Source organism: Mobula hypostoma, chromosome 18 (genome assembly GCF_963921235.1).
Source record: "Mobula hypostoma chromosome 18, sMobHyp1.1, whole genome shotgun sequence".
Classification (NCBI taxonomy): domain Eukaryota; kingdom Metazoa; phylum Chordata; class Chondrichthyes; order Myliobatiformes; family Myliobatidae; genus Mobula; species Mobula hypostoma.
The window spans coordinates 42,444,762-42,556,146 of record NC_086114.1 but is presented as its reverse complement, the minus strand read 5'-3'; the positions used below and the strand labels follow the sequence as shown (position 1 = coordinate 42,556,146).

Below are 111,385 nucleotides of genomic sequence, written 5' to 3'. Positions count from 1 at the left end.
GTCAAGAAAACACCGCAGCGTCTACACTTTCTGAGGAGATTGAGGTGTGCAAGACTCCCCGTCCCCATTCAATCAACTTTCTAAAGGAGCACCATCGAGAGTGTTCTGTCTGGCTGCATCACCATAAGACCATAAGACAAAGGAGCAGAAGTCGGCCATTCAGCCCATCGCTGTGTGGTATGGAACTTGCAAGGCATTAGAGGACAGTAAAAACCACCGAGAGGATCAATAGGGTCTCCTTATCTCCTGTTTGTGACATTTACCAGGAGCTTTGCAGATGAAGGGCCCTAAGTATTGGTGAGAGTCCCTACCAAACATCCCACAATCTCTTTGACCCACTACCGCCGGAAAGGTGATACAGAAGCATCAGGATTAGGTCTGCCACACGAGGTAACAGTTGACTAAGGGATACCCTGCCACCACCGAGATCTCATCGCTAGGACAGCAAGCTGTTTACTGTACTGTTTACTGTTTACCTGTGCTGCGTTCTACTCTGTGTATTTTGAGTTATATTTTATTAACTTATTTATAGTATAATATTTTGGTGTATGTGCTGTGTGCTGTATATGTTTTGCAGGTGCACCATGGCCCGGAGGAATGTTGTTTCATTGGTTGTGCTGTGTATATGTACAGTCAGATGACAATAAACTTGAACTTAAACATCAACTGTGCACTTCGATCCACAGATGCTTTTTGATGCACTGGGTTCCCTCAGCATCGTGTGTGTTGTGATTGGTTGCAGTATCTGCAGTCTCTTGTGCCTCCAGTATAACTAGTAAGGTAGGTGAACTCAGAGGTGGGACCATGACGTTGTTGCCGTTACTGAGACACACATAGTTGAAGGGTGGGACAGATGGACACAGAATTTTCAAGGGAGGCAGAAGTGCTGTGAAAGAGGAGTTGTCATTAAACTGTGAGTGAAGGAATACATTCCTTCAGTATTGAGGGAGGATATCCTAGAAGGATCCTCAAACAAGGCCATAGGGGTAGAGATTAAGAACAAAAAATGAGCTGTCACTTTGCTGGGGGTGTTTTAAAGACCTCTCAACAGTCAATGGGAGATAGAGGAACAGATACGTAGGCAAATACGAAAGGGTCATAATTAAAACAAGATTATGGTACAAGGGGATTTCAAATTCCCAAATAATAACTGAGATTGCTTGATTGTTAAAGACTCAGTATGGTGGAATTTTTGAGGTGCATCTAGGAGAGCTTTATGTCACAGTTTGTAGACAGATCAATGACAGAACGAGCATCACAGGACTTTGTCTTGAGAAATGTTGGTCATGTAGAGAGGTGTCAGTGGGGGGAGCAGCTTGGTAATAGTGACCATAACACTGTCTTCAGATGCTCATTAGGTTGAGCAGCATCTTGGAGACAAAGAAAAGAACAATGTTTTGAATCATCAAGACTGTCCTGATGGAAGCTCACCAACATAAAAATCGATGTTTTCTTTGTCTGCAAATATTCAGCATGGCCCATTGAGTTCCTCTAATAGTTTGTTTTATGCACCATACAGTATATTTCAAAGTGGTTATGGAAAAAGATAGGAATAGACTGGGAATAAGGTATTAAATGGGAGGGTGTTTGTGGAAGGCCTATCTCATAAAATAATAGAGGTCCTGGAAAAGTTAATGGTACTGGTTTATTTGTATTCCTTTATTATTGCCAAAATACAATGGAAAGCTTATCATGCACAGTCCTTGTGCAGATCAAATCATTACACAGTGCACCAGGTCAAGGTAAGACAATAACAATGCAGAATAAAGTGTAACAGCTACAAAGAAAATATAGTGCAGGTAAACAATAAAGTGTAGAATCATAACAAGGAAGATTATGAGGTCAAGAGTCCATCTTATTGTACAGAGTTCCATTCAAGAGTCTAATAGCTGCAGGATAGAAGTTAAACATAATGGTACGTACTTTCAGACTTCTGTGTCAGGTCTAAATCTGCACAGTGTGAGACATTCAGAGAAGAAATACCAAGAATTCAAGGCTATCCTGTTCCTGTAAGGGATAAAGCCAAGGGGACTAAATACAGGGAATCTTGGACGTTGATGGATTGAGGGGTGGATAAAAAGGAAGGAAGCTTAGAGTGGACACGGAGAACTAATGATAGGGAAGGCCAGTCAACCATATCGCAATTGTAAGGAGATGCTTAGGAATGAAATTAGGAAGGTAAGGGTGGTTAAAAAATATATTAAAGACAAAAGAAAAACAAGGGAAAGCGTGGGGACCATTATGGACAATCTGCTTGTGAAGTCCTAAAGGAATATTTTTCATCAGTCTTTACAATGGAAATGGAGTTTTTAGTCAGCGATCTCAGTGAAAAGGAACACGTAACAAGGAGCCTATAAAAGTCTTAGTGGGCTTAAAGGTGGATAAATCCCCATGGCCAAACGGTATTTATCCCAGGCTGTTATCAGAGGCATGGCAAGAGATTACTGAGTCTCCGTCTGAGATTTGTGCATTTTCGCTGAATACAGATGAGGCACCATGTGGCTGAAGAAAAGTAAATGTGCTCCTTTTCAAGATGGCATAGATAAGATGGACAGTAACTGTCTTTGCCCCCGTCTGAAACTAGGAAGCATAGATTTAGGATGAGAGGGCAACTTTTTTGCACGGGTGGTGAGTATATGGAACGAGCTGCCAGAGAAAGGGGTTGAGGCAGTTATAATATTATCATTTAAGAAGCACTTGGATAGGTACATGGAAGGGCAGGGCCTAGAGGGATATGGGCCAAATGCAAGAAATAGTGACTAGCTGGGTGGGCACTTGGTCGACATAGATACAATGGGCTAAAGGCCAGCTGTACATGCTGCATTGTTCTACAATTGTATGATAGCAAGGAAAAGTCGATCAATCACAGTCCTGGAAGTTTAAAGTTAGTAGTAGGGAAGTTCATGGAAAAAATGTTATGAGAGACAGGAGTAAATATCTGGAAAGGCAGGGACCAATTAGAAATAGCCAGCATGGTTTTGTTTTCAAGAAAAGAACTTATCTGACCAAGTAATTAAAGTTTTTGAAGATGTTAAGAGTATAGTAACGAGGACAGTACATGAACTTCAGTAAGGACCTCAATGTCCCACATAGGAATCTGGTCCAAAAGGTTAGAGCCTGTGGAAAGCAGAGCAAGTTGGAAAATTAGATCCAAAATTTGCTTGGCAATTGGAGACAGAGAGTGATTGTAAAGGGCTTTTTTTGTGATTGGATATCTATAACTTGTCATGTTGTCAGAGACTTATGGTGAAGAGGAGTTCGGTGAGTAATAAAATGGACGAGTTCACGGCACTAGCCAGGCGTCAGAGAACATTTCAAGAGTGCAGTGTTTTGTGTTTCACTGGAACGGGGCTGCACGAGGACATACCCGATCAAAACTTTTCCATGGACGGCTTCCAGACCGTTCGGGCTGACCGGAAGTGCACTGAGAGCAGTAAGCGTAAAGGAGTTGCGTGCTTACTGTTCTGGTTAACAACGGATGGTGCAATCTGGGTCATATTACGATCGAGGAACGTGTTTGTAGACCGGATATTGAACTTCTTACTGTTGGACTTCGGCCATATTCCACCGAGATTCAACACTGGGCGGCACGGGAGGCCGTTCCTGCCTGTGGCCATCGAACGTGCATCTCCTCCCATGGAGGGTCAGACACCCTGAGCCAATAGACTGGTCCTGGATTTATTTCCCATCTGGCATAGTTTGCATTTTTTTGTTTGATTGTGGTTTTTGTATTGCTATATTTATGCTCTATTCTTGGTTGGTGCAGCTGTAACAAAACCCAGTTTCCCTCGGGATCAATAAAGTATATCTATCTATCTATCTATCTATGTTCCACAGGTATAGGTACCCTTGCTGTTAGTGATGCAGATGTAGGAGATATTATCAGTAAGTTTGCAGATGACACTAAGATCGTTGAAGAAGTGGACGGAGTGAATGGTAATCAGGCAACAGAGAATCAAGTTTAGTATCAATAGCATATGTTGTGACGGTGTAGATCAATGGGAGCAGGCAGTTTAAATGGGTTGGGACGGACTAGATGGGCCGAAGGTCCTATTTCTGTGCTGCACTTTTCTATGACTCTATTTGATGTTTTGCATAGCAGTGCATTGCAATACATAATAATAAAAAAAACCTGTAAATTACAATAATAAATGTACATAAAAATTAAATTAAATAGTAGTGAAGAAAGAAAGCAGAGGAATAGTGAGGTAGTGTACATGAGTTGATTGTGTGATTTGATGTGATGTTGAAATGAGCTGGGACGTGGCTGATGTAGTTTATTTATTTTATTTAGAGATACAGCACAGTAACTGGCCCTTCCGGCCCAACAAGCCCAGGCCACCCAGTGACACCCATGTGACCAATTAACCTACTAAACCGTTGGTCTTTGGAATGTGGAGGGAAACCGGAGCACCCAGAGGAAACCAACACAGTCATGGGGCGAACGTACAAACTCCATACAGCCTGCAGCAGGAGTGAAACCCAGGTCACTGGCGCTAACCACTACACTACCGTGACAGACAGTTTAATCCAGCTGACCATGAGGTGATCTGTTTGAGAACATAGAACAGCACTGGCCCTTTGACCCATGATATTGTGATGACCTTTTAACCAACTCTAAAATCAATCTAACCCTTCCCTCCAACATAGCCCTACAATTTCCTATCATCCATGTGCCCATCTAGAAGACTCTTATATGTCCCTACCCTAATGTATCTACTTTTACCACCACTCCAGGCAGTGTGTTCCACACACCCATCACATTCTGTGTAAAGAAAAAACTACCTACAACATCCCCCTATATTTTCCAATCACTTTAACATTATGCACCTCCTCATCAATATACTTCTACCCTCCCTAAAATTTTCAGCCAACTGCTCAGACAAGATATGCCCTTGACAAAGCCATGCTGATTATTTCTAATTACCCAAGTAACACACATAAAATGCTGGAGGAATTCAGCAGGCCAGGCAGCATCTATGGAAAAGAGTAAACAGTCGACATTGTAGGCCGAGACCCTTCAACAGGACATCTGCTGAGTTCCTCCAGCATTTTGTGTGTGTGTTACTTTGATTTCCAGCATCTGCAGATTTTCTCTTGTTGTGATTTCTTATTACCCTTCCAAATAACCAATAGTTGTGTCTCTCATATTTTTATGCCGTTAGCTTCCCTAAAAATGCCCTATTTTGGAAATACTAATGACCATACCATAAATGGTAAGGACATAGGGAAATATTGAAGAATAAAGAAACCTTAATGTACAGGTCCCAAGGTCCTTGAAGGTGACAGTTCTGGTTAATAACATGGAATGCTGGCCTTCATTAGAAGGGCATTGAATACAAGACCAGGGAGGCTATGTTCCAACTTAATGAAACAATGTTCAGACCTCAGCTAAGGCAGGGGTGGGGAGGGACTTAGTAAAAGTGTATACAATTACAATTAAGGCAGGTAGAACTGCAATGATCTATGTCCTCAATAAGTCAAGTTGACTTTATTGTCATCTGTACATGTACGGTGAGGTTCAGCAGCAACAAGGCACATAGATTCAGGCTACGCACAAAACATAATTTAGACATGTCATACATGATTTACCAAAGACAACGAAGAAAAAAAAGGACTGCACGAAATGTGACATTAGTACAGGCAAAATTAATCAGAGACAAGTCCATGGTAGTACGAGAGGTGGTCCGCAGTGTTCCACTAATGAGGTAGGATTCGGGTTGTGCAGACTGTATATGTTGTAACTGGGTTAACTGTCTGGACACGCCCCTCTGCTGACTGCTCCTGTGGCTCTTCCCACAGACCCCTGAATAAAGGTGATTTCGTCTTGCCCCCCCCCCCCGCCCCCAAGTCCAGGGGCAGACACTTAGCATGGAAGTCGTATTTTACTGCGAGTAAAAGCCTTTCAGTATTTACCCTACTTCAGTCTTTTGGAATTATTGAAGGGGCTTCACAGACCAGTTCAAGAGACTAAAGGTTCTGGGAGAGCAGCTGTTCCTGAACCCAGTGGTGAAGTTCTTTCGGCTTCAGTACGTCCCGTCATGCATGTACATCAGTGAGAAGACGGCATGGCTGGATAGTGAGGACCCTCTATGGTAGATGGCACCTTCTTCAGGTAGTGCTTCTTGTAGAAGCTTCCAACGGTGGTGCCCATGGTGGGCCAGGCTGTGCCCACTGCTCTGCAGCTTCTCATGTGTTTAATTCCGTGACTTGGAGATGCATTAGCTGGAAGAAGGATTAGAGGGGAGCTGAGGGAAAAATGGGAGGAAGCCTGAAGGTGGTAGTTCTCCCACTTTTGGGTGTCGGGCAGTGAGCCATTCACTAGAGGACACTCAGCCTTTGGTGCCATGGCGTTTGAGTGACTGGTCCAATTGCGGTTTTGATCAATAATGACTACCAGGATGTTGGTGGTGGGAGGATAGGCAATGGTAATGCTCTTATAAAGACTAGCAACACACATCAAAGTTGCTGGTGAACGCAGCAGGCCAGGCAGCATCTCTAGGAAGAGGTACAGTCGACGTTTCAGGCCGAGACTAGTCCTGACGAAGGGTCTCGGCCTGAAACATTGACTGTACCTCTTCCTAGAGATGCTGCCTGGCCTGCTGCGTACACCAGCAACTTTGATGTGCGTTGCTTGAATTTCCAGCATCTGCAGAATTCCTGTTGTTTGCGCTCTTATAAAGACTACCTTTTTTGTCAAATATAAATCAAAACATGCAGTGAAATGTGTCAATTTGTGTCAAATCAAATCAGCAAGGATTGTGCTGAACATCCTGAAAGTGTCATCATGCTTCCAACACTATTATAACATGCCCACAACTAACCCTAACCACACATCTTTGGTATGAGGAAGAAAACCGCAACGCCGGAAGAAAACCCATGTGGGTTCACCTACTTAGTCTGGCTTCAGCCTCCGTCTTTTCTGGTCTTGGTGAAGGGTCATGGCTCGAAAGGTCAACTGTTTATTCCTCTCCATAAATGCTGCCTGACGTGTTGAGTTCTCCCAGAATTTTGGGTGTGTTGTTCCAGATTTCCAGCATCTACTGAATCTCTTGTGTCAGCAGAGGACCTGATGTAGACTGCTACTTCCTGCCCTCTGGTGCTCAGTTGAAGAACAGCACCTTGAGGTCCTGATGCAGGTTTCAACCTGAAACATCAACAATTCCTACCCACCCCCCTCCACACTGCCCACAGTTACTGCTTACCCGCTAAGTTCTTTCAGCAGATTGTTTGATTAATTGTTGTCAGTTGGACTTGTAACCTGATTCACTGCGTGTATTGCTGTAAAAGAAAGCTCCAAATGAAATGACATTCTTTCTTGTGGTTTGGAGCTCAAAGATTGCAATATTAAAACTTTTATATGCTTTGGGTGTCATTCAAATGTGCTGCAAAATGCATTTTATGGAATTCATAATGGCCTCATTTATTAGCCTGGCTGAAGACTGCTGCTCGCAATCAGGGAAGATTTCTGTGGATTTAGGCACACCACAGCAAGCTACTTCAGAGGGGATACCAGGCGAACATTCACCAGCCCTTATTGAAAGGTCTTCAAGCTGGTATCCACATCTCACAGGATCAATCTGGGGTCTCACACCCAGATGCAACCATGAAGGAGACATGCCAGTGTCTATACTCAGAAGTTTAAGAAGATTCAGCATGTCGTCAAAGACTCTGACAGACTTCTCCAGATGTACAGTGTTAAGCATTCTGACTGATTACATCAAAAGCAGAATCAGATTATCACTGCTTTATATGACACAAAATTTATTGTTCTGCTGCAACCGTGCAATGCCTGACACAGGATCACAAGAGATTACAGAGAATGGAGGACTCAGCCATTTGCATCAGAGGTTAAGCTCTTCCTACCATTGAAGATATCCACAAGAGGTGAAGTCTTAGGAAGACAGCATCTATCATCAGGGATCTTCACCTCTTCTCGATGCTGCCATCAGACAGGAAGTACAGGAGCCTGAAGACTCACAACTCGTGGCTCAACAACAGCTTCTTTCCCACTGCCATCAGTTACTTGAACCAACCTTAAAAACACAATTCCACCTCAGACTCCAATGGTACGCCCAGACAGGGTGTCCTAAATTCTCCCCCTCATTTCTGCAAGCCAGTTGGCACAGTGATGGTTTACAGAGTTTCCCCCAACTTGCAAAATGTCATTGTGTTATTTTTGTTTACTGTGTCATGTAAGTTATGTATATTTTATGTTAATTTGCATTTATGTGATTTATATTGTAATGTACTTTGCTACTGCTGTAAAAAGCTCATTTTCATGGCATTTATACCCAAGGTATGTGTGCCCATGACAACCATAAACTCGAACTTGAACCCAAACTTTAGCTCACGTAATCTGAAATAGAGTAAGACCCAAAATCCTACACAAAAGAAGATTCTGGAGCTGCCGGAAATCTTAAATAACACAAAATGCTGGAGGAACTCAGCAAGTCATGCAGCGTCTATGGAGGGAAACGAACAGTCAGCCATTCTCGGCCCGGCACATCGACTGTTTATTCCCCTCCATAGATGCTGCCTGACTTGCTGAGCTCCTCCGACATTCTGTGCGCATTGACCAGAATCCTACAGTGCGTTCCACATCCATTTCAGGATTACTCAGAGTATCTTTAAAGTGTTGTCGCTGTTGCATTGCAGGAGACATGTCCCCCTAACTAAAAGAAACGGCTCGGTGATAAAGATCAAATCCTTTTCTTTTGGCAATGTTGAGTGAAGGTTAAATATTATCTGGGGGCAGCACAATAGCGTAACGGTGTGCGGTTTACACTTTCAAGATGTCTGCGACCTGGGTTCAATTCCACTGCTGTCTCCAAGGAGTTTGTACAATCTCCCCATGACCGCATGAGTTTCCTCCAGGTGCTCCAGTTTCAACCTACATTCCAAAGACGTACGGGTTAATTGGTCAATTGGTCACATAGGTGTAATTGGGTTGAGTGGGGTCATTGGGCCAGAAGAGCTTGTCACCAGTAAATAAATTGTTCGGGACTCCGCAGGCATCTTCTTAGAAATTGTACCATGGACTCCTATACATGAAAATGTTCTCGAAACCTCATTTTCAACAGTGACATTGCCACACTCCCTCTGCTGCAGGAGATTCTGATCACACTGTAGAAAGGTGGTGGTGTGCCTAGAATGGGTGCAGAACGACTGGCGGGATAGTTACCAGGGATGTGGGATTTCAGCTCTAGAGACCAATGTTTGATCCAGACCTTGGGTGCTGTCTATGTGGAGTTTTCAAGGAAAGCAAATGCAATGTTAGGATTCATTTCGAGGGGACTAGAATATAAAAGCAAAGGTGTAATGCTGAGGCTTTTAAGGCATTAGTCAGACTGCATTTGCAATTTCTCACTGAAACTTATAAAATATTAGAAGGCCTAGATAGAGTGGACGTTGAGAGGATGATTCCAATAATATGGGTGTCAAGGACCAAAGGGCACAGCCTCAGAATACAAGGATGTCCTTTACAGCAGAGATGAGAAGGAATTTCTTTAGCTAGAGAGTGGTGAATCTGTGGAATTCATTGTCACAGATGGTGGCGGAGGGCTTGTCACTGGGCATGCAGTATTTAAAGTGGAGGTTGAGAGGTTCTTCATTTGTAAGGGCATCAAAGGTTACAGAAAGAAGGCAGAAGAATAAGGTTGAGAGAGACAATAAATCAGACATGATTGAATAGCAGAGCAGACTTGATGGGCTGAATAGACTGTTTTGCTCCTTTGTCTTGTGGTCTTGTGTATGTCCTGTGACTGGGTGGGTTTCTCTGGGTGATCTGGTTTCTCTCCACTTTGCAAATAAGTTCTGGGCTGTCGACTAGCCATTGAGAGTTACTGCTTAGTGTTGGTTAGTGGTGGGAGAATCAAGTGGGGTGGGGCTGGAGGAGATAATGAGGAAATGGGTTCTGAGGAAAATAAGTGGAGAAATGGCACTGTCAGGATTGTTCAGACAAGCGGGGACAAATTGGTAATTGTTTTATTGTTGTCACACGTCTGGAGATACAGTGAAAAGCTTTTTCTTGCATGCTGACCGAGCAGATGGTTCATACATAAGTAGATGGAGGTTTCGATTTAGATTTAGAGATACAGCACGTTAACAGGCCCTCTCAGCCCAATGAGCCTGTGTCAACCAACTACACCCATGTGACTAAATGATCTACCACACCGTACGTCTTTGGAATGTGGGAAGAAACTGGAGCACCCGGAGGAAACCCACACGACCATGTGGAGAAGATACAAACTCCTTACAGACGGTGGCTGAAACAAACCTGGTTCACTGCTGCTGTTTCGCTAACCACATGTTATTGAGCCTCCCCAATAAATATTACAGAGGGGGAAAACATGTAGAATGTAGTTACTTTTACAGAGAAAGTGCAGTGCAGAGAGACAAACAAAATGTAAGGCCTTGAACCCGGTGTATGGGTTTTCAAACTTCTCTATCTTCTGCCCGATTGGGACTGGGGGGGCAAGAAGAGAAAATGACCTGAATGGAAGGGATCCTTGATTACGTTGGCCGTTTTCACAAGGCAGTGGAAAGTGTGGTCCATCTTAATGGAGGGGAGGCAGCTTTGTGTGACGGACTGGGCTGTGTTTAATTTTATTTACTCATTGTCAGGTGTGATGTCATTGGGTGTAACCATGGTGACCAAAATAGCATTGTCAACACTGGAGACAAGGTACACACTACACAGGGACTGGGAGACACAGAGTACACAGGACACTGGGACTGGGAGACACGAGCTATACTGTACACTGGGACTGCAAGACAGGATACTGAGGACACTGGCACTGGGAGACACAGGGTACACAGGGTTGCCACCAAAAAGTTCTATTTTAACTTCATCAGTCCACAGGACTTGTTTCCAAAATGCCTCAGGCTTGTTTAGATGTCCATTGGCAAACTTCTGATGCTGAATTTTGGCTGCAATGAGCAAAGGTATGTTTGGAGAAAAAAAGGTGCAGAATTTCATGAAAATAACACCTCTCCAACTGTTAAGCATGGGGGTGGATCAATCATGCTTTGGGGAACATTTACTGGTAGAGGGAAGAATGAATTCAATTAAACACCGGCAAATTCTGGAAGCAAACATCACACCATCTGTAAAAAAGCCGAAGATGAAAAGAGGGTGGCTTCTTCAACAGGATAATGATCCTAGACACACCTCAAAATCCATGATGGACTACCTCAAGAGGCACAAGCTGAAGGTTTTGCCATGGCCCTCACAGTCCCCTGACCTAAACATCATCGAGAATCTGTGGGTAGACCTCAAAAGAGCAGTGCATGCAAGACGGCCCAAGAATCTCACAGAAGTAGAAGCCTTTTGCAAGGAAGAATGGGCGGAAATCCCCCAAACAAGAATTGGAAGACTCTTAATTAGCTACAAAAAGCATTTACAAGCTATGATACTTGCCAAAGGGGGTATTACTAAGCACCTCCATGCAGGGTGCCCAAACTTTTGCTTCGGGCCTTTTTCCTTTTTTGTTATTTTGAAACTGTAAAAGATGGAAATAAAAAAGTTTTCTTGCTTAAAAAATTAAAGAAATGTGTCATCTTTAACTTTATGCCTTTTGGAAATCAGTTCATCTTTTACTCGCTTAGCCATTCAGAATAACAGAAATTTTGACCAGGGGTGCGCAAACTTTTGCATATAGATATATACACACACACACACACACACACACACACGGTTTATTATCACCACGTGTCATGAAATTTGTTAACTTCGCAGCAGCAGTTCAATGCAATACATGATAATATAGAAAGAAAATCAGTCAATAAATCAATCAGTTACTGTATATGTATATTGGATAGATTAAAAATAGTGCAAAAACAGAAATAATATATATTTAAAAAAGTGAGGTAGTGTTCATGGGTTCTATGTCCATTTAGGAATTCTGTGGCAGAGGGGAAGAAGCTGTGCCTGAATCACTGAGTGTGTGCCTTCAGGATTCTGTTCCTCCTTCCTGATGGTAACAGTGAGCAGAGGGCATGCCCTGGTTAATGGAGATCCTTAATAGTAGACATCACCTTTCTGAGGCACCGCACCTTGCAGATATCTTTGATACTACGGAGGCTAATACCAAGGTGGAGCTGACTAATCTTACAACTTTCTGTGGCTTCTTTTGGTCCTGTGCAGTACCCTCCCCCCCCCCCCACCCCATACCAGACAGTGATGCAGCCTGTCAGAATGCTGTCCACGGTACACCTATAGAAGTTTTTGAGTGTTTTAGTTGACAAACTAAATCTCTTCAAGCTCCAAATGAAATATAGCCAATGCCTTCCCTTCTTTATAACTGCATCGATATGTTGGGACTAGGTTAGATTCTCAGAGATTTTGACACCCAAGGACCTGAAATTGCTCACTCTCTCCACTTCTGATCCCTCTATGAGGATTGGTTTGTGTTCCTTCGTCTTACCCTTCCTGAAGTCCACAAGCTTCAGTAAGCTCCTTCATCTTACTAACATTGAGAGCAAGATTGTTGCTGCGACACCTCTCAACTAGCTGGTATATCTTGCTCCTGTACACCCTCTCATCTACTTCTGAGATTCTACCAACAGTGGTTGTATCATCAGCAAATTGGAAAGTATTAGCTATATGTAGGGGTTGGACAGACTGGGATTTTCTTTGGAACGGAGGAGGCCGAGGAGAGACCTGATAGTTTATAGAATTATGAGAAGCAGGGAGATGACAGGATATTTTTTGCCCAGACTTTTATTGTCAAATGCTGGCGGAGAGGGCGAAAGATGGTGCCAGAGATTTTGCAGACCGAGACAACTTCATCCAATCTGTCCACAAAACAGCTTAATTTTCTCTTCTCATGCCTCCTTTTTCTCTTTTTAGGGTGGCTGAGGTCCTGTCGGAATCTGTATCCTACAGCTGCGGCTCAAACTACAGTTCTTCATGGGTGGTGGGTTCTCACTCTCGGACTCACTGTGTTGCTTCGTGTTTTGATATCTCCCGGTGCAGCCTGGAAGATGGGCGCCTTTGGAATGCCGCCCTGTGGACGGCCCGATCCCTCGCTGATGGCATCAGAAATGTCGTGGGGGATTGAAACATTGAGACAGCAGGTAGTGCACGCTGTTGTCTAAAGAAGACCCCTGCGCTCGAGCGGTGAAGGAGAGTCTGCTGGTCTCTAGTTGGGGATCTCGGAGAAGTGATGTGGGTAGACTGTAACATCGAAACAGTGAGCTGTTGGTATCCTCTCTTGCTATTGTAGGAGCAATATCTCTCTCTCTTACAGAGAGAGAGAAAGAGAGCAAGCCTGTCTGAAATGTCAAAGTGTTGGTATGGACAGTAGCTTTTGATGGACCCTCGATCATGGTCTCTGGTCTCTGGGAGCGATGCTGTTGCTTGCATGGTGGTGGTGGGGGGGTGGGTTTGATGCCTTTGCTGCGGCTTGTGCATGGGAGGGGGGAGGGCAGGCGGGATTTGGGGTTCTAACGTTTTCTGTCATTTATTCTTTGGGTTTTTTTCTGTTTGGTGTATGCCTGCAGAGAGTTAAAATTTCAGGTTGTATACAGCATACATTCTCTGATATTAAATTGAACCTGAGTTCTTTGTGGTTATGAAACAGGGATGGCGGGGGTGGGGGGGGGAGTGTTGGGCGCAGCTGGTTGGGTTCTGTTTGCTGTGTGAGCTTCAAATAGCTGACAATAACATCAACTGAATCCGCATCTGATAACTCGCGAGTGTGGGATGAGTAGTATGATTTAACCACACTGAGGGAGATTAAACGTCAATAGAGGGGAATATCACAAATGACCTGACTTGGTCCAACCAAGCAGAGTTCACTGCCAAGAAGGCCTACCAGCGCCTTTACTTCCTGAGAAAGCTAAAGAAATTTGGCCTGACCCCTAAAACCTTCACTAATTTTTATAAATGCACCGTAGGAAGTATTCTTCTAGGGTGCATCACAACCTGGTATGGAAGTTGTCCTGTCCAAGACCGGAAGAAGCTGCAGAAGATCGTGAACACAGCGCAGCACATCACACAAACCAATCTTCCATCCTTGGACTCACTTTACACCGCACGCTGTCGCAACAGTGCTGCCAGGATAATCAAGGACACAACCCACCCAAAAATACACTTTTCGTCCCTCTTCCCTCCGGGAGAAGGCTCAGGAGCTTGAAGACTCGTACGGCCAGATTTGGGAACAGCTTCTTTCCAACTGTGATAAGACTGCTGAACGGATCCTGACCCGGATCTGGGCCATACCCTCCAAATATCCGGACCTGCATCTCGGTTTTTTTGTACTACCTTACTTTTCATTTTCTATTTATGATTTATAATCTAAATTTTTAATATTTACTATCGATTTGTACTCCAGGGAGTGGGAAGCGCAGAATGAAATATCGCTGTGATGATTGTACGTTCTAGTATCAATTGTTTGGCGACAATAAAGTATAAAGTATATGGTTACACCTTCCTGCCTATTTACTTTTATCCCGGGTATTTATCCCCTCACTGGGGTGTTTACTCCTGGAACTGACACTCATTCGGGTTAAAACGCGGCGCCTAAAGCTGCTGAATTTCTGTCTTCTGCGCTCTTCCTTTCCAGTCATGGTGAAGGGCCTCATCCCAAAACATCGACAGTGCAATTCCCTCCCGATGCTGCCTGCCCCACTGATACGTCCACACTAGACTGGATAAATCCGTAACCAAAGCTTTCTCTCTTTGTTTTGACCCTTTGTCCACACTGAAACGGCATTTTCCTCCCCCGAAAACAGAGCTTTTCTAAAACACTCTCCAGAGTGTTTAAATCTGAAAACGCCGGTTGGGCGGTGTAGTGTGTACGGGGTAACTGGAGCTTTTGTAAACCGCTGTCATGACGTGCCGGAACAGATGGTGGCGGCAGCGCGAAATTTCATTGTTTTCTTGAACGCAATCTCCAACACCACAACAACAATGGCGGATGGCCTCATGAGTGTATTGTTTACTTTATTGTCTACGTTAATAACTTGTTTGGAGTTAAACATAGCTATCTGCCACATATAGGCAGCATATCTACGTACAAAAAGGCGTCTTTTGTACTCACAGTCGTTGTGCAATGGATCTGTACGTCAACGTTGTTATCAACCGTACAAAGACCGGCGGTTTTGGAGACGACCCGGCCGAACCAGTGCGTGGTGGGACAATTTTCCAAATGAAGTTGTGGTTCCTGATGAATGGTGTGATAACTTTAGAATGTCCAGGAGCTCCTTGCTTCGTCTAAGCGGACTATTACGTCCTCACGTTGAAGACCAGACAACACGAATGAGATCACCAGTGGATGTGGTTAAAACGGTCGCTTGCACTTTGTACTACCTAAGTGACGAAGGAAGGCTCAGGAAAATGGCTAACGCGTTTGGATTATCAAGGCAGGTGGTGTCCAGGATAATTAGAGAAGTATGCAAGGCTATAACTGCACATCTGGGCCCTGCATATATCAAGTTCGCACGCACAGAGTCTGAAGTGAAGTACCTTGTAACCAACTTCCACCATGCTCATGGCATGCCACAGTGTTTGGGGGCGGTTGATTGCACACACATTGAAGTTAAACAGCCTACAGCAAACTCCACAGATTACCTGCACAGAAAGGGCAGATTTTCTTTGAATGTGCAGGCTGCATGTGATTACAAATTCTGCTTTATGGATGTTGTTGTGAAATGGCCAAGCAGCATCAATGATGCTCGTATATTTGCAAATTCAAAAATTAATGACTACTTGAAAAACAAGAGGATCCCCTTTTACAGACGACTTGTGGTGGAGGGTGAGGATGCCATTCCTGTTTTTTTGCTGGGAGACCCTGCATTCAGTACCCCCTGATGCCTTATGTTATGCAAGAGTACACAAACGGTGGTGTGACCCCACAGGAACAGTACTTTGGCATGTCCTTCTGCAAGTCAAGAATGGTAACTGAATGCTCTTTTGGACGTTTGAAGGCAAGATTTGGTGCTCTGCGCAGAGCAATGGACATAAATATGGAGAGTCGTCCCTTTGTTATTTATGCATGCTTTGTGCTGCACAATTTCTGTGAGACAAACAAGGAGACTGTCCCTGAGCAGAATGTTACTGCAGCTTTGTAGTATGACAGAGAATTTCAACCCCCCACACAACCTGACAATTTCAGAACAGACGGCAATGAGACTGAAGCCAGAAGAGTTAGAAATGTACTCACCAAATACTTTGACCCATAACTTACTGAATAGGTAAGTATACTCACTTTGCCCTGTTTTCTGTCCTTGCTTGTATGAAGGTGGTTTACCTATTTATGCAAGTACTTCTCTGACAATAGATGTGTAACAGCCTAATGTAACATTGTATGGAAATACAAGATAACACTGATGCAGACGTTTTATACATTTAACAAGGTACTTTATTAATGTATTGCTTGTGCAAACATTCAATAGATGCAATTGTCACTACTTCCAAAATGTCATTTTTAAATAGTAGCTTATGTTTGGCATAGACGTGAAAATGTTAAGGCCAAAAAAGGAAAATTGTAAGTTTCACTTTTACTCAGGTAAACATAAAATCACTTTTGCCCAGTAACCCGTTTTATTGCACGTTAAATACAGCAAAATAATAGACATGGCAAAAGGCAAACAAATGAGCTAACAGCAAATTTCACTTTTGCCCAGTAACAAGCCTTATTGCATTTAGTTGTAGCTGTCGTCCCTTTTATCGGTGAAGGGACTATGGCTGTAGGAAATGTTTCCAAGGTGACCGCTCTGTGGGAGTGGGGAAGATGTTGGTGGGGCCACCCGGGGGTCTCTGTGTCCGTGTGTGTAGCTATGGTAGTGGCTGTGAGGCGGGTATTGTGGCGATGAAAAGTACTGGGGGGGAGCCATCATATTCATCATCATTGCAAATCCCTCTACGACAGAATTAGTCAGTTTTTCAATGTTCGTCGTCAGCCGGGTCATACTGTCCCTGAACGCCCTGTCGGTTGCCTCCATACGCTTCAGTATTTGTGTTTCTGGTTTTAAGTCCTCCTGCGCGAGAGCCAACAGCTGTCCGTTGTTTGGCAATTTTCTTTTAAGTTTTTCTCGTCTGTAACGGGACAAACGCGCACTATGCCTTTCACGGCGAGGGAAACTACCGTGGAGTCTACCGTGTCCACTTTTTCGTCTCGCGTCCACTGCCTGCCGGTATTTGTGGCGAATCGCCTTAAGTTTGGCTGCAATAATGGTCTTGGTTATATCGTCCAATTTGTGCGGGTAGTCCTTACCCAGAGATTCTGCCGCTTGGTACTGCTCTTTATAGCGGTCGAGGATGTCGTTGTATTTGGTCTGGCACGACTCCCAGTCCACGTTCTCCACTGCTCTGCTGACTTTGTAGTCGTTTGTAACCCGCAGAAGCAGCTCGACTTCATCGTCTGTCCAAACGAAGTCCGGGCTGCTTTTTCCAGGGGTTTCCTTTGTATTCCTCGAAGACATTGTTAAAAACTTTCTTTCGCTGTTATTATAGGTACTGCAGTTTTTGATCAATGGAAATGGCACCACGCCGCCGCAAAAACGGACATAGAACACAGTCCCGCTTGTGTTCTGGCGGTGTCCTGCGCATGCCCAGTAGGAGGAGATTCGCCCAAATACCCGATTTAACGTAGACGGAGGTATTTTCAGAATCGCCTGGTGTGGACGCCTATCGTTTTTACGCGAAACCGGCGTTTTCAAAATTATCCAGTCTACTGTGGATTCCTGTCAGCTGTTTGTGCGATTGCCGCTTGAGTTTTTCTTCCGTTTTCCCCCGGAACCAAAACTCAGGGCTGACTTGGCCTGAGGGAAAAGTTTGTTTGAAGGACACAGTACTTCCGGTGTGTGGGAACTGCTGAGTGGTGGATGCACATGGTAGGTGAAGAGGGGATGAGTTGATGGTGAAAGAGTTAGGGAGTGAGGAGGAGGAGGAGGAAAGGGAAGGGAGTAAAGGAAGTTAAAGGAGGCCGAAGTGGTCAGAGGAGGAGGCGTGGGGAAGCTTCAAGGTAGGGTGACGAGGGAGGAAGGGATTAGGATGACTTGTTAAGGGGAGAAGTAGGAGAATGAGATGTGTAGATGGGATGGGGGGGGGGAGGAGGAAAGAGTAGGGAGGAAGTGTTGGAGAATGGGCATTGGAATAGCCTGGGTGGTCAGCTCTGCGCTTGGCAGTGCTGGGGCTGAGACAGATGGAAGGTGCAGGAGATGGAATAACCGGGTCTGGAGTGCTATTAGGGGGCAGTGGGGGGAGAAAGGTATTTGTGAGTGGTGCTAGGAATCGGTATCTTAGGCAGATTGGTCCTCTTTAGGTGGGATAGGAAGTAGGCTTCCACCAAACAGGGTTGTGTCACAGACATAGGGTAAAGACTTGAACCTCATTTCAAAAGAAACTTGTTTACTGGCCCACTGAGTTCATGCCAAACATTTTACCCTCCGTCAGCTGCCCTCCCTGTCCCCAACCCAACTCCCAAAATTTCTTCCACTCATGTACAAATAGCAGGCAATTACCCTACCTACCCACACAATTTGGGGGTTTGTGAGAGAAAACCAGAGCACCCAGAGGGATCCCATGTGGTCATAGAACGGCAGCGTCGGGGATTGGGATTAAACACGGGTACTGGAGCATTGAGACAGCAGTTGTATCGGCTGTGTCACTGTGCTTGTGAACCCTGAGTGTGAAAGTGATGGAGAGCAGTGCTGCGTGATGAAAAACTGCCTGCTTTTCCATTCAGTTACTTTGAAAGGAAGACGATGGAGGAGGTTAAGAAGGCGCATCGACAGAGGCACAGTGGGCCCAAAGCGGCGAGGAAAAAGCAGCGTCGGCTGAAGAACCTGGGCATTGGAGATGAAGCGAGTGCGAGGGAGAGAAATCCGAAGGCTTTCACTGTTCAGTCTGCAGTGCGCATGGCTAAAACCTTCCACAGGTGAGAGCAAGTTTACCGAACACCACCTAGACTGGGTTGCTCATGCTGGTGGTGGGACTGAATTAGACTGTTGCTTCATTTGGTCACCTGCATGCGCGGGGCCTCAAGGGCTGTAATCTCTGGATTACTTTCAGTGTCATGTGCTGATGAGGAGAAGAACAGGAGAGTAGGCCAAATGAGGAGCTGGTGGGGGAAGTATGGATTCAGGTTCTTGAACCATTGAGATCTCTCCTGGGGGAGAGGTGACCAGCGCAAGAGGGACAGGTTGCACCTGAACTGGAGTGCAGCCAATATCTAGGCTAATGCTGTTCGGGAGGTGTTAAACAAATCACTCAGGGGTTGGGGCCCAAAGCAGCAGATTGGCAACTTCGGACATATATAACTGAAAACGGGAGCAATTTGAGGCAATGGAACTGGCAGAGGCAGGATAGGGAACGAGGAAGTTCCAGTTGATTAAACTGCATTTATTCTGACGCATGACACTTCACAAGTTAAGAAGAGGATTCATGGCGTGGATTGGTAACGTAGCACTAGGACATTATAGTCATGCTGAACAAGGTGCAGGTCTGACGGCTCAGCATACCAGCGGATAGGTGTTGCAGACGTGATAGAGGTGCTGGGGAGAGTTGTGTTTCTGATTGAGGATACTGTGGTAGTACCTAGAGGGGATGTTCTTGGAAGACCGGCCAGTGAGGCTGTATGAGTGGAATCCAAAAGTAAGAAAGGAGAGATCACGTTGATGAGATCATCCTGTGGGTCGATGAGATTATTCTATAGGCCTCTCCTGCAGTCAGCAGGAATTAAAGAAACAAACATATATGGAGATTGCATCAGTGGTTGTGAGAATTATAGGTGATTTCAACTTCCCTCATTGATTGGGGCTGCCATAGTGCAAAGAGCTTGGATGGGGTGACATTTTTGTTACACGTGGGGCCTGTTTCCGTGCTGTGTTGCTCTGTGATTTGGTTATAAAACTCTAGCTAAACTGCTCATGGAGAATAGCATTCATTCTGGTCATTTCATTGTAGAAAGAATGTGGAGACTTTGGACTGGGTTCAGAAGAGGTTAACTGGGAAGCTGCCTGGATCAAAGGGCTCATGTATAACGAGACGTCGACAAACTTGGGTAGTTTTCTCAGCTGTAGACAGTCAATGGGGGGGTGGGGGGACTGGTTTTTGTGATGTTTTGAACTGTATCCACCACTCTCCAGGGTCAACAGGGACATGCCAGATATCTTTAGTCTCCTGAGGAAGTAGAGGTGCTGGTGAGCATCCTTGGCTGTGACATCCATGTGGTTGGACCAGGACAGGCTGTCAGTGATATTCACTCCTTGGAAGCTTGCATCCCACTTCAGCATTGTTGATGTAAACAGGAACATGTGCAGCCCTTAGCCCTGTAGTCAGTGACCAGCTCGTTTGTGTTGCTGACACTGAGGGGAAGATTGTTGTCCTGACACCATGTCACCAAGCTCTCTGACCTTCCTCTACTCTGACTTGTGATTATTTAAGATACAGCCCACTACAGTGATGGCATCTGCAAATGTGTAGAAGAAGCTAGAGCAGAATCTGAGAATCTGGCCAAGCAGTTAAGTGTACAGGGAGTAGAGTAGGGGGCTGAAGGTGCAACCTCGTGGGTCATCGGTGTTGAAGGTAATCATGACAGAGTTGTTGCCTATCCTTGTTACAGTCTGTTGGTCAGGAAGTCAAGGATCCAGTTGCAAAGGGAGATTTGAAGGTCAAGTAAGGATAGATCAGTAAATGGTTTGGCGCTATGGCGGGGGATCCCAACCTTTTTGTGCCATGGACCGAGACCGTTGAGCAAAGGGTCCATGGACCCCCAAGTTGGGAACCCCTGCATTAGGGACTGTTGATGAATAGAGGGTGCTTGAAATACAAGTACAGGTCAGTAGGCCTATATCTGACAGTGGACAAGGCATATCGGAAGCATGGTATGGAGTATAGGAACAGTTATGTTTTAATTTCATTAAATGGGTAGTTGGCCCACTCCTGGAATTCCTACCTTTCATTAAACCTTTGAGGTAACCTATCAGTTTGTTTCCTCTAAGCAGAAAAGGTGTAATGAGAAAGCTCTGCAAAATAATGAGGTGTAATGGAAGGGTGGATAGTAAGAATCTTTTCCCCATGCTTGGGAGTGTCTAAAACAAAGGCATAGGTATAAGGTGAGATTTCGATGGGATTTGAGGGTATTTTTCCCCCAGAAATTTGTGAAATCCGCTGCCTAAGTTGATGATGGGCCCAGGTACTCTTATCTACCTTAACCAATCTCACTTTTCCACCCAAAAGTAGGTAGAGGTAAGGAATGAAGAGAATACGAAAGATGTGATGGAGAAGGCATCTGGGAAGCACTGTTGTGGAAAGTGTAGCCATTAGATCTGTTATGGTGGAGCCTGAGATACAGTACTGTGCAAAAATCTTAGGCGCATATAGATAGCTAGAGTGCCTAAGGTTTTTACACAGAACTGTAGTAATTTATGTATTGTACTGTACTGCTGCCGCAAAAAAATCAAATTTCACGACGTGATTGATGATAAACCTGATTCTGATATGAGTCTGTATTGTGGATTGAGAGTGGGAAGGGGGCCTTGGATGAAACATCCATAAATACCCTACCCTCATTGATCATCTTCATCACCTCAAAAATCTGTAAGACAATAACCTGTCCTATACAAATCCATGCTGACTATCCCAAATAAGTCTATTCTTTTCCAGATGTGAGTAGATTCTCTCCCTGAGAATCTTCTCCAGTCATCTAGCTACTTGCCTAAAATTTCTTCGTTAAACAGAGAAGCAATTTGGAATTGCAGAGGAACTGAGGTCCTTGGTCACTGAAGTCAGGCATTCAGGACCAGGAAGCTCAAAATGACTGAAATTGTGGGCTGCATCTGATGTGTTGTGGATGCATGTGGCAAAAGACTACAAGAGGAGGAAGGATAGAGTGAAGGTGGAAAGAATAGAGATATGGTCCAAAGTTCAGACAAATGGGTCTAGCTTAGATGGGAATTGTGATCAGCATGGACCATTTGGGCCAAAGAGCCTGTTTCTGTGCTGTATGACTTAACAGTTCTTTTGTGGAGGAAGAGCAGGCTGAGAGTGTAGATCTGACGACCTAAGGTAGAACTGAGCAGTGCTTGATTTGGGGATCATTTGTCCAGAGGCTGGTGAAAGGAATTTTCCCAAGGGAATTAGCTCAATGAACTGTCTGGGACTCCACAGCCTTGTATTCAGTGGGAGCCCATGCAGATGTAGTATGGAGAGCATTTTGACTGGTTGCATCACCATCTGACGTGGAGGCTCCAGTGTGCAGGTTTGAGAAAAAGCTGCAGAAAGTTGTAGATTTAGCCATCTCCATTATGGGTGCTTGCATCCCCACCATTGAGAACATCTTCAAAATGTGCCTCATTAAGGACCTTCACCATCCAGGACATTCCCTCCCCCCCTCAGGGAGGAGACACATGAGCCTGAGAGTACACGCTCAACATTTTAGGAACAGATTCTTCCCCTCTGCCGTTGGATTTCTGAGTGGTACATGAACCGTGAAAACTACCTCACTAGTTTGCTCTCTTTTCACACTATTTGTTTATTTTTATATATTTGTAATGTAGTATTTTATATACTGCACTGTACTGCTGCCGTAAAAATAAATTGTTTAGACTATTATAGACTTCATAACTCTGTAATTAGCCAAAATAACACGGGGCTTAACAATGGGCAGTATTTTAAAACTCAGCAACTGAGGTCTAAGAAATTAATGAAGAAAGAGGGGACAGAATATGAGAGCAAATAAGGGAAGTCTTCATAGAAGAGGAAATACTTGAAAATGAGGATCTAATGAGAATAATGAAGTGGTGGAAGATCTTGAGGTTGCAGGCCAGTGTATTTTAAGAAACTGTAACAGCTGACTGTAGAGATACTGGATGCAATGGTTATCTTCCAAAATTCCTAGATTGTGGAAGCATTCCTGCAGATCTGAGGAAAGGATAACAAAGGGAATATATGCTTGGCGTTGGAGGAACACGAAACAAAGTTAGTCAAGTTTATTGTCGTGTGCCCAAGTACTTGCATGCACAGTTGCAATGAAAAACTTACAGCAGTATCAGAGGTGCATTATTATTTATTCTCTGCTTTGTGTCAATATTCATAAAGGAGAAGGACGTATGAGGATAGTGAGATCAGTTTGGCCACAAACTTGCTGAAAGATGGCACATACCTGCCTCATACTCTCATGGAAATAGTCTATTGAAGCTGAGGCTTTTATGGCTCAATCGGTTAAAAATTATTTCTGGGTGTTTGGTGTTAAGGGAAACCAGATGGGTAGATGCACTTAAGGTATAGGGAAACTGATCTAAAATTCTGGGGGTCTGAGTTTACTACTTATCGTATAATAAGCAATCTTGACAGTAATTAATCATAAATTGGAAAGTGGAAGTGTAATTATAATAAGCAATTTAATTTAATCCTATGGTTAACAGAGCACAAGACTTGAAAACTAAAAAGCACCATATCCCTGTGGTTGACCGGACACCGTTGGAGCCCCCACCCATTGTAGTTGTTGTCATGGGACCCCCGAAGGTGGGAAAGAGTACTTTAATCCGGTGTCTAATTCAAAACTTCACCAAACAAAAATTAACGGAGATCAGGGGTCCAGTCACTATAATTGCAGGTAAGTCTGTAAGCTGTGAATAATGCTTAAATTGATTTGAATTGTTTCAAAGGAAAACACGAAGGTAGATAAATGATGATATGCCTCAATGCTGTCATTGCCTTCTCTTTTAGGACATCACTGTTTTCTTCCCCGAGTTCCTCAGCTTCCATGCGCTTCTCCATGATTAATGCAGAGTGGTACTCGCGTGTTCTTTCACTAGTTACCATAGGTATAGGAGCAGGGTCAGCTCATCAAGCCTGCTCTGCCTTTCAGCATGGCTGTTTTTAACCCCTTATCTCATAACCCTTAATAGCCTTGCAAATCAAAAATCTATCAATTTCTGCCTTAAGTACACCCAACAATGAACCTCCACAACCCTCTGTGAAGATGAATTCCATAGACTCACCATCCTCTATGAAGAAACTATCTTCTTTTAGAGGGATAGCCCTTTATTCTGAAATGGTGCCCTCAGATGTTAGACTCTCCTACTAATGGACACATCCTCTCCTTCTGATTTTAATATACGTATAGCATCACTAGGGAGTCTACTATATTTACCTGCCAAGGATATCTCGTCCCTGTTTTGCTCTCCTGATATCCTTCATAAGCATGCACATATGTCCCTTGAACTCTGCAAAGCACTTGCTGGGTTCCAGCTGCTGAATGTGACAAATGCCTCCTTTCCCTGACTAGATCTTCAATATCCATTGTCAACCTGGGTTTCCTAATGCTGCCAGCATTGCCCTTCACTCTAACCAAGAACTTGTTAACTTTGAACTTTTCCTATCTCACTTTTAAAAGCCTTCCACTTACCAGATTTCTCTTTCACTCTCTTAATCAACCTTTGCATGATCCTGTCTAATGCCATCACAATTAACCTGGCCCATTTTGGGTCTTTAGTGTGCAAAATGGCAGTTATCTTTTTCTGTAACTATTTTCTCAGTAGTAGCATTAATGTCATTCTTCTCAAAGTGCACCCCCACCTTTCTTGTTTCGTGGGTAGCACCTGATGAGCTGGGGCAGAGGATCTACTCAAATATATTTTGAATTAATCCTTTCTCTTTTTTTCTCATTTGCCTCATTTGTCTGGTATTTATACACAGCCTCTAGTGTAGGGGTTCCCAACCTTTTTAATGCCATGGACCCTGCAATTAACAGAGGGATCTATGGACCCCAGGTTGGGAACCCCTGCTCTAGTGTAAGGAACCTGTCCAGCGACTCTGATATTTCCTGATAGTCAATTTGCAGGTGAACTGCTTCATTGATTCCTTACCTATCGGTCCATCTGTGTAGAAACAGCATCTTGTTGGATTTCCTTTTACATACTCTTTAGTTTAATGTACAAAATTATATGTTTGGTTTTCAATAGGTAAGAAGCGCCGTCTTTCAATTATTGAGTGTGGAAACGATATCAACTCAATGATCGACTTGGCCAAAGTGGCTGATTTGGTGAGGAATAACTTCTGGTTTAGTTTAAGAGAAATAAAATCTCATTATTTCAGTTAAGCATTGCTTGGGGAAGAAATTTAATGCTATTTCCAAATGGCATAGACAACAACCTTTTAAATGTAGTAAAATGTTCTAGGTCCTACGACACCACTGTTCTCAGGTTGACAGTTAATGTTGATCAAAAATTAGTTATTTGGAATATTATTGATGGGAAAGAGGTGATGAGCAGAGGGTTTTAGGAAGCGAGCTCAAGTTTTGGTCTGGACTATTGAAGGCATCACAGGGGTAGTGGAGTGAAATTTGGTTTGAAATTACAAATTTTAAACTGGGACATTGTTGGATCAGAAGTCAGTGAGGTTTGCAAACGCTGGAGTGATGAAACACGGGCAGCATTTTTTTGGATAGGTTATAATTTATGTAGGGTGTTAGATGGGAATTTCACTTAGACCTGTTGTACATATCTTGTTAAATGAACATTGAATCAGAGCCCATAGAGTGGGCGCCACGGTAGTGTAGCGGTTAGTGCGACACTATTCCAGCTCGGGGTGTCAGAAATCGGAGTTCAATTCCAGTGTTCTTGGTAAGGCGTCTCTGTACATTTTCCCTGTGGACTGCCGTAGGTTTTCTCTGGGTCCTCCATTTTCGTCCCACAGTCCAAAGGTGTACCGGGCAGATTTTTTGGTCAATGCAATTTGTCCCATGATTAGATTTGGGTTAATTCAGGGTTGTCTGGGGGTTGCTGGGCAGTGCAGCTCAAAGGGCCGGAAGGGCCAAATCTACACTGTATTGATAAATAAGTACTTTAGGGAGACACCTTTCAGTTGCTATTTTACACGGTGGTTGATGTCTGAAACGTGTTGCCAGTAAAGTGAAATCAGGTACAGTCACTATGTTTCAGAGGCACTTGGATGGACACTTAAATAGACAAGGCATAGAAGAATACTGTCCCAACGTAGGCACTGGGCCTGTTTCTGTGTTGTACAACTAGGCCTCTGACTCAATGTAGTATGAAATGAAAACGCTTCTAAGCTTAAACATAGTCTGTAATAGGATAAGGCATGTCAGCGATCATTTTGGGCACTTCCACTCAGCAGTGTCAGGTAAAATTCAGTGCTTAAAATGAGGGGCAGCACGGTGACATAGTGGTTAGCACAATGCTATTACTGCCCCAGTTCAATTCCTGATGCTTTCTCTAGGGAGTTTGTATGTTCTGCCCATGAATGTGTGGGTTTCCTCCAGGTTTTCCGGTTTCCTCCCACATTCCAAAAATCTACAGTTAGGGTTAGTGAGTTGTTGGCATGCTATGTTGGCGCCGGATCATGGTGACACCTGCAGGCTACCCAGCACAATACTCGCTGATTTGATTTGACACAAACTTCTCTATGTACGTTTGACAAATAAATCTAATCCTTGGGTTCCCTGGTGGACTAGTGATTAAGGATTTGGCACTTTAACCGCACCATCCTGGGTTCAATTTCCAGTCAGGAATATTGTCTGGGCACCGTGGTAGTGTAGCGGTTAACGCGATGTTGTTATAGCTCGAGGTATTCTGGGGTTCAGAGTTCAATTCCAACGCCGCTCTGTAAGTGGTCTCTGTATGTACTCCCTGTGGAATGCATGGGTTTTTTCCAGATCTTCCGGTTTCCTTCCACAGTCCAAAGACGTGCAGGGTAGGTTAATTGGTATATTGTAAATTGTTCCATTATTAGGTTAGGGTTAATCAGGTTTGTTGGTGGGAGTGGGGTTGTTGTTTCGCTGAACAAATAAAAAACACTGTTATAGGGATGGTTTTTGAAGTTGTGGCGAAGCATTTTGCTCTATCACCCTTGCAACTGAGGGTGAAAACCTGAAACATTTGATTCCTCACCTTGATTAGAAATTTATGAATGTTAGCTGGGTTAACAAAATTTTTGATTAATTAATGGAACATATTGTGTCTATCTAAAGGTTTTACTTGTGGTAAAGTGACAGGATAGCCACTCCAACTGTTTCTTTTTTCTTCAGGTTTTAATGCTGACTGATGCTAGCTTTGGGTTTGAGATGGAGACTTTTGAATTCCTAAACATCTGTCAAGTTCATGGTTTTCCCAAAATCATGGGTGTGCTCACCCACTTGGATGCCATTAAAAACAACAAGCAGTTAAAGAAGACAAAGAAAAGATTAAAGCATCGGTTCTGGACTGAGGTCTACCAGGTATGAGCCAAGGGGGGCAAATCAGATTGGCCTTAACAACACTGACTAGGACCCTTACATTCACTGTCCCAAAACGCAATACTTCATATTTATCTGAATTACCCTCCATTTGCCATTCCTCAGCCCAATTATCTGGCTGATCAAGATCCCCCTGTAATTTTTATGACCTTTACTGTCAACGATACCACCTGTTTCAGTATCATCCTCACTAACCATGCCTTGTACGTTCACATCCAATCGATTCTATAAGTTACAAACAACATATGTTCTAGCTCCAACTCCTGTGGTCCACACAGGTCACAGACCTCCGGTCCAAGAAACAACCCTCAACCATCACTGCTTCCTACCCTCAAGTCAATTGTGCATCCAGTTAATCAGCTGTCCATAAATCCCATGAAGTCTTACCTTGTAGACCATATTCCACGAAGCACCTAGTCAAAGGCCTTGGTATGGTCCATACAGGCAACATATGCTGCCCTACCCTCTTTTATCCTCTTTGGAAACTTTTAAGGGATTTGTCAGACTGGATTCCCTATACATAAAGCTGTGCTGACTATTCCTCTAATTCCCTCCATCAGCTTTACCCACCACTGATGTCTGATTCACTGGCCTTTTATTCCCTGGTTTATCTTTGCCCTCCTAAAATAACTGTACAACATTAACCATCCTCCAGTCTTCTAGAGTTTCAGCTGTGGCAAAAGATGAAGCAAATGTCTCTGCATGGGTTTCCACATTTTCTTCCCTCACTTCCCACAAGGTCTGAGTATGTACTCTGTCAGTCCCTGGAGATTTATTTACCTGAGTGTGCTTTCAGGCCACCAATTATCTTCCTTCCACTAATTAATTTGTGCCATTGGTAAGTGCAGCAAGTGGCTTGCATTATATATGGATTAAAGAGCTATATTATTAATTCTCTTGCAATTGTCAGTGATGAAACAGAGACCTGCATCATCATCTGTATTTTCCAGGGTGCAAAGCTCTTCTATCTGTCAGGAATGGTGCACGGACAGTATCAGAAACAGGAGATTCACAACTTGGGCCGATTTATCTCTGTGATGAAGTTTCGACCACTGATGTGGCAAATGGCACATCCTTACGTCTTGGCTGACAGGTGGGGACGAATTGCTTGGACTTTCTTTCAAATCTAGATAAAGTTGAGGGCACAGTAAAGAGGAACTATCAGAATTGAAATGAGGTAATTAAGTAACGGACAGTTATTTTTGGGTAGGGGTGCACTTGGGCTCTGGAACAATAACAGGGATTGGGAGATGAGACTGGAATAGTGTGTCGAGCAATAACAGGACACTGGAGGAACTTGGTGGGTCAGGCAGAATCTGTTGCTGGGGAATGAACAATGGGCGTTTTGGGTCAAGACATTTTGGCTGTACAGGAATATAATGTGTCGGAAAATGATGGAGCTGATCCCTTCCTCCCTTGGTTAAATTTGAATTTCTGTATTCCTTTGCCCAGTTTGTCGTTATTTTTACGGCACTGCTCCTGTAAATGATCTTTCTCCTTTATTTCTTCAAATTGAACCAATATGTTACAGGTAGTACTTTACCAAGCTTAACGCTTTAAGCAATTGACTAAGAGTTCAGTTAAAAAAGGATCTAGTGCTTTCCTGGCATATATGATGAATAAACTCTTCTAGGGCTTCCAGCCAGGTGCAGATTTCAATTATAACTGACGTTCTGATGACAAACTCTTGCCATCTTCATCTGAAGCCCTAGAAGAGTTTATTCATAAGAATTCAGTTGTTGGAACACAGGGTGAATTCAAGGACTATGCATTGCTGGACCCACCATGACAGCAGAGTAGTCCCAGTGGAGTCGGTGGCTAAGGATGCAATTTTGTGGAGCATCAGTGATTAGACAGATGTGTGGCTGGCTGCCTGCCCTTACTGATTGCAGTCCATTAGTCATGAATTCACGGATCTAGTTGCATAGGGAGGCATTGACTCCCAGGTTCCAGAGTTTGGTGATGAATTTGCTTGGAATAATAGTATTTAAGTCAGAACTGTAGTCTGATGTAGGTGTCTTTGGAATATAAAACATTACAAGCCCTTTGGCCCACAATGTTGTGCTGACCTTTTCAACCATCTCTGAGATCAATCTAACCCTTCCTAAGCAGTCGCCGAGACATCAACCGTCTCAACTTTACCACTCCTCTCTCCTGTTCCAACCTCACTCCCTCTGAACGCACTGCCCTCCACTCTCTCTGCACTAATCCCAACCTCACCATCAAACCCACTGACAAAGGTGGTGCCGTAGTAGTCTGGCGGACGGACCTCTACCTCACTGAGGCCAAACGACAGCTCTCTGACGCCTCCTCTTACTTACCCTGGAACAGGACCCCACCCAAAAACATCAAACCATTGTCTCCCGCACCATCACCGCCCTTATCAACTCCGGACACCCTCCATCCTCAGCCACTAAAGTCATTATTCCCACAACCCGTACCGCTGGATTTTACCTCCTCCCAAAGATACTGTCCCTGACTGTCCTGGTAGACGCATAGTTTCTACCTGCTCCTGTCCCACCGAACTTGTATCTGCCTACCTGGACCCCATTTTGTCACCCATAGTTCAGTCCCTCCCCACCTACATCTGGGATACAACCCATGCCCTCTACCTCTTCAATAACTTCCAGTTCCCCGGTCCCAACCGCTTCATTTTTACAATGGATCTCCAATCCTTATACATCTCCATTCCCCCATCAAGAAGGCCTCAAAGCCCTCTGCTGCTTTCTGGATAATAGACCTCACCAGTTCCCCACCACCACTACCCTCCTCTGGTTGGCGGAACTGGTTCTCACACTTAACAACTTCTCTTTTGGCTCTTCCCACTTAGAACATAGAACAATGGAGCACACAGTACGTGAGCAGTACAACACCGTAGTAGTTAATAGGGTTTGATTCCTGCTGCTCTTCCCACTTTCTTCAGACTAAGGGTGTAGCTATGGGAACTTGCATGGGCCCCAGCTATGCCTGCCTCTTCGTTGGGTATGTGGAACAGTCTGTGCTCCAAACCTATTCTGGTACCGCTCCCCAACTTTTCCTTCGGTACATTGACGACTACATTGGTGCTGCTTCCTGCACCCATGCTGAGCTCGTCAATTTCATCGACTTTACTTCAAACTTCTACCCAGCCTTCAAATTCACTTGGTCTATCTCGGACACTTCTCTCCTTTCCTCGATCTCTCGGTCTCCATCTCTGGAGACAGGCTGTCCACTGACATCTTCTACAAGCCCACTGACTCTCATAACTACCTCGACTATTCCTCTTCCCACCCCGCCACATGCAAAAATGCCATTCCCTATTCCCAGTTCCTCCGTCTCCGCCGCATCTGCTCCCAGGATGAGGCTTTCCGTTCCAGGGCATCTCAAATGTCCTCTTCCTTTAAGGATCGTGTTTTCCCTTCTACAGTCATCAATGATGCCCTCACCTGCATTTCCTCCATTTCCCGCACTTCGGCCTTCACCCCATCCTCCTGCCACCACAACAGGGACAGAGTTCCCCTTGTCCTCACCTACCACCCAACTAGCCTCCGGATCCAGCACATTATCCTCCGCAACTTCCGCCACCTTCAACAGGACCCCACCACTAAGCACATCTTTCCGTCTCCACCCCTCTCCGCTTTCCGCAGGGATCGGCCCCTCCGCGACTCCCTTATCCACACATCCCTCCCCACGGATCTCCCACCCGGCACTTATCCCTGTAAGTGTAAGCGCTACACCTGTCCCTACACCTCCTCTCGCCACCATTCAGGGACCCAAACAGTCCTTCGAGGTGAGGCAACACTTCACTTGTGAGTCTGTTGGGGTCATCTATTGCATCCAGTGCTCCCAGTGCGGCCTCCTCTACATCGGTGAAACCCGACGCAGATTGGGGGACCGCTTCGTCGAGCACCTCCGCTCTGTCAGCCACAACAGACAGGATCTCCCGGTAGCCACCCACTTCAACTCTGCTTCCCATTTAGATATGTCCATACATGGCCTCCTCTACTGCCATGATGAGGCTAAACTCAGGTGGAGGAGCAACACCTCATATACCGTCTAGGTAGTCTCCAGCCCCTTGGTATGAACATAGAATTCTCCAACTTCCGATAATTCCCTCCCCCTCCCTTCCTCTATCCTTATTTCACTCTGCCCCCTCCCCCAGCTGCCTATCACCTTCCTCATGGTTCCACCTCCTTCTACTACTCAGTTTTCCCCTATTCCTCCTTCACCTTTCCTGCCTATCACCTCCCTGCTTCCCCTCCCCCACCCCTTTATCGTTCCCCTTACTGGTTTTTCACCTGGAACCTACCAGCCTTCTCCTTCCCACCCTCCCCCCACCTTCTTTATAGGGCCTCTGCCCCTTCCCTCTTCAGTCCTGACGAAGGGTTCGGGCCCGAAACATCGACTCATCATTTCCACGGATGCTGCCCGACCTGCTGAGTTCCTCCAGCGTGTTGTGAGTGTTGCTTTGGTCCCAGCATCTGCAGAGTGTTTTGTGTTTAGAAGAGAGTGAATATCCCAGATCATACCTGGTTTTTGGTTTGGGAACACCTGGATTATCCTCTTTAGTACACAGTCTTCAACACTTGCTGATAAAATCCTTACAGTAGTGACATACTTATATCAGCTGGTAGCTGAGTCTTTGAACATGGACCAGTCTACTGACTGAAAGCTGTTGCAGTAAAGTTCATCAGTTTCTTCAGACTGGCACTGTACGACTTCCTGTACTGGAGTCTCCTGTTTTAGCTTGTTTGTGTGCGTGGATTAGGAGCACAGGCTGGTGGTTTAATGTACCAAAGTGTGGATGGGAGATTGATTTGTAGGCATCTTTGATGTTTGCACAGCAATTGTCGAGGGTGTTTGGGCCTATGTTGGGACAGGAGACATGAGACAGGGCAGGTAGGACAAGTCAGGGTTTTACAGTACAGAAGGAAGCTGGAGGTGGGATATGACTAGATAGTGGGCTGAATTATAAACTATTCAGTCGAGTGCTCTTGACTTTGGTATGCAAACATGTAAGCAAATGCTTACAACCGTATTGCAAGCAAATGGTTTGTTTATCTATGATTTAGAACATAGAACAATGGAGCACACAGTACGTGAGCAGTACAGCAGCGTAGTGGTTAACAGGGTTTGATTCCTGCTGCTCCCTTAAGGGACGTTCTCTCTGTGACCACGCGAGAGTCCTCTTACATTCTAAAGGTGCATGGTTCGGATTAGTAGGCCATAGGCAGGCTATATTGGTGCTGGATTCGTGGCAACACTTGCCGGCTGCCCAGTGGAATCCTCGCTGATTTGATTTGATTTGATGTAAATGTCACATTTCAGTGTATGTTTCAATGTACATGTGACAAAGCTAATCTTTACAGGAACAAGTCCTTCAGCCCACAATGTTATAAAACCATAAGCTATAGGAGCAGAATAGGGCACTTGGCTCATCTTCTCCACCATTCCATCATAGCTGATTTATTAACCCTCTCAACCCCATTCTCCTGCCTCCTCTCCATACCCTTTGATGCCCTGATTAATCAAGAACCTATCAACCTCTGCTTTATATATTGCATTGACTTTATTTCTTACATCCTTCACACGTGAGTAAAAATCTTTACATCTCCCTCTAAATGTGCAATTTATAGTATGCTGAATGACTTGCCCTCCACAGCTGTCCATTGCAATGAATTCCACAGATTCTCTAACCTCTGGTTAAAGAGATTCTGCCTCATCTCCATACGAATCTATTCTGAGGCTATGCCTTCTGGTCTTAGACTCGCTCACTATAGGAAACATCCTCTCCACATCTACTCTATCTAGGCCTTTTAATGTTAAATTGGTTTCAATAAGGTCCTTCCTCGTTCTTATAAACTCCAGCGAGTACAGACCTCGCGCCAAGAAACGCTAATCATATGTTAACCCTTTTATTCTCACAGTCATTCTTGTGAATCTTTTCTGGACCCTCTCCAATGCCAGCACATCTTTTCTTAGATAAGGGGCCCACAACTGCCCACCATATTCGTGCGGTCTGACCAATGCCTTTTTAAGCCTCAGCATTACATCCTTTCTCTTTTATTCTAGTCTCCTCAAAATGAATGCTAACATTGCATTTGCCTTCCTTACCACTGACTCAACCTGCAAATTAACCTTTAGGGAATCCTGCACAAGGACTCCCAAGTCCCTTTGCAATTCTGATTTTTGAACTTTCTTTCCAATTATGCTTTTATTCCTTCTATCAAAATGCATGACCGTACACTTCCTAACATTGTATTCCATCTGTCATTTCTTTGGCCATTCTCGCATTTGAAGTCCTTCTGCAGACTCCCTGCTTTTTCAACACTACCTGCCCCTCCACTTATCTTTGTATCGTCTGCCGACTTCGCCACAAAGCTATGAATTCCATCATCCAAATCATTGACATATAAGATGAAAAGAAGCTGTTCCAATACCGACCCCTACTGAATACTTTTAGTCACTGGCAGCCAACCATAGTACGCCCCCATTATTCCCATTCTTTGCCTCCTGCCAGTCAGCCAATCTTCTGTCCATAACAATAACTTTCCTGTAATTCCATAGGCTCTTGTCAAGTAGCCTCATGTGTACCATCTTTACAAAGGCCTTCTGAAAATCGAAGTAAACAACATCTACTGGCTCTCCTTTGTCTATCCTGCCTGTTATTTCCTCAAAGAATTCCAACATGGAGCTTAGAAAAGTAGAGGGCTAGATTTGTCAGGCAAGGTATTCCTCTGAGAAAACCATACGGACTTTGACCTACTTTGTCATGCACTTCCAGGTACCATGATTCTTCATCCTTAAACATGGACTCCAACATCTTAACCATTGAAGTTAGGCAACCTAGTCTGTAATTTTCTTTCTTTTGCCTACCTCCCCATTTAAGGAGTGGAGTGACATTTGCAATTTCCTAGTCCTCTGGAACCATTCCAGAACCTAATGATAGAACATATAATATAGAAATTTACAACAAAGTACAGGCTCTTCGGCCCACAATGTTGTGTTGACCATGTAAACTACTCTAGAGACTGCCTAGAACTTCCCTACCGCATATCCCTCTATTTTTAAGCTCCATGTACCTATCAAAGAGGCTCTTAAAAGACCCTATTGTATCTGCTTCCACCGCCACCGCCAGCAGTGCATTCCACGCACTCACCACCCTCTGTGTGAAAGCTTACCCCTGACATCCCCTCAGTGCCTATTTGATAGTTGAAAGATCAGTACTAGTGCATCCACAATCTCTTCAGCTACCTCTTTCAGAACACTTGGGTGTAGTTCGTCTGGTCCAGGTGACTTATCTACCTTCAGACCTTTCAGCTTCCCAAGCACCTTCTCCTTTGTAGTAGCAGCAGCTACAGTCATTTCTGCCCCCAACACACTTGAAGTTCTAGCATACTGCTAATGTCTTACACAGTGAAGACTGTTGCAAAATAATTAAGTTCATCTGCCATATTTTTTGGCTGCATTACTACCTCTCCAGCATCATTTTCCAGCTGTCCAATATCCACTCTTGCCTCTCTTTTACTTTTTGTATATCTGAAAAAAACTTGATATTCTCTTTGATATTTTTGGCTAGCTTATCTCCATATTTAATCTTTTCTCCTTATGTTTTTTTTTAGTTACCTTCTGTTGGTTTTTAAAAGCTTCCCACTAATGTTTGCTATATACATGCCCTCTGTTTTGCTTTTATGCGCTGTCTTTGACTTGCCTTGTCAGCCACAGTTGTGTCATCCTTCCTTTAGAATACTACTTCATCTTTGGGATATATCTATCCTGCGCCTTCTGAATTGCCCCAGAAACTCCAGCCATTGCTATTCAATCATCCTTGCTAGTGTCTCTTCCAATCAACTTTGGCCAGCTCCTCTCTCATCTCTCTGTAATTCCCTTTATTTCACTGTAATACTGATATATCTGACTTCATCTTCTCCTTCTCAAATTGCAGGGTGAATTCTATCATATTATGATCATTGACTTTGGAGGGTTTCTTTACCTTAGGCTCCCTAATCAATTCTTGATTATTGCACAGCACCCAGTCCAGGATTCCTTTCCCCAAGTGAGCTCAACCACAGACTGCTCTTAAGGAAAATCTTATTGCTATTATGCAAACTCCTTTTTTTGGGATCCAGCACCAACCTGACTTTTCCAACCTTCCTGCATATTGAAATCTCCCATTAACTATTGTAACATTGCCCTAATTACACGCCTCTTCTATCTCCTGTTGTAATTTATATCCCACAATCTTGGCTACTATTCGGGGGCCTCTGTATAACTTCCATCAAGGTCTTTTTAACCTTTGTAGTTTCTTAACTCTACCCACAAGGATTCCACATCTTCTGATCCTATGTCTCCTCTCTCTAAGCACTTGATTTCATTTTTTTACCGACAGAGCCACCCCACCACCTCTGCTCTGCCTGCCCTTTCAGTACAAGGTGTATCCTTGAATCAAACTAATTAAAGTTGTTATCAAATAGTCAGCTAAACTAACCCCTTCTACCTACATAATATCCACATCCTTCCATTTCCTACATATTTGTGTGCCTATCTAAGAGCTTCTTGAATGTCCCTATCGTATTTGCCTCTACCACCACCTCAGATAGAGGATTCCAGGCACCAACCATTCTGTGTAAAACAAAAACTTGCCCCATGAGCTTACCCCCTCTTACCTAAAATGTATGCCCTCTGGTCTGAGACATTTTAACTCTGGGGGATTGGTGGGGGGGGAGATACTGTCTATCTACTCAATCTACGCCTCTCTTAATCCTATAATCCTTTATCTCCTTAGTCTCTGCCACACCAGGGTAAAGAGCCCAGGTTTGTCCAACCTCATATAGCAGATGCCCTCTAATCCAGTCAACGTCGTGGTAAGCCCTTTAAACACCTTCAAAAAGCCTTCACATCCTTGCTATAATCAGGCAACCAGAGTTGAATGCAATACAGCAGATGCAGCATACCCAGTTTTATAAAGCTGAAAGCATAGCTTCCTGAATCTGGAACTCCATTCCTTGACCAATAAAGGCAAGCATGCCATATGCCTCTGTTACTGCCCTTACAAGCTGTGTAGTCACTTTCAGGAAATATGGTACATTCCAGATGGTCCCTCTGTGTAAATGTATTGTGTATTCCAAGTAGTGCATCTTTGTGAAGCCCCACAGATGAAACCTACTCACAACTTTGTGACAGTTACAGTATTCTAGATTGACAGTTCCAAAGGATCCTTGTCACTTCAGTAATATACTGACTATCTGCACAACCCTAACAGACATTTCAAACATGCCAGAATATGACCATTGCACAGAGAAGTTTTTTCAAATGAGAAAATCGTATTATTTCAGAATGGAAGATCTGACCAACCCAGAGGATGTACGAGTAAATCAGAAGTGCGACCGTAGAATTTCAATGTATGGGTACCTACGTGGGACATATCTCAAAGCCAACAGTCAAGTGCATGTACCTGGTAATGTATTACTCAAAAGAGGTTTTATGTAGAGTTTCTGCAGCTCCTCACAGACTCTGTTCGGGAACAGGTGCTTCAGCTAAATAACTTTCAGCTCATACAGGATGTTGAGGAAGAGACAGAAAAGATTTACAGGGAAATAAGTTGCAGTAGGCAAGTACCTGAGTGACTATCAGGAGAGGGAAAGGGAATGAGCAGACAGTGCAGAGTATCCCATGGCCATTCCCCTCAATAACAAGTATACCACATTGGATATATCTGGGGGTGGGGAGGTCTACCAGGGAATGCTGCAGCAACCAGGTCTCTGGTTCTTTGGCTCAGAAAGAAAGAGGGGAGAAGAGGAGTGCAGTGGTGATGGGGATTCAGTAGTACACGAAGGATGTCACTGTGATGAAAACCTTCACCACACGTGGTTATAAAAAGCCATGGATGACAACAGAGTTGCGTTCACTACTGAAGGCCCGTGACACAGCCTACAGATCGGGGGACAGGAGTGCGCTTCGCTCAGCCAGGTCTGCGCTTTCACTAGGGATCAGGAAAGCGAAAAGGGCCTATGCAGGCAAAATACATGGACACTTCCGTGACACAGGTGACACCAGACGGATGTGGCAGGGAATTAAAGCTCTGACAGACTACAAGATCAGGCAGAAAACTGATGACAGCGACACCTCTCTACCAGACAGGCTTAACAATTTCTTTGCCTGCTTCGAAGCATCAAATACTATAGCAAGGGGGAGAGCCGGTCCCTTTTTACCGTCTGACCAGCCGGCTCCAATCACTGATCCAGAGCAAACACGGAGGACACTTGCCAGGGTCAACCCACGAAAAGTGGGAGGTCCCGACAACATCCCTGGACGTGTGCTCAAGGAATGTGCTGATGTATTAGCAGATGTCCTGACAGACATTTTCAACATCTCCCTTAGTCGAGCTATTGCCCCCAGATGCTTCAAAACCTCCATAATCATCCCTGTAGCAAAGAAATCAGTTGTAGCCTGTCTGAATGATTACCGTCCCGTTGGCCTGACCCCCATAGTGATGAAATGTTTTGAACGGCTTGTCAAGCCTCATATCACAGCCAGCCTCCCCTCATCACTGGATCCTCTACAGTTTGCTTATCGTCCAAATCGCTCTGCGGAGGACACAATATCCACCACACTGCACACAGTTCTCTCTCACTTGGACAACAAAGACACTTATGCCAGAATCCTGTACATTGATTTCAGTTCAGCGTTCAATACCATCATCCCGCAGAGACTAGTGGAGAAACTGTCACTGCTTGGCCTTAGCACTGCCATGTGTCGCTGGATTCTGGATTTCTTGACAGAGAGACCACAGTCAGTCTGCGTTGGCAGGAACATCTCTGACTCCATCACACTGAGCACTGGATCCCCACAAGGCCGTGTGCTTAGCCCATTGCTGTTTACACTGCTAACACATGACTGTGCGGCCAGATTCAGGGAGAACCTGATCATTAAATTTGCAGATGATACCACAGTGGTGGGGCTCATCAGCAAAAATGATGAAACTATGTACAGGGAGGAGGTCAAACGCCTAGAGAGCTGGTGCAGAGATAACAACGTGATGCTTAATGTCACCAAAACCAAGGAGGTGATCGTCGATTTCAGACGGTCTCAGCCTGAGCACACACCCCTCAGCATCAGCGGCTCCACAGTGGAGAGAGTGGAAAACATCAAGTTCCTTGGGGTGCAGATCTTGGACAATCTCACCTGGTCCAGGAACACCACTGGGATTATGAAATGGACCCAACAGAGATTACACTTTCTGAGAAAACTTAAACAAGCATCACTCCCCACTAACATCTTAACTACATTCTACAGAGGCATGGTTGAGAGTGTGCTGACCTTTTGCATCACAACCTGGTACTCCAGCTGCAGTGCTGTCGAAAAGAAAGTCTTGCAGAGGGTGGTTAGGGGAGCAGAGAAGGTTATTGGGGTCTCCCTACCTTCTGTCCAAGACCTCTTTCAGAGTTGATGCCTCCAGAAGACACGGTACATCATTAAAGACCCCTCACACCCTCTCCATGAACTGTTTGTTCTTCTGCCATCAGGCAAACGTTACAGGAGCATCAAAACTAAAATCACAAGGCCACTAAACAACTTCCTCCCACAGGCAGTCAGACTGCTAAATAGCTGCTCCACCTGACTCTGCTTTGGACACTTTTAACTTGCACTGGACACTTATAACTTGATTTTAACTGACATGTGGCTGTTGTGTTTTACTATTTATTGTTATGTTTATTATTTAGTGTTGCGTTTGTTGTGTTATGATTGCACTGCCCCTGAGAAACGCTGTCTCATTCTGCCCTGCAGAGCTGATGTATTGTTAGAATGACAGTAAAGTTTTTTGAATCTTCTGAATCTTGAATCTTAGAGGAGCAGACAGGAGATTCTGTGCTTATGAAAGAAACACTCGGATGATATGTTGCCTTCTGGGGTGCCAGGGGCAGGGATATCTTGGATCGATGCCGCATCATTCTGGGGGGGGGGGGGGCGGGGTGAGCAGCCAGAAATAGTGGTACATATTGGTGCCAATGGCACAGCAGGAAAAGGGATGAGGTTCTGGGGAGCGACATGGGCTGCTTGGTAGGAAGCTGAAAAGCGGGACTTGCGGGGTAGTAATCCCTGGGTTGGTGCCTGGGCCACATGTCAGTGAGGGTAAGGATAGGATGATTTGGCAGATGAATGCGTGGCTGAGGAATTAGGGGCAGGTTTTCAGATTTCTGGATTGTTGAGATCTCTTTTCAGGAATGTATGACCTGTACAAAAATGAACTCCAGGGGACCAATATCCTTGTTGGAAAAGGTTTAAGCTGGTGTGGCAGGGCGATGGACAAAGAATGGGGCAGTTGGTGTACAGGTAGATTCAGAATGCAGAGAGTCTATGAGGAAAGATAGACAATTGATAGGACAAAATTACAGTCAGTGGGATGGGTTGAAGTATGTCTATTTTAATGCAAGAAATATCAAGAATGAGGGTGATGAAGTTAGAGCATGGGTCAGTACGTGGAACTACAATGTTGTGGCCATTATGGAGACTTGGTTGACACAAGGACAGGAACGGCTGCTGGATGTTTCATGGTCTGGATCTTACCAATGGATTGGCGGGGGGAGGGAAGGTAAAAGAGGGTGAGGAATGGCAATGCTGTTCCTCCAGAGGCATTAGAGTAGTTAGCAATGCCGTTCTGGGTATCACAGCTGTAGAAGGGGAGGGCATTGTGAAGGAATTGTCCACTGAATCCCTTAAAATATTTTAACTGTGGGCTTGGTGCCTGTAAGACATAGCTTTATGTATTTTCATTGAGCATTAGCACATTGTAAAATCTTAGCAAATGCACTGCTAGTAGTTGTTCTTTGGTAATACAGTGCATCTTGCCTATCTATTTACAGTATCATCACTTAGATTCATTAAAGATTAGCTTTATTTATCACCTGTACTTAGAGCAATCGAAAGATACAGTGAAATGCGTTGTTTGCACCAACAGTCAACACAGTTCAAGGATGTGCTGGGGTAGCCCATGAGTGCCATCATGCTTCTGGCATCACCATGGTATTCCAACAGCTTAACCCTAACCTGGATATCTTTGGAGTGTGGGGGGAAACTGAACACTAGGAGGAACCACACAGTCACAGGTGGACGTACAAGTTCCTTTCAGACAGCAGTGGGGATTGAACCCAGATTGCTAGTGCTGTAAAGCATTAAGCTAACAACTAAACTACCATTCTACACGCATAGGTGTAAGACATGACATACATGTGATTTTAAAATTGTTTTTCCCACTCCAGGTGTTGGTGATTTCATGGTGAATAAAGTCGACTTCCTTCCTGATCCCTGTCCACTTCCAGAGCAGCAGAAGAAACGATCGTTGAATGAGAAAGAGAAGTTGATCTATGCCCCAATGTCTGGAGTTGGCGGTATTATTTATGATAAAGATGCCGTGTATATTGATTTAGGTGGAAGCCATGCACACAGAGATGAGGTAAATATGGTACACTTTCAGCTCTCGTGTTGCTTTTCCCTTTTTGCTAATGTTTTCCTTCCTACTCCAAACAGATTTTAATAGTTCCTCTCTGCCCTCCAGTACATGGTGCAAGTGGTTCTGAGGCTTGAGCAAGATCGACATTAGTATCCTTCTCCCCAGTGGGAGACGTTACAATTGATTATGGAATCATCGGAAATGTAGGATGTAAGAAGCATATAATGTTGTGAAGATCTTTTGGGAGGCCAAAAGATTGGAACACATTTAGGAATGAGTGAGGAATACAGCAAAAAACTGTAAAGGGGGGAAGATTAGATTAGATTATGAGGACACTCAGTCCTCGTTTATTGTCATTTAGAAATGCAAGCATTAAAAAATGATATGATGTTCCTCCAGAAAGATATCACAGAAACACAGGACAAACCAAGACTAAAACTGACAAAACCACATAATTATAACATATACAAATGTAGTTACAACAGTGCAAAGCAATACTGTAATTTGATAAAGAGCAGACCTTGGGCACAGTAAAAAAAAGTCTCAAGTCCTGATAGCCCCATCATCTCACGCAAATGGTAGAAGGAAGAAACTCTCCCTGCCATGAACCTCCAAGCGCCGCAAACTTGCCGATGCAGCACCATTGGAAGCACCCGACTGCAGCGACCGCAGAGTCCGTCTGAAAACTTCGAGCCTCCGACACCGAGCACCATCCTCTGCCGAGCGCTTCGACCCCACCCCGGCTGCCGAGCAGCAAGCGGAGCCGAGGACTCGGGGCCTTCCCCTCCGGAGATTCTGGATCACACAGTAGCAGCGACAGTGAAACAGGCATTTCAGAAGTTTCACCAGATGTTCCTCCGTGCTCTCACGTCTGCCTCCATCAAATCAGGATTGTGCATGGCACCCTACTTGACAGATAACAGATATCACCACCAGAGTGGCCGCTGCAAGCTGCGTCGTGTCGCCATCTTCTCCTCCCGCCTAGATACATACATTATGAGAGTGAACCAACAAATTATCATGGAATCATGCAGCAGAGAAGCAGGCCCTTTTAACCCAATTTGTCCACATCAATCGTGTTGCCAATCTCCATTAATCCCTGTATGGCTTTTCTTTCATAGTGCCCGTCCAAATGCCCCTCAAACTTTGTTGTTTATCTATTGGTCTTTGCCACCCCTGGCAGCTTTTTCCACATATTCATCACCTTCCTTGTGGAAAAACCATCGTTCTGTAAGTCTGATGGTAGTTCTGGAGAGGGATAAGGATGGATTGCAAGTCAGGGTCCCAAACTGGGGCAAGGCCAAAGGTGAAAGTGGATTGGGTGGAACAATTTTTAGATAAAATAACATCCAACAAATGGGAATCTTTTAAACGGGAGTTAGTGAGGGCAAAATGTTTGAATGACTTAATTAGAGAGATCTGGATGAACAGGGAAATTGAGGGGCTGATGAAGCAAAATCGGGAAGCATGTGACAGATCTGGGCAACTAAAAACACCGTTCTGTGAGGAATACAGGGAATGTAGGAACATACTTGGAAAGGAAATCAGAGTGAAAATCTGCTATGAAAGTTTATTGGCAGACAGGAATAAGGTGAATCTCAAGGTGTTCTCTATTACTATATATTGAGTATATGATACAAAGTATATAAAGAGGACGTGTATTAAAAAGAAATAGAGTAGGTCTTTGTGATGTTTGCGACTTTGGTGTGAATGGGAAGAATAATAAGTTTACAACTAATGCAAAAATTGATGGTGTTCTGGATTGTAAGGAAGGTTGTTTAAAACTACAGCATAATATAATTCAGCTGGATAGATATAAGAATGGCAAATTGAATGTACTTCTGACAGATGTAAGGTGATGCATTTTGGAAAGGCAAACAAAGATAAATAAACTAAGGAAATGTTAATGAACAGAGTGGGATATGTCCATTGATAGCTGTTTGGCAGCCCATGTGGATATGGTGGTAAAGAAGGCAGATGGGACATTTGCCTTCATTCACTATGGTTTATGTAATGAGAGCTTCAACATCATGTAAACACCTTTATAAAGTCTGGGCTAGGCAATGTTTGGAATATTGACACAGTTCTCATTGGCACGCTTCAGAAAGCTTGAGATCGTGCTGGAGAGAGTATAGAGGAGATTCACGAAGGTGTTGCCTGGATTGGAACGTTAAAGAGAGATTGCTTAGGCTGGGTTCGGTTTCCCTGATGGGAAGGAGGCTGACCTGTTAAAAGACAATACTTTGGGATGAAACCCTTTATCAGAACTGAGAAGGAAGGTGACAGAAGTCAGAATAACAAGTTGGGGTGAGGGGAAGGAGTGCAAGCTGGCAGGTGATAGGTGAGACTAGGTAAGGGAGAAAGTGGGGGAGGGAGGTGAAGGAAACTGCAAGGGATAGGTGAAAGAGGTAAAGGGCTGAAGAAGAATGAATCTAATGGTGGGCAAAGGGAGGGAGGAGGGGGATCAGGAGGTGATGGGTAGGTGAGAAGGAGAGAAGAGGTGAGATGTTAACCAGAATGGGGAATAGGAAAAGAAAGAGGGAAGGGGAGGAAATTATCAGGTAAAAAATCAATGTTCATTCCATCAGGTTGGAGGCTACTCAGATAGAATATAAGGTATTGCTCCACCAACCTGAGTTTGACCTCATCTTGGCAGTAGAGGAGGCCATGAATTGACATGTGAAAATTGGAATGGGGGTGGTTGAATTAAAATGGATAGCTTCTGGAAGATCCTTCCAGAGCTAAGGTGCTTGACAAAGCAGTGCCTCCAATCTACATTAGGCCTCATTGACATAGAGGACGCCGTACTGGGAGCACCAGCCTCTCATTTTAATCAGGGATTGCTGAACAGCCCACCTTCTAAGTCATCTGCACCTTCTGACAATACATGAATCTTAAAAATGTCACGTCAGAAATACATAAAATGCAAGAAAAATCATTGAAGGATGGGTTATGCATAAGCACATGTTTTAGTTGTCATGTTGAAACAAAGTAAAGGCTGGTGTTATGTTGTGATGGAATTGAGACAGCTTCTTTGGGTCTCAAAGGCAAGGATTCTGGACACAGTTTTAACAATAAGGAGTTTATTTACAAGGGGAGAAGAGCTTGGGGACAACACAAGTGGCTACAATATTCACACAAACGCGCCTAGAATAGACGAACATGGGAGAAGTCGGGTTGGCAGTACAATACATGGGAAAACGGTGTGGGGGCAGAGTACAGGTACATATACAAGCAAGGGAAGAGCAACTACGATACCGGCCACCCCTTGACAGTGGGCAGGCACAGCTCTCTGCTACAGGGACAACAATAAACGCTCCCAAAACCCTATTCAATGCACAGCTCACCATGTGTCTCCAGCGCTGTTCTGCAGTCTTCAGCCTGGAGTGAAGCAGGGTGGTCCCTCGAAGATGGCAAAAAAGAGAGCGAGCCATGCACATGTAGCACCCTTTATAGATAAGGGGGCTGGAAGATCCAGCCCAGGTGATTCACCAGCGGGGGCCAACGGCTTGGTGCTAGACGGGTTAATCCAATTAAGGTGGCCAATGGTTAAGTGTGCATTGTTTAGTTGGGAGGGGTGAGATGTTGACTAGCATGTGATGTGCCTTCCGACCAGGCAGAGGGCAGTGCTGAGCCGTGACGGGCACGGCTCTCTGGATACATGTTATGATAACAACCTTTCCCTTAATGTCAGCAAAACAAAATACCAGGTCATTGACTTCAAAAAAGAGGGGTTGTGCAATGTTTCTGTTTACGTCAATGTTTCTGAGGTTTGCGAGGGTTGAATGCTTGAAGTTCCAAGTCGTAAACATCACCAAAGTTTGTATACACCATGACCACGAAGCACAGCACTGTTTCTGCTTCCTTGGAGGCAAAGGAAACTTGGCGTGTCCCCGCTGACTCTGTCAATTTTTATCGATAGACAATAGAAAGCATCCCATTTAGATGCATGATGTGGCAACTGCTCTGCTCAAGCCCAAGATTGCACAAAACTGCAGTTGTGGACACAGCTCAGCACTTTTTAAAAACCCAGCCTCCCCTTCACCGACTCTGTCTGTACTTCTTGCTGCCTTAGAAAAGCAGCCAGCACCACCCACCGAAGATATTCTGTCTTTTTGTTCCTCCCCCCCATCCCCATCTTCCCCAAAATCAGGCAGAGATACAAAGGCCTTGGAAATATGTACGACCAAGCTTCAGAACAATTTCAACTCTGCTTTAAAAAACTATTCAACGGACCTCTTGTTGAATAGATTGGAATCTATCATATCATGGTCTTGCACCTTATTGTTTGCCAGTACAACACTTTCTCTGAAACTGTAACATTTTATTTAGCATTCTGCTGTTGTTTTCCCTTGTATTACCTTGACATGCTGATGTGGATGGCATGCAAAGCAAAGATTTTCACTGTACCTTGATACATGTTATAAACCAATTGACAATCACCAATTCTCTCAATGCACTACTAACTTCCAGACAGATTTCTTATTGTTCGTGTGCATTGTTTGATCTGCAGGAAGAGCAAAGGCCAACCGATGAGTTGATGCAGAGTCTCATTACAACGCACAGTACCATTGATAACAAAATGGTTTCCAGCAAAGTCTCTCTCTTCATGGATTCCCATCCGCTGGAATATGAAGAATTGGCAGAAATCAGGTACATCGAAACCTTGAATTCTATGTAAACCCTTCTCTCTTTCAGCTAGTTCATCATGCACATTTAATCCCGAAGAGATTGTGAACAGCCCTGTTTTTGCTCCTTGCATCATAGTGGAACCATGATACCCATAGTTAGTTGTATTGGAGTGCAGAAAGTCCATCTTCTTGTGTACCTATTCTTGCAACTTCATACATAGACCAACACAGCGTTGTACAGGTCATTCAACACACGATGTGCCGATCCTGATGCCAATTTATACTAAATATCCTCTTCCTGTTTATCATTCATAGCCCTCCATTCTCTTCATATTCATGCTTCCACTACTACCACTGGTAACCTATTCCTGGTATTTACCATTTTGTGTTTTAAAAAAAAAGCTTGGCCCTTGCATTGCCTTTAGACTCCCTGTCTCTATCTCTCACATCTACCCAACCTTAAAAGCATGTCCCCAAGGCATGTCTGCGCTGGGGTAAAGATACTGTCTTGCTCTGTCTTTGCTTCTCATAATTTCAAATCTATCAGGTCTCCCTTCAGCTTCCGACGCTCTCGGGAGAACAACTCAAGTATGTCCAAACTATAGCTCATACCCTCTAATTCTGAAAACATCCTGGTAAACCTCTTCTGCACTCATTGCACAGACATCTTCCCTATAATGGGGTGACCAGAAGTGCACACAATGTTCCATTTGCAGTCTGACTGAAGTTTTGTATAGTTGCAGCATGACTTCCTCACTCATGTACTTAAATGTGCCTACCAAAGAAAGCCTGCAATTTGCTACCCACTTGGGTAGCCACTTTCAGTGAACTACGGATTTGGACCTCAAGATCCCTCTGTACCTCAATGCTATTAAGGTGCCTACCATAAACTGTATACTTTCATTTGGCCTCCCAAAGTGCAACACCTCACACTTGCTCAGATTAAACTCCATCTGATGCTTCTCTTCCCATATCTAACTAATCTGTATCCCACTTTATTCTTTGACGGTCCTTTACACTGCTTACAACTCCTCAGTCTTAGTGTCATTTGCTAATCCACCCATCTATAGCCACATCTTTGGTTTATATCACAAAACAACAGCTGTCCCTGCACCAGTTCTTGCAGAACATTTCTAATCACAGTGCTCCAATATGAATAACAGCCTTCGACGACTCTGTCTGAGTTAGGGCAAATAGTTCCTTTTATAGTGAGAAATTCTAGCATAGGAGTCGGAGTTTTATGCTATAGTCGTGCAGGGCGATGGTAAGACTGTACTGTGACTAAGGCGTGCCGTTTTAGCATCCCTTTCTGAGGAAGGATGTTCTTGGTATGAAGGGAGAGCATCAATGTTGACACTTCAGTCCTGTCAGCTCCAGAATCAGACGTTGATTAGTTAGGTTTATATTCATTAGAATTTGAAGGAATGAGTGGGAGTAGCAGTGTACTGTATACAGTTTTGGTCATTCTGTTACTGAAAGGACGTCATTAAGCTGGAAAGAGTAAAAAGCACACTTACAAGAATTTTGCCAGGATTATAGATTATGTGTTATTAGGAGCGAATAGGCAGGCTAGAACTTTATTCCTTTGAGCAAAGGAAACTGAGATGTGACCTTACAAAAGCGAGGGTAAATGCACACAGTCTTTTTCCCAGGTACAGAAGCAAAAGGTAGAGTGCATAGTTTTTTGGTGAGGGGGCAAAGATTTAAAAGGGACATGAAGGGCAATCTCATCACACAGAGAGTGGGGCTAAAATGGAACAAGCTGCCAGAGAAAGTGGTTGAGGAAGTTACAGTGATGACTTTTAAAGTGCTTCTGATTCTGATGATTGCTCATATTTCGTTTACCTTCCTTAGTACTGACTCAACCTACAAGCTAACCTTTAGGGAATCATGCACTAAGAATCCCAAGTTGTGTTACACGTCCAATTTCTGAATTAATTTCTCATTTAGAAAATAGTCAATATCTTTATTTCTTTACCAAAGTGCATGACAATACACTTCCATACACTGTATTCAATCTGCCATTCCTTTGCCCATTCTCTTAGTCTCTCCAAGTCCTTCTGCAAACATGTTACCATCAATTCTATCATCCAGATCATTATCATACGTGAAAAATAGCAGAGACAACAGAGCCCCTGAGGAACACCACTCATCACTGACAGCCAACAAGGAAAGGCCACCTTTATTCCCCCTCTTTGTCTTCTGCCAGTCCATTGTCATATCTTTCCTGTTATACCACAGCATCTTATCTTGTTTAGCAGCCTCGTACAGCACCTTGTCAAAGGTCTTCTGAAAATCTAAGGGGAGTGGTATCCTGGATATGAGAGATCAGGGAGATTTTTCAGTGTCCTTGATGACTTCACCTTCGGGCGACATGGTAGCATAGTGGTTTGCCTAGCACTTTACAATACCAGTGAGCTGAGTTTATTTAATCCTGCTGTCTGTAAGGAGTTTGTATGTCCTTCCTGTGAATGCGTGGTTTTCCTCCGTATCCTCCTGGTTCCTTCCACAGTCCAAAGATGTACCAGTTGATAGGTTAATTGGTCATTGTAAGTTGCCCTGTGATTAGGCTAGGGTTAAATGGGGCGGGATTGCTGGGCAGTGTGACTCGGAGGGCCAGAAGGGCTTATTCCACACTGTATCTCAATAAATAAATAAAAATAGATACAACACAACTACTGTTTGACTGTGTGAAGAATCTGGAGCTGGAGTTGGATGTGGCTGAGCAATAGTGATAGGAGACTCGATAGTCACAGGGACAGACAGGAAGTTCTGTGGTTCATGTTGAGGCCCAGTTTATGAAAAAGGAGGTGCATAGCAGACAAAGTAAGGGAGAATCCGAAGGGCTTCTACAAACATATTAAGAACAAAAGATAAGCAAGGGACAAAATTGGTTCTCTGGAAGATTAGAGTGGTCATCAATAAAGCACCATGACTTTTGGCTGCTGCTTCTCCACTTTGAGAATGTTCTACAGCCATCCCAAGACATCCTCAACCCTGGCATCCAGGAGGCAACACCATCCCAGCGAACTTTTCATTGCCACAGAACCTCCTGTCTGTCCCTGTGACTATCGAGCCTCCTATCACTATTGCTTAGCCACAGAGAAGCCCATCGTGCGACTGACACAGCTGCTGCAGATAGGTCATCCTCAACACCCTCAGTACTACCCTTTTATCCTTGTTTTTTTTATTCTGATAGGATCATACAAACTCTGTATTCTCAAAATGTCACTTTTAAAGGCCTTCCAAATATTTTTAATGTTTCCTGCTTTTACTGCTTCTATTTCATATTTCTAGCATCCACATTTTTTTTGGGTCCCTGACCAGTTCTAAAGTATTTCAGTTTCTCTGCTTTCACAGATGCTGCCTGACTTGCAGAGCTTTGCAGTCTTCCTCTTTTATATCAGATTCCTGGCTTCAGTTATGCTCTGCATCTTGCTTTGTTTCTCTGCCCTCCTTGTGTTTGCTGTCGGTGTGTCTTCATTGCTCCCCCTCCATTGAATCCTGGAAAAGATACTGGAATAATCTTAGTGGTTGAAATAGTAATCAAATTGCTTATTTCTGTCTTGCTATGCCATAGCAGTTGATCCATCAAAGTTCAAACAAAATTTATTATAGAAGTACATATGTATCACCATAAACAGCCCTGAGATTCAGTTTCTTGACAGCATAGATTCAGAAAGGGCAGGTCCTGTTTGACAAATTTACTGGAGTTCTTTGAGGACATAATGAGTTCAGTGGATAGAGGGGAACAGGTGGATGTTGTACACTTGGATTTCCAGAAGGCATTCGATAAGGTGCCGCACAAGAGACTTATAAATAAGATACGGATGCATGGAGTCGGAGGAAGTGTATTGGCATGGACAGTGGATTGGTTAACCAATAGAAGGCAGAGAGTTGGTATAAATGGGTGTTTCTCCGGTTGGCAGTCAGTGGTGAGTGGGGTGCCACAGGGTTCGGTGCTGGGCCCACAGCTGTTTACCATTTACATTGAAAAGGGGACTGAGTGCAGCGTAGCAAAATTTGCTGGTGGCACTAAACTGAGTGGAAAAGCAAATTGTACGGAGGATGTGGAGAGTCTGCAGAGGGATATAGATAGGTTAAGTGAGTGGGCCAAGGTCTGGCAGATGGAATACAACGTTGGTAAATGCGAGATCATCCACTTTGGACGGTTTAATAGAAGAGCAGATTATTATTTAAATGGTGAAAGATTGCAGCATGCAGTTGTGCAGAGGGACTTGAGAGTGCTTGTTCATGAATCACTAAAAGTTGGCTTGCAGGTACAACAGGTTATTAAGAAGGTAAGTGGAATGTTGGCCTTCGTTGCTAGAGGGATTGAATTCAAGAGCAGGGAGGTCATGCTGCAACTATACAGGGTACTGGTGAGGCACCTGGAGTACTGTGTGCAGTTCTGGTCTCCATAGTTGAGGAAGGATATACTGGCTTTGGAGGCAGTGCAGAGAAGGTTCACCAGGTTGATTCCAGAGGTGAAGGGGTTAACCTATGAGGAGAGATTGAGTCGCCTGGGACTCCCTGGAATTCAGAAGAATGAGTGGGGATCTTATAGAAACATACAACATTTTGAAAGTAGGAAAGTTGTTTCCATTGGTAGGTGAGACTAGAACTAGGGGACATTGCCTGTAGATTCAGGGGAGGAGATTTAGGACGGAGATGAGGAGAAACTGTTTTTCCCAGAGAGTGGTGAATCTGTGGAATTCTCTGCCCAGTGAAGCAGTTGAGGCTTCTTCACTAGATATATTTAAGGTACAGTTAGATAAATTTTTACATAGTAGTGGAATTAAGGGTTATGACGAAAAGGCAGGTAAATGGAGCTGAGTTTACAGACAGATCAGCCATGATCTTATTGAATGGTGGGGCAAGCTCGATGGGCCAGATGGCCTACTCCTGCTCCTATTTCTTATGGTCTTGCGGGCATTCAGGGTAATTACAAAGAAACAAAAAAGAAGCAAAATAATAATAATAAATAAATAAGCAATATATATTGAGAACATGAGATGAAGAATCTTTGAAAGTATGTCCATAGGCTGTGTGAACAATTCAATGTTGGGTGAGTGAAGTTATCTCCTCTGGTTCAAGAGCCTGATGGTTGAGGGGTTATAAGCGAGCATGGTCTGGATGATGGGGATCTCTAATAATGGGTGCTACTTTCCTGCAACAGTGCATTATGTAAATGCGCCCAGTGGTGGGGAGGGCTTTGCCTGTGATGGACTGGGCCGTATCCACTACTTTTTATAGGCTTTTCTGTTTAAGGGTGTTATTGTTTCCATATTAGGCTGTGATGTAACCACTCAATATACTCTCCACCACACGTTAAAATTTTAGATGACACATTGAGTCTTTGCAAACTTTTAAGACAGTAGAGGTATTGCCATACTTTCTTTGTAATGGCACTTGCGTGCTGGACCCAGGTCAAATCCTCTGAAGTGAAATACTAAGGAATTTAAAGTTGCTGACTTTCCATCTCTGATCCCCAAACGAGGACTGGTTTATGGACCTCTGGTTTCTTCCTCCTGTAGTCAGTAATCATCTCTGGTCTTGCTGACATTGAGTGAGAGGTGGTTGTGACACCACCCTGCCAGATTTTAAATCTCCCTTCTATATGCTGATTTGTTGCAACCTTTGACTTGGCCAACGTCAGTGTTGTTGCCAGCCAATTTAAATATGGCATTGCAGCTGTGCTTAGCTTCACAGTCTTAAGTATAAAACAAGAAAAGCAGGGGCTAAGCACATAGCCTTGTGGTGCAATTGTGTTGATGGTGATTGTGGAGGAGATGTTGTCAGTCCATTTGCTCCCAACAATCCCATTTCCCTGTAACTTTTCTCTCATGTCCCTTTGATGCACTTCTTTTTTTTGCAAGGTGTGCACCACAAACTTCCACTGTGCTAATTATCTTTCCAGCACACCTTTGGGTTGGGGGATGAGGCCAGGTGGATAATTTGGGGCGAAGCTCCACACATTTCTCATCTGAGCTTAGTGTTGAATCTGGCTTGTTGGAGATCAGAGGCAGCAGATTAGCTCTAGTTTGTCAAATGATACTGCTGAGAAGTGCCAAAATGAGAATTTCCTAATGAAAGTAATCAAAGCTGATGATCATTCACTGTTTTCTGTTTTTAAAAAAAAACCTGTATATTTTTCGCAAACAGATGCAAAATGCCCAAGGAGGAAAAACAAATCGATCCAGAAAATGGACGGGTGAGACGCAAGGCTGTATTTGATGATGAGGGTGATGATGAGATGAGTGAAAGTGATGAAGAAGGTTATGACTCTGAGAATTGTAATGAAACAGACAGTGAAAACGAGGAAGTGGCTAACAATCAAGACGAGACTGACCATAAGTCAGAATTTTATCCCTGCCTGCCTAAAGCCTTGAAGTTGGAGGGGCCAGATGCAGAGGCTGCACTAGAAAGGCCAGCATTTGCTGATGATGACTCTGAGATTGATTCAGAGGCAGAGGTGACTGATGAGTCTGATCTAGAGGACGGTATTGACGGTGATTCTTCAGAGAGGACTTTACATTCTAGTAACAAAACACTAAAGGAGCAACCAGTGACAAAAAGAACTTTGCAAGCAATTTCAAGTCGTAAACAGAAAGATGAGGCGCTGACAATATCAGCGATGAATATTTCTGAAGAAGTTGAAAATGTAAACTTAGTTGTGAAACGGACAAGGTCAGAGTTGTCAGAAGACCTGCTACATCAAAGACACTGTGACACTGAACAATTACTAAAAGACAATTATGAAGAAACGACTGATTTAATTATTGAAACACCAGGTATATGAAATTTTTGATTTGTGTAGTACGAGTTGTTACTGCTTCAATGCTTTGAATATAAAGAAAAACAAGCAATATCTGTTTTATATTTCTCCCTCACTTGTGGGCTGCCCCCAGCATATCTCTAGTTTGTGTTGGTTGTTAACGCAAGCACATTTTACTGAATGTTTTGAGGTACATGTGATAAATCAATCTGAATCAGTAGCTGGATCTTTAAGCATTGAATTTAACCCGCTTTGCCACCTCAAGCAATCTGAGAAAGGTGTTGCATTTTTGTAATGAAATGCCAGAAATAGTGGTTGAGACAGGCATTTTAGCAACATTTAAAAACCATGCAGGTAAGTATATGATAGGAAAGGTGTAGAAGGCTTTGGGCCAAAATGGGCAGATGGGACTAGCTGCCTGGGTAACACAGTCACAGTGGATGAGTTGAGCTGAGGGCCTGTTTTCTCATTCTATGACTTGAAGTCTGCAAACCTGTCTCTAGTCTGTCCTGTACATTTTTGCACCATTCTTCCCATGATCCCATCATGCTGACACTGCTGTCTGCTCCAAATTACAGTTGTTCCACACACCTCTTAAAATGTGATTTTAATTTCTGACCAAAAATTCTTGGTTTTTGCTCCTTTTATGTAGACCGACAGAATTCTTTGCTTTGTCTCCTTGTGGAGTGCAATGGTACATTTTCAGAGAATACAACAGAGTAACAGGCCTTCCTGTCCGAACTAGGCGTGTACATGTGCTAGTCCCATTTGCCTACATTTGGTCCATATCCTCGAATCTTTTCCAACCGCGCTCCTGTCCAAATGTCATTTTGAGTATTCTAATTGTATCTACCTCTACCACACCTGTATGTACTCACTAGCCACTGTGTGGGTGGAGGAGACTTTCCCCTCTGATCCCCATTCACCTTAAGCTTTTGCCCCATGGTGTTAGACTCCCCTACACTGAGAAAAAGTTTAAACACTTTATAAGCCTCTGTAAGGTCACCATCTCAAGACCCTTTCGCTCCAGGGAAAGCAGTTCCTGTGATCCAGTCTCTTCTTGTACTCAAGCCCTGCAGTCATCGACACATTTTGAATACTGTCTGCACTCTATATAGCCTAATCATATCCTTTGTGTAGCATAGAACTGTAGCAATATTTCAGGTGTAGTGCCTTCAGCATCTAATACAGCTGTGACATGATGTTCCAAATCATATACTCAGTGCCCCAACCTGTTTGAATGTGTTGACATTCTCAGGGAATGATGTACTTGAACCCGAAAGTGTCTCTATTCTAGAACATTCCCCAGTGTCCTACCATTCACTCTATATGCTCTGGCCTGATTTAACTTGCCAAAATGCATCACTTGGCTCTTATCTAAGTTAAATTCTGTCCACCATTGTGTGGCACAGTTTCCCATTTGATCTGGACCTCGGATAACTTTCTTCACCATCCATTTGATCACCAATGTTGCTGTCATCCGCAAACTTAATGATTTGATGGGAGGACAGACAGGTGATTCTTTGGCTGTGAATGCACCTCCCAGGTGTCTGTGAGCAGGGGCAGAAAATTGTCAAGGGGGAGGTGAGCAGCCAGAGGTCATTTCTACATATTGCTACCAGTGACATAGGTAGAGAAGGGGTTGAGCTGTGAAGGTGGGCTGTTAAGCAGAGCATGGCCTCAAGGGCTGTAATCCCTGAATTAATCCTGATGTCACAGGCTGGTGAGTATCAGAATAAGAGATTAGGCAAGTGAATGTGTCGTTGAAAACCTCATGCAGGTGGGAGAAATTCAGGTTCCTTGACCATTGGGATCTCTTCTGGAGTATTCTGGCAAGGGGTGGGACTCAAATTCGTAGTACAACAGATCAGAAAGCAAACAGGTCCAGTAGGCAGGACAGGGAACAAGGAAGATCGTAGCAACTAAACCGCTTTTTATTTTAACACAAGATTTAACATGCAAGGCAGATGAACTCAGGGCATGGACTGGCACAAGGAATGGTGATATAGTTACTATAGAAACATGGAGACCTGGGCTGAACTGGCAGTTCATTGTTTTGGGAGACAGATGGTACAAATGCGATGGTGTGGCAGTAAGAGAGGAGGGTTATATATTTATTAGGGAGGACATCACGGCTGTACTGCGAGAGGATATTCCTGGGAGAACGTCCAATCTGTCTTAGGTGGAAAGAACTGAGAAATAAGAAGGAAGTGACACATCCTAACTTCTCCATTCCTCCATATTTCCAAGCATTCTTGTTTCCCTCTAGTTTTGAATGCTAATTATATGTTGCCTTGTGTTAATGCAGATTGTGTTTTCTTGATTATTTCTGAAGGATCATTGAAGTGGAAAGAAGGGCTCGCACAGCGAGCAGCGGATGTCTTTGCACAGCAGCAGTCAGCTCCAAACCTCCAGAAGCTGGTCTATGGAGCAGGTAATCCTAAATCATATGGAGGTCACATTTCTTGGAATAACCTGGGCTTAGATGAAAGGCCAAAGTTCTGACATTCGCAGAAGATGAGAGAGAGAAGTAAGCAATGAGGTGAAGGCAGCTGGACTGGACTGACCCATGACTCTTCATCGTGGTTAAGCTAATCCTCCTGCCTTGCTGCTTTTCTCTCGCTAAATCTGTACTTTTGTCTTCTCAATATTAATCTATTTTCCTCAGGAAGCAAGTTTAGAAACAGTACCTGTCAACCTTTTAGAAGTGAGTTCAAAATCCGAACTACTTGTGTGGATTTTTTTTAAGAAAGCCATGGACCAGTTGGATTAAGGTCCTTTCCATGCTCTCTGACTCTATGACACTACAGCTGTAGGATTGGTTAATAAAAGCAAATGGAAATCTGGGTTTTGTTATTTGATGCATAGAGTACAACAGCCAGTAAGCTGTGTTAAATCCTCCAATAGCTCAGTTTGGTGTCAGCTAGGTACTAGATCCGTATTTGAAAATAGACTTTTGGACTAGAATATTTAATGTTGTCATGAGATATGCATTTGCAACAAATGTATTTGTGAGGATGTTCAGGTAGTTTTGCTTGCTCACTGCCTGCTGGAGTCCTAGTCTGGTGTCTCATTCCTTCAGGATTCATCCAGGTTGCTGAGGTTTTTCTACTGAGCATTCCTTAGATATGGAGACTGAATTCCTCCAACACCACCCTGAGTGCATTATGCACTTCTGCTACTTTTGTGTGCCAAGAGCCTTAGAGAATAGAAACAAGCCCTTTGTTCCATCTCTCCATGCTAGCCATCAAATTAGATTAGATTATGAGAACACTCAGTCCTCTTTTACTGTCATTTAGAAATGCATACGTGCATTAAGAAATGATACAGTGTTTCTCCGGAGTGATATCACAGAAAACAGGACGAACCAAAGACTATCACTGACAGAACCACATAATTATAACGTATAGCTACAGCAGTGCAAAGCAATACCATAATTTGATGAAGAACAAACCATGGGCATGGTAAAAATAGTCTCAAAGTCCCCGAGTCGATCAACTCCCGACTCCCCGATAGCAGACGGCAAAAGGGAGAAATTCCCTGCCATAAACCTTCAGGCACTGTCAACTTGCCAATGCCTTGGAAGCAGCCAACACCGAGTCCGTCTGTCTGAAAACTTCGAGCCTCCGACCAGCCCCTCCGATACAGCCTCCCGAGTGCCATCCTTTGCCGAGCGCCTTCGACCTTGCCCCGGCCGCTGAAACATAGAAAGCCGAGGAATTGGGGCCTTCCCCTCTGGAGATTCTGGTTACCACACAGTAGCAGCGGCAGCGAAGCGGGCATTTCAGAAGTTTTCCAGATGTTCCTCCGTACTGTCACGTCAGTCTCCATCAAATCAGGATTGTGCACGGTCCCCTACTTGACAGATTACAGATAATCATTCACCGCAGAGGCTGCGCACACTGCCGTCGCGCTGCCATCTTCTCTTCCTCAATACCCAACTATACTCAAACTGTATCCAATAAACCCATTTACCCATACCTTCTTTAATTGTCTTCTGTGCTTGGCAGTTTAAATGTTCATCTAGTTATTGTGAGAGCTCTTGCCTCCACCAACTCTTCAAGTACTTCATTCTGGATTTCAGCCACCCTTTGAGTGGCAAAAAAAATTACGCTTCCGGTCTTCTGAGCTTCTTACCCCTTACCTGTACCTTCTAAGTCTCAGTACCTCTTGTATGGGGAAAGTGTTCCTTCTATCTATCTTTCCTGTGGCCCTTATAATTTTGTGTACGTCTCAGGCCCCTTCTTGGCCTTCTCAGCTTGAGAGAAAGCAAATCCAGTCTATATAGCCTCTCTCCTATTAACTGAAATGCTTCCAAACAGGCAAGATCTTGACAAATCGCCTCATTGCCTAACAAGAAGTATTGATCCATCAGCTGAGGAAGGGTGGTGGAATGTGCAGAAATGAAGCATTCCTTGTTCTTATTTGATTCTAATGCAATGAAACAGGTTCTTAATCAACCACATCACTGTGTTTTTGGAGTGACATGTGACACATGGATCAAACTGGGGAAAGATGGGAGATCTTCCCAGTCGACATATCTTGTAACAATGTGGTCTCAGCCCATTCATTTTGCTAAAATACATCATATTATATTTGTCTAATTAAAAATGTCTGACCATTCTGTGTGCTAAGAATGCAAGAAAGAGGAGCAGGAACAGCCATTCAGCCCTCTGAGCCACCCTGTCTTCATGAAGATGGAGAGTGACATAGATTCTGAGAGAAGGGTTCCCTATCAAAATGAAGGGGGCTAATATAACATGGGGCAAAAGTGGCTAAAATAGATTGAAGAATGTTATTTCTGGGCTGGGTGGTAGATTGGCAATAGCCACATTTAAAGAGGATGGATCAACTGCAGCAATTCTTGAGTGGCACAGAAATAGTGCGGTAAGAGAAAGCAGGGATACGATTAGATCCAAAGAGTAGACATTTTAATTGGCCTGAAAAAGCAGCAAAGCTGAGAACTGGCAACAGGTTAAAACAGTTTAAATCTGAATCTGGCTCTCTAAGAAATGCTTGCCACACTCTCCTTCAGGATCACCAAGGCCCCAGTTCCCACACCAGATTTCAGCTCACTAGGAAATTTATTATAAAACTATGTAAGTTCTAGAAAAAGTGAATTTAAAATCTGCTGGGATGTCAGAGTGATACAGCATAGAAACTGGCCCTTTAGCCCAACTGGTCCTTGCCAACAAGATGTCCCATTCAAGGTAGTCCCATTTATCAGCATTACCTTGTAAACTTTTCCAATTCATGTACCTGTCCAACTGTATTAAAAATTGTTATTGTACCTACCTCAACCACTTCATCTGGGAAGTCATCCCTCTGTACAAAAAAAAAGTTGCCCTTCACATTCCCATTTTATCTTTCCCCTCTCACCTTAAACTCATGCCCCAACTCTTGGGGCGGTGGGGTGGGAGGCTGAGTGCGTTCATTCTTTGTATGTCCCTCACAATTTTATACATCTCTATAGGATCCTCTCTTGGTATTCTACACCCTTCACCTGTCCAATCTTTTCACAGACTCTTCCCAATTTAATAATATCTTTCCTATAACAGGGCAACAAAAACTGAATACACCCTCCAAGTGCAGCCTCGCCAGAGTACTGTATATCGACACCATAACCTCCTAACTTTTATAGTCAGTGCCAAATGGTGAAGGGCATAATTCCAAAAGTCTTTTTCACCATCCCCTCTGTCTATGACCCCATTTTTAGAGAACCATGTACTCTCAGGTCTCTTCTGTTCCACAATGCTCCCTTGAGCTTGACCATTCACTGCGTAGGTCCTACCCCTAGTCTGACATCCCAAAAAGCAGCATTTCACATTTGTCTGAAATGAAAGCCATTTGCCAATTTTCAGTTCACATCACTGATTAGGATCCCCCTGTAATTTTTTGATGGGCGTAGATGAGAGAAGCCTTTTGCTTGGATGTTGTAAGCTGCAGGGCCTGTTTCTGTGCTCTGTGACTATGAATAATGTGTAGAAAATGGCATGATCTTATTGAATGGTGTAGCAGGCTCAATGGGCTAGATAGTCTGCTCCTGTTCTTGCGTTCTTAATTTCTAAGGAATGGTAAGGCAAAGGAACTGTGGTTGACAACAGTGGTGGAACATTTACTCAAGGAAGAAGGAAACGTTCTTAAGGTACAGAAAGCAAAGATTACACAGGTTGCTTGAAAGTTATAAGGTAGCCAAGAAGGATCTTGGAGAGCTAGAAGGGTACATGAGAAGACCATAAGACACAGGAGCAGAATTGGGCCATCTGGCCCATCGAGTCTGCTCCGCCATTCAATTGTGGCTGATCCTTTTTTCTATCCCCTCCTCAACCCCAGTTCCTGGCTTTCTCCCTGTAACCTTTGATGCCATGTCCAATCAAGAACCTATCAATTCTGACTTAAATACACCCAACAACCTGACCTCCAGAGCTGCATGTAGCAACAAATTCCACAAGTTCACCATCTTTTGGCTCAAGAAATTTCTCTGCATCTCTGTTTCAAAAGGGCACCCCTCTATCCAGAGGCTGTACCCTCTTGTCCTAGACTCTCCCACCATGGGAAATATCCTTTCCACATCTACTCTGTCTAGGCCTTCCTACATTCAAAAGGTTTCAATGAGATCCACCCTCATCCTTCTGAACTCCAGTGAGTACAGATCCAAAGCCATCAAATGTTCCTTGTATGATAACCCTTTCATTTCTGGAATCATCCTTGTGAACCTCCTCTGGACCCTGTCCAATGCCAGCACATCTTTTCGAAGATGAGGGGCCCAAAACTGCTCACAATACTCAAGATGTGGCCTCACCAGTGCCTTACAAAGCCTTAGCATCACATCATTGCTCTTATATTCTAGACCTCTTGAAATGAATACTAACATGGCACTTGCCTTCCTCACTACCGACTCAACCTGCAAGTTAACCTTCAGGGTGTTCTGCACAAGGTCTCCCAAGTCCCTCTGCATCTCAGATTCCTGGATTTTCTCCCCGTTTAGAAAATAATCGGAACACTTATTTCTACTACCAAAGTGCATGACCGTGCATTTTCCAACATTGTATTTAATTTGCCACTTTCTTGACCATTCTGCTAATCTGTATAAGTCCTTCTGCATCCTACCTGTTTCCTCAACACTACATGCCCCTCCACCAATCTTCGTATCATCTGCAAACTTGGCAACAAAGCCATCTATTCCATCATCCAAATCATTTATATACAGCATAAAAAGAAGTGGTCCCAACATTGACCCCTGTGGAACACCACTAGTCACTGGCAACCAACCAGAAAAGGATCCTATTATTCCTACTCGCTGCCTCCTACCAATCAGCCAATGCTCTAATCATGTTATTAACTTTCCTGTAATACCATGGACTCTTAATTTGGTAAGCAGCCTCATGTGTGGCACCTTGTCAAAGGCCTTCTGAAAGTCCAAATATACAACATCCACTGCATCCCCTTTATCTATCTTACTTGTAATCTCCTCAAAGAATTCCAACAGGTTCATCAGGCAGGACTTTTCCTGAAGGAAACCATGCTGACTTTATACTAACTTGTCCTGTGCCACCAAGTACTCCATCACCTCATCCTTAACAATTGACTCCAACATCTTCCCAACCACTGAGGTCAGGCTAACTGGTCTATAATTTCCCTTCTGCTGCCTTCCTCCTTTCTTAAAGAGTGGAGTAACATATGCAATTTTCCAGTCCTCTGGCACCATGCATGAGTCCAATGATTTTTGAAAGATTATTTCTCTCTCAGAACCTTAGGGTGCAGTTCTTCAGCTTTTTGAATACCTTCTCTCTTGTAACAGTAACTGCACCCACTTCTCTTCCTCCACACACTACAACATTAGGCATATTGCTAGTGTCTTCCATAGTGAAGACTGATGCAAAATACTCATTTAGTTCATCAGCCATCTCCTTGTCCCCCGTTATTATTTCTTCTGCTTCATTTTCTAGTGGTCCTATATCCACTCTCATTTCTCTTTTATTTTTAACATACTTGAAAAAACTTTTTATTATCCACTTTGATATTATTTGCTAGCTTGCTTTCATATTTCATCTTTTCCCTTCTAATTATTTTTTTAGTTCCTCTCTGTAGGTTTTTAAAAACTTCCCAATCCTCTATCTTCCCAATAATTTTTGCTTTGTTGTATGCCCTTTCTTTGCTTTTACAATAGCTTTAACTTCCCTTGTCAGCCACAGTTGTACTATTTTACCATTTGAGTACTACTTCATTTTTGGAATACACATGTCCTGCACCTTCCTCATTTTTCCCAGAAATGCACACCATTGCTGCTCTGCTGACATCCCTGCCAGCAGCTCCCTCAGATTTACTTTGGCCAACTCCTCTCTCATACCAGTGTAATTTCCCTTGCTCCACTGAAATACTGCTACATCAGACTTTACTTTCTCCCTATTAAATTTCAAGTTGAACTCAATCATATTGTGATCACTGGTTCCTAAGGGTTCTTTTACCTTAAGCTCCTTAATCGCCTCCGGTTCATGACATAACACCCAATCCAGTACAGCTGATCCCCTGGTAGGCTCAATGACAAACTGGTTTAAAAAGCTATCTCTTAGGCATTCAACAAACTCACTCTGTTGAGATCCATTACCAACCTGATTTTCCCAATCGACCTGCACGTTGAAATCTCCCATGACTACCATAACATTGCCCTTTTGACTCACCTTTCCTATTTCCTGTTGTAACCCGTGGTCCACCTCCCAGCCACTGTTGGGTGCCCTGTATATAACTGCCATCAACGTCCTTTTACCCTTGCAGTTTCTTAACTCAACCCACAAGTATTCAACATCTTCCAATCCTATGTCACATCTTTCTACTGATTTGATTCCATTCTTTACCAGTAGAGCCATGCCACCCTCTCTGCCTACCTTCCTATCCCTCCGATATAACGTGTGACCTTGGACATTCAGCTCCTAACTACAACCATCCTTCAGCCACGATTCAGTGATGGCCACAACATCGTACCTTGGTGAAGGCCTTGGAGAGTAGGGTTGAGGGAAACCCCAACATATGTGGGGAGCAGGAGGAATAAAGAGAGAAATGTGCTTAGAGGCAGATGGGGAGTTCTTAATGAATACTTTGCATCAGCATTGACCAGGGAGAGCAACTTTGACAAATGAGAGGGCAGCGTAGAACAGACTAATGTGATGCAGCATGTTGAGAATAAGGAAGAGGTAGTGTCTAAACTTTTGAAAAACATTAGGATAGGTAAGTCCCCAGGACCAGATGGAATTCACCCCAGGTTACTGTAGGAAATGAGAGAAGAGTTTGCTGGGATGTTGACGATAATACTTGCGTCCTCCATAGCCAGAGGAGTAGTCTGAGAGGATTGCAGGTTGGCAAATGTTCTATTGTTTAAGAAAGGTAATTGGTATAATCCTGGGAATGATAGACCAATGAGTCTTGCATTTGTCGTAAGCATACTAATGGAGAGGATATTTGGTGACAAGATTTATGAGCATTGGGAGAAGTACAGTATTATTAGGGATTGTCAGCATTCCTTTGTAATGGGTATGTCATGCTTCCTGAGCCTGATTGACTTTTTCAAGGAAGTGACAAAACAAATTGATGAAGGTAGCACAATGAGTGTGGATGGATTTTCCTTAGACATTTGACAACGTTCCCCAGTGTAGCCTCATCCAGAAATTCAGGAGGCATGAGATCCATGGAAATTGGTTATGTGGATTTGGAATTGGTTTGCCTATAGAAAGCGGGGGGGGTGGGGTGCAGTGCTGTGTCGATGGACTGTAGTCATCCTGGAAGTCGGTAACCAGTCACGTTCCACAGAGATCTGTTGTGGAACCCTGACTCTGTTTTTTTTATATAAAGGATGAAGATGAGTAAGTTTCCAGATGACACAAAAGTCAGTGATGTTGTGGAAGGTTGTTGTCGAATACAATGTTGCATTGACAGGGCAGAGAAATGGCAGATGAGGTTCAATCTGGAAAATTGTTAATCAGTACACTTTGGAAGATTGAACTTGAAGGCAGAGTAGAAGGTTAATAGCAGGATTCTTAGCTGCATGGAGGAACAGGGGAACTTGGGGCCCAAGTCCCTAGATCCCTGAAAGTTGCTGCAAAAGTTATTAGGGTGGTTATAAAAGCCTTTGATGTGTTGGTCTTCATTAGTTGAGAATTGAATTCAAAAGTTGTGAGGTACAGTAGCATGCAAAAGTTTGGGCAACCCCAGTCAAAATTTCTGTTACTGTGAATAGTTAAGTGAGTAAAAGATGAACTGATTTCCAGAAGGCATAAAGTTAAAGATGACACATTTCTTTAATATTTTAAGCAAGAAAACTTTTTTTATTTCCATCTTTTACAGTTTCAAAATAACAAAAGAGGAAAAGGGCCTTAAGCAAAAGTTTGGGCACCCTGCATTACAGTACTTAGTAACATCCCCTTTGGCAAGTATCACAGCTTGTAAACGCTTTCTGTAGCCAGCTTAGAATCTTTCAATTCTTGTTTGGAGGATTTTCGCCCATTCTTCCTTGCAAAAGGCTTCTAGTTCTGAGATTCTTGGACCATCTTGCATGCACTGCTCTTTTGAGGTCTATACACAGATTCTCGATGATGTTTAAGTCAGGGGACTGTGAGGGCCATGGCAAAACCTTCAGCTTGTGCCTCTTGAGGTAGTCCATCATGGATTTTGAGGTGTGCTTAGGATCATTATCCTGTTGTAGAAGCCGTCCTCCTTTCATCTTCAGCTTTTGTACGGTCGGTGTGATGTTTTCTTCCAGAATTTGCTGGTATTTAATTGAATTCATTCTTCTCTCTACCAGTAAGTGTTCCCAGTGCCACTGGCTGCAACACAAACCCAAAACATGATTGATCCAACCCCGTGCTTAATATTTGGAGAGATGTTCTTTTCATGAAATTCTGCACCCTTTTTTCTCCAAACATACCTTTGCTCATTGCGGCCAAAATTCAGCATCAGAAGCTTGCCAATGGAACATCTAAACAAGCCTGATGCATTTTGGAAACAAGTCCTGTGGGATGATGAAGTTAAAAAAGAACATTTTGCAACTCTCAGTCCACAATAGAGACCCATATCAGAATCAGATTTATCATCACTCACATATGTTATGATTTTTTAATATGGCAGCAGTCAGTGCAATACTACATGCAATACAATGTAAGTTACTACAGTACTGGGTAAAAATCTTAGGCGCCCTAGCTATATATATGTGTCTAAGACTTTAGCACAGTACTCTATATGTAGTTGTTCAGTATGTTACCTAATGATTACAATAGTATGATTCTGTAAGGTTTTGTAAAGTTCTGGAAGCTTCTCTGCTGCTGCATTATTTGAATAAGGGCTTTCTTATTGGTTGACTTACCTGTGAATTTGAATGGAATTTTCCTTATATATGAGAAAGCTACTCCATGTTGCATTATCTTTGTCTTTGTGTTTCTCATTTGACTCTCCCTCTCCTAAATTAGCTGACCTGTATCATTGCCTGTTTTCAACTCTCTTTGTTGAATAATTGTGAGCAACACATTTTGTGCCTCTTTCCTAACTTCTGAGAAAAGCGTTGGATGAAAACATCAGAATCTAACAAGTGGCATAGTTAGCAGAATTCGAACCTGCGTAAGGATATAGCCGTCCATTTTTCTTTCATCTATGTGCCTATCGTAAGGATCACTTGTACATCGCTAATATATCTGCCTCTACCATGTACCTACCAAAGGGCCTGTACTGAGCTTTACTATTCTACGTTCTATGTAGAAGTCCCCAGAGTAAGACTGGGTCTAAACCTTCACTGTGGCACGCAGATTTTGTTAAGTAAAGAATTAAGACTATGGAATCAGCATTGGTAATGGAATTGACAGAGTGAATAGCCATGAGCTAATCGAATAGCAGAACGACCCGTAGAATCTGACCTGGCTTTTCCCAGCATAAAAGAGGCAGGGGTGGAAGAGAGGATGAAGCTCTCCATATGCAATTTATGTAAGGATGGCCTTTTTGTTATCGTTATTTCAGTTAGTGAAGACAAGGAGGACGAGGAAGGTGATATACTGGGAGGAATTTTCCATGTTAGCAAGCAAGACCAAGAATCCAGAAGCAAAGACAGTGGTGTGGATTCCTCGATATTTCTGGTGAAGAATCCTCTTGACTGGGACTTGGAGGAGGTAAGGCTGATGGCAAATTGTGCCCTGGATTTGTACTCATTCGTCCTGGTTTTGAATTCAAGTATCGTGTAGCATTCCTATATTCTAATCACCTCAGTCTTACACTCCATCCCCACCATATGTCCTCATTCTAACCGTTCTGCTGCATTCCTGTTTAACCAGTTATGCTTCAACCTCCAGGCGAATATCTCCCCAAATACCATTCTTGATTTTATGAATGTCAATTTGCTATCTTACCAGATGGCCAGAATACAAAACTAAAAGTTGCATTGCCAATGAGATGTGACCAGTGCTTTCTTTAGCAGTTCATGTTTCCCTTTTTACTGGTGATGAAGCCCTTTCTCACTTTGGACTTCTGCTTAATCACTGGACTGCTGCAGTGATCTTTCCCATGCACCAGCATTGCCTTGGCATTAGGCATTTTTCCACCACACCCCTTCCACTCCTCAATTTGTTGATCATGTCCAAAGTACTACATTACTCTTGCTAAGATTCTGTTCACTTCCCCCATCTTTATCCTTCTGCATTTTCTGCTACATTTCATGACTTGATGACATTGCAGTTGATTGGCACACATTGGGACCCAACTTAGCGGCTGCCCCAATTAGCCGAAGGTTCAATAAAATAGTTAAAAAGATATAAAAAGGACAAACTGAGTAACAAATTACATATTTAAGTAAATACAGAACAAATGAGAATACTACCAATACTGCTACAGTTCTATAAAACTGTATTAGTTCCTAATATTTATCAACAAAGGATATCAAAAAGTGTATGTTGCCTTGTTTTCTCGATTGGCTGTAAACAAACAAAATCAGCACAGACACCCAGTGCAGGTAATTGACTGCCTTCCTTGAGGAAACCCATGAGGTTGCAGGGAGAACATGCACACTCCACAGAGACAGCATCCCAAATCAGAACTGAACCAAGGTCTTTGATGCTGAGCCAGTGACTCTACCAACTGTATCACTCGAGATAAATGTTGGAGTACAGTTTTGAACAGAAGTAGAATGTCTGAAGTCAACCTGAAGAGCATTGGGACAGTAAATGTTGAGTCTGAGGATTGGAGCAGCCCTTGCACTGGTGTATTGGTGAAGCCATGATGTTACATTATGGTCAGAGGTCAATACCTTTGCCTTCGCTCTTCCCGGTGGCTTGTCTGGACATTGTCTCAAACTAAATAATGAATTGCTCAACTTGTCAACTCAGATCTCTGGGAATGTTTGTGACTCCATATCCCCTCCAACAAGGGTGGAGTCAGGAGGCTGGCTGGTTGGTTATAGATAGAGACAGATAAAGAAAGAGGAAAAGCAGGAGGAGAGGTAGAGCCAGGTTGGGCGAAGGGAGGTAGAGGTGGAAACATGGGCTGAAAGGTTTAGAGAGAAGCAGAGAAAGAACGGTTGAGGAACAGTGATCATTCACAGGGCCCATCTTTTTGAAGGCTACGTGGAGGTCCATGTTTGAAACCTACTCTGACACTACTCCCAACTCTTTCTCCACTGCATTGATGATTGCATTGGTGCCATCTCCTGCATTTGTGAAGAACTTGTCACTTCAATCACCTTCGTGGCAAATTTCCTCCCACCCTCAAATTTCTGATACTTCTCACCTTTTCTGCTTCTCTCTGTCACCATCTCAGGAGACACTATCTATATCAGGGGTAGGCAACCTTAAGCACAAATGATTTTCTAGCATGTGTTATTCATTAATTTGAGGCAAAGCATAACTAGATGTGTTTAAATGGATAATTCCCATATTTCAAGTTCTTATGGTATTTATCTGGCCCACCGTCTGCTCATTAATACGCGATCCGACCCACAGAGGCAAAAAGGTTGCCGACTCCTGATCTATATAGAACATAGAGCATTATAGCACAGTACAGACCCTTTTGCCCACAATGTTGTGCTGACCATTTGAATTAATCTAAGATCAATCTAACCCTTCTGTTATATAACCCTCCATTTTTCTATCATCCATGTGCCTATCTAAGAATTTCTTAAATGTCCCTAATATATCTGCCCCTGCCACCTTTCCTGACAGGGGTTTCCATGCCCCAACCACTCTCTTTGTAAAGAACACACCTCTGTCATACCCTATACTTTAATCATCTTAAAATTTTGCCATTTCCACCCTGGGGTAAAGGTCCTCTGGGCTATCCACTCTATCTATGCCTCTTATCATCTTATAAACTTGTATGAAGTCATCTCCCATCCTCCTTCACTCCTTATGTCTTGTGTCTTCACAAGATATGTCTTCTGATCCAGGCAGCATCCTGTTAAATCTCCTCCGCACCCTCTCTAAAGCTTCCTCATCCTTCCTATAACGGAGGTGGTCAGAACTGAATACAGTATTCCAAATGTGGTCTAACCATAGTCTTACAGAGCTGAAACATTATCTCACAGTTCTTGCACTCAATCCCCTGACTAATGAAGGCCAACACATCATGCACCTTAACAACCCTATCAACTCATGTGACAACTTTTGAGGGATCTATGGATGTGGACCTCTAGATCATTCTGTTCCTGCAACAAGCTTAAGAATCCTGGCAGTAACCCTGTATTCTGCCTTCAAGATTGACCTTTCAAAATGAATCACCATATAATATAGGAGCAGAAGTAGGCCATTTGGCCGATCGAGTCTGCTCCACCATTCAGTCATGGGCTGATCCAATTCTTCCAGTCATCCCCACTCCCCTGCCTTCTCCCCATACCCTTTGATGCCCTGGCTAATCAAGAACCTATCTATCTCTGCCTTAAATGCACCCAATGACTTGGCCTCCACAGCCGCTCGTGGCAACAAATTCCACAGATTTACCACCCTCTGACTAAAGAAATTTCTCCGCATCTCTGTTCTAAATGGATGTCCTTCAATCCTGAAGTCATGTCCTCTTGTCCTAGACTCCCCTACCCTACATCACTTCACACTTATGTGAAACGTCAATGCCCCATTGCAACCTACAACAATCCTCCACACTATCGACAACTCCACCAACCTTCGTGTCATCTGGAATCTTACTAACCCATCCTTCCACTTCCTCAACCACACCGTTCATAAAAATCACAAAAAATAAGTGTCCCAGAACAGATGCCTGCAGATCACAATTGGTCACCAACCTCCAGGCAGAACGTACTTTATCTGCTACCACCCTTTGCCTTCAATGGGCAAGTCAATTCTGAATCCAAACAGCCAAGATCCTCTAGATCCCATGTCTCCTGACTTTCTGAATGAGTTACCAAGATATACCTTAAAACACATTACAAAAATCCATATACACCACATCTACCGCCCAGCCTTCATCAGTGTGCTTTGTCAGATCTTCAAAGAATTCAGTCAAGTTCGTAAGGCATGACCTACCTCTCACAAAACTATGCTGACTATCCTTAATCAGACTGTGCTCCTCTAGATATTTGTAAGTCCTCTCTAATAATTTGCCTACCAGTCATGCAAGACTTACTGGTCTATAATTCCCAGTGTTATCCCTATTCTTTCTCTTTAACAGAGGAATAACATTTGTCACCCTCCAATCAACTGGTACTACTCCTGTGGCCGGTGAGAATGCAAAGCTCACGCCCAAGGACGCAGCTGTCTTTTCCCTCATTTCCCGTAGTAACCTGGGATATATCCCATCTGGGCCCAGGGACTAACCTATCCTAATGTTTTCCAGAAGTTCTAGCACTTCTTCTTTCTTAACTTTAATATGTTCAGAATCATAATCAAGTTTAATATCACTGGCATACGTTCTGAAATTTGTTTTGCATCAACAGAACAATGCAATACATAAATACAATAAGAAATATTTGTATATTAAAAAAATAAGTACTGCAAAGAGGGAACAAAATATAAAGAAGTAGTGTTCATGGGTTGGTTCATTGTCTGTTCAGATAGCTGATTGTGGAAGGGAAGAAGCTGTTCCTAAAACATTGAGGCTCTTGCTACTCTTCCCTGATGGTAGCAATGAGAAGAGGGCATGTCCTACATGATGGGGGTCCTTAATAGTCAATGCTGCCTTTTTCAAGCATCGCCTTTTGAAGATGTCCACGATGCAGGGGAGGCTAGTGCCCATGATAGAGCCTGCAACACTCTGCAATTTTCCAATTCTGTGCAGTAGCCCCTCCATACCAGACAATGAGACAACCAGTTAGTATGCTCTCCACGGTACATCTGTAAAAATTTATGAGAGTCTTTGGTGACATACCAAATCTCCTCAAGCTCCTAATGAAATACGGCTGCTGTTGTGCCTTCTATATAATTGTAACAATATGATGGGCCCAGGGTGATCTTTAGAGATGTTGACACACAGAAACTTGAATACTGAAGCTAAGTATTCAGTAAGTATCTCCGCTATCTCCTCTGGTTCCATGCACACTTTTCCACTGTCACACATGATTGGTCCTATTCTCTCACGTCTTACCCTCTTGTAGAATGCTTTGGGGGTTTTCCTTAATCCTGCACGCCAAGGCCTTCTCATGGCCCATTTTGGCTCTCCTTATTTCATTCTTAAACTCCTTCCTGCTAACCTTATAATTGTCTTGATCTCTATCATTACCTAGCTTTTTGAACCTTTCATAAGCTTTTCTTCTTGACTATGCAGAATGCCACATAAATATCCCCTGAACATTTGCCACATTTCTGCAGTACATTTCCCTGAGAAGATCTGTTCCCAATTTATGCTTCCAAGTTCTTGCCTGATAGCTTCATATTTCCCCTTACTCCAATTAAACACTTTCCTAACTTGTCTGTTCCTACCCCTCTCCAATGCTATGGTAAAGGAGATAGAATTATGATCACTATCTCCAATATGCTCTCCCATTGAGAGACTTGACACTTGACCAGGTTCATTTCCCAATACCAGATCAAGTACAGCCTCTCCTCATGCAGGCTTATCTACACATTGTGTCAGGAAACCTTCCTGAACACATCTAACAAACTCCACCAGCCAAGAGCCATCCAAGTCTCTGTAATGGCCACAACATCATAGCTCCAAGTACTGATCTATGCTCTAAGCTCATCCGCTTTGTTCATGATGCTTCTTGCATTAAAATAGACACATCTCAAACCATCGTTCTGAGCACATCCCTTCTCTATCACCTGCCTATCCTCCCTCTCGCACTGTCTCCAAGCTTTCTCTATTTGTGAGCCAACAGCCCCTTCCTCTGTCTCTTCAGTTCGGTTCCCACCCCCCAACTGTAAACAAATTGTGCAAATGCAGATATAAATAATTAGCAATAAATAAAGAGCATGAAATAATGTAACAGAATCCTTAAATGAGTGTAGTTATCCTCTCTGTTCAAGAGCCTTATGGTTGAAGGGTAGTAACTGTTCACGAACCTGTGAGAGCAAGTCCTGAGGCTCTTGTACTTTCTACTTGATGGCAGCAGCGAGAAAAGAGCATGGTCTGTGTGGTGAGGATCTGTGGTGATTGATGCTGCTTTTCTATGGCTACGTTTCATGTAGATGTGCTCAATGGTCCCTGGCAAATTTCCGTGCAAGTGCAGGAAGTGCTGACCTTTCCCAGCACTTCCTCTCTCACCACCTTCCAGGTGAGGCAGAGATTCACGCCCACCTCATCCAATCATAGCAACTGCTTTTAGTATTCTCGATACAGACTCCACGCTGGCGTGACTGAGCATACACTAGGTGACCATGTAGTGCAACACTTGTGCTGAGCTCCCAGTTGCACACCATTTCAATTCCTCTTCTGTTTCCACACCAACCTGTCCTTCCTTGGCCTTCGCTGCCAGAATGAGACCTAAGAGCAGCAGTCTAGATCGTGCACTGCCTAATGGTATCAATTTTGTATTTTCCAAACCGGTAACCCACACTCCCTGTGTTCTTTTGTCTCCATCCTCGTCCCCACCCCACCCCCAACTGGGCTGTCACCCAGGTTCTTTTTCACCCACATGTTGTACCTTTAATTTTCCTATTCCCTCAAACTGGTTTCAGCTGCCCCTTATCCCTCCCTTATTTGGCTTCACGTGTAACCTTTCCTTGTCCTAAATCATCAGCTGCAGCCTTTTGTTTTCACTTACACCTTTCAGCCGATGTCTCTGCCTCTATTCTCTCCTCCTCACATCTGGCTCCATTGTTTTTCCTCTTTCCTTATGTCTCCTAAGACCCACCAACCACTGTCTCCTGACTCCATCTTCCCATCACCCTCCTCATCTACTTCCACCTATCTGTCACCTGCCTCTATCTCACTCCCCCCTTCTACTTTCAGTCCTGACGCAGAGTCTCGAGCTGAAACGCAAGCTATCCCTATGCCTCCACAGACGGTGCTTGTCCTGCTGAGCTCCTCCAGTAGTTTGTTCAGTAAATAACACTTGCTTGGTATGTTGTGCTTATGATTTCGCACTGGGAAGTAGAAAGGAATTTTGTTTGCAGGTGTGAATGAAATTTTTCCAATAGTATAGTAACCACCAGCCAGAAAATACATAAATCAGCAATTCAGACTGTCAGACAGAAGAAAGCCTCAAGTTCAAAATTAATTATCATTCAACTGTACATGACTATAGCCAAACAAAACAACGTTCCTCTGGGGCTGAGGTGCAAAATGCATTACCACCAGCACACTGCACGTAGCATGAAAAGCGCATATGGTTAGGATTTCAGAAAAACGTGCAGTCACAAAGTAAGAAAATATAGCCCATGTCTCACTGACGGGATAGTGTTGATGTTCTTAGTACCCAGTAGTGACTTGCAATTGTAAAAATAATATAAGACAAGCAAACACCTTTGATTGAACCTGGAGTGGTCATCCAAGCGCACCGCCATCTTACCGGAACTTTTTGGTTTAATACATGAATGCCAGTGAGATATCTTGCTACTCAATACTGATAGGTGTAGGTTTTTTGTTCAGTGATGTTCTTTTTTTTTAAATGCAGGTAAGGAATAGTGTCCAGGATTGCTTTGTGACAGGAAAATGGGAATCAGATCAGGATGCCACTGCTCTCCTTGAAGAAGATGGTAAGTGGCATTTAAGTGAAACATTTTTTTATTTGGTTACACGATATGGATATTGTTGGTTTGGCAGTAATTATTACCCACAATAATTATCCCTTAATAGAGTCACTTGTTGGGCTTTTTCAGCTGACAGTCACATGAAGGTGATAGGGAATAAAACAAAAAATGCTGGAGAAATCTCAGCAGGTCAGGCAGCATCTGTGGCCTGCAGAGTTACACAGCATGGAAATGAGCACTTTGGCTGAATGTACCTATGCTGGTCAAGGTGTCTATTTGATTGAGTTTGGCTCATATCCCTCCGAACCTTTCCTATCCATGTATCTGTCCAAATGTCTTTTAAACACTGTAATTGTACCTTCCTCTACCATTTCCTTTGGCAGCTTTTTCCACACACTTGTGGCAAAACTAGCCTGCTCACAGTGGAGGGAGAGCATTTGGAATGGTATGAAGGACTTTGAGTCCCTGTGTTGGGAGGACTCAGAAGCTCGTTGTAAACAGAGAAGGGGGCACACTATTTCCTGATCTATCAACCTCCTATACAGTCAAGTACCTCCTGCTTTATATCATTAGAACCCACAAAACTGGGATGGGAGTAATCACCTCAATCCAGAGCTGACCATGAAAGAGCAGGGGGAAGAGAAAGATTCGGGGGGTGCAATTGAGACAAGCTGCATTTTTTTTGGATAGTATGCTACTGTGGCCCATGATGAAGGATGAAAGTGTTAAAAATATTTGGTGAGTTACCAGCTGCAAGGTAGTTTTATCCTGGATAGTTTGAGTATTTTTGAAGCTGCACTTATACAGGCAAATGGAGTATTACACTATTATTTTACAAGTTGTCATAGCTGATTGGAAAGCTTTGGGAGTAACTCCTAGCAGTATCTTCATAGGCAAAAGTGTGTGTGATACGTAGAGTGGCAAGGAGCAGTCGAGCAGTATTTTCCCCACGCATTCCTTCTCTCACCACCTGTCCAGTCTTCAGGAACCTCAGTCAGTGGAAATGCCCATCTAGAGTACTGTGTCTCATCAGAGCAGTGCTTGGCTTGGGTAAACACCAGTTCATCAACTGAATGTTTTATCAGTACAGGTTTCCCCTGCCATCCGAAGGTAGAGCGTTCCTACGAAACAGTTCATAAGCCGAAATGTCGTAAAGCGAAGAAGCAATTACCATTTATTTATCTGGGAAAATTTTGTGAGCGTTCGCAGACCCAAAAATAACCTACCAAATCATGCCAAATAACACATAAAACCTAAAATAACAGTAACATATAGTAAAAGCAGGAATGATATGATAAATATACAGCCTATATAAAGTAGAAATACTTTTCCACAATCATTACTGAACTGTTCTCCATAGCAAAAATCTCACGCAAGCGCTGTTGGCAAAAACACAGCGCAAGCGCCCTCCAGTAACCTTTAAGCTATGAAGCTGCCAAATCATGCCAAATAACATGTAAAAATACACAGCCTATATAAAGTAGAAATACTTTTCCATAATCATTACTGCACTGCTCTCCATAGCGAAAATCTCACACAAGTGCTGTTGGCAGAAACACTCCCTCCAGTAACCTTTAGGCTATGAAGCTGCCAAATCATACCAAATAACACGTAAAAATACACAGCCAATATAAAGTAGTAATAATGTATGTACAGTGTAGAATCACTTACTGGAATTGGTTCAGTGCCGAGCACACTGATGATGGTGTGTTAGACTGAGTTGTCGCAGGTTGGGTGGTGCAGTGGCCCCCACCCTCTAGGCTGCCGACCGATACCGAACCGCGAAGCATGCAGGGGTGCAGCGGTAGCTGGGAGGCACACAGCGAATCTTTAAGAAAAAAGCTGAAATAAACATGCTAATTAATTAGGTGCCGCCCAGCACGTAATTGTCGGTCCAGATCAGTGCCAATTTCCGATTGCGTCGTCTCTGATCTGGGCTGACAATTACGTGTCGGGCGGCACCTAATTAATTAGCATGTTTATTTCAGCTTTTTTCTTAAAGATGTGCTGTGTGCCTCCTGGCTACCGCTGCATTCTCTGCGAATCGGTATCTGTCCGCGGCCTGGGTGTTGGGGTGGTGGGACACTGGGGTGTCATCTCGTCGTCTATTTCCATTAGAGCAGGCAGCTCATCTTCTCCTATGACTGCCTGCCTCAATGTTGAAGGTCGAGGTTCGTCATCTGCTGTGGCTGCTGAGTCTTGCGCATTTTTAGATCATACAGTTCTTTGTAAGGACTCAAACCATCTTGCAAATATCCCCTAAACCTACGTACCCTTTGAAAATTAAAGTCGTGCTTTATCATTGCAGTGAAAATCTCACGCAGTTGCATCATGTTCAGTTCACTACTGCATTCGGTTTCGATTGTTATCCGTTCTTCTTCCAATTGCATCAGCTCTTCATCTATCAGTTCTTGTTCATGGGATGCCAAAACCTCTTCAACATCATCTTTGTCAGCTTCCACAAGCCAAACTCACTTTGTCCTTACTTCGTTCACCACGATCGAAATGCTTAATTATGTCTAGTTTTATGCTAAGTGTAACACCCTTGTGAGCTCTTTTAGGCTTTTCCGACACCTTAGAATTCATCTTGCAAATGACTGCTCACAGGCACGTGTTTAAGCAATGCTGACGAGAATGCAGTTCCGAATCCGGGGGAGAGCGGCTGCTCGGGGCGAGCGCTGATTTTTTTTCGCACGCTGCCTTTCTTTGTAACAGTGAAAACAACTGAAAGCAAAAAGGGAACTAATGTAATTCTTCCGTAACAGTGAGGTTTTGTGAAGCGAACGTTCGAAAAGCGGGGGACACCTGTATTTAATCTGCTTGATATGAGACTTCGTGAGATCTGGAGTCAATGTAAAACACTCTTATAGATGCTGTTGCATAAAGACAATGCAGAGTGGGATGGTACCTTGTGGTGGTGATGGGCTGGCTTCTATTTGTGATACCTTTCCCAAACTGGGTGTGAAGGATGAACTGAAGCCACATTCCTAATTCTTCAAGAATGGAAGGATATGGCATAGGGTGTTACACAATGTTTTTTTTTCCCCAGGGTTGGGGAATCAAGAACTAGAGGACTTTGGTTTAAGGTGAGAGGGGAGAGATTTAATAGGAGCCTGAAGGGCAACTTTTTCACCTGGGAGTGGTCATAGTATGGAATGATCTGTCAGGGGATGGTACACTAACAACATTTAAAAGGTACTTGTACAGGTACACGGATAGTAAAGGTTTAGAGAGATATAGGACAAACACTGGCAGGTGGTACTAGCTTAGATGTGAGTCTTGGTCCACATTGACCTCCATGCTGTATGACTTTACAATATGGCTCCTCCAATTTTATTTTTATTACGAAGTGTAGTGGCAATCAATGACTTGGTCAGGCCAGTTAAAAATCATGGATTGCCACCAGATGGATGATCCAGCAGCTTCATGATCACCAATATAAACAGTAGATTTTTATTTCAGATTATTTAACTGAATTAAAATTTCCCAGCTACTCTGATATTTGTATTTAGAAACCTGATCAAAGTTATTATGTTCCTTAATATTTTCATGTTTTTCTTTTCCTTCCAGACTCTCTATATGGAGCATTTGAGGATCTGGAGACAGGGGAAGTTCATAAAGGGAAACCTGAAGCACTAAAACAAAGTCACGAGGTCTGGGTTTAAGAAACTTTTTGTATTATTAAGCTTAATCTTTTGAAGATTCAGGAAACAATTAAAATTAATATAGGTTTCCATCATGATTTTGTTCTTATATTATGAAATTCAATGCATATCATGCCTATTTCTCAAGATACCATGCAGTAGTGTTGGAGGGGCTGCAGAGGCCATTCACCCTGCTGCTGCTTAGGTTAGAGTATTTTAGTTATGAGGAGAGGAGGGAGAAGCCGGGTCTGTTCTCCCTATAGCAGAGGAAGCTTAGAGGGGACATGATTGAGATGTGTGAAATTATTGAGGTGTATAGATTGACTGCAGGAAACATTTACTTATAACAAGGGTAGACAAAACAAGATTACGTAGGCTAAGGGGGGAAAGGTTCAGATGGGATATCATCTCAGGGCACCTTTTTGACCCAGAAGTGGAGAGTATCTGAATGTACTATCAGAGATGAAGGCAGGGTCACTGACAGCATTTAAGGAGTCTCAACAAGCTTCGATGTGGAAGGGTATGGATCAAGTGCCAGGAGGGTGGATTTTTGTGGATGGATGCCCACTGGGCAATGAGAGTGTGAGGAGCAAATGTGACTATCTGCTGAGCTGACAGAAATGTTTCATAAAAGTGAAATAATAAATTAGTGTAGGTGTGGTTAGACTAGGAGGAATTTTTTGGGGTCAGGGCTTTGAAATTGGAGTTTCAGATCATGGAAATGGAATGCAGAAACTTAAGTGCCAGGGGAGTTTGAGAGTGCGGTGTTGTGGTACGGAGGTAGGGAGTTTGAGAGTGAGGTGTTGGGGCAAGGAGGTAGGGGGTTTGAGAGTGAGGTGTTGGGGCAAGGATGTAGGGGGTTTGAGAGTGAGGTGTTGGGGCAAGGAGGTAGGGAGTTTGAGAGTGAGGTGTTGTGGTAAGGAGGTAGGGAGTTTGAGAATGAGGTGTTGGGGCAAGGATGTAGGGGGTTTGAGAGTGAGGTGTTGGGGCAAGGAGGTAGGGAGTTTGAGAGTGAGGTGTTGTGGTAAGGAGGTAGGGAGTTTGAGAATGAGGTGTTGGGGCAAGGAGGTAGGGAGTTTGAGAGTGAGGTGTGGTAAGGAGGTAGGGAGTTTGAGAGTGAGGTTGTGGCAAGGCGGTAGGGTGTTTGAAAATGAGGGTTTTCGGTGAGAGTCTTGCAAATGCAGTGTAATTTGCAGGTCTCATCTTAGCTACAGCTAGTGAGGGGCTAAGGATGGATTAGCTTCATAATAGATGTCTTCTGAAGCAATAACACTCTTTATGGATTGTTAAGTATACAAGGAAATAATATACAGTTCATTATGTCTTGTTTGGGCTCCCCTTTATCCTGTATTGAATGTACATTTGATAGCAAGAAAAGAAAAGGAACCTTTGAAATTCATCCCGAAGCAGAAAAGTAAGTGGAGAGCTAAAGAAAGCTGTTGGGGAATAAGTAAAGAATTGTTTGCATTGCTGTATAATGCTGGGTGTAACAACACAGAGCTGGTCTCATCCATTAATCCTGCATCAGAGATTTTCTCATGAAATCCATTTTTTCACTCCTTCCCCAGAACCTTTTAACAATTGTTCCATGCTTAGTCCACTTGCGGTTTCCCTAAGTTGTAAAATAGCAGCTGAAAGGTGAGGTAATGTGTCACACTGTAAAGGCATAAGTTAGTACCATTGACATATTGTGTATTTGGGTATAAACTAACAAAGAGGAGCTTCTCCACATAACAGAATGCTGGAAACACATAGCTGATCAAGCAGCATCAATGAAGAGAGAAGCAGTCTTAACATTACAGATCAAAGAGCTTTTGTCAGGTCTTAGCCTGAAACATTTTGTATTGTACAGGATTCTTGTTGTTTTCTGCAGCTACTTGTTTCAGTCGAAGCAAGTAGCTGAAGAAGTGAGTGGAAGAATTCGGGTCGAAAAAGTCGATTTTTTTTTTAAACTGCTTGGGGAGAAGGGTCTGCACTGCGCAGGCGCGTGACGTAGCGCGCCAAGGTTTAAAAAGGGAAAATTTCAACAGTTCTTGTTTCAGTCGAAGCAAGTAACTGAAGAAGTGAGCGGAAGAATTCGGGTCGAAAAAGTTGTTTTTTTTTTTAAAAACCGCTCGGGGAGAAGGGTCTGCACTGCGCAGGCGCGTGACGTAGCACGCCAAGGTTTAAAAAGCAGACCACCATATACAGCGGCCATCGTTGTAGCGGCCATTTTCGGAGTGGACTGAGTCAGAGTGGGGCAGCTTTGGCTCAAACAGGCTTCGGCGAGAACAGGTAGAGGCCAGGGTAGGTTCTGGTAAGTTTTTTGTTCAGATTGTCTAGCGTAGAGAGAATGCCAGGCAGGATGTTGGAATGCTCCTCTTGCAGGATGTGGGAAGTCAGGGAGCCCTCCGGTGTCCCTGACAACGACACCTGCAGGAAGTGCATCCAGCTGCAGCTCCTAACAAACCGCGTTAGGGAACTGGAGCAGGAGCTGGATGACCTGCGGATCATTCGGGAGAATGAGGAGATTATAGATCGTAGCTACAGGGAGGTAGTTATGCCAAAGGAGCAGAGGACAGGAAATTGGGTCACTGTCAGGCGAGGGAAGGGGAAAGGGCAGGCAGAGCAGGGTTCCCCTGTGGCCATTCCCCTCAACAACAAGTATACCGCATTGGATACTGTTGGGGGGTGACTTACCTGGGACTAGCTGCAGTAGCCGGGTGTCTGGCACTGGGTCTGGCTCTGCAGTGCAGAAGGGAGGGGGAAAAAGAGGAGAGCCGTAGTGATAGGGGACTCGATAGTTAGAGCTGCAGATAGGAGGTTCTGTGGTCGTGACAGAGAATCCAGGATGGTTTGTTGCCTCCCAGGTGCCAGGGTCAAGGATGTCTCTGATCGATTGCATGACATTCTGAAGTGGGAGGGTGATCAGCCAGATGTCGTGGTGCACATCGGTACCAATGACATAGCAAGGAAGAGTGAAGAGGTCCTGGACAGTGAGTATAGAGAGCTTGGTAGGAAGTTGAAAAGCAGGACCTCAAGGGTGGTAATCTCAGGATTGCTACCTGTGCTACGTGCCATTGAGAGTAGGAATAGGATGCTCTGGAGGATGAATAAGTGGCTGAGGAACTGGTGTAGGGAGCAGGGTTTCAGATTTCAGGATCATTGGGACCTCTTCTGGGGCAGGTGGGACCTGTACAAGAGAGACGGGTTACACTTGAACTACAGGGGGACCAATATCCTTTCAGGGAGGTTTGTTAATGCTATTGGGGGGGCTTTAAACTAGATTTGCAGGGGGATGGGAACCACAGTACCAGAGCTGACAGTGTGGCTGGAGTGAAAATAAATGATGTTAAAAGGTCAAGCAAATCTGCTAATAGAAAGGTTGTGAGTGGTGGTAAAAATCTTCTGAGGTGTATATATTTCAATGCCAGGAGTATTGCGGGGAAGGTGGATGAGTTGAGGGCGTGGATTGACACGTGGAATTATGACCTTGTAGCAATTAGTGAAACTTGGCTACAGGAGGGGCAGGACTGGCAGCTTAATATTCCAGGGTTCCGATGTTTCAGATGTGATCAAGGCAGAGGAATGAAAGGTAGGGGAGTGGCATTGCTTGTTAGGGAAAATATTACAGCAGTGCTCAGGCAGGACAGATTAGAGGGCTTGTCTACTGAGTCCTTATGGGTGGAGCTGAGAAACAGGAAAGGTATGGCCACATTAGTGGGATTGTATTACAGACCACCCAATAGTCAAAGAGAATTGGAAGTGCAAATCTGCAGAGAGATAGCAGGCAACTGCAGGAAACATAAAGTTGTGGTGGTAGGGGATTTTAATTTTCCATATATTGATTGGGACTCCCATACTGTTAGGGGTCTAGATGGTTTAGAGTTTGTAAAATGTGTTCAGGAAAGTTTTCTAAATCAATATATAGAGGGACCAACTAGAGGGGATGCAATATTGGATCTCCTGTTAGGAAACGAGTTAGGACAAGTGACGGAAGTCTGTGTAGGGGAGCACTTTGATTCCAGTGATCATAACACCATTAGTTTCAACTTGATCATGGACAAGGATAGATCTGGTCCTAGGGTTGAGGTTCGTAACTGGAAGAAGGCCAAATTTGAAGAAATGAGAAAGGATCTAAAAAGCGTGGATTGGGACAGGTTGTTCTTTGGCATGGATGTGATCGGTAGGTGGGAAGCTTTCAAAGCAGAAATTTTGAGAGTGCAGAATTTGTATGTTCCTGTCAGGATTAAAGGCAAGGTGAATAGGAATAAGGAACCTTGGTTCTCAAAGGATATTGCAACTCTGATAAAGAAGAAGAGGGAGTTGTATGATGTGTATAGGAAGCAGGGAGTAAATAAGGTGCTTGAGGAGTACAAGAAGTGCAAGAAAATACTTGAGAAAGAAATCAGTAGGGCTAAAAGAAGACATGAGTTTGCCTTGGCAGTCAAAGTGAAGGATAATCCAAAGAGCTTTTACCGATATATTAAGAGCAAAAGGATTGTAAGGGATAAAATTGGTCCTCTTGAAGATCAGAGTGGTCGGCTATGTGCGGAACCAAAGGAAATGGGGGAGATCTTAAATAGGTTTTTTGCGTCTGTGTTTACTAAGGAAACTGGCATGAAGTCTATGGAATTAAGGGAAACAAGTAGTGAGATCATGGAAACTGTACAGATCGAAAAGGAGGAGGTCCTTGCTGTCTTGAGGAAAATTAAAGTGGATAAATCCCCGGGACCTGACAGGGTGTTCCCTCGGACCTTGAAGGAGACTAGTGTTGAAATTGCAGGGGCCCTGGCTGAAATATTTTAAATGTCGCTGTCTACAGGTGAGGTGCCGGAGGATTGGAGAGTGGCTCATGTTGTTCCGTTGTTTAAAAAAGGATTGAAAAGTAATCCGGGAAATTACAGGCCAGTAAGTTTAACGTTGGTAGTAGGTAAGTTATTGGAGGGAGTACTAAGAGACAGAATCTACAAGCATTTGGATGGACGGGGACTTATTAGGGAGAGTCAACATGGCTTTGTGCATGGTAGGTCATGTTTGACCAATCTATTGGAGTTTTTCGAGGAGGTTACCGGGAAAGTGGATGAAGGGAAGGCAGTGGATATTGTCTACATGGACTTCAGTAAGGCCTTTGACAAGGTCCCTCATGGGAGGTTAGTTAGGAAAATTCAGTCGCTAGGTATACATGGAGAGGTGGTAAATTGGATTAGACATTGGCTCGATGGAAGAAGCCAGAGAGTGGTGGTAGAGAATTGCTTCTCTGAGTGGAGGCCTGTGACTAGTGGTGTGCCACAGGGATCAGTGCTGGGTCCATTGTTATTTGTCATCTATATCAATGATCTGGATGATAATGTGGTAAATTGGATCAGCAAGTTTGCTGATGATACAAAGATTGGAGGTGTAGTAGACAGTGAGGAAGGTTTTCAGAGCCTGCAGAGGGACTTGGACCAGCTGGAAAAATGGGCTAAAAAATGGCAGATGGAGTTTAATACTGACAAGTGTGAGGTACTGCACGTTGGAAGGACAAACCAAGGAACACAGGGATCTGGGAATACAGATACAAAATTCCCTAAAAGTGGCGTCACAGGTAGATAGGGTCATAAAGAGAGCTTTTGGTACATTGGCCTTTATTAATCAAAGTATTGAGTATAAGAGCTGGAATGTTATGATGAGGTTGTATAAGGCATTGGTGAGGTCGAATCTGGAGTATTGTGTTCCGTTTTGGTCACCAAATTACAGGAAGGATATAAATAAGGTTGAAAGAGTGCAGAGAAGGTTTACAAGGATGTTGCCAGGACTTGAGAAACTCAGTTACAGAGAAAGGTTGAATAGGTTGGGACTTCATTCCCTGGAGCGTAGAAGAATGAGGGGAGATTTGATAGAGGTATATAAAATTATGATGGGTATAGACAGAGTGAATGCAAGCAGGCTTTTTCCACTGAGGCAAGGGGAGAAAAAAACCAGAGGACATGGGTTTAGGGTGAGGGGGGAAAAGTTTAAAGGGAACATTAGTGGGGGCTTCTTCACACAGAGAATGGTGGGAGTATGGAATGAGCTGCCAGACGAGGTGGTAAATGCGGGTTCTTTTTTAACATTTAAGAATAAATTGGACAGATACATGGATGGGAGGTGTATGGAGGGATATGGTCCATGTGCAGGTCAGTGGGACTAGGCAGAAAATGGTTCAGCACAGCCAAGAAGGGCCAAAAGGCCTGTTTCTGTGCTGTAGTTTCTATGGTTTCTATGGTTTTTGGATCTATGCTGATGTTTGTTTAAAGTACAGTATATGGAACTGACAGCTGTGAGCGAATCAGACTCGAGTGTCATTCCAGCGACATGAATCATCTGTCAACACTTTTTGTGTTGGTTTGCACGTTAGGAATTGACGCAGGAGCAAGATGCTAAAATCTGCCCAGGAGATCACATCCATAAATAAATTATAACATTCAGAGCTTCGAGGCTCAATGGTGAGCAAGGCAGAAATTGAAACTCTTATGTTGGAGCTACTTGATAGAGAAATCTGTTTTAAATTTGGATACAAATTGTATGTTAAACCAGGAAGACGATATAACAGATGCTGAAGATAGCAATGATCCTGGAAAGCCAAAGGAGGAGGAAGAACAGACCAAACGCTTAGAGAAAAAGCGGAAATTGAAGGAAATGTTCGACGTTGAGTATGATGGTGGAGATGGAACTTACTTTGATGATCTGAAGGATGAAATGCAGAAGCAAGCACAGGTAAAAATAGATATTCAGACTTTGACCCTGCTCTGCACAAATATGACTAATATGACAAGTTAGGAATCTAAACATCACAAATTCAGAATGTTTTAGGATGCCTAGATTGGTATATCTACTCCTTCCTTTGCTGTTTGTCACTGTTTTCATTCCCTGTCATTTAGAGGGATTTCTTCATTAGTTCCCTAATTATTGAGCTCTGATTCTGAGTGGTTTGATAAAATTGGAAACAATTTATTGTAAATATACAGCTGAATGGAAAATCCAAGTTAATTGCGTACGCTACATCAATTTAATTGTACATGTCAGCATGATTGGTCCCGTTTGCTACTATCTCAGGTACAATGCTGCAAGAAGTTAGTAATAACGTGTGACAGACACACACACACACATCTCTGCACCATCCTGTATTGGTACTACTTCATGTGAATTTTTGTTCTTCTTAAAGCTTAACCGTGCTGAATTCGATGACCAAAACGATGAAGTCCGGATTCAGTATGAAGGTTTTAGACCTGGAATGTATGTACGAGTTGAGATCGAGAATGTACCTTATGAATTTGTGGCGAATTTTGACTCCCATTATCCATTGATACTTGGTGGCTTGGGAAGCAGCGAAGGAAATATAGGATACCTGCAGGTAAATATTCACCATTAACAACTTGCAGTAAATAATATCTTAACCATAGGAACGCTTGCAGAAAAGAAACTGACAAATTGACTCTGAGTTAAAGATAACAGGGCAGCATTCTTCTCATATGACACTGTAAGAAGTATGTACAGTACATGTGGCAAACTTGCCTGCATTGGTCAGGGCATTAAGTATAAAAATTGGGAAATTGTGTTGTAGCTGTATAGAACTTCGGTTAGGCCGCATTTGGGATATTGCATTCAATTCTGGTCATGTCATGAGAGGAAGGATATGGAGATTTTCAAGAGGGTACAGTGGAGGTTTACCAGGATGCTGCCAACTTTGGAGGACGTGCTATGAGAAGAGGTTGGACAAGCTGGGTTTTCTCTGGAGTGGTGGATGCTGAGGGGAGATTTGATGGACCTATATAAATTTATGTTAAACAGATAGGCAGCTAGTACACTTCTCTCTGGATTACATACCTCGTACTAGAGAGCTTGTATTTAAGGTGAGGCGGGGAAGTACAAAGGAGATGTGCAAGCTAAGTTTTTTTTTTACACAGGGAGGTGTGCAGGCCTGGAATACATCTATGGGTGGTAGAGGCAGATAGCATAGTAGCATTTAAGAGACTTTTAGATAAGCACATATGCAGAGAAAAGAGGGATATGGTCAATATCTGTGAAAGAGGCATTAAACTAATTAGGAGTCACTGATGTAATTTCTCATCTTTCCAAACAATCTGCCTTCCCCCATACCCCCCCCCAACTAATTGTCCTGATATCCTCCACCAATCTACTCTAAATACAATCTGGAATGATCAATTAACCTATCAGCACCCGTTGGGATGTAAGTAACAGCACCTCAGGGAAACCCATCCTGGCACAGAAAGGCTACACACAGCCAGGTACCAGGGATCTGGAGCTGTGTGGCAGCACCCCTGTTAGAGCTGTGTCACTCTGCCAGTCTTTCCTGCTGCAAGGATATTGGTTTAACTCCACGCATGAATGTGAGTCATGGAACACTACACCCCAGAAGCAGGCCCTTTGGCCCATCTAGTCTGTGCTGAATTGCAGTTTGTCTAGTCCCATTGACTCACACCCAGACCATAGCCGTCCATACCCCTCCCATCCCTGTACTCATCCAAGCTTCCCTTAAATGTTGCAGTAGAATCCGCATCCACTACTTCTACGAGCAGCTTGCACTACTCACTGAGTGGAGAAGTTCCCTCTCAGGTTCCCCTTAAATATTTCACTTCTCACTCTTAATCTCTGACCTTAGTTCTAGTCTCTGCAAACCTCAGTGGAAAAAGCCTGTTTGGATTTACCCTATCTATACCCATCAGAATTTTGTATACTTCTTTCAAATCTCCCCTCATTCTCCTACACTCCAGGGGAAAAAAGGCCTAACCTATTCAAGCTTTCCCTGTAATTCAGGTCCTACGTCCCAACAGCATCCTGGTAAATTTTCTCTGTACTCCTTCAATCTTATTGATATCTTTCTTGTAGGTTGGAGGCCAGAATACTCAAGGAATTGTGGATTTGTGTACCCAGAGCCCTCTGTTCCACCACACCCCTTAGTGTCCTACTGTTACTGTGTGAGGCCTACCCTGGATTGTCCTCTCAACGTGCAACACTTCACAATTGTCTGCACTAAATTTCATCTGACATTTTCAGCCTATTTTTTTCTTTTTCTTAATTCTTCATTGCGGTAATGTAATAGATGAACCATGAGACGGATTATGTTTGTTAAAAGATGTACAGTGGAAGTTTTAACCTATGCAGGAGCATAATGTAGGTACTAAGCTACTGAACTGGCCACATACCATGGGGTGATATTATGTCCCAACCAGCCTTTGTTTCCATCTCGACTAGATGCGTTTAAAGAAGCATAGATGGCACAAGAAGATTCTGAAGACCAGGGACCCTTTGATCTTCTCCTTGGGCTGGAGACGCTTTCAGACTATTCCGCTGTATCACATTGATGATCACAATGGGCGTCATAGGCTGCTCAAGTACACACCTGAGCACATGCACTGTACTGCTACTATTTGGGGTAAGGAATTTAATGCCATTGCTAGTTGCCCTCAAAAATGTCAGGGACCTTAACAGTCTTTCGGCTGAAGGTATAGCCACAATACTGGAAGGATTTACTTTTCAGTCATGAAAGAATATTGATCGATTTCCAAGTCAGGATGGTATGGAGCATGAGTGAAACCCATATACGTGTCCTCTTGTCCTTGGTGATAGAGACAAACAGATCAGAAAAAAAGGCTTTTTAGCCCAACTGGTCCGTTTCAACTAAGGTTGCCATTTTAGCTAGTCCCATTTGTCCATGTCCTACTAAACCTTTCCTGTCCATGTACCTGTCTAAATATCTTTGAAATGCTGTTAATGTGGCTGCCTCAACCACTTCCTTAGGCACCTCATTCCACAGACCATTCTCTGGGAAAAGATGGTGCCTCTTGAGTTCCCATTAAATTTCTCCCCTTTCGTCCTAAACCTATGCCATCTAGTTTGGGATTCCCCAACCGTGGGACAAAAAGACTCTGCAGATTCGACTTATCTATGCTCCTCATGACTTTTATACACCTCTATAAGATCACCTTCCCCTATTCTCCTATACTCCAGTGAATAAAGTGCTAGCCCACTCTCCCCAACTCTCCAGCCTAGTCAGGCTGGCTAGTCTCCAGCTTGATGGCATGAACATTACTTTCTCTAACCTCCCTCCAGTCCCGGAGAACATCCTTGTAAATATTTCCTTCACTCTTTCCAGTAAAGTGGCCTGTTTCTTATAAAACAGCAATCAAAACTGGACACCATATACAAAACGCTGGAGGAGCAGATCAGGCAGCATCTATGGAGGGGAAGAAACAGTTGATTTTTCAGGCTGAAAGCCTTCATCAGGACTGGGAAGAAAGGGACCAGAATAAGAAGGTGGGGGGAGTGGGAGGAGTATAAGGTGGTAGGTCATACATGAGACCAGGTGGGAGGAAGGCGGGGGGGGGTAGAAACTGGGGGGGGCTGGAGGAATAATGGGAGGTGATGGGAGAGGGAGGTGAAGGACTGAGGAAGGAGGAATCTGATAGAAGAGAACAGTGGGTCATGGAATAAAGGGAAGGTGGTGGGTGGCCAGAGGGAGGTGACGGGCAGATCATGAGGGTGGAGGAGAACAGCAGGATTGAAAAGCCACCACAATGGGAGGAGAAATGAAAAAGGGGGGAGGGCAGAGAAAACTTAGGGGAATGGTACTGGAGGTTAGAGAAATTAATGTTCATGCCATCAGGTTGGAGACTAGTCAGATGGAATATGAGGAGTTGCTTTTCAAGCCTGAGTTTGACCTCATCATGGCAATAGAGGCCATGGATAGACATGAAGGTGAGGGAATGGCAAATGGAATTGAAATGTGTGGCCACCAGGAGAGCCTGGTTGTTGAGCTCATCAAAGTGCGCCCCACTTTGTGCCACGTGTCACTGATGTAGAGGCCGTACTCAGAACAGCGGCTACAATAAATGACACTGATGCAACTGCAACATAATATTCCAACCTGTGTGTCCAACAGCTCAACTGATAAAGGCCAGTGTGCCACAAACATTCCTCAGCACCCTATCTACCTACGAAGCCACTTTCAGAGCATGTGGGCTTGTATTCCTCTCTCCCTCTGTCCCACCATTCCCCAGGACCATATCATTCACTGTAAAAATCTTACTCTGATAAGTCTTCCCAAAATGCAACATCTTGCACTTATCCAAATTATGCTACATTTGCCATTTGTAGGCCTACTAACCCATCTAATTAAGATCCCTCTGTAAGTCCTAATAACTATCTTTACTTTCTGTAATACCGCTAATTTTAGTGTCACCTGCAAAACTTAATACCACACCTTGTACATTCTCATTCAAATCATTGATACAGATGACAAACAGCAATGGGCCCAGCACTGAACCCTGAGGCACATCACTACTTATGGGCATTCGGTCCCAGAAGCATCCTTCCATGATCGCCATATTAGAGATTGTGGGTTTGGAGGTTTGGATGATGGAATTGATGGCTTTGTGGCCAAGTTTGCGGATGATACAAAGATAGGTAGAGGAGCAGGTAGTGTTGAGGGAGCAGAGAATCTGCAGAAGGACTTCATTTGGGAGAATGGGCAAAGAAGTGGCAAATAGAATATGGTTGTGAATTTTGGTAGAAGGAATAAAGGCCTGGGCTGTTTTCTAATCAGGAGAAAATTAAAAAATCAGAGGTACAAAGGGACTTAAGAGTCCTTTCGCAGGATTCCCTAAAGGTTAACGTGCAGGTTGAGTTGGTAGTAAGGAAGGCAAATGCAATGTTGGTATTCATTTCAAGAGGACCAGAAGATAAGAGCAAGGGTGTAATGCTGAGGCTTTATAAGGCATTGGTCAAACTGTACTTGGAGTATTGGGAGCAGTTTTGGGCACACTATCTAAAAGACGTGCTGGCATTGGGGAGGGTCCAGAGGAGGTTCACAAGAATGATTCCAGGAATGAAAGTGGAGGAGTCTTGGGACAAGAGGGCACAGCCTCCGAATAGAGGGGCGTCCATTGAGAACAGAGATGAAGAGGAATTCCTTTAGCCAGAAGGTGGTGAATCTCCAGAATTCATTGCCATAGGTGGCTGTGGAGAACAAGCAATGAGGATATTTAAAGTGGAGGAGTAGTTTACCCCCCCTCCCCCCCCCAACAGTTGACCTGAGAGAGGTATGTAAGATCATGAGGGGCAGAGACAGGATGAAAGTACAGTTTTTTTCAAAGGGAAGGATTCTAAAAACAAGGAGGCATAGGTGAAGTGAGAGATTTAAAAGGGACATCGGAGCAGTTTCTTCACACAATAGGTGGAATGAGCTGCCTGAAATGGTGGTTGATGCAGCACATTAGCAACATGTAAAAGTCACCTAGATAGATGTTTAGAGGGCTATGGGTCAAACATGGGCAGATGGGGCTAACTTGCTCGGTAACACAATTGGCATGATGAATTAGGCCAAAGGGCTTGTCTCTATGTTGTATGAGTCTCCAACACTTAAGCTAATTCACCTCTAGTTCCCTGCTTTCTAGCTTTCTTCCTTTTTGAACATAGGGGTCTCATTAGCAGTTTTTCAATCTTCTGGTACCAGCTCAATGAGTTATGAAAAATTTCAGCTGACGATCCACTATCTTTGCAGCCATTTCTTTTAAAGCAAGTTTGCAGTCCAATAGGTTCTCATGACTCGAATGCCTTTATCCCCTGAGTTTCTCCAATACTCTGCCCCTTGTAATTGGGTCTTTACCAATAGGGATAGTTCCCAGTGACACTGATGCCAATCATCATGAAGTGCTTTGAACAATAGTGGTGGGGCTCATCACCAACAACAATAAGACAGACAGGAGGTGGAAGAGCTCAAGGCCTGGTGCCAGGCAAATGACTTCTTCCTCAGCATCAACAAGACAAAGAAGGTTATTGACCTCAGGTGAACTCTCAATCCCTTTTGTAGTTTTCAACTCTTGGAGTGCATATCTTGCACAACCTCACATGGTCCCAGAATATATTCTTCACAATTAGGAAAGCACACCAATGCCTTTAGTTTCTGGGAAGGTTAAGTGAGCTGGACTATGTACATCTATATTCATGTCATTCGACAGATGCATAGTAGAGAGTGTTGTAAAAAAATACTTATGATGATTAGTGAGGCACAGAGAGATCTGTATTTACTGAGAAGTACCTTTATTGTTTAAACTAACAAGTATGTGAATTCATACACTAAAATACCTTGTGTGCACACCTGCTAAGTATCCCTGACTCTCCTGAATAGTCAAAGAATAGCATAGGTATTACCTGGGCAAAGGAGTTTACGCTGGCCAGACACTTCTCATAGTGCTGATTCACTCGCCACCTGTTTCACACAGGATTGCTCATGCTTGTATCTGAGATGGTTATTCTTCGAAGTTACTGCTACCAGCACACACGAAGCATCAACTTTTATATCCATTCCTTATCAATTCAAATATCGCATTCCAGTGTCATTGGCCACAGGTCATATGTCTGTCCTTTAACACTTCATTATTGGCTCTGCTCCAAGTTAGCATCAATTTATTGCCCCCTTCCCATCAAGTGACAGTCGATAATGCATGGTTCTTTGTTCTCAATCAGCAACGAGCTCGAATCACTCCAGTCAGACACCAACCCTAATATTCACAAACCTGCATATTATATCCAACGAAAGAACATCTCACAAATAATTTATTTGGAAATGATCTCCAGATTAGCAGATTACCTGAAGTATCATTGTGTCTTTAAAACATTGATCAAGCTCAGCATGTCGAGCTCACAAAATGGAGAATAGAGTGTCTTCACAAAATGGCAGCCTCCATCCCCAAGCATGCGGCAAGAACAGAGGCAATTAGTCTGCCTGCTTCCACTGTCCTTGATTCATTTGAATTTACTGATTTGTAAGCTGTCAATCTTTCTGCCCAATAAGAGCATCATCGCTTGGTATGGAAACTGCGTTCTGGCTGACAGGAAGGCTCTACAACGGGTAGACAAAACTGCCCAATGCATCACCAGTATCTGCCTACCTGCCGTCAAGGAGTAAGGCTGATCAACACCTCCACCTCTACTTTATGAACATTCAATCAATCTATGTATATAAGCTATCTTGTGTATTTATATTTATTGCTTATGTTTTTTTTAAAAAAAACATTGTGTTCTTTATCTTATTGTGGTTTTTTTTGTGTTGCATCAGATCTGGAGTAACAATGATTTCATTCTCCTTTGCACTTGTGTACTGGAAATGACATTAAGCAATCTTGAATCTTTTGCAAGTTCTACTGCGTTATTTGAAATTAGCCTGCCTGATATCTTAGGGATACGAGCAATATCTTCTCTGGTGGAGGCTGATCCAAAAAAACTATTCAGTTCAGTGGCAACACTTGAACTGCTTAGGCATAGATAGCTATAGATCAAGTGCAGTAAGGAGGAGTTACTGGTCAGCATGGCTCTGTGTTGCCTGTTTCTATGATCTCTAACTGCTGTTCCTTTCCCCTTTATTCCAGGTCCAATTACTCCACAAGGCACAGGGTTTTTTGCCATTTCATCTATGGGTGGTGCTTTGGTGAGTTACAACTGGCATGACACGAGAAAAGCCCAAGTCCTGGATGGAAGGCAGGGAAGCCTTGGTTCAGTGATTCCCTTTTGCATGCTCCTGCGTCATCCTTAATCTCTTCCTTCTGCCACCCTATCATTACAACTCCCCACTAATCAGGAAGAGTCCAGATTTATTCCCTTGGAATGTAGGAGGCTGAGGTTGCCCTTATAGAAGGTCATAATGTGGGGAATAGGTATTCAGAGACCTTATCCTGTGACAGTGGAGTCTAGAGCTGTTAGCTATAAGGTGAGAGGGGAGAAATTTAAAAGAGATCTGAGGGAACAAGCTGCCAGAGGTGCTGATAGATGTAGTTGCAGTTACATTTTTTTAGGTATTTTGGGAGATACATATATAGGGAAGACATTGAGATTTATGCCCTCTAAGCAGGAAAAGGGCTGGCAAAAACATGTAGGTGAGCTTCTGCTCTATTTACTATGGATGATAAGACCTAGGAAGAACAGAGGAACCTTTTCAAGGAGCCCTGAAGGCATCGGAACTGACAGAGAAGATGATTAAGAAAGCCATCAGGATACTGGCCTTTAATAGTCACTGCACCCAGCAGGAAGTTTGTGAATAATTATGCTAGACATTAGTTAGGCTACTGGAACACTGTACACTGCTCTGATAATCCCACTACAGAAAGGATGCAATTGCACTGAACAGGGTACAGAAGTAGGGGAGATGGTGAGAAACATTTTCCCTTGGCAGAGGTCTTTGCAACCAGAGAGGGAAAGTTTGTGATAGGGGAAGGAGATAGAGGGGACGTGAGGACGATGATGTTTCACCCAGAGCATGGTTGAAATCTGCTGGAGGGGATGGTGGTATTAACACATCATAAGGTATTTGGACAAGCACTAGACGCGTGACAGAGGAAGTTACAGCCGAGTGTGGAAAATAGGATTAGTGTGGGTTAGTATTTGATGTCTGCCACTGATGTAGTGGGCTGAAGGAATCCTTCTCATGCTGTAAGAATAACTGGAAAAAGCCATTTGTTTTGTCATCCGTCTCAGGGCTGGTCTTTTCCTCAACACCACCTCCCTGTACTTAAGTAGAATAGCTCAGTAAACCAAAATCTAAATTCCAGAAAAGTATATAGGACCATTTCCAGAGGATAGAACTTTGAAGGTTTTATAGGTTGTAGCTGAGAAGTACAGAGGAGATTTGATAGAGGTGTACGACGTTAATGGCAGGTTGAGAAAAGGTAAACAGAGAAAAGCTCTCCCCACACTGACTGAAGGATCCACGTCCAGATTTAAAGGCCTAGGAAAGTAGGGCAGTGTGAGAAGCCTTCCTTCAGTCAATGACAAGTAATGTCCCAGAGCTGGCTGCTTACAAGGATGCTGGGTGATCAGTGATTTCAAAAGTTATGTTGACACAAAGAGAATAAACCAGATAACTGCAGGAGTAGAGAAAGGGAATGGGATTTGCAGAGAGTTGGCAGGGAACCAACATTCTCATTGAGCAGAGAACAGTACCGCACAGTACAGGCCCTTCAGTAGTGCTGACTCCAAAATTAGTCTAATCCTTCCCTTCCACATAGTTCTCCATTTTACTTTCATCCATGTGCCTTTCTAAATCTCTTAAATGTCCATAATATATCTGCTTCTACCAGCACCCCTGACAACACATCCCATGCACCTACCACTGATATCCTCTGTATGCTTTCCTCTCAACAGCTTATAGTTATGCCTGGGAAAAAGTCTCTGGCTGACTTATGCCTCTTTATCATCTTGTATACCTCCTATCAAGTCATCTCTCATCCTCCTCTCCAAAGCCCTAACTCGCTCAACCCAAGACATGCTTTCTAACCCAGGCATCATCCTGGTAAATGTCCTTTGCAGCTTATTCCTATAATGAGGCAACCAGAATTGAACACAATACTCCAAGTGTGGTCGACAAATAGTTTTATAGTACCGCGAAGTTACCTCGTGGCTCCCAACAACTGAAGACCAGGACACCATGTGCTGTAACAGCCACCCTATCAACTCACACTCTTACAGCTTTGAGGAATCTGTGGGAGTGAATCCCAAGATCCGTCTGTTTCTTCACATTGTTAAGAATCCTACCGTTATTCTGTCCTCACGTTTGACGTTCCACTTTCCCGGATTGAGCTCCATCCCCCACCTCAGCCCAGCTGTGCATCCTCTCAATATCCCATTGTAACCTACAACCACCTTCTACAACAGGGGTAGGCAACCGTAAGCACAAATGATTTTCCAGAAGGCGTTATTCATTAATTTGAGGCAAAACATAACTAGATGTAGTTAAATGGATAATTCCCATACTTCAAGTTTTTTATGGCATTTATCTGGCCCACTGTTCGCTCATTAATACGCGATCCAGCCTACAGAGGCAAAAAGGTTGCCAACCCCTGTTCTACACGATCTATACCACCAACCATCATATCAGCTGCAGACTTACTAACCCACCCTTGCACTTCCTCACCTAAGTTGTTCATAAAAATCTCAAAGAGCAGGGCTCCCAGAATAGATCCCTACGAACTCCACTGATCACAGACTTGCCACCTTCTGCCTGCTATGGGAACCTCAATTCTGAATCCACACAGGTTTCCCTGGATCCCATGGCTCCTGACTTTCGAATGAGCCTACCCTGAGGAACCTTTTCAAGTTCTTTACTAAATAGGGCTATTGTGTGAGTGGACAGTGTCAGAATGGAGAGCTTGAGGCTTTGGCTCAACAGGCTTAGGTGAGAAGAGGTGGAGGCTAAGGTAGAATTCTGATTAGTTTTTTTCTTTCCTTGTCTATTAGCCCTATCTAGAATAGTGAGGATAGATCCAGGTTCAGGGGTGTGTTGTTAATGTATGATGTGGGACTTCTGGGAGACCTCCATTATCCCTGATAACTACATCAGTATGAACTGCATCCAGCTGTGTGGCCGCGCGCTGCACAGCTTAGAGGGAACAGTGGGAAGCAGCCAGAAGTCGCAGTATTTATTGGTGCCAACATTGGTACTCAGAGATCAGAAAAGGGATGAGGTCCTGAAGAGAGAATATACAGAGCTAAGTAGGAAGCTGAAAATCAGGACCTCAAGGGTGTAATCTCTAGATTGCTGCCTGTGCCATACATCAGTGATGGTAAGAATAGGATGATTTAGCAGATGAACGTGTGGCTGAGGAACTGACGCAGGGGACAGGGTTTCAGATCTGTGGATCATTTGGATCTCTTCTGGGGAAAGTATGACCTGTACAAAAAGGGCAGTTTATACCTGAACTTGAGAATGTGATCATTGCGGGTAGATTTGTTAGCGCTGTTGGGGAGGGTTTAAACTAGATTGGCGGGGGTTCGATACCAGTGTGATGGGGTAGAGGATGGGGCAGCTGCTATACAGGTTGATGCAGCTTGATGTGTCTATTTTAATAAAAGAGGTATCAGGAACAAGGGTGATGAACTTAGAACATGGATCAGTACATGGAGTTACATTGTTATACCATTACAGAGACTTGGCTGTTGCAAGGGCGGGATTGGCTGCTGGATGTTCTGAGGTTTAGATGTTCCAAAAGGTATAGGGAAGGAGGTAAGGGAAGTGGAGAGGGGGTGCTGGCATTGCTAATCAGGGATAGTGTGTCGTGGAGGGATTGCCTACTGAATCCGAGTGGGTGTATTCTATAGACCCCACGCTGTTGCAACAGAGACACTAAGGACCAGATTAGGAGGCAGATTTTGGAAAGACGCAAAAATAACAAAGTTGTTGTCATGGGTGACTAGTATTGCTTGGCGCCTCCTTCATGCAAAAGGTTTAGATGAGGTAGATTTGTTAGGTCTGTTCAGGAAGGATTTCTGGCAATATATAGACAGGCTGATTGAAGGAGAGTCCTTACTAGACCCATGCTTCTACATTGCTCAGCTGCTGCTGCTGTCTGCTCTCCTCTCGCCTTCCCCTGCACCAGTAGCAAATGGAATTGCTGCCACCTCGCCTACATTGTACTGGTAACTTAAGGCAAGTTAAACCTTAGATTTCAAAGCTAACTACTGATTTCTTTTTTTTGTTTTGCAGAGTGATTTCAGAATTGCAGCAACGGGTGTGGTGCTGAACCTCGATAAATCCATAAATGTTGTTAAAAAACTCAAATTGGTTGGATTCCCTTTCAAGATATACAAGAACACAGCCTTTATAAAGGTGAACTACTCTTCGCATTGGAGTTGTTGATGGTGTAGAAAGTTGGCGTAGCTTACAGCAGGACATTGACAAGACACAGAGATGGGATGAGAAGTAGCAATCTTATTTCAACTCTCTCTCCCCATGCCAGCTGGCTCCTTTATACTGCCTGGTCTTTCCTCTTCTGTTTCTTTGATACACCTAGCCATTATCTTTGCATTCCCCCCCTTCCCAGTCTACCTATTTGTCCATTCCTGTTTCTAAGCTTTACCTGTTCCTTTATAGAATTAAACCACACGGGAGTCTATTCAGTAAATTGGTTCCCAGTTTGTTTTTTGAATTAGCTATGTAATTAATCAATTACTGTACAATCACACATGACTGCATGGCTAAACACACGAGTAATGACATGATACAACAGTGATGGGGATCGTCACCAACAGAGAGGTGGCGGAAGAGCTTGAGGCCTGGTGCAAGGCAAACAACTTCTTCCTCGATGTTAACAAGATGGAAGAGATGGTTATTACTGAAGGAGAACTTGCACCACTCACAGCACTCTTTACAGGGATGGCACAGTTGTGGAAATAGCAAGCATTTTCAAAACTCCTGGGATTCCATACCTCACACAACTTCTCATTGTCCTGGAATACATTGTACACAATCGGGAAAGCTCAACAACGCCTCTTCTTTCCGAGGAGACTGAAGAGAGTTGGGCTGTGCACACCTATACTCAACATCATTCTACAGAGGCATAGTAGAGAGCACCCTAACAAGCTGCATCACTGCATTATACAGAAACTGCACTTCAGCTAACTGAAAGGCTCTACAATGGGTCAAAACTGTCCAACGTATCACTGGCACTTCCCACCATCAAGGACATATACAGAAAGGTGCCAGAAAAGGAGGTCAGTAAGATCATGAAGAATCTCACCTACCCTGCTCATGGACTGCTTGTCCTACTCCCATCAGGAAAGAGGCTTCGTAGCACTATGCCAAAACCACCAGATTCAGAAACAGTTACCTTCCCCAAGCAGTAGCGCTGATCAACACCTCCACCATTAACACATTCAAAAGTTCAAAGTAAATTTTATTATCGGAGCACATTATATGTCACCACATACAGCCCTGAGGTTCTTTTTCCTGTGGGCATACCTCCAACCACCACTGCTTTATCATTTACTGTCAGTAAATATATAAGATTTCTACCCCAACACGAATAACTGAAAACACAACCTTTCTTTTCTCATCCTTCTCAGCCTGTCCACAGCCATTGACATTGATAGAAACTTGCATATGTTGAGTTAGCAGATAAAGCAATCCGAGACAAATAGGACGTTTTTAGAATTGACATGGTGAGTGATCAGGGCCAGCTTCATCTTTCTAAAGTGAAGGGCAAGACTGGCAGGATAAGGGAACCCTGACTGACGAGGGGTTCAGGGGCTCTGCTCAGCACGTGAAGGAGGCTTATGTCAGGTACCGGTGGCTGGGATTAAGTGGGTGCCTTGTGAGAGTACACAAGGAGGAAGTAAGGAAGGTGAAAGGGAGACCTGAGATATCCCTGGCAGATCAGGTAAAGGAGAATCCTGCAAGATTTTATAGTTTTATTAAAAGCAAACAGGCATGTAGAGAGGGAGTAAACAGCGCAGAAACCAGCTGTTCAGCCATACTGCTCCATGATGAAGTTGTTGCCAGGATGAGAGGCCGCAAGTTGTAGGGAGATATTGGCCAGGCTATATCTTTATTCCTTTGAACATATAAGAATGACGGTGACCTTACAGAAGTGTTTAAAATTAAGAGACACACTGATCAGGTGGATTGTAAGAGCCTGGTCCCCATGGTAGGGGAATCCAGCACTAGCTGGCATGGGATTAGGGTGAGAGGTGAAAGCTTGAAAAGAGACCTGAAGGGGTGACTTGTTCACAGATGACGGCGAGTACATTAGGATGAGCTGCCAGAGGAAGCGGTTGAGGGAGGTACAGTAGTATCATTTAAGAAGCACTTGGATAGGGACTTGCAGGGAAAGGGCCTGAACATGGGAAATTGGGACCAATTAGGTGAGCATTATGATCGTTGGGGCAGAAGGTTCTGTTTCCATGCTGTTGCTCTATGTCTCTGACTAATTTTGTGGGCTTTTAATTACTGGTTTCATTAGTTCAGTACAAACCATTCCTGTGCTATGTTCTATCCCTTCTCTCTTTCTTCAATATTTCTGTCTTTGCATTGTTTTGTTTCATTTTGTATCTAGTTTTTTTTATCCAACCAGGTAGCTCTAACTTTGACTGTATTTCATTCCCACTCTAGTCTACAAATGAACTATCTCCTCCTTTATATCGTTCTATTGCTCTTAGTTTTACCCTTTGTTTCCATTGGCAGAATTGCCTTCAGTTTCCTGAAATTTGCCCTGAATGAGTTGTGTCCTCTACAGGTGATTTGGTAGTCAGGCATTCTCAAGGATGTATTCTGTTTGCATGCAGGGAATGTTCAACTCTGCGCTGGAAGTTGCCAAGTTTGAGGGTGCATCACTCCGAACTGTAAGTGGAATTCGTGGTCAAGTGAAGAAAGCAGTTCGTTCCCCAGAGGGTGCATTCAGGGCCTCCTTTGAAGACAAGTTGTTAATGAGTGGTGAGCAATTTCCTTCTACGTCTAATTCTAAAGGAATAGGTCTCAAAATGATAGCAAAGCCTATTGTTCATACTACATTTCTCACCTCCAATGTATCTATTATCCACTGGAATTTTTAATATTGACTCATTTTTGTTCTGGGCCTATTCAGTTTTAAGCATTTTAGGGTCTGAAAGAAATCATTTAACAAACCTAGTTCAAGATGCTGGATTCATGCTTTCCCTTCAGTGTATCGAACTCATTACCCATGCTGTTAAATTATGGGATGGATTGCGAGTTGAACACCTAATAACAACAGAATTTGTTTTGCCTCTAACCACAGTGCAGTACTTTGCATTTGATTAACATTCTGTTCTTTCGCTCAAGATCTCAGTATTGATGACAATGACCGTGAAACAAGATAATTGTCTTAAAATCTCATCAGCATTGCCTCTGGGTCTTTAAATTCTGATAGAACATACAACAGTACAGCACAGGAACAGACCCATTGGCCATTAGTCTCGTGCCATACTAATTAAACTATACTATGTCTATATCACCCCCCCTCCCCTTTCTCCACACATAAGAATTTTTTAAATGCCTCTCTCATATCTTCCTCCACCACCACCTGGCAGTGCATTACAGGACTCACCACTCTGTGATAAAAACAAAAACTTGCACCTCCAGTGAACTCCCTTGCCACCTTAAGTACATGCCCCACACCCTCTCTGGCTTGGCAGACATTTCAACACTAGTAAAAAGATGCAGTCTATCTTCTCGATCTATGTCTTTCATAATTTTATAAAGCTCTAACAGGTCTTCCTTCAGTGTCTGCCATTCTGGAGAAAACAACCCGAGTTTTCTAACTTCTCTTCATTGCACATCTTCTAATCCATGCAGCATCCTGGTAAATCTCTTCTCCACCTTCTCCAATGCGTCCATATCATTCCTGTAATGGCGTAACCACAATTCATGCATTACTCTAGCTGTGGCCGAAATACAGTTTATGTAGTTGCAACATAACTTTTATATAGATGCAACATAACATTTTGGCTTTGAACAACTTTCAGAAGGTTGTGGATTTGGACACTAAGATTCCTCTGTACTTCAATGCTTACATCAGTATGGTTTTACTGTTAATGATGTACTATCTCCCCAAAATTTTGTCTAACATTGTGCAACACCACAAATTTGGCTGGATAAATTCCAACTGTCATTTCTCTACCTATATCTTCAACTGATCCATATCTCGCTGTATCATTTTGCAATCTTCTACACTATCCACACCAACAGCAACCTTGGTATTGTCTGCAAACTTACTCTCCCATCTATCTACATTTTTATCTAGGTCCATGCACAAACAGCAGGGATCTTAGTACAAATCCCTGTGTACACCAGTAGCCAAGGACCATGAGCCATAATAAGTCTCATTGACTACTTTGCTCTCTCTTCTACGGGCAAGCCAATTCTGAATCTAAATGCCCAATTCACCATGGATCCCATGCATCTTAATCCTGTGGATGAGCCTACCTTGAGGGACCTTGTCAAATGCCTTATTAAAATCCATACAGACAACATCTACAACTCGTCAATTGCCTGTGTCACCTCCTCAAAAACAATCAAGTTAATTAGACAAGACTTGCTGTACACAGCCATGTTTACTGTCCCTAATTAGGCAATAATTTCCAAATGCTCATAAATCCAATCCCTAACAATCCTCACCAGTAACTTTTCTACCATCGATATGAGACTCACCTGTCTATAGTTCCAGTATTATCATTTTTCCCCTTCTTGAATAATGCAGCAACATTAACTACTTGCCAGTTCTCTGGAACCTTGCCTGTATCTAGAGAGGACATGAAGACTTGGTCAAGGTCCCAGCAATCTGATCTTTCAACTTTCTCAGCCTGGGTTTTACCCCATCAGGCCCAAGGGAGTTAGCCACCTTAACGTACTTCAAGAGACCCAACACTACAGTGCCTCTTTCTTTATCTCAAAATGGCCTAGGATATTAGCGTGCTCCACACTGATCTCACAATCCTCCAAATCTTTTGCCTTGGTAAATACTGTACTAACACAAAGTACTAACTTAACCTTTCACACCTTTGCTTATTTCCATTTTAAATATACTCAAAGACTGCTATCACCACCCTTTAAGGAAGCGAGTTTCAAAACTATTTATTATTTATTTAGAGATACAGCATGGAAACAGGCCTTTCTGGCCCAACAAGCCTATGCTGCCTAATGAGACCGATTAACATATGAACTTTGGAATATAGAGGAAACAGGAACTCCCAGAGGAAACCCACGTGGTCACAGAGAGAATGTACAAGCTGCTCACAGCCAGCAGCAGAATTGAATCTGGGTCACTGGCACTATAATAACGAGACTGGCACAGGCAGAACTTCCAAGAAAAACACTTGGTCAGTTCTGGCCCTAAGTTTCCCAGCTAACTCTTGCAGAACTGACAGCCTGCCCTTTCCCATGTCATTTATTCCAATGTGGACGATGACTTCTGAATTCACCACAGTTCTGGCAAGGAGCTTATCTACTTGTCCAGGGAGGTCTCCTATTTGTACGAGTCTCCTTGTCAGTACAGACCTGATTCTTAACCTCCTCTGATAATTGAGCCCCCTTACTATTACTACTTCCTTTTTATGGGGATTAGGTCTAGGATTAGAGAGGGTCCTGTGGGGTTCCTCTGTTCCGCCTACCAGCATAGAGGTCTCATGGTCGTCGTTGAGCATCGCTAGATATTCAAAATGGTTGGACACTTCCAACTCTGGGGTTGATGCCGTAGACAGTGTGCACCTCTTACCTGTGCTTCCTTCCCATGGCCCCCCACCTGTCTCTTCCTTTCTGGTCTGGAGTCTCAACCCTTGGCTCTTTTGGGGTGCACACTATCTCCCTAAAGGACATCTGGAACAGAGCACATCTGCCAATACTCTACAACATCGCAAGTCAGCTACCTCCTCCTCAAGTTCAGCCACCTTGTTCCCAAAGTGTTACATTAGCTGACTTTTCTCGCATGTGAATTCTTCAAGGGAGCAAGTTAAGAACTGTACATAACTGTGTTGCCACTGCCCCATACAAAACTAAAAGGGGAGATCCTCTTCTCCACTTGTGTTTCCTGAAATAGCTACCCAGTTTCCATTGATGGAGACTATAGCTGAATTTCTTGAGCATTCCATTTGTTTCAGTCACTTCTGCTAATCTAAATTGTTCAAACTTGACTCAGTGCAATTTTCCCAGTGAAACTGCTGAATTCCCTCCTGTGAGTCAGCAGTGTTTTACATCCAATCACCCCCATTCTGATATCTTCCCCTTTCCTTTCCAGTCCTGATGAAGAGTTTTGACTCAAAGCATCAACTCTTTTTCCTTTCCATAGATGCTGCCTGACCTGCTGGTTTGTTCCAGCATTTTGTGTTTGTTACAGTCGTCTACATAGTTTGCAGCTCTTGCCCCTGGATTTGTCTGCCTTGCCTCTGACATCTGACCCATATCTCTAAATTGTGCACCACAGTAGAACTAACAGACAATTACTGGAGAAATGGAAATGCCCCTCATCTGACAGGCTAGAACTGTGGAACATTTCAAAACATGTCTTAAAAACCTATTTTTTAATTTGGCCTACTTGTAGGATTACTTAATGCTTATTGAAAATAATTACATTTCTGTAATTTGGTACATTCAATTGAATTTTATTCTGTATAATGTATTTTATGATTTCCAACTATGTCTTGTATTTTTGTGACTACAGTATACTGATTTATCTTTACAATCTATGTAAAGCATTTTGAGCCTGCATCTTAATGTATGAAATGTACTATATAAATAGTATTATTACTATTATTGATCAGTACAACTGACGTTAGAAGTAAGAGGTAAATGGCTATGTAGACCTTTAAATAGAACAGCTATAGTGAATAGATCACACAGTTCTCTGTGAATAGCCAATAATGTTTCGAAACTAGACAAAAGTGATTATTTTAGCTATAATTGTTTGCCAGATGACGTCACGCTACACATCAGCATGCCAGATGTCTGAAGCATACTAGACCGGATGGTGACCGGAAGTACTATTTTGGATTTTTCTGAGCTGAACAATTTTCACCATGTTACTGCATTTTCATGTTTTGCACTCAATTGTGTGGTGTTCCCTCAATTCAGCATCGGGCCTTTTTCATTTAAACCCATTTATCTTTCAGCATCCTCCATTTCCTCACTATTTGAGATGTTTAAAGAATATAATTGCCTTTAGCAATAGTGGACCTAAAACAATATGGGAAGTCCTGATTAACCTGTATAAGTCTTCATTAAAGCCTTGGCTAGAGCACAGTGTTCAATTCTGAACTTCCCACCTAGAAAAAATGCCAAGGCTTTGGAGAGGTCACAGAAGGTCTTTTAAGAGACTCTTGGATAGGTACATGGAGCTTAGAAAAATAGAGGGCTATGGGTAACCTTGGGTAATTTCTAAAGTAAGTACATGTTTGGCACAGCATTGTGGACTGAAGGGCCTGTATTGTGCTGTAGGGTTTCTATGTTTCTAATACAGATGGGAAAAAGGGTTAGGATTGATGCAGTTGGCTGAATGGCCTGTATCTGCACTGTATAATGTGACTTTGTTAAGCTATCTGATCTGCTTTGTTTTCCTCCCTGTTTTAATAAAATTCTGAACTATTACAAAGCAGAGCTATTTGTTCTTTTTCTCAGATATTGTCTTCATGAGGACGTGGTATCCAGTTTCAGTGCCAAAATTCTATAATCCAGTCACCTCCTTGCTTCGGCCAAATACTGAAAGGGAGAGTTGGACTGGAATGCGGACTGTTGGACAACTCAAGCATGATTTGGGTATTAGGATGAAACCAAACAAGGATTCCTTGTACAAGGTAATTTTATAACCTCAATATATACAATACTAATATTGGGTTAGGGTTCCCTTGGCGCAGTCAATAAAATAGCACCCCCCCTCCCAGATCACTGTATTGGGGAGGGGCAGTCTCTGAGTTTAGTAGCTTGAGTACTGAACTGTATCCAGGGAATCTTGTATACAGGACTACAGGAACTATATTTACATAATCTACATAGGATAAATGCATTAGAAATAAGCCATTCAGCCTCACTAGATTGAATTGATGTTTATTTTCCACTCAGTCCTTCTACAGTCTTCATCTCAGTGTAATCACTCACGCTTGTCCAGCTTCCTCATCAGTGTACCAATGCTATTTAAATGCTACTTATGATAGCAAGTTCTACCAGTAACTACTGTATCTTATATTGAGGACCTGTAATTATGCTCTTCCCCTGTAATTTCAAATATTCTCTTTATAACACCAAAGCCCTTCATAATTTTACTGACCTGTATCTCTTTTCTGGAGAAAGGAAACCTATGGCCCAAAATTTCTGGCCTTGCTCTGCAACCCCTCCAGTGCATCAGTGGTGATAATAGCTTTGCGTAACTTCTTAGCTTTTCATTTCTCTTCTCCGGGAAATATAGCCCAGTGCTTAGTTAGTTTTCTCTATTATTTGTAACCTATGGTAGTATGTTTTTTAATGCTCTCTATACTATGATATGATCATAGTCATACTTTATTGATCCAGGGGGAAATTGGTTTTCGTTACAGTTGCACCATAAATAATAAATAGTAATAGAACCATAAATAGTTAAATAGTAATATGTAAATTATGCCAGTAAATTATGAAGTAAGTCCAGGACTAGTCTATTGGCTCAGGGTGTGTGACCCTCCAGGGGAGGAGTTATAAAGTTTGATGGCCACAGGCAGGAATGACTTCCTATGACGCTCTCTGCTGCATCTCGGTGGAATGAGTCTCTGGCTGAATGTACTCCTGTGCCCACCCAGTACATTATGTAGTGGATGGGAGACATTGTCCAAGATGGCATGCAACTTAGACGGCATCCTCTTTTCAGACACCACCGTGAGAGAGTCCAGTTCCATCCCCACAACATCACTGGCCTTACGAATGAGTTTGTTGATTCTGTTCGTGTCTGCTACCCTCAGCCTGCTGCCCCAGCACACAACAGCAAACATGATAGCACTGGCCACCACAGACTCGTAGAACATCCTCAGTATCGTCCGGCAGATGTTAAAGGACCTCAGTCTCCTCAGGAAATAGAGACAGCTCTGACCCTTCTTGTAGACAGCCTCGGTGTTCTTTGACCAGTCCAGTTTATTGTCAATTCGTATCCCCAGGTATTTGTAATCCTCCACCATGTCCACACTGACCCCCGGATGGAAACAGGGGTCACCGGTACCTTAGCTCTCCTCAGGTCTACCACCAGCTCCTTAGTCTTTTTCACATTAAGCTGCAGATAATTCTGCTCACACCATGTGACAAGGTTTCCTACCGTAACCCTGTGCTCAGTCTCATCTCCCTTGCTGATGCATCCAACTATATGGCAGAGTCATCCGAAAACTTCTGAAGATGACAAGACTCTGTGCAGTAGTTGAAGTCCGAGGTGTAAATGGTGAAGAAAAAGGAAGACAAGACAGTCCCCTGTGGAGCCCCAGTGCTGCTGATCACTCTGTCGGACACACAGTGTTGCAAGCACACGTACTGTGGTCTGCCAGTCAGGTAATCAAGGATCCATGATACCAGGGAAGCATCCCACCTGCATCGCTGTCAGCTTCTCCCCCAGCAGAGCAAGGGCGAATGGTGTTGAACGCACTGGAGAAGTCAAAAAACATGACCCTCACAGTGCTCGTTGGCTTGTCCGGGTGGGCGTAAACACGGTTCAGCAGGTAGACGATGGCATCCTCAACTCCTAGTCGGGGCTGGTAGGCGAACTGGAGGGGATCTAAGTGTGGCCTGACCGTAGGCCAGAGCAGCTCCAGAACAAGTCTCTCCAAGGTCTTCATGATGTGGGAGGTCAATACCACCGGTCTGTAGTCATTGAGGCCGCTGGGGCACGGCGTCTTCGGCACAGGGACGAGGCAGGACGTCTTCCATAGTACAGGAACCCTCCGGAGCCTCAGGCTCAGGTTGAATACATAGCAAAGTACTCCACATAGCTGAGGGGCACAGGCTTTGAGCACCCTGGTACTGACACCATCAGGTCCTGCAGCCTTGCTTGGGTTGGGACGTTTCAGCTGTCTTCTCACCTGTTCAGCTGTGAACCCCTCCGTGGTGGTTTCGTGTGGGGAAGGGGTATAGTCATGAGAGCAGGGTGGGGGACTGTGAGGAGGGGTAGGAGGGGAGAGTGGAATATGTGTTGGTTGGGGGCTGACAACAGATGGCTCATGTGTGGGATGGGCAGGGGCCACAATGTCAAATCTGTTAAAGAACAGGTTAAGTTCATTGGCCCTGTCCACACTGCCCTCAGCTCCTCTGTTGCTAGTTTGCCGGACCCCAGTGATGGTCCTCATCCACCTCCAGACCTCTCTCATGTTGTTCTGCTGGAGTTTCCACTCAAGCTTCCTCCTGTACCTGTCTTTAGCCTCCCTGATCCTGGCTTTCAGGTCCCTCTGTATTGCCCTCAGCTCCTCCCTATTTCCATCTCTAAACGCCCTCTTCTTAGCGTTCAGGATGTCCTTAATGTCCTTTGTCACCCATGGCTTGTTATTTGAATAACAAAGGACACTTCTTGTCGGATTTGAATAACAAAGGACACTTCTTGTCAGATTTGAATAACAAAGGACACTTCTTGTCAGATTTGAATAACGAGGACAGTTCTTATCGGAATGTTCACGACGTCTGAATTGTTTGTTCAGACTGAATTGATCACAGCACAGTGCTCCAACCTCCATTGTGGATTGCTGCGCTTTACTCCCATCTTCTGTTTTCTGTCCTGGTCAGTTAGCGATCCATTCTGCTCCTTGTTCTGACTCTCCAATTTTATACATTTGTGTTTGATAGGGTATGTAATTGAAAGGTTTTTGAACATTGAGGTAAATTGCATAAATTGCCATTATCTACTCTTTTTGTTATCTCACAAAAGTTCAATGATGTTTCCTTTTGAGAAACATGTCGATGATACACTACTGTAATATTCATTTCTGGATGCTCTATACATTAGTTGAAATTCCAATTTTTTTGTATCACCGAAGTTACCAACTAAATCCAGCACCATAAGACACACCATAAGATGACAGTCCAAAAACTACACTTTATTAAACACAGTTCAAGCACTGAACTCTTTGGTTGACTTTCGCAACTTCCCAAACTCATTGCCTGTATTCTGATGTTACCCACCCTTGCGAGATGACTGAGCTCAAGGTTTGAAAAAGCAATGGAGGGAAAAAGCAATGGAGGACATTTGGCGCGCTTAAGATTACAAGAGCCATTGACAATGGCCAACAAAAGAACTTAGGTTTAAACTGGAACAGCCATTGCTGGAACACCATAGTGTGAGTAGGCCTGTGGCGAGCTTGGGGCTTTGATGAGGAGAGGCAAGTTTCCTTCTTCCTTTCCTCATTATTTACTTAAGAGCAGTGGGATGCCAGGCAGGACAGTGGAATTCTCTTGTGGGAAGTGGGAAGACTGGGAGACCTTCAGTGTCTGTGATGACTACACCTACAGGAAGTGCATCCAGCTGCAGCTTCTTACAGACCATGCTAGGGCGGTGGAGCTGAATGAACTCTGGATCATTCAGGAGGCTGAGGGGTTAATTGGCAGGGATACAAGGAGGCAGTTACACCTAAGGAGCACAACACAGGAACAAGGGAACCACCAATGCAGGGTATCCCTGTGGCTGTTCCCTCAATAACAAGATTACTACTTGAGGGGATGACCCAGCAGAGGAAAGCCATAGCAATCTGATCTTTGACACTGCCAAGGCAAGGAGCAAGGTTTCAACTGCTTCCATCATGGAACACCAATATACAGGTGATAACGCCATTGTAGCTCACTTTGAGGGGGATCTGCAGTGCATAATGGATGCTTTTGCCAGAGCATACAAGCTCCTGGGACTTGATCTGAACATCAAGAAAACCTAAGTCCTGCACCAACCTACACCAAATCAAGCTCCTAAATGTCCAACCATTCAAGTTAACAACATCTGTCTGGAGAACACTGATCATTTCCCATATCTTAGCAGTCTTCTTTCTTCAAGAGCCAACGTTGATCTTGAAATAAATCGCAATAGAGGCTATGCGAGTGGAGCTTTGGCCAGGCTGAGAAAGATCAGGATATCAAGACCAACACTGAGCTTCTGATCTATAAAGCTACAGTCCTCCCTTCGTTGCTATATGGAGCAGAGTCATGGACAACATATAGTAGACACATAAAATCCCTAGAAACTTACCATCAAAGGTGCCTCAGAAAGATGCTGCCAGTTAGCTGGAAGGACAGGCGTACTAACTCCAGCATCCTGGAGGAAGCTAACATTTAACTCCATAGCCACAATCATGACTCAACACCAGTTGCAATGGTGTTGAGTCACATCATCCATATACCTGACTCCTGCCTCCCTAAGCAATCCCTCTTCGGCCAACTCGATGCAAAGCACACTCCTGGATGGCAGGAAAGGCAGTACACAGACAATATCAATACCTACCTGAGAATGCTGCATCAACCTGAATAAATGGGAGAAATTAGCACAGGTCAGGAAAAGCTGGAGAAGGACCGTCTATGAGGAGATTGCACAGCTTGAAGAATAACACCACCGTGCCGCTGAGACTAAACGTCTTCAACGTAAGGAGAGAATGGGAAAGACACAACCAACTACATCCACCACCACTTCTATGACTTACACCTCCAACACTGCAGTTGGACTTGTGGATCACAGATCTGCCTCTTCAGTCATCTCAAGACCCACAAGTGACCAGATCAACCACCAGGAGAAGAATCATACTCGACTATGAGTGATTGCTGATGATGATGATGATGATGGTCTGGCTTGGAAGGGAAGTGGGGAGAAGAGGTGAGCAGTAGTGATGGGGAATTTGTTTGTTAGAGGAGCCTACAGGAGGTTCTGTGGACGAGAACAAGGTTCTCCAATAGTATGTTATCTCCCGTGTGCCAGGGTCAGGGATATCTTAGATAAAGTCTGTAGCATTCTGAAGTGGGAGGGTGAGCAGCCAGAGGTCCTGGTTTGCATCAGTACCAATGAACTGGGCAGGAAAGGGGATGAGGTCATGGAAGGTGAGTTTGGGGAGTTAGGTGCTAGGTTAAAGGACAAGACCTCCAGGGTTGTGTTCTCAGGATTGCCACCTGTGCCACGTGCTAGTGAGGCCAGACAAAGGAATATACTGCTTTTTAACATGTGACTAAGGAGATGGTGCAGGAGGAAGAGCTTCAGGATTTTGGATTGAGTCCATGCTGACCAGCCCTTTTTTTGTGCTGGTTACCTGTAACCCTCAACCTTTCAAATATTTCGCTATCTCCACCTTAAATATCTTGAACATGGCGACAAATTTGAAGTTGGTCCAATGTGGCCTCCACCATGCTGTGCTGCAGTTAGTAAATTGACTTGTTGTTACATGTATTGAACTACAGTAGAAACACTGTTTTGCATGCCAGCCATACCAATCATTTCATCACGTCAGTAATCTGAGGTAGTGCAAGGGAAAAGCAATATCAAAATGCAGAATAAAGTGTTACTTTTACAGAGAGAGTGCAGTGCAGGCAGAAAATAAGGTGCAAGGCCACGACAAGGTAGATTATAAGGTCAAGGCTATTTTATCATACAAGTACATGTAACTGCCAAGTGTCTTTAAATGTTGTTAATACACCTGATTCACTTACTCTGGCAGCTCATTTCATATATTGACTACCCTCGGAGGTGAACAAGTTGCCATTCAGGTTCCTACTAACTCTCTCCCCTCCCACTGATACATACAGGGATCCTCTTCTTGAAGTCGGTGACCAGTTCTTTTGTTTTGCTGACACTAAAGGAAAGGTTGTTGTCTTGATTGCATGCCAGTAGGTTTTCTATATCCTTCCTGACAGGAATGCATGAACTTAATCTTCTCGTGTTCTGGACATATTGTGAGATGACTGACAAGGCCTTGGAGGAAGGTACAGAAGTAATATAGCTGAGTGCTCCCTTTGTTGAAGGGCTTTGTTAGGTGCAAAGACAGCAAAGGCTACTCACCTTTATGCATTACTGGAAGGATGTGAAGAGTTTAGATTAGACAGTATTAGCTGCAAAGAACATTTGGACAGAGTTGTATTGTTTCCTGTGGAGAATTGGAAACTGAGCAGTGATCTGGTGGAAGTAAATAAAGTTATGAAAGCCACTGAAAGGGTAGATGATCAGTCTTATTCCCAAAGTGAAATGTCAAATACTAGAAGACGGAGCATTAAAGAGAGGGCAAGTTTGAAAGAAATTAACGAGATTAGTGGTCGGTGCCTAGAATGTTCTATCTGAGGAGGTGGTGAAAACAGATAAGTCAGCAAAACTTTTGACTGGCAGGTGCACAGGCAGGGAATGGGGAGATATAGAGTGTGTGCAGGCAGATGGGATTAGTTCGACTGGCATAGACGTGGAGGGCCAAAGGACCTGTTCCCCTGTTGTACTATTCTCTAAGTATGGAAAGTTGGGGATGAATTGATATGGTCAGCCAGATTTGGGAAGAGTTTGATTAGGATAGCTGGGGAAATAGTTTCCAGCAGCAAGTGGGCAGTAACCAGAGAACTGCGTGTTATCATCATTGTCAAAACCAGAAGGGAGGTGATTGAATCACAATCAATGATACTCTAATGTTTAAAGGGAAAAAATGCTGGGCTATGGAGAGAATGATAAGGCATGAAGCTACTTGGTTTGTGTTTTTGAGGAGCCATTGAATGGATTGAATTGTTGCCTTCTCTGTTGAATTTGCTCTGTTTATTTGAGTTAGATACTACCTCTAAACAATCAATGGTACGTGTATTGAATACTGACAGTAATACATTCACACTATTTGGCCACCTCTATTTACTGGCCAGTGCCTTCTAATTGTGGGTAACTTGTTCTGACTCTGCAATCCAAAAATATTAATTGATGTGTTGTGCTGCAGTAGCCTTTCTTTCTAAATGTGTGCATTTCCTTGCAGACCATTGAGAGAAAGATGAAGCATTTTAGTCCCCTGTACATCCCCAAGATGCTGCAAAAAGCCCTACCCTTCAAGAACAAACCCAAAAATCAAGAGAAACTTGCTAAAGTACCACGCGACAGAAAGCGCATCACCGTTATAAGAAGTGCACACGAAAAGAAGGTAAGAGTGCATAAACATAATTTCAAAAGAAATCATCATTTAAATACTCTTTTTAAAGAAAACACTATTTTAAGATGCTGGGACCTATTCTGCCAGGCTGCATCTGATCTTATTGGAACATTCCTCCTATGGAAAAAGGTTTCTATAGGCTTAGTTTTGGTGTGCTGTGCATTTTCAGTATTCTGTCAACGTGATAGGAATTTTCAGTGGTCAGATGAGAAGTCCTTCTGTAAGAGGGCTTTTAATCCTTCCTTGCTACAAGTGTCAGAGAACTGGAGAATTACACTGGAAATCTGTGAAATGTCAGGCAGCTTCTGGCCGGTCAATTTAACTTCTGTGGTGAGTGCTAAGAGACAATCAACATGGCAGGATAATTTATTTGGAGATGCTTCTGTTGACAAAGGATCACCAGCATGAAGGTAATATATGCAGCTCACCTTTGCCCACACACAGCAGCCATTCAAAATAATTGTTGTGTTCCCCACCCATCATTAACATAATTTATTTACCTTCCTAGTGAATCAATCAATCTCCAGCCTCCCCTCCCCTCCCCAAAGTTCGATGGTGGGTAAAGCTTTTCTTTATTTCTGCTAAGGTATCCTTGCATTTCTTGTTTGTACAGCTACCCAAATTGATAAGAATTATGGCCTCTCTGTTTCAGCTCATGTAGCTTTCCCAGAGGAATGTCCTGTCCCTGCACTGAGTGTCTTTTCAGAGCTTCTGCAGCTCCCCAATATCGTATCTTTGTCACACTGTGAAACCTCACACATGAAGCAAGTACATTTGGAACAACTTTCCTGATTCTAATTACTATTAATTAGCCCACAGCCTAACTCCTTATTGTGCACTGTTAAAAAAAAAATCTGACTCCTCGTTTAGTCACTGTGCAACTATCCTGTTAGAAAATAAGAGCAGAAAAAAAGGTAATAGCTATAGATAGCTGGATCTCTGTATTTTCATTTTAAGTTATCTTTGACTTTGTTTGCTGTCAACTATTGAGCTTGATATGTTTTTAATCCCCAGATCTCAGCCCTGATCACGGCTCTGAGCACAGTTAACAAACACAAAGTACAGAAACAGCAGAAAAAAGAAAAGCAACAGCGCAAGGAGTTCCTTGCACAGAAACAGAAAGAGGAAGAGGCGAAGATTAAGAGGCAAAAAGAAGCTCGAAAGAAAATCTATCGAGTTCTGGGTCAGAAGGAGAAGCGCAAAATGAAATCTAGCCTTAAGGGGCCTGGAGAAGACTGAAGTACCAGGCCTTCCTGGGTCACTGCAGGCACTGATGTCTTCAGGAAACTGAAGATGCAAAACATCCCCGTGTCTTCAGAGATCATTACTCATCTTTGCACATCTCTTGCGAAGTGCCATCCACAAACAATTTCATTTCATACAGATATGGATTCTTGGGCAAAAGGGGAATGTGGTTAACAACTAAATATTCCCTGCCCTATATAATGCATTCTTAGAAAAACAGACAAATTGCCTTTGTGTTGCTAATTTTTGGTTATTAAAACTAAAGTTGTAGAATTAGTGCCTGATGGTAATTGTAGTTGGAAGCTGAGAGAATTTCGGGCAAGGTTTTAAACTGGGCCCTACAGAAATGCACTCTGCATTGTAAACACCTCTTCACTGAGTCAGCCTTCGAAAAAATTGCTGATGTTAAGCCCACTTGACAGAGTATACGCACAACAATATCTTGTTTGGGAAAAGCAAGTTAAATATCTTAGACTAACTCTTCTCCAATCTGATTGGCACCCTCTCTGGGGAGCTGAACTGGTAGCATGCACCAGAGCCGATATAATCTGCATCACAAATGCATTAATAGGAAGTAGGGAAATGAGCACAACCTTAATCTGAGTGTGCTTAATAAGAGCCAAAGTAAGGCTCCCTCAGGCTTCTGTAATAAGGTCTTGGATTTAATCTGACTGGAGGTCAGAATGGGATTGATAAGTAGCGTATATGGCCATAATCTACATCTGAACTGAATGAAAAGCTATGGAACAGATATATTTATTATAAAATGAAAATAATTAATTAAAAGATCATTGAGATGAGTGAACTCAGAGTAATACAGTATTGAAACAGGGATTCAGTCCATCTGGTCCATGTCAACCATGATGCCTATGAAACTAGTCCCATTTACCGCTAATGTCACAAATTCCTCTAAACCCCTTCTAACCACGTACTTTCTCCAAATATCTTTTAAACATTATTACTCTACCTACCTCAACTACCTCCTCTGGCAACTTTTTCCATATACCCACCATATTCTACATGAATAAATTGCCTCTTAGATCCAATTTAATTCCTTTCCTTCTCACCTTATACCTTTGTTCTCTGGTCTTTTCTTGGAAAAGGATTGTGCATTCACCTTACCCATGTTCTAAAGAATAACATCATAGCCTTTCCTTTCCCTATAACTCAGGCCCTCGAGCAATGGAAGAGACCTCATAAATCACCTCTGCACACTTCAATGAAGGCCGTCCAAGAACAAAACAACCAAAATTATAGACTATACTGCATGTGCAACATAATGTCCCAACTCCTAAACTCAGTGTCCTGATTGCTGAAGACCAGCGTGTAAAACATCTTTACCTCCTCCTACCTGTGAAGCTGCTTTTAGCAAACTATGCATTTGCACTGCTAGGTCTCCTTGTTCCATAACACTCCCTAGGACCCAACTATTCACTGTTTCAATCCTACCCAAAATGCAACATGATCTTATTTGTATGGAAATCCATTTGCCAGTCCCAGGCTTACTTATGTAGCTGATCAAGATCCCCTGGGATTTTTGATAGACTTTACTGTCAATGATACCACCTATTTTAGTATCATCTACAAACTTACTGAACATGTCTTGTAAAAAGACAAACTATGGTTTAACTGAGTAACAAATGATGTATTTAAATAAAATTACAGAACAAATCAGAACACTATCAAGAGCACTACAGTACTTTAAAAAAAAACTGTATTAGGTCCTAATAGTTATTGACAGAGGAATTCATCCAGTGTATGCTGCCGTGTTCTTTTGATTGAGTGTAAATGAACAAAATCAGCGCAGACACCTGGTTCAGATAATGGACTGCCTTCATACAATGCTTTTGATCAGTGCATCCAAATCTTCATTTTCATTGTTGCATTCAAGAATAACATCATAGCCTTTCCTTTCCCTATAACTCAGGCCCTTGAGCATTGGAAGAGACCTCATAAATCATCTCTGCACACTTTGTAGTTTAA

At 43.5% G+C, this 111,385-nt stretch overlaps 1 protein-coding gene across 1 annotated transcript; it reads left to right on the top strand.

The window, feature by feature from the left end:
- The first annotated feature begins 17,694 nt into the window (after positions 1-17,694).
- On the top strand, positions 17,695-111,023 carry bms1 (BMS1 ribosome biogenesis factor). The gene is made up of 23 exons (XM_063070807.1): positions 17,695-17,841; positions 18,696-18,887; positions 23,377-23,567; positions 24,919-24,998; positions 27,003-27,191; positions 28,160-28,302; positions 36,524-36,645; positions 40,448-40,641; positions 45,152-45,291; positions 51,435-52,063; positions 54,383-54,481; positions 64,045-64,193; positions 71,075-71,156; positions 74,721-74,803; positions 81,332-81,511; positions 81,960-82,148; positions 84,011-84,191; positions 89,185-89,243; positions 93,291-93,413; positions 95,867-96,014; positions 100,707-100,882; positions 107,987-108,148; positions 109,172-111,023. Exons 2-23 carry the CDS (start codon positions 18,715-18,717, stop codon positions 109,394-109,396), a joined length of 3,717 nt encoding a protein of 1,238 aa, XP_062926877.1. The 5' UTR covers positions 17,695-17,841; positions 18,696-18,714; the 3' UTR covers positions 109,397-111,023.
- The last annotated feature ends 362 nt before the right edge of the window (positions 111,024-111,385 follow it).

Excerpts from the sequence above, each read along its gene's own strand:
- bms1 (XM_063070807.1), top strand. The coding sequence starts at position 18,715 with ATGGAGGAGGTTAAGAAGGCGCATCGACAGAGGCACAGTGGGCCCAAA. Across the intron at positions 71,157-74,720 it reads TGCTCTCCTTGAAGAAGATG|ACTCTCTATATGGAGCATTT; the intron begins GTAAGTGGCATT and ends TTTTCCTTCCAG. Across the intron at positions 81,512-81,959 it reads AAATGCAGAAGCAAGCACAG|CTTAACCGTGCTGAATTCGA; the intron begins GTAAAAATAGAT and ends TTCTTCTTAAAG.